The sequence below is a fragment of the Vanacampus margaritifer genome, chromosome 14, assembly GCF_051991255.1.
Source record: "Vanacampus margaritifer isolate UIUO_Vmar chromosome 14, RoL_Vmar_1.0, whole genome shotgun sequence".
NCBI classification, from domain to species: Eukaryota; Metazoa; Chordata; class Actinopteri; order Syngnathiformes; family Syngnathidae; genus Vanacampus; species Vanacampus margaritifer.
The window spans coordinates 11,717,878-11,829,216 of NC_135445.1; the positions used below are offsets into that span (position 1 = coordinate 11,717,878).

Here is a 111,339-nt window from a genome sequence, read left to right on the forward strand (position 1 = left end):
TCTCATTCACATCCAAGCAGCCTTCCCCGTCCTGCTGTTGTCCTCAGAAATCGGGCTGCATTTCCCCCTTTGGCAGGATGCATGACAAGGGGAGGGAGGGAGCGAGCAGGTGGAAGGAAGAGCAAATGACAAATGTGTCTCAAATACACAACCAGTTCAGCAACAAAAAAAACCCATTCCCTTCCCCTTCGGCCTTCGTTCTTCCCTTCTCATCCTGTCGGACCACATTCTAATCGGCTGTTGCTACAAAGGTCAATTCAAGACAACAGAGGGTTTCACATTGTTTCACAATGCGTCTTACGAAGTAATACAGCTGAATTCGGTTCACATTGTTACTGTATGTTCCAACCATCAATTTTCTATGCTGCTTATCCTCACTAGGGTCGTGGGTGAGCTTGAACCTATTCTAGCCAAGCGCCAGTCAATAGCATGGCTCAAACAAGAAATCACAATTTTATTCACATGGCAACTGATTCTCCTCCTGTTTCTTCTCATTTTTTAATCATTTGTCATTATCCCATCTCGTTGCGTTGCCGGTTTTTGTTCGAACTGACAAGAGGATTGCATGAGCCTGTTTGGGTTCCCCAGAGATGTGTTTACACGAAAAAGGACATGGAATGGCACCTGCTACTAATCGAAAGCCATTCAGAAAAGAGAAAACAAACAGGTGATAGCTAATATATGTTAACACACAGACAAGTCAAATACTTCCTTTACCGGTAACTTTAGCAGCGCCAATGACCAAAAGATCATCATATTGCTTATTCCAATGGTGGTTTTGTTACATATTATTTTAACAGCAAAATTGCTTTGGCACTCTGTTGGCGGAAAAAAGTGCTCGGTTGCTGTATAGGTCACATAGGTCCTTATAACTTGTCACTTTCCTTCTCTTCTGCATTCTGATATGAATAACGTCGATTGGGGTTAGCATCAAGATGTTAGCCGAAAGGACTCGTATACCTACCACCCACTAGCTTCACTGCTAATAAATGAACAGTGACACATTGTTTCACCGGACACTGGGCGTAATGCTCCCTGATATGAATAGCATAGCGATCAGGGTTAGCATCAAGATGTTAGCCGAAAGGACTCGTATACCTACCACCCACTAGCTTCACTGCTAATAAATGAACAGTGACGCATTGTTTCACTGTTTTACTGTGACACTGGGCGTAATGCTGCCTGATATGAATAGCATAGCGATCGGGGTTAGCATCAAAACGTTAGCCGAATGAAGTCACATACTGCCTGCTAGCCTCGCTGCGAATGAATGAGCAGTGACGCATTATGTCACCCAAGCGCCAGGCGTAACGCGGCAGTGTTTGGTGATTTCAATAGCAAAATACGGACTTTGCTTTTACGTACTGTGAGACTGCCTCAATTAAACAATAAAAACAGAGCGATTTTTACAAGGCCTTTTCATCACGTTTTTACCAAAGCAATCATTGGAAACATATTATTCGTACTTATTATTATTCAAACACGTTCTTAAAACTGCTTTTAGGGTGATTTTGTCGCATGTCTAGAATACTTTAAACACCAATTGAATGAACGTGTATCCCAAAAAGTCGCATGCCACATTGAATTTTTTAAATCTTTTAAAATAAAACGGCCAAACTCTCATAACCTTCTAAACGGAAGCCAAATGCACCACTTTTTACAAACAAAATGTTAGTCCTATCGTCATCAATGCCCCTAACAAAAAATTAAAAATTAAAAAATATATAAAAAATAAAATAAAAATAATAAAAATAATAAAAAATAAATAAAAAATCCATCCTGTATCAAACGGAGCGAAAATGTGGTTTAGACACATTTCCATCTAGTAGTCAAGTTCTGTTTGGTCCACACTGGTGCAGTTTGAAACAATAAATCCTGATCCAAAACATGATTCCACTATGGACTTAATCACAACAACAGGTACTGATACTGGTCTCATATTTGGTGACCCTTTTAATTAACTTTGTTTTTTCGTGGTAACAAAACTATTGCAACCAGTTATGAATCAGTCGAATCTGAAGTTAAAAAGTGGAATAGTACAGATTGAATAGTTTGTAATGCTAATGCATACCATACCAAATTTAGTCGAACCGCATTGACTGGTGGAAATAAGGCTTTCAGACGCGCTGTTTGATATGTTCTGAAATAGTGTGAAGCTGTTTGGGAATAGTGTGTGCGCAAGACTCATTCCCAGTAGGCAGACAACAGAGGAATGTGTGAAAAAGAGACGCTTTTGCTGTTGTTTTGACCGAGTCCCACCTGATAACCTGTCACATCCTGGCCGCAAGTCGCCATTATCTTAGCCTAGGTCTGTGTGATGAATCTGCCCCAGATCCACATTGAGGACCCTGGCTTTACTTTAATAGCCCCTTTCAACTACGGCGTGCTCAGCGCAAAGCCATTTGAAGAAGGGTCTATGGATTCCAAGGCTCCCCAGGCTCTATTTCCATCTGTCTGTCTGTGTGTCTCTGTGTGTGCCTCTCTCTCTCCCTGCCTCGCAGAAGATGCCATCCAAGGCTTTATCCATCCGTCAAAGGGCGCCAGGAAGAGTAGATGCAGCAGTTTTTAATCCCAGGGACTGTCCAGTGTTTGCTTGTTCCCTCTCACCTAGGGGGACATTTCAGTTCAGGGAGCAGATTTATTGCAGATGATGGTAGGGGACAAAGATGAGGCACCACAGACTGCAAACGCTTTATCGCCATAGCAACAGTAAATAAGGATCTTCAAGGGAGATGAAACGTGGATGTAAGTGGAGGGTCTTTGCGTGATGTGTGTTATTTGTCATCTCTTGACGCACATTGCGCATCTGCTTCTTTGGGGGTTAGTCATCCGTTGCTCATAGGGAAGTCAGGCAATCGTTTTCTTCTTCTTTTAGCCCAGGAAGTGAAGTATTGTTGGGAATGGCTGGAGGTTCAATGTCAGCCTTTGTTCTTGCCCTCCGCTGGGATCATGAGCACATTCAACCACAAAGATGACGACTAGTATAAATACTAGGGGTGTGCATCCCTCCAATAAAATATGATATGATACATATTTTGATACATAGGGTGTGATACGATTCAAGGATGTTTCGTTTTAAAGTAGAGCAATGCGATTCAATTCAACTGAGTGAGATTATGGTTTGATTTGGCATGGTAAGTCTCAATTTGACAATGTATGATGCAATGAGTTTCTTGTCACAATAAGAATGAACTTGTCAGTAGATGTTATATATTGCATGTGTACAGTATATATTCAGTTCGATTCAATGCACGCACATATTTTAAATCAAAACCAATTTGGTTTTGATGGACGTTTCTGGGCGGAGACTCATCGTTTTCCTTCCAGCCAAGCAGTGGAGGCAAGCTACTATCAGTGGCATATGCAAATTTCGCAGTGTGAACGCCCGCTCCTGATTGGTGGGCTGTTTCCACAGACGTGTTAGAGGAGTTCGATTCCTGTGTCTTGTCTGCAAATGCAAATTCGGCTGTTTGAACCCCCGCTTCTGATTGGTGGGCTTGTTTCACGTTCGTTCCTGGTTGGCTGCAGTCCTCGGCTTCCTCGAATGTTGTGTTTACAAACAGTATTAGAAAAATGTCAGCCAACACCTATAATGTCAGCTGGAGTGGGATCTTCCATCTTTTTGCAGACGTAACCAGTGACAAGAATCTAAGCCGAGAATTCCGATTTTAGAATAAGTCAGGTAAATGAGGCATGTAAGGTGTGTTCAAATGGTTGAAGGAAGGCATGTTCAGATCATTACACTGATGAATGTCTTCCCTGGCTATCATTGTAACTGTACCTAACAGGCAGCCTATATCATAGACCTTATGAATTGCAAACAGGCATGACATTATTGACATTATTTAACAAGTTGGTAACACTGGGACAACCGAGACACATCACTTTATGTTCTCCTTCTCCCTCCTGTTTGCTGATAAAGAAAACTATGGACCACTAAAGAAGGAGCCCGCATATTTTCCCCACAAACACACATTAATTTACCCTAACAAAAATCAACACAAACTATTAATAATCAAAGAATTAATCATTCATGATACTTAAGCACATGCCATTTTATTTCACAAATATCTTTCATGCAGATTGTCACACGTGAGGTGTCGGAGAGGAGTCAAGGTGAGATGAAATGAGGCCCAACCTGAAGATAAAGTGGGCGGTGAAAAATTTCTTAATCAAGGCCATCATCATTTTATATACTTGTACTGAAGAGGGAGGAGGAGGAGAGACGTACACACTAACATGATGGAATGTGTTTTTCAGCAAATGGCTGGGTACTTGCTAATTCAACTGTAGATGGGGCAGGCACTTTGGCTAGTGTGATTTTTACCAACCACATAAAAGGACCATTATGGACAAATGTAGAGTAACAACAAGAGCTGAGACAGACTGGGCGGAAAAGAACATGATCATGGATGCACAAAACATTGCATACTGAAACACTAATTGTTGCAACAAAAAAAAAAGGAAAAAAAGAAAAAAACATTGTCTCCACATAATGTAAAATTATCTTTTCAACACTTCAGTTCATGAGTGACATTGATGACTGACTGCGGCTGATTGTTAGCAACAGAGTTCAAATGGGATCAAAAGTTGTAATTGCAATTATCTCAGTTCATAGACACTTCAAAGTGTGTATCCTTGTTGTAATGTAAGAGTTAAGGATCATATATGTATGTGGTATCATACTCACATAGGCTATGTATGACCCATCTTATGTTAGCACGTCTGCAATACACATGCCGTTCCTAGTCTGCCGGAAATGAAAGAAGAACAAAGGCAATGCTCCTCCGCTGCCGTTCGTTCCTTGAAGTACAAAATGCATCTTGGGATATTTTTCCAGCCAAGCCTTCAACAAGCAACAACCGATGCATCTTTGGTTTAAGCTAGCAAAAAAAGAACAAAATCCGTGAATTCCGTGTGGTCTTGGCTTACGCATGCTTTTGATTGGAACAGTACTTGGGCCGCCATTGATGACGTTTCACGAAATCACAAGAACGTAAGTAAGGTTTTTAACCGATGTATGTTGTACAAACACATTTTGAAATATTGAAATACTAGTACAAATTCATTAAAAGCTAGTCACATGATAAAATTGCGATGAATTACGGAATTACGCCAGCAAGATATGCGTGCTTGGAAGTACGTTTTTGAGACCGGGCTTACCAAGACCCTACTTGTAAATGCATCTGTAGGTAAGCACAGTAACATATATAAAATAAAAACAAATATATAATAAAAGTTTGATAATTGTCACGTTATGTGTTTGCTTAGATTGGGTTATGTCTCATGTTGTGCCTTGCTTTCTTGCGGTTCTTGTCTTGCCCTGGTCGTTAGGTCTTTGTTTCCACCTGTGCTCGTCAACCCGGGTCCCTGGTGTCTTCCAATCATCTCCCTCAACCACTCGTGTATTGTTCAGGTGATCCTCGTGTCATTAGTAGTTGTAGTTCCCTGATTTCTTTGTTTCTTTCTGGCTGTCAGTTCATTGTTTGTTGTGTCTGTTTTGGTCAGTAGTCTGTCAAGTCTTGTCTAAGAGTTTTTTGACAAATCTTTTATATATATATATATATATCCATCCATCCATCCATTTTCTTGACCGCTTTTCCTCACAAGGGTCGCGGGGGTGCTGGAGCCTATCCCAGCTGGCTTCGGGCAGTAGGCAGGGTACACCCTGAACTGGTTGCCAGCCAATCACAGGGCACACAGAGACAAACAACCATACTATATATATATATATATATATATATATATATATATATATATATATATATATATATATATATATATATATATATATTAGCTTTTGTTAATTTTGTATTTTTTATACAGTATAGCCCAGAGGTCAGCATCAAGGGCCGGAGTCCTGCAGGTTTTGCATGTTGCCCTTCTCCAACACAGCTGATATATGTTCAGCTCATCAGCAAGCTCTGCATGAGCCTGATAACAATTCTGTTAATTGGAATCAGCTTGTGTTGGAAGTGAGAACCCTCCATAACCTGCAGGACTCCGGCCCTCGAGGACCGAGATTGCCCACCTCTGGTATAGCCAAATACCTTGTTTGTCCTGTTGTTCATTTGAAATTGATTTCCCTTTTCCCCTCCCTTTTACTCCTGTTATGCCTCCCTGCACTTGGGTACTCAAGCACCCAAGCCCTGACAATAATACTGCATATGTAAAATAATAACCATTTAAATAATCATAGTTAAAATTAAGTATTATTTTATTTTAATTAATTTTTAAAAATCTTTTCTTTAAAAAAAAAAAAAGATTATTAAAAAATTAGTGGCATCTGGCAATTAAAATTTGTAATCGTAATTATTCGCATGACTTCACTGGTAAATTCATGATTAATCACAAATTTTATATTGTTCTAAATGTAAAAAAAAAACTTCTAGGTTTTCATACTCTTGTTGACAAAAATGGAAAAAACTAAACTAATAGAAATAGTTCAAATTCATTTTTGACGTTTATAGCTATCAATGGCAGTGAATGAGTTAAAATGTAGTTACATTTTAATGGCATAAAATATGACAATAATTTTATTGTAATAATATAATGAAAAATAAAACTACAATATCCACCCATCCATCCATTTGTTGGCACCAATCGTATCGACAACTCCCTTTGAAAGGTGGGGTACACACGCCCTGACTAGTCACCAACCAATCGTAGTCTAAATATGAAATAAATAAATATAAAATGAACACCTTTTTGAACTGTGTGACCTCCGTTTGGGGTTGCGTGTGTTGTGGTGGTGGTTTAGCCCGGATGCTCTTGGTGCAGTCTTGTGCTTTGGACTAGAGGCCATCCCATATTAATCAGATTTGCTGCAGCAGCCATATGTCCGAGCAGTGTGATAAACCCCCGGCTGCTACCTGGCACCCACGCGGCACTCTATCAACAATAATGTGTGCTGGTATAGTGGTTTGGGGAAATACACGGGGCTAAGTGCGTCACTACAACACAACATATGAAGGTATTCCATCTGTTGTCTCAACAGCACATCATGTTTCACACTGCTCACAATGTGTATTTTCCCCCTCCTTTTCCTATAGGAAAGTGTTGCCAACTGTTGCCAATATAAAACATTTATTAACAATAGAGGCAATGTTTTAGTAATGTTTATTATTATTAACCATCATGTAAGTGTAAAAATAAACCAATGTACTGTATTTCAAAACTAGGCCTTCAACAACAATTGGAATAAACGTCTCTATTTGTCATAAAGTGAGATCTAAGTATAACATTCGGGTTAGGACAATCAATCTTAAATAGAGGGATGTGAAATCCAGATTCAGAAAATAAAAATCCTGCCACAGTTTGGCTGAAGCCAAAACAAAATGTAAACATAATGTAACAAAAAAAGAAGCAACCTGACTGCTAAACAAGGTAGCAACACTTCTTTTTTTTGTATGAAAGTGGGTTTTCAAAAATCCTTATGTGTGTACTAGTCTTAAAATAATTAGAGATAGGGTCAGAAAACCTGGAGTCCAATCAATGGGACGGGATTGGAGATGTTGGTCAAAGCTGCCCTGCCTTATGTGAACCATGCTTTACACAAACGAGCTCTCAGAAGATAGGTTACAAAAGCATCTCAAAAAAGCTTTGTGTTTGTCAGTCCAGTGTAAGACAGATTGTGTATACTGTAATGCAAATGGAGAAACTTCCCTTTTAAGGAATGGCCGTCCTGTGAAGATGACAGCAAGAGCACATAGCAGAATGCTCAATGAGGTGAAGAAAAATTCTAGCATGGTGGCCAAACACTTAGAGATAGCACATGCTAATATATCTATGCGATAGGTAAAACATTAAAAATGAATGGATGTCATTTAAGATCGTAATGGGGGAACCGGAAGCCACAAGAAAGCACGTCTCAAAATGTTCTTCCTGGAAGAACATGACACATGACATGAAGATTTGCTGTGAAAATCCTCACAAATGACACAAAGACAGATAAATGTCCCATCACGCGGGTTTCCCTTGGCGCCACCTCCCCTCATTGCTGCCCCAAGCTCAACCACCCCCATGGCCCCCACCACCCACCAAGCCATCTTTGCGCTGCTGACAACATGGATGTGAACACCTTTTGTTTGGGGCTCCTCTTTGTTGGTGAAAGCAGCCAGTTTGCAGCAGCCACAGAGGCAGCGTGGACGTTTCTACTGTCACTCACACTGTAACAGTATTCTTTCTTATAGAAACGTTTGAGCTGACTTAACATTTAAAGAACTATTAAAGCAACATTATACATACTGTACATTGCAAGAACATCACAACCTATTATGGCAACCTTCGGGTTGTATCCAAATATGCCCCCCAGTGGCTGTGATCAGTATCAGCGTGACATCACTGTAATCCGATTGGACGCTGAGTTAAAAGAGTGTATTGCTGCCAGCCCTGCCAATGCTTGACTCATGCAAATAACCGCACAAATAAATCATCTATCTATCTATCTATCTATCTATCTATCTATCTAATTGTTTAATAACAAATTGAGAACAAGAGCAGTAACATTTTTTACATTATATGCATACATTGAATTATTGAAAATGTTATTTGTGTATTTTAAATGTTTTATCGCTGCGGTAAATGTGTGTGTGTTTTTTTTTTAAATAATATATTGTCACATATATTTAAATTATTACATATAAAAAGTAAAATGTAAACTGTAGTAGCTACAATATTCTACAAATTTGATTTGTTATAATAGTGGAAATAAATGGTTTTAAAAAGTAATAGTGTAATATATGGAGCATCTTCATCATCCGCCACCACCGTGACCTGCAGATAACCCCGTGACGTAGCACGCGCACGCAAACGCGTATAGAAATCATATACGTATACGATACACAAAAATGTCGCCTGGGCTGCGTGCGCGTGTCTGTAAGTGCGTGCGCGGGTGCGCGCCGGCTGAGGGGGCTCTGTGGTTAGCGGCTCGGTGTTGGCTTGGAGTGCCGATGAAGGATGAGCTTCTCGGGCGACCATTCCACCGATCCTCACTCGTCCTGTGGCCAACTCTCGCGCACCCTCTGGTGCTCGCTCGCCGCCTGCCGAACTTCTTGTCCTTCTCCTTCTCCTCCTTTGTGTGGCCCGTTCGTCACATTATCATTGTTGTGGTGGTGGTGCTCGTCTTCCTGCTCTTCCTCCTCCCCGCGTGTGACTGCGAGCCGCTCGGCGGAGGAGCTCAGGTCATCTGCAGCTGCGGCGGCGGCGAAGAAGAAGAAGAAGGAGAAGAAGAAGAAGAAGAAGAAGGAGAAGGAGAAGCAGGAGGAAAGATGGCGATCACCCACTAGCCGGAGCAGGCGCACGCATGAGACCGACAACTCTGGAGGAGAAGGAGAAGATTGTAGCGGTGAGTTTTGAACGTTTATTCGCTCTATTTTGTCACGCTTTAACGGCGGCGACGCGATTCCACTTTCATGGAGGGGGCGCTTTCGTTGGGGCTTTCAAGGACTTGCGAGAACGTCGCCATTGGTGGATCATGGGATAGCTTTTCGCCTCATGCGTGACCTGGAAAGAGCTTGACCCCTTTCCCTCCTCGTCCTCCTCCTCCACGGGGAGGATTATTTTCTTCATTTTTTAATGGCCACCATGTAAGCCCAAAGTCAAGTGTCTTCTCCTCGCTTCCCGGTTCGTTCGCGCTCGAGTCTGTCACTTCATTCAAGGAAATGAACGTTGACGCTAAGATGTGAAGCTTATTTTATGACCCTCTTCCTCACTAAAAATAAATCAATCGTGGAGGGGATAGTGAGTTGATCGGGAGGAGAAGCCACAGCACGGATGGTTGTCCTCTTCTGTGTCCTCCATTAGGAGCTGCCATGCAAGTGTCCAGCATGAGGATTGTTACCCCTCCCCTCCCTCTTTCCTAAATCTGGCGGCCATTTTTACCCCCTCCCTCTCCCCCCCACCATATTTGACTGGATGATGGTGTTGCGAATGTGCTGTCATTGTGTTGATGCGGCTCCTGGCTGCCTGTCACTAGTCTTGGGTCAGGTGCTTGTGTGTGTGTGTTTTTACAGTGGAGCTCCAAGCATAAAATGGAGGCTGGCAGATGAGTCTCCTGGGAGGGGAGGGAAGGGGGGGCAGAACAAAGGTGGTGTTTGACACGGAGCTGCAGGGCTAGACAGATGGACGAGGACTAGTACTAGTAGTAGAAGAAGAAGAAGCAGCAGCAGCAGCAGAAGTCAGGCTGCCCTCTGCAGTTGGATTACAGGAACGTTTATCTTTTATATAATAAATGAATACATAAATACATGTCATTATTAATAACATACACAAAAAATAACTCAATTGACTTCCATCAAACTTTAAATCAACAAACATTGGAATTTGGAAACGTCAACATTGGAACAGTTGAGGCAAAAACTGCTGTGCACTACTACGCAGTGGCCAGCAGAGGCACTGTTGTTCTTGTTTGGCCTCAACTAGTTTGTGGCCTTAAGAAGAAGAACTATGGTACAACATGACATCTGCTGTAAGACGTAGTATCTTATTCTTTACCATTATCAGTGTTGTCCTTGATTGCATATAGTTGCCCAAGTCATATCTGGGCATTTGTGGAAAACAAGAAGAAAACACAAAGTATTCTAGTCAACCTTTATGGATTACCATGATCTGGATGACTGAGAATCTACACAGGTAAAAATGATACAAGTTTTAGCAAGCACATTGATAGTTTTAAGTAATGTAAAAATCTTGAATCCATTTTCACCATATCCTAAATTTTGGTGAGCATCCAGTTCGGTTAATTATAATAATAATCATTAAGTAGTAATAATCAGAATGGAGTGTACTTCTCAGCTGTAACCAGCAGAGGTACTGTTGTTTTCAGTGAACTGTTTCGTGGCCTCAAGAAGAAGAATGTGGGATCAGCTGTGAAATGTTGTAGATTTCCATTTATAAATATATATAGATTCTTTATTTACAAAAGTATCAGGTTATCATTATTATTACTATCTCATTATAACGTCAAGTTTTAGAAGCACCACAAGGAAATTTAGAGGTGCACATATTAAATTGGTTTGCAGAATAAATTCACACTTTCCTCCATTTTATACTTTGCTAACTGCTTACAGAAGCTACAACGTTTTCAATTTAGATTTTATTCATTCATGTCTTTGGAATGAAATATTATAGCAGTAACAAAACAGTGCCTCAGAGTGAATTACTGCCACCTGCAAGACTGGACTAGAACAGCATTGACTAGGCTAGGCTGTTTAGATTTCCCCCAATCCTTTTTTGTTAAATGTTCAGGATTAAAAGTAACATACAACTATTTTGAATGATTGTTCAGCCTTGGCAGAGGTCTGCAGCGTAATTTTAATGTTATAATAAAAATGTGTTGCTACTAATTTATGCTCCTGTTGCCGATCATTGTACCAAGATAAAGGTACTCATTGTGAGGTTTGAAGTTTCTTAAATTGTTTGACACTTGGATGAATGAAGTGGTCATTGTTTGGTCTTGACCAGGATCTGCACTTTACTGACTTAATGTTACCAGCTCCAATTATAGGAGCATTACAATTTTAATTTCACATCATTGTATAGTGTATACTGCAACAGGCTTCCCGCAACGGATTGAAACTGAAAATTAAAAATGCTCACTGAAGACAGACAAGCGTAAATTTTGGAAACATAATTTGTAACACAACACATTCTAATATTTTAACATCAAGAGTAGAAACCACTCTACTTTGAGTATATATTACATATAAAAAAGAAAGAAAAAAATAAGCCATTTATCTAATCAGCATGGCACTGGACAAGCCTGAAAATTCACCAGATGAACCCTGCAAGTTTTTAGCTCCATTGTATAGTTTTTTTACTCTAAGTACTCTTTCAATTCAAGTGGTCAAAGCTGACAGACGTTCACATTGAGTCATGGATTGTCCAAAGTGGTTTCTTCTTTCCATGACCATAGTGCTTGCTCGTGTAGGGACTTTTTGGGTTTTCTTGACTGAAACTCTACCAGTACAGTAATGGTTAAGTGGGAAAATGTGATCATAGAAACAGAAGTTGGCATCTTGGTTTCTCACTTCTCAGTACAATAGTGCGTCATTAATGATGAATGAAGACAAACAGAAGTGTTCATCCCTGAGCTATGTCATCGTCAATCATCATTGGAATGTTTTATTGTTTTTACATGTTACTATTAGCAGTGGTTTGCCACTTTTTATGTTTGGATTGCTAATAAAAGAATGTCAAAAGGGTCAACCTTGGAGGCTCTTTTGTATAAACAACACGCTCCATCATATCAAGTCCTCCACATTTACTATTTTTTTTATCTTATATTGCTTAAATGAGGAATTGAATGACACTTGCAACAGTGTGGATATGTGGTGACTGGTGATTACATATGCTGACCATTGTAGCGTTTTAGTAATGCACTGTCCGTCTCAGGAAGTTCTCAAGATGCATCTCATGTTGTAACTTGCGGCCACTTCAACTAAAATGACTTTGCACAGAAAATACTCTGAAGGTGTTCATCCTATCAGGAGGTGTGTGTGTGTGTGTGCATTGATGTTCTGCAGTGGTGATTGTAGTGTGCAATGTTGCTGACGAGCCGGGTGTGTTTGTGTGTGCGAGATCTTGACACGTGGTGTGCTGCGACAGCACCCAGGCCGAGGAGGGCCATCCAAATCAAAATGGTGGCGATGCTCCTTCTCTTCCACTGGCGTGGCAGGTTCCTCGAGGAGGAGCCTGGCAGGAATCTGCTGCGCTTGACACATTTCTCTGGCAGGCTGCTGTTGTGTTGGTGGACGAGCACTGTGCTCTCCCAAGTTCCCAACTATGGGTGGTGTGATGGCCTCACTAGGAACTGTTTTTAACTTTCAACACTTTTGCCATGCTTTTGTACTTGTGTTGAGTTAACTGGCATTTCCTGTAAGTACTTTGTCCGTCACTGGTAATGTTACGATTTCAAAGCAATTTTCCAATAGGAAATAATAATAAAAAAAAAAAAATCAGTTCTAGTGCTGAAGAGTTATAGCACGTCTATAAAACACTAATGAACTAGCTACTAGGTAGCACAATGTTAATTAACAATACTGTTAGAGTTAAGATGATGTGTTTTAATGAACATTCACTCTGCAGTACAAAGTGTTGAAATCAGTATAATTAATTTTAGAATACAGTGTGGAATTGTCTCCGGGTGTCGACTTTAATCATTCATATTTGAGTATCTTATTTTTAAAAAAAGTTAATCTAAGTGGTGTAAGCTATCTCATTTAATGGCTTGTTGTTGGGATCGTTAGCGTAGTGTGATGAAGCTGATGATTTATATTATTTGTGGCAAACACTGACAGCTTCACACCTAAAATGGGATTTCACGGTCTGAATGTAAGTGAAATTGTCTTTTGCGATAAAAATGAATTGCTGTTCCCTGATGAATGGAGGAAGCAACTGCTATGATACTGACAAACACTATGTTATCGCGCAACCAGAACATCATGCACTTGTTTTTGTTATCTTTTAATATGATTGAAGCATAAGACTGAATAAACCTTAAAGATTATGGCTAGTTTGGATAAGCCAAGCCCTTTCACACATTAATGACTTAATGTTTAATTGAGATTCTTATTTATTTAAATTTTTAAATGTAATGTAATTTAATTATGCAAATGTCATCAGATTATAAAGTGAATTTTCCAAACACGCTAGTCTTTCTTTTCTTGCTTTTGGCTACTTTAAAAATATGTATGTTTGCAAATAAAAAAACAAGTTTGTCATTAAAGGGACAGCAACGTGAAAAATCTACTTTTTCGTAATGTTAAAATGCTAATTCTTCACCAAAAACATCACCGAAGTGGTGTTGTCCTCCTTTAACATCTTGCGTGACAGTTAAGATATATACACCTTCATGTAAACTGACTTGTGATCAGGGTGCTCTTTAATTGTGGTAATCAAATTCTCTATTGGTCTTAGGGGTGCAACAATAATATTAAGTGTTCTTCATAATTGTAGGTCGTTTATGTGCATTGAGGTGAATGTTGCCTTACCTGTGCTATTTGAACTATTTCTGTTATTATGACCTCAGCTAATTATCATTGTATAGACAAGACATTTACATGCAATTGCTTATGTTTATTTGTACTGGTATTTTTTTGTTCTAAAGAAACCAAGGCTGGAAAATCATACTGGATGCCCATGATCTTCGGGCCTTAAACGGCACTGCACCGCAAACAGGAATGCTTACTGTAAAGGAAATCACAGAAAGGGGTCAGCAATACTTCCAGAAAACATTGTGGGTGAAAACAATTCACCGTGCCAGCCGCCGTTGCCAGATGAAACTCTACAGTACAAAGAAGAAGCCATTTCTAAAGCAGGCGCAGGCGTTTCTCTGGGTCAAGGGTCATTTAAAATGGAGTGTGGCAAAGTGGAAACCTGTTTTGTGGTCAGACAAATCAAGATTCAAAGTTCTTTGTGGAAAACTGGGGTGCTATATCATACTGTCTAAAGAGGACAAGGACAACCCAAGTTGTTATCAGCACTCCATTTGTAAGCCTGCATCTGTGATGGTATAGGGTTGAATGAGTGTGTGTGGCATGGGCAGCTTCCACATCTGGAAAAGCATCGGCAATGCAGAAAGGTATATTCAGATTGAAGAACATATGCTCCCATCCAGGCATCATCACTTTCAGAGAAGATCTTTTCTTTTCTCAACACGATAATGCCAGACCACATGCAGCACCAATTACAACATCATGGCTGCGTAAGAAAAGGATCCGGGTATTGAAATGGCCAGCCTGCGGTCCATTTCTTTCACTTCTAGAGCACATTTGGCGCATCAAAAAGGGGAAGGTGCAAGAAATCCCAAGACAGTTGAATAGTTAGAGAGACGCGTGTTAGAGAAGAATGGGACAGCATTCCTATTTCTAAACTTGAGAAACTTGTCTCCTCGATCCCCAGACGTTTGCAGACTGTTGTAAGAAGAAGAGGGGATGCGTCACAGCGGTGAAAATGGCCTTGTCCCAACTTTTTTTTTAGATTTGTTGACATCATGGAATTTAAAATCAACGTAGTTTTCCCATAAAATTATACATTTTCTCAGTTTAAACTTTTGACCTGTTCTCTATGTTCTTTTTCTGAATAAAATATGAAAATTTGGCACTTCCACATATTTGCATTCAGTTTTTATTCACAATTTGTTTAGTGTCCCAACTTTGTGGGATTTAGGTTTGTAAATCGGATATGTATGCGACGCGTCTGCACAGTGAATGCTCATCCGCACGCATTCGATTCATACGTCATCAAAAGCCTGATATGCGCTCTGCACGGGCGGGAGTGCTACTGACATGTCTGTGAATATATTGAAAGCTGTTATATATATTTTTTAATAGCTTATTAACTTATTTTTATATTTTAACAGGTTTATTGAGGAACAGATTAATTTTCCATTATTTCCTATAAAAAGTGATCTTAAACAGCAACAAATTGTTGGTTCAAGTTAGATGTTTTGCTGTAGTTCAATATTATTAAAAACGAGTAATGGCTTTGATAGCAAGAATGTGTGTGTGTTTGCTGCCAAACCATCACTCTTTCTACTGGTTTCTCTCATTGCACTCGCCCATTTTTCTCCACCTGGGGCAGCGAAGAGAGTCTCAGACAAAAGCAAATTGAAATGCTCCAGTGAATGCTTTCTTGGCGTGATGCACGGTTCACGAGATGCAGGCCGGCCCCTCTGCTGCCGCTGCTACTGCTCTTGTTGCGCCATTTGCTTCCTTCTCGTTGTGTTTGCTCAAGAGAACCCAATTGTCAAGTAGAAAAATGTTACTAAAAGTCGGTAGCTTCCAGTTCCACACGGAGTAAATGTATTATGGGTTCTTCGTCATTAGTTTATGTACTGTATATGTTGATGTTATGGCAATACGTGAGGTATTTCAGTATTGGTTCAAATTCCAATCCCTGGTTGAACCTAAAGTGCTGCAGCTTCATGTTAGGTTAAACTTCAACAAGGGAAGTGTGTGTGTGCGTGCGCGCCGTGTGTGTTTGTGTGCGTGTGTGTATGCCTCGCTAAAGAGACAGTGAGAGAGGTGACTTTCCAGTTTCTGTTGTCAGTTGCCACGTTACACCACCGCCAAACTGGTTCCTCTTCTCTGTTCCATCAGAACATCAACAGTCTCAACGTTGCCTTCTCTCTTGTGAAGGAAATAAACAAAGCAGCTCAGTGTCTTTATCAGTAGGCTTATTAACACCCTGAGCATTATGCATCTCTGGTTTAGATGAAGAAAGCGTGCTGTGGTTGATAAATGAAGCCCACCAGTTCAGGTTTCCTGCCCTAAATTCTGGATTTGTGCTCCTTCTTCTAGTAAGATACAGTGAAGCCAAGCTCTGTCAGACCAAAGCTGCCTGTGGTGGAGAGGGAAACGGGGAAAAAAATCCCTGAATTCTTTGGAGACGCCCGTTCCTTGGGCAGTGTGGTGCCACGGGACAAGGCCTTCATTGAGCTGGAACAGGAGTAGTCTTGTAGAAAAGATCCACTGGCTGGAAGCAACAGAGCTGTCCAAGGACGATTAAATATTTAAGAGTTTGGAAAGGAGGTCTCCGTGGTAAGTTAATATTGATAGCTCTCTCATCTTTCCCACCCCCATCTCTTAACTTGTTGAGTTACCTCAAGAGGTCCCAACCTGGGGAGGAACCGCTTCTAAACTTATCCCTAGCTTTTTAAAGCTTTCCCACCACCCTCACAAGCATTCCTGCAACAAACCGCTTGGGACTTTTTCATTCCTAATTGCATCCCGCGTCCTCTTCCGCTCTTGGAATACTCCATCCAGACATGCTGCTGAACCTCTCCCAGTGGCTGTGAGCTGGATTGTTTGCAACTCTGACTTTCTTGTATGCCTGACAGTGTTTACTGGCATTTGTACATTCAGGACCACTTACAAGTAACCCTTTTGTGTGGCTCACAAGCTTTTACTTTTAATACTTTTATGGCATTGTACCTATTGGGTGCAAATATAGAGCTAATAATAATGTACTGTCGGACCACCAAGTAGGACTACCGTATGTAATAGTTTCTCCTTTATTTTGAAATAATAAATGACAATGTTGGATTGATTTATGTCAGGAAATGGTTTCTTTGGGAGATGCCTGTGTGGAATGCAAGGTTTCCTGGCGTGATTGTCCTTGTGAAAAAACACTTCCTGGTTTCTCTCCACGACCTGTCCTTGGGCATTCTACACAAGCTCGAGACTTAAGTGTTATGTTGTGTGTCTGCTCTTGGATGACTGAGTGAATCACATTTACAGTAACTGGATTGGTTGTTGTTGTTGACAATGGGACAGCTTATTGCGCATTTACAATAATTACTTGTTTTGTTCAACCAAATAAATTATCAACCTATTCTCATCAAAACCACCAGTAATTATTTATTAATTTTAAGTAATTTTAAGTAATGGTTAATTTTTATTAACCATTTGTCTCTTAGCATGGCTATGCTAAAACACCGAATGTGGTATTTTATTGGATGGGTCAATGAAGAAATCACTCACTGTATGACTTTTTCCTATATCCTTTGTATGTCGATGCAAAAGCTATGTAGAACAGAAAAGTGTTTACGATAGCAATCATAGAATATCTCACGATATTGTAATTTGCCAGGAATATATATATATCAAGGATGCGGGGTGTGGCGGATGCACGGGGGACTAATGACAGTTGCTGAATCGTATTCATCTATGGTCGACTGGTTCAAGGGCGCGTGCCAACTGTGCACGGTGGTCAGTGATTACTATTCGACTAATGCTTAGCCTGGCATGGGGTGGGCAAGAAAAGCACGGCAAACCGCTGCCAGGGCTATACAGCACTGGGGGGAACCCTGAGTATCAAAAGACTGCGATTGTGAAAGCCACTTTTACACAGACTTTTTAAATAGTTGTCGCAATGGTACATTCTGCATTTATTCATCTGCATCTTTTCACGTAGAACTCATCAAAGCAGGACGGGCAGGGTTTTTATTTTTTGGACCTGGATTTGACATCTTGTTTAATTTGACAGCTTACTTGATGCTGGTATAGCAAGTGAAAGTAATAACAATGGTATACTTTGTGATGGTTTGTTCCTCCAATACATTTAAAACCTTTAATTTGTTTGCTTGATGTTTTTGAGCAATGTCCTCTTTAAGCTTGAGGGAGAGCTCTCTTGAGGAAGCCAACTAACTAGTGACCCCCTTGGTACATATAATTGTAAAAATAATGACGCCTCGGTCTATTAATTCAAGCATTGTACGGTTAACCAATCATGTTAAGATGGAATGTTTCATTATGATCTACAACATGGATTATGTTGCTCTGATATTCTGAATGTGAGGGCACCCGTATTTGATGTCCACAGTAACTTGGGACACGAGTCTCGCAGGCTTGTGTGACAGGGTGATTCAAATCTCCAAATTTAGAGCCTCTAGTTTCCAGCGCTCTCTCAGCGGCCATCTTCTTTTAACTTCTGCTGACCGCCAGCTATGACGGTCTGCAGAGGAACCAGCAGGAGAGTTTAAACATTTCCATCTGTGTAACAAGATAGCTCGAGCAGAGGCAGCAGCTCTTCTCTATGCTCTCAAAGAGCCAGCCAAAGACCTCTAGGAGCACAAAATGGTGGACGGTTGTGTGCCATCGATACTCCATCGTGACAGACTGCGTGCCCTTGGCCGTAGAGCGGTTGCAGTGTGAAATAGAGCCCTTGGTGTAGAGCATTGGCCCGGGCTTCGCCTGTGATGCAGAAGATAATTCTGGCTGCCCCAAGAGAGAGATGAGGAAGCAGCCAAGTGAAGTGACTGTACCGAAGAAAGATTGAGCAGACTTCCAGACAACTGCGGCCATGCACGCCTGCTTCCTCTTATCGCTCTTCTAAATCCCCTGGACTTCCTTTATTGTTTGTGCATTAGCTTTAAAAAAAAAAAAAGAAAAGAAAAAAGCGAAGAAAAGTTCTTACATCAACAAAGATTGAAGGATGATATCATAAAGGCTTACATTATCACAGCTACTTTTTGTTCCTTTGGTCTGAGTCAGTTGGCGGGACCAATGGGCATATTAATTGAGAAGTAACCTGTAGGTTGTGTAGAATTGATGGATTATACCTAAAGCAATTGTGAGCACTACTTAGCTGCAACCAGCACAGGTGCTGTTGATTCAGTCTCAACTAGGTTTCTGGTTAAAGGAGGACATTGCAGAGAGAGCTTCTTCTTAGAATTGATCAAGGTAATCAAATAACTCTCAGCTAATCCATCCCTAGTTGAACCAGTGAACCAGACCGACGTACCAAAATGCGAACCAAGAACTTTGATGAGTACACTATAACATGATGTTTGGTAAGTCACCAGTTAAGGGTATGCGGTATAGAAGGTATATTTAATATAAGGATGAATTTGCCCAAAGGTAGAGATTTGGACCCTACTGGCAAATCGTGGTAATGCATGTTGACTATCTTTGTATCCCCTCACGTGCACACTACTAAGTGTGACAGAAATGCTCAAATTGTATACCTGCATCACATCACTCTTTTCCACTGTTCATATTGGGGAATGCTTGTTGCACACTATTTTGCCTCCATTACTTAGAAGCTGCGGTTGAACATGATGACAAAGACAAAAGTTTGCTTTGCACCTGTTTGATGTAACAATATCCAAATGTCACAATACGATAAATATCACGATATGAACCTTGGGATGCAATAATCGTCATGGTATTGTGGGGAGGTTGGTGATATATATATATATATATATATATATATATATATATATATATATATATATATATATATATATAAGCACAATGTTGTGTTTTTGTACATAAACGGCAGTGAAAAAGAAATAGGCTTGGCCATGTCATGTCACATTATATCACTGTCAGTTCACAATGTTGTGTTTGGCTGAAGTGGGCGAAAACCAATGTTCTTTTGATGTAGATGTTGAAAAATATTTGCCGGTATAACTGATTTAAGGGAGTGATAACCGCTACAAAATGTTCCTAATTAAAATTAAACTGCACTAATAAATTAACCACCAAAGGGTGCTAGAACCGCACAAATGAAATACAAGCTTGCATATTTAACTATGTCCACTTGGTGTGTGTGTGTGTGTGTGGTTGCTATGGTAATGCCTCGGTGTTTAGGTCACATGACTGACTGGTGGTGAATGCCGGGAACTTCAATTACCGTAGACGTGCTATACGGTAGTACGAGTTAGTGAGTCGAGCTGGGTAGCCGTTTTTTTGTTGACCGCATGACGCATGTTGATCCGCATGGCATTGCTCCACTGAACGTGATCGTCGATCCATCCAATGTGTGTGTGATCGTGAAAGACACTAATTAAATCAAACAGCATTCAAGACTCGATGTGCCTCTCTCGACAAGCCGACATTGCGACACAGCAGGTAGTGGTACAGGACCCACCGTCTCTCTTACAGAAGCGACAAGGCTGTTTGGAGTCGCCACAGATGTACTGCTTTGAATAATAATAAACACGCTGCCACAGTTTGGCTTTAGCTCCAGGTGCTACCTGAATACCTCCTTAGCTAGCTCCCATAGTGCTCATTTACCTGTTATTGATGCTAGCTAGCTAGCTAGCTCCCTGACTAAAGCCAAACTGTGGCAGGGTTTTTACTTTCTGGACCTGGATTTGCCACATCTGCTAGCAATTGAGGTCAAAAGTATATTAAATATATCAGCAATATTATTTGCAAGTTTTTTTCCCCACCACACCATAGAGTACGTACTACGTTTTGGGACCTGCATTTGTGATCATAATTGGTCGCAGAGTACTCAAGACCTACAATTACGGTATATATCGTATATGTGCACATGTTAATGTGAGATCACGGTTACTATCTGTATTATGTCTGTACATAAAGAGAAAAACAATTGTACAACATTGGCCAATTTGCCGATGATTTTTGCAGATGTTAGAAGTGATATAATCGGGGGGGGGGGGGGGCTAGTGACAATTACAGGCCCAAAGGTACCAAAAATCCCCCCACAATCTCATGGTGCCAGTCTAGGAGATGTCATGAAATGGGTGGCTTAAAGACACAAGGAGATGGTCATTAATGCTCCTCCTAATCTGCTTGGTTGCTATCTTGAGCAAAATAGGCCAAATGTTGCTACTTAATGCTCTGTGTAACACACCCCACATCCTCCCACCCCTGCTACTTTTTTTTTCAGCAAGCTGAGCTCTTGCAAAACAGAAGGCTACCCTTGGAGCAAGGTTACCACAACGGCCGCTTCTCCACCAATTTTTCATGCGGCTTTGGAGAGCAAACGTGGCCTCAGCGAGTCGTTAATTGAGAGGGCTTGCGAATAAAGATAAAAAGAGATAATTTGTCTGTCTGTCTGGATGGGTGGCTGATGTCAGGTAGCCATCTGTCACATGGAGACGGTCTGACCTTGCAGCATGGAGGACCTAGACATAAAATATGGGATTAGCGGTTTGCTGTTTGTGGCATTCCTTTTGCTATTGCCTCAAAAAAATACTCTAGGTCATACATTCTGTTAACCATGTCACGATTTAGCTTCAATTTCAGATGCTAAACCCCTTTAATTCTGCTGGTCTTTCAGCCAAAGCAGTCAACTGAATGGGATGTCGGTGGTTGTAAACGCGGTCCTTGAGGAGGATGGTCTTTGAGCCCTAATGTGGCGCTCTGCAGTGCTTCCTTTTTTTATGTCCTGTGAATGTGACACCAGTGAAGGTCAGGCTGCAGACAGATCAGCAAAGCTCTCTGGATTGCAGTGCCCAAGCAGCTCTGCACCTCCATTTTCCACTGCCTCTTGAGACTCACTGTTTTGCTTGCTTGCTTGTCCTCACAAAAAACCCGACTTTCCTCCCTCTTTCCCCGACACTTGAATACAAAAGACAACCATTCTTGTTTTCGCTGGGTAACAGCAGAAGTTGTTTCTTCAGGTCAAATTTATCTACGTCCACTGCAATCAAGTCCACTAAAACCGATTTCAATCAAGTTAGCGTAAACTGACAATGGGATTTAATATTCTGTGAAACATAGGGCATCTATGATGCTACTGTTAGCATTGAAAGTTGGCGGACCACTAAACAGTATCATCTTTCACACTAGCCATCTAAACCATCCTTTCGAGCTGGCTTTCTTGTATAATTGTTCTGTAAGAAGATGTACAGTTTCATGAAGTCATCCCAGAAATTTACTTCTGATGTATCACTGGACTAACATTGAGTGAGTGTCCTTGCTTGTCCCCTTTGGCGTTGAAAGAACTGTTGCCGTGGAGCTGATATTGCCACTCATCTAATTATATTAATAAAGCAAGGGTTGTGTTTTGTAACGGTGCACTTTGAGAAGTTCAATCTGAATAGCACGAACAAATAAGTTACAACTCTAATGTTATTTAAGACAAATCATTTTAAACTCAACTTTTTCTCTTATTTGGATTTATTTGTGCAGCTGCTAGAACACTGGTAATGGACATCTGGTCATGAGTTGGTTGGACTCGGTTGTTTTAATTTTGAACTTGTGTAGTCCAAGTGTAGACTAATGAGGTTTTGTCCTAATTCGAGTTTTAAAAAGTTGTAATAATCAAAGTCTTTCAAAAAGCTATACTATTGACATACTGTGTATTTGTCCCCACATTTATTTGATTGCATTCCAGTGTATGACTCCTTATGACAAACCGCTCATGGCTGAACATGATGGACTAGTTCCATCTCGCGTCTGAGAAGGCGCAGGAGTTCATTGATCGGCTGGTGGAAATCGATGTCTCATCTCAAGTGTATTCAGACTTCCTCAAATGTGCGGCATCATGTGATCGCATCATTTCAGGAACCTCAGTTCTTAGCGCAGATGCCTCAGATGAGGACAGTGAGCTAGCTCACGGCTTTCTCTTCTCACAAGTGATGAAATGTGATATGATCATAAAGACGAGAGTAACTTTGTTAGATTTCAGGACTGTGTAGTTTTGGAAATTGATTCTAATGAGAAAAGCTTTTTCCCAAGTTTCTTTTTAGTAATGCTGCTGTCGCAGTAGGAGGCTAGAAAACTAGTCGTGCACTGTTTTTTTCCCAATTGCTTTAAAACAAAATTTAACAGTTGTTGACCAATAAATTGATATGATGCCCACCCTACTAATACCAAACATTGCATGACCTCCTTGGTGGTGTTAATAATTATGATGAATGGGTACCGTACATAAAATAAGATTTATTTACATTAGAACATATGTATTTTCTTGCTTATCGATTTAGTAGGTTAATGATTATATGTAAAGAGATTGAGTTAAACTTAAATGAGAACCAGTAATTTTTCATGCAATGTGTGTCCAGAGTCAACTAAATGCTGAAACTTGGCTAAAACTTTCTCCTAGTATTTACCTTTCTGGTATGTGCATTGGTTTTAAGAACTTGTGTCAACTCTTCTTCATCTCCACTTGTTGCTGATGATAACTGTTATAACTTGACATTTTTGCTGAAAAAGCAGTATCAGGCTCGGGAGCTTCTGATGAACGAAGGTAACATAATAATCCCCCATTTTAGTTGTAAATGTTGGCAGTGTTCGCATAGGTGAGAACTTATTACCTCAGGAAAGGCGCTTATTGGTTTGAATGGAGCCAGAGCTCAATGTAGTGGATAAACGACACAAGCGCATATTCTGTGTAACTCCCAACATTTAACAGTTTTTATTGTTTCATCAGAAAATAACAATATATTAGCATTCCTTTGGTAAAACTTGATTATAGGAAATGGCTATTATCTGTCAATAAAATCGTCCAACCGATGAATCGGTGGGTCATATGCTGTTACTGTAAAAGTCACAAAATGAAGTATATGGTATGTAGTAGCAGGTGCTTATGTGGTGGAGGAACATGGCCTTAAAAAATTATGGCATGGATTAGTTAAAACATGGAGTTGGCCTTGGAATATACTTGACAATTACCACTATTATTATTTATATATATATATATATATATATATATATATATATATATATATATATATAAAAGCTGCTGTCTCCATACACTTTACCCTTATCCCAAGCCACCCTTGTTCCATGAAGTCTTTTGTTTACTGTCAACGTGGGCTAAGAGGGCCTTCTTGTGAAAGAAAACCCAACACCAGTCTATAACATCTATTTTTAACTATACATTTGTAAAAATCCCAAACATTTTGAATGACAAGTTGGCATACTTACTGTCTGTAATTCCACCCTGTCCTCACTCATGAACTGTCATGGTAGTCCTTTTTACCACTGCATGTTGTACGTAAGGCCTAGTGGAATATGAAGGTCAGTCAGGTCGGGCCAAGTTTTCCTCTTTTTTTCTTTTCTTTTTTTTAACCACTGTTGTTATCTGCAACATGCCAACTGATAAAAAAGCAGACTCTGAGCCAGCGAGGTAACTCGGCATCTGAAACGATTGTTTTAGGGAGGTGATGTCTTTAGTACTTGCTTGAATGTGTGTTTAGAAATGGAATTCAGAAGGTGACAAGATAAGCAAGTTGGTCAGGTATGATTCTTGTCGGTAGGCCAAAAGTAACATACAATCAATCATTACAACACGTTTGCCACCATTGTGACTTAAAAAACTATGGCACTGCCAGAAACATGAATAAGCAGTCAAAAACAGTTGACCTACTTCCTGGACTTTGGATTTTTTAGAAAATATCCCCAAATAGTACCACACGCAAAGCCTTATTTCATAGTGAAGGAGTTGGATAATCAAAGGTTTTGTTGGGGTAAAAAGCTCATTCCGAACCTCATGTGCCCACATGGCCAACCAGTGGCCTGATTTTGGGGGTCTGAAATGCTCATTTTGTCCCGTAGCCATATTTTGAGTCCTCCTTCTTGTACCCCCACCAAAGGCCTGCGTGCCTGAATGAGCAAAAGGCAAATTACAGTCTGTGTGGTCATACTGCATGGTCAAGTCCTAAACAAACACAAACAAGGTTTTTCCTGGCTCAAAATGAGGCAGAGGTGGTATCGTCCTAACTATGGGTGACTACCGATATCAGGTACTGGTACCGGTGCCAATACCATTCTTATTTTAAGGTATCGGTTCTCGCGGCAGTAACCTTATACCATTATCAGCTGCCCTCCTGCAGCCATTTTCCGATCAATAACTAGAAATGAGAAATTATTGAATACAAAGTTGCCATACATTTTTTGCCCTTTTTTTTTTTTTTTTAAACTACAATCATCCAAAATGTATCCACTAGTACCAATTAAATTGTAAATATAGTTCAGCGTTGTTGTAAAACACTATTATGTTTATACTGTGTTTTTATGACTTTGCCACCTCTGCCTCACAACCATGAAATGGGCCAAAACCTCATAAGTCACAGTTTGGCTAATTTCATATGCACTTTTGGTCAGTGTGGTTGTCATTTTTACAAATTATTGACCAATCTAAAATGTTGAAAATGGCTTGTTGTCTTTGATGATGCAATGTTAATGGTTGAAAAAGCATGTTTTTTTGGGGTCTCCTGAAAAGTGACAATTTTGGAGGTACAAGGTTTTGGCTCGACACCAGCGTCATAAATGTCTAAACCCAGAAAATATATGTGAGCTGTGATTGGTTGTTACCTGAGCCTTTAGGTACTGTGATGTATTTCAGTCAACAGCAAGTCAGTGGCAAATTGGCTGATTTTGCATCTTAATTCATAGTCCACAAACACTATATTAAGCAGAGTGCCATTTTTTAGACTAGTGGGGGCGCATAGAACATATTAAGAACATTTTGGACGAGACTTCAGCTTTAAGATTATTGGCCCTAACTCATTTTGGACCCTACCTGAGACAAATCCACTCTTAATACACCTCAGAGATAAGAATATTCTTATAAGACAATCTTATAAGACATAATATAGTTAGGCGTTTTACGTCCTTGTTGAGAAGGGGCAGAATCAGGAGGAAAAACAGCCCCGATTGTTTTTGTATGTACCTGGTCTTACAGATTGCCATTCACAGTCCATTACTCATTAATTGTAGATCGGTTGACTTGATCTTGTCTTGCCTCTTCCAATAGATCATAGGCATTTCCTTTTTTTTTCATTTTTGTCTTTTCATGAACTCTGTTTTGGGTCACTATTTCTGGAGAATTCTATCCAGGGTGAACACTTTCTAAGACACACTGGGTACCACCCAAGCTGTTTTTATCACTTAATTTTTTTTCTTTAATTCAGTAGTATGACAGTCAGGGACTAAGATGAAAGTCAAACAACTTTTTTTCCGCTCACTGACTCCTTTTACGATGTCACAGAGTGCTGATTTAACTCCATAGCTTTTATTGGTTGTTATATTCACGAGTACTGTGATGCTATTATGCTATTTAACAGAACATCTTCGCTTGGCTTCGAATAAAGGCAAGGAATTTATTGTTACATTATGGCATTTACATTATGTAATTTGAGGCACATTGGCATGACTGTACAATTCCATCTTTTGTTAAAATGTTTTACTCTATTGGTGCTTAAAGCACTGGAAGATTACACTATCGCATGCCGAGCTTTTACCTTTTACTAGTCACTTGTGACTACTGGCGACGACCATTAGTATAAGCTTTTACTAAGGCGATGGATGAAGCACATGTGGTTGATTGTTTGCACATGTCTGCACTCTAATAATGTCATTCTAGTTCATATCAGGCATTTTCAACTGATGACTGTATTTAGGTATCTTATTAACTAATTACAGCTAATGGCTATTACTGTTGATGCCTTCAGTTGTCGTTTGTAGTATATTTGCAGTAGGGCTGGGCAATAAATCGAATTTATTCCTTACATCGTCATTTTAAAAATCGAATCATTGTAAAATCTAATTTTGTCTTCTGGATTATTAAAAGATGTTGTTCTTATGTTCTGTTACATTCAAATGTTTTTGTGAGTTGCAATTTTGCACAAGTGGCAGAGAATGCTGGATTTACAAGACATGTTTACAATAGCTACCATGTACTTAATTGTGGCATTTAAGCACAAACTATGAATGTTAAATTTATGTTAAAACTAATTTAGAATCAATATACATTATTGTTGTCTTAACATTTTGCACAGGAATTAATTTTGAATAAATGAAACCTTTACATGTTTGTTGGGTTTATTAGATTAAAATCGAAATCGTTTTGAATGACTGTAAAAATCTAAATTTTATTTTTGGGAGAGTGAGGAGATCATTTGAAGCACTCCAAAATTGACAGCAGAACTAGTCTTTTTGGCTTTTGAAATGGTCTATTTTGTTGTAACTTCATGCAGAGAAAATGTATGGATTATATGCACACACTGACAAGAACGCAGAATGTGAGCTGTTCCGATTGACTGGTCGAAGGTCAGGAATTTTCTGACTGCACATTGACCATGTGGTTGCAAGACTCATGATACAGGTGGGTAGGCGAAACATATGTGGATAGAAGATGGGAAGTAAACAACAATCCGCACTGTAGGTGGAACTTCAAAGACCACAAAGGCCAAGGTCCAAAACAGAGAAAATGATAGCTGCAAGGGACCATGACATAAAGAACCCTGCATGCTTCAGACCCACAGATGTTCAGAAAAATGTAGAGGACATGAAGTAGCTTGTTGGCTGCTTTGAAACAAACACAAATGAGGTGCTCTTTTTATTTCTTAAAACTTTTTGTAGTTTGAAGATCTGCTGATATTCTATTCTAGTTATTGTGCATTTTGTGGCAAAGACTTTATTCATGTTTCTTATTGGCTGTAAAGGTTTGAAAGTTCAGGGTTATAGTTTTGGACAGAGATTTTTATACATACCCACACCGACCGTTGGAGAATGACTTATTTCCAGATGTGCTATCAGTCGGCATATTATAAACACATTGACCCCTTTCTTGACAACATGAGACAGTAGCAAGAGCCAGCAGTTGGGGACGATGCCTCAGCACTTCTAATCAGCTTAATGTTGGCTTACTCAAAGGCCCTCTTTCATGCGATGCAGCTGCAGAGTGGAGGGTGTGACTACTGGCATAGCTGGCCGATGCAGCGAGACCGGTTGGTGATTAACAAATGTTTGTAGACTTTGGAATCTGGGGAGCCCAGTCTGATTGCTTTGTCCTGCGCTGATCTCCACAAAAAGGTCTTCCAGGTTGCTCCGTCACGCTCCCTGCTCCTCCCACCCTTCCCCTTCAGGCCTGCTATATCCCCCTTCTGCCCCTTCCCTTGCTCTCCTGAGGGCCTGCAGAACTCCCAGATAAAGAAGTTCAAACATGCCTTGCATTTTTAGACCCCCTTGTGGAATGTCGTTGGCGGCTTCCACAAAACGAGTGGAAGCAGAGGAGAGACTGCACTTCTCCGTCTTTTTCCACAAAGGGTTGCAACAACTCTCCTCAGAGCGCAAGCCCTGGCATTTAGAGAAAAACCTGATGCTACAGATAATGTCCTGAGAAACGAAAGGCGGAGTCGGGCTGGTGAGAGTGTGAGATGCTTTCTGCTGAGCTTGTGTTGTACATCTGGCAGATAGATTTCTGTCAGCACTTCCCCCGTGACAGGCCGCCCAGCCCTTTTTTTTTTTGTTGAGGAAGAGGATCAGGTCCCTGTGTCCATGTTGTGCTGCTGGCTGGCTGAACACCTAAGTGCATGTAGTCAGCTCTTAAAATGGCTGCCCTTGAAGCTCAGCTCAGAGGAGGATCTGAGCAGCTCAGTCACCGCCTGTCAGAGCTCCAGCAGACTAGATGAAAGCAGATGTATTATCGCCCCCATTAACTGGTGTGGCAAAGTGTAGGCTCCACCAACTCTTGGCAAATGGTGTTTTTCTTTCCCCCCTCTTGATACCCATGTCAAGAATACTGGCATTTGAAGGCCACTCGGTGGAAAACTGTGTTGAAATGCCAAGAGAGCAGGGTGTGTGGCTGTAACATGACTCCTAACAATGGATCCCCTGCTTGCTCAGGGCCATTGTGGCTCACGTGGACTTCTTCCCTGGTCGACCAGTCGCACGTGGAAAGCTGGTTGGATTCTGCCTCAGTCTGTGGATTTCTGGATTTTCTAGTATTTAAGTCAGTGGGCTGACTGCTTTAGTACAAAGGTGTATATTGTTGCTCAAGGGCTATCGTTCACAATTCACATCAAAGTTGGAATAGGAAAAGGTGTATAGCTTCTAAAGAATCATTCAACCTTTTAAAAGTAGAGAAACGGTAGATGGAGAATATCGGAGAAAACATTAACCACTGGTCCACACGAACAAAGCAGATGATGGCTTTAAAAACGTTTTATGCATTTGTCACTGTGAAACTAAAAAAGTAAAGACATTTCGTTACAGTCCGATTCATACCAAAAGCCAATCAGATATGATAATAGTAAATGGAGGCTCCTTTTTTCCGTTTGTAAAAAAGCTAACTAAACATACTATTTTAGAGCTAACTAAACATACTATTTTACGCTTCTGTAGCAGAAAATAGCTGAACAAAAATTACCTCTGCTGATAAATCCATTGTTTCTTTCCCACTGGCTGTCCTTGAAAACAATAAAAATGGAGAGAAAAGGAGAGATTCTGCTGCCCCTTCTTTCCTGCTGTTGTCAGTATTCATCCGAAACATTGCCTTGTTAGGTCTGTAGCTAAACTAGGGATGGCTTGATAGCACTTTTTCATATTCAGTACCAATACCAGCCTCAAAAATCGTCCGATACCGATTCTATACCTATCCGATTCTTAATGTCACTCCAAAAGTTGTAAATGATACGTGGATGTAATTTGCTTTATATTGACATCTAAAAGCAACACGTTCAATGTAGTGTACAACAATTATTCTGGTCCCCTAAAGAAAGAAGGAAAACACACTGAAATCACGTGTAACTACTGTGGCTTTATTAAAACGGCAGACATAAATGCCGCCAAAATATGTCTGTGGGTCTGTCGGCTTCTGCTCACCTGACAAAAACACAGGCACATGGCAACTATGGCGACAGGTCGTCTGTGCTATGGCATGTCGCGCAAAGTGAAATTGAAAGATATATAGTTTGGGTTTATGGATTTAATTGGGTTGGTTCTAACAAACATAATTCGATACCGGATCGGATTTGATTCTGATCCATTCGATTGGATCAGACTATCGTGATTCTCAAAGTTTAACCCTTTTACTGCCAAACGTTATCTAAAAAGACAACACCTACAGTGCCAGCCATTTCGAGCATTTTCACTCATCTTTCAAGGCAAACAGAATATTGTGTGCTATAGGGCTGAACAATTATGGAAAATAATCGTTCTACGAAAAAAAACACTAACATTCTGTAGTAATCCTTGTGGGTGGGTCGCGGGTTGTGTAGTTTAAAGATAGTATTAACATGGTGTGGGGAAACACTGTTAATTGTGCTGTACTCATAAAGGTGCAATGTTACAGGGATTTAAAGCAACGTACTGTGAAATGATTCTACACTATGACAATCCAAACTATAGACAAGGCTGAAGGAGCTGTAAAAGCCATCATCCCTCAATCTTTTTTTTTTTTTTTAACACAGTTGATACAATTTGATGGAATGTTCTGCTCTAAATGCTTTGTGGAGCTGCTGTCCAGCTGTTGCTTATCCCAAGGTAATAAAAATGGGATGAATCAGGCCATAATCCCTCTTTGGTCCCTCCATTGTTTCTGGAATGATGCTACGCTCAAAAAAGGGGACTCTTACCACTACTATTACAACGAACATCATCCGAGTGATTTGGTCACCATTAGAGGTTTACAAATTGAATTCAGAGCTCTCTCTTCAAGTGTCTGCTGCTAGCCAAATAGATGACTTCCAGGCAGCCATAGGCTTTATTTGATACACCAACAGGTTATGTTGTATTTTTTTTTAACTTGAATACGTTTGTCTGTTTATTTCCCAGGTTTCCCTGATTTTCCAGGGAGTGCTCCCTCCGTTTAGTGATGGAGGTACTGCAGTGTGACGGCTGTGACTTCCGCGCAGACTCATACGATGACTTGAAGAACCACATTCAGGAAGTGCACACAGTCTTCTTGCAGCCTGCCGACGCAGACGATTCGGACTCGCTGAAAGACGAGGAGGAGGAAGAAGATGACGACAATGACGTCAACCAGGTGGCGGAGGAAGCAGTAACGGAGGAAACCAGAGACAAAGATGACAAGAATCACACACCTCCTAAAGCTGGAATGAGTAAGCCTCCCTTATAAACAGTTAATTTATCCAGCATTTAGACACACAGTTCTGCATAAAAGGATATTTTTTTGTTTTAATAAAGGTTCATGAATATGGATTTACTCAATGATGCACAACAGCTTCAAAATGGGAATCGCAGGTTAACTGAAATATGGCCAAAGATACAATCATAATAATACAGTGGAAGTGTGTCATTAAATAAAATGCCTCAAATGATACTTATTGGACAGATTAAGAAGCAGACAATTCATATCTTAAAGGTGACGTTTACTCCCCAGCAATTGGTTAATTAAACGCTTAATGGTGATATTTACGCACCCTGGCAATTAGTTCATTAAAACAAAATAAATATTGGCAACATTCTTGACATTGTTGTAACTCACTGTTCTTAGATTCAATGGTGATTATTAAAATTTGGCGATCACTTTAAAAAGTCAAACTGATATCTGATGTTGCTGTTTCGATTTTGCAAGGTGACCGATTTTGATGCTGTAATATCAATATTTTAGCCCAGCCCTAAAGAATGTCTTTTTTCCCCTCATTTTGTCTCTTGTTCCATTTCTTAACTAGTCTATATGTATTTAAACACACAGACACACAGGTATAAAACACAATATATGCAATTATCACATAAAATTAAATTTTGTATGCCGGAACTGCCCCAATTCCCTCTTGTTCATTATGATGCCATCTGGGAGCCAAAAGAAAACGGGGTATATGGCGTTAAAATCCGGCCTTATATAGCAGATGTCTAATGCATTTGCTAATCTTTTGTTCAGGTCCCAACTCTGCTGACAGCTCCAGCAAGGCATCGCCGAAGCAAAGTGCAGAGACCCATCTGCTGTTTTACCAATGCAAGTTCTGCGTCCGTTACTTCAGATCCAAGTCATTCCTAAGGAACCACAACAAAAAGGTGCACAATGTTGTCGAGGAGGATGTGGTCGCACAGATATCATCTCAGACGGACATTTGCAAGGTGTATTCCTGCCAGCATTGCGCCTACAAGACTCCGCGCAAAGCAAGAATGATGAAACACCACGTTATGTATCATAGGCAAGTTCCCTCTGGGGTCTGCAGGGTTGGCTCAGAGAACGCCGAACCTGACGAGGAGTCGTGCTCATCCAGCAGCCTCATGAGAGGGACGTTAGCCTGCGAATGGTGCGACTATCAGACTAACCAGGAGGCCAACTGGACCAGTCACGTGGTCAAGGAACACAGCAACAAGGTCAATATAGTGTCAAGTATTCCTACACCGGAAGGTGATGCAGACGCAAGCTCACCTAAACCTAAACCAGATTCCCCATCCCAAAGCCCCACTAGATCAAAGACACCGTTGACTGAAGAAAAGGAGTCAATGGGAGAAATGCTTGAAAATGCATCGGGGCAGATTGGTGCAGTCACTCCCCTCAGTGCAGAATGCTCTGTTTCACCTAAGAGGCCCAACAGTGGCAGTGAGATAGATGCCAACTTAATAAATGAAGAGGACTCAAGGAGCAGCTTGGAGGGTGAAGATGAAGAGCTAGGTGATATAGATGATCCCAACTACACTGGAATATTGTCGGCAGACGCGAAGCAGCTATTAACAGATGAGGACAATAAGTTGTTGGAGACGAAAGGAATACCTTTCAGGAAGTACCAGAACCGTTTCCAGTGCCCCTTTTGCTCCTTCCTTACCATGCACAGGCGTAGCATCTCGCGCCACATTGAAAACATTCACCTCTCTGGTAAAACAACAGTATATAAATGTGATGAATGCCCATTTATTTGCACCAGCCCTCTTAAATTAGGCACGCACAAACAGAGCCACAGTTCCTCTGATGTGGAGACCATGGACCTTACAAGCGACAGCCCAGAACCTCACAATGACAGCCCCGGGGAGCCCGTTAACGGGGGAAATGTAAGTATGTCCAAGATGAATGGAAAAAAGTCAACCAGCGTGTTGAACGACCAGCAGAATCCACATCGCTGCACGCTCTGCAACTACTCCACCACCACCCTGAAAGGACTGAGGGTTCACCAACAGCACAAGCACTCCTACTGTGATGACATGGATCCGACTGTCTTTGAAAGTCAGTTGGCTGACCAACTGGACACGGATGTAGCATCCTCACCAACCTGTCTACAAAAAACCCAGACCTCCATATTAGGGCTCGCCACCAAGAAACCCTTAGTCAGCGGTAAACGCGCGAGGAAGTCCATCAACGACTTGCCTTTGGATTTGTCCTCGGTCAAAAAGAGAACGAGAATTGATGAAATTGCAAGCAACCTTCAAAGCAAAATAAGCCAAAGCCAGCAGGACCTGATCATAAATCTGGATGACATTGATGACGAGGACATGGCAGACGATAACAGCCATGTTGGAAGAAACCATGATGGCAAAAATGCGGTCTTTACCTACAACATACTGCAACCTCACACAAGGGATTCATCTTACAAGGGAGGCAGGATAGGGAAAAGAAAAAGCAACCCTAAATCAAAATCCAGCAGCCTTCCTCTATCCCTGACTCTTTCTGATGACAGTGAAAACATTTCGGGTGATCTGACTGATAGTCGAGAGGCTACCCAAGAAAACAGTGAGTATTCCGGGGATCCTGGAATGGCGCGTTTCTACTGTAAACACTGTGATTACCACAACAAGTCTGCTCGTAGCGTCAGCACCCATTACCAGAGGATGCACCCTTACATCAAATTTAGCTTTAAATACATCCTGGACCCTGAGGACCAAAGCGCCGTCTTTCGCTGCTTGGAGTGCTACATTGAGTACACGAACTACAACGACCTACACCAACACTACATGGATCACCACCCAGAAGCCAGCAATGTGCTCAACTTTAACCAGCCCAATTTGGTTTACATGTGTCGCTTCTGCTCGTACACGAGCCCCAATGTGCGAAGCCTAATGCCTCACTACCAAAGAATGCATCCCACAGTGAAGATCAACAATGCAATGATCTTCTCCAGCTATGTCGTGGAGCAGTCGCAAAAGTCTGGCGAATCACAGACTCTGAGGGAGATATTAAACTCTGGCCCCAAAACGTTTAACTCAGCCACATCCACTCCAAGCTCCTCCTCAAGCCCACTGCTTAAAACGGTGTCCAAGACCCCTGAATCAAGCACAGAGATGGATCCACTCAAGGACGCCATGGCCGGGAGTGTCGTTGTGTATGATTGTGACGTATGTGCTTTTTCTAGCCCCAACATGCACTCTGTTTTGGTCCACTATCAAAAGAAACACCCTGAGCAAAAGGCATCATATTTCCGTATACAGAAATCTATGAAAGTTATCTCCGCAGATCAGCCCGTCGCTAACTCCTCGTTTAACTTACACACGTCATCTACCCCCAAAAAATCAAGCGCGGCACTATATGGATCAGACGAGGATATGTTCTACTGTAAACACTGTATATACAGCAACAAATCTGTTGTGGGAGTGTTGGTGCATTATCAAAAGAGGCACCCCGAAGTAAAGGTGACAGCCAAATACATCAAACATGGTGCCCCCACCCCAGGCTTGCTGAAACTAATTGATGAATTACAAATTGCAGCGCCTAAGCAGTTTCTGACGCAGTTCCCAAACAATGGTCATGACGGCTCCAACAACTCAAGCCCTAAACCTGGAAGTGGAGAGAAGTGTGAGGATGAGCTGTTCTTCTGTCAGCACTGTGATTACGGTAATAGGACTGTCAAAGGAGTGCTCATTCATTACCAGAAAAAGCACAAGGAAACTAAAGCTAACGCCGACTTAGTGCGTCGTCATACCGCCGTCGTTCGGAGTCAGCGTGAACGTGCACAGTCGAGCAGCGTCTCTTCTGCCGCCATCCCAGACCCTGAAAACACTGCACCCCTACGTTCCCTGAAGTGCAGACACTGTGCATACACATCCCCTTATGTCTACGCCCTCAAGAAGCATCTCAAGAAGGATCACCCAACTGTAAAGGCCACGGCCTTGACCATTTTACACTGGGCTTACCAAGATAGCATTGTGGAGGCGGGCTATCACTGTGAGTGGTGCATTTACTCCCACACTGAACCCCAAGGCCTGCTTCTCCATTACCAAAGACGCCACCCTGAGCATAATGTGGACTACGCCTACATGGCCAGCAAGCTTTGGGCTGGGCCAGAGACCAATCAACAAGGGGGGAACCTTGAAACAAAACATTACAAGTGTAGGGACTGTGCCTTTGAGGCTTGCACAGTATATGACATAACTAGTCACTATAAGGCAGTGCACCCCTGGGCGATCGAAGGGGACGAATCTGTTATTTTAGATATTATTAAAGGAACACCTTCAGTGGAGAAGATGCCCAAAGAACATGCATCTTTCAATTGCCAGTCTGTCGAAGATGACGGTGCTCTCTACATTGCCACACCACCTCGAGAGAGCAACCCACATGCCGCTCACCCACGTTTATCTATTTCGAATAATCCCTATCAATGTACTGTGTGTCTGTCCGAGTACAACAGCCTCCATGGCCTCCTCACCCACTATGGCAAGAAGCACCCCGGTATGAAAGTCAAAGCAGCAGACTTTGCACAGGAGGCGGACATCAACCCCAGCTCTGTGTACAAGTGTCGCCACTGTCCCTATGTGAACTCCCGCATCCATGGTGTCCTCACCCACTACCAGAAAAGACACCCATTGGTGAAAGTCACGGCGGAGGACTTTGCAAATGACATAGAGCAAATCGCAGACACAAATGAGGCAGAGGACAAGAACAAGACTCAAAGGCAGGGCTACGGTGCGTACAGGTGCAAAATGTGTTCGTATACACACGGGACACTGGAAAAGCTCAAAATCCACTATGAGAAGTACCACAATCAGTCGGCCACTGAGATTTTCACTCCTGGTTTGACAAGTTTTTCAATCAGCCAAGACACAGAGCCAGTAGCGGAATGCAGCTCCAGTCATACATCAAGCGCAGGAAAAGTCCAGGAGGTCAGTGATGTGGACTTCACCCTCTCACAGTTACCCATCAATAAGCCCGAGAAGCACGCCGTGTTTAAGTGTCAGCTTTGCAAATACTTCTGCTCCACCCGCAAAGGCATTGCTCGCCACTACCGTATCAAGCACAACAATGTCCGTGCTCAGCCTGAGGGTAAAAACAACGTCTTCAAATGTGCGCTGTGTTCATACACTAACCCTATTCGCAAGGGCCTGGCGGCGCACTACCAGAAGCGCCATGATATCGATGCATACTATACCCACTGTCTTGCTGCTTCCAAGACAATGACTGAGAAACCCAGCAAAGTAATATTACCGCCTCCATCCGATCAGGAGAATTCAGAGATGAGCGAAGAAGTCCGCTTAGCTGTAGAGAGGCGAAAGTGTTCTCTTTGTCCCTTTCAGGCCTTCAGCAGGAAGAGCATTGTGTCACACTATATTAAACGGCATCCAGGTGTCTTCCCCAAGAAGCAGCACGCTAGTAAGCTCAGTCGCTACTTTACTGTCATTTATGCCAAAGAACCCGAGAAACCCGAGGATAGTCCTATGGAAGAGGACAACAAGGGGGTGTTGGAGGATGTCCCCGATTCAGAGCAAGATGGGGACTGGCTGCCATTCAAGTGTCTCAAATGTTTCCGGTTGTCCTTTAACACTGGCCTGCTGCTATCAATGCACTACAACGACCACCACAGGGCAGACTTTAAGAGGGACTTTTCAGTGTCACCGGACCCCGAGGATGATGACGACAATGCCTGTGAGTCCTTCCAGTGTTCCCATTGCGAGCTGAAGTTTCTGTCCCTCCCCACGCTCGCCACGCATCTGCTCAATCACAACGACGAATTTCAGAAGAGGGCCACGAGGCATGAGAGGAGACGTCAGCTTCTCAGCAAACACAAAGCAGCAGCCGTACCAGACAGCAAGTCTGAGAAGGTGAGAGGATGAGTGTTTTAGTAATTATCCGTCATAATCACAAGGGGTTAGCCCTTGTGTTGTCTTGTGGTTCAAAAGTGACCCACTACCATTTTCTAAAACTACAGTTTTCCTACTTGAAACTTTGACTTTTTCTAAATGGACCCGATCATCAGAAAAAGTGGCACTTTGTTTTTGTTTATCTTTCCATGTGGGCAGTACACCACTAGGGTACAAAGATTGTCTTACGGGTTATTTCTGAGCCATGAATTTCAAAAACATTTAAACACCAAACAAAAGTTCAAAGGCCCCCACAAACTCACTCTAGCACATGCACACATCAAAGAATATGGACTGTTGTACGAATGGAAGTTGCATTTTTCCTCCACCTAAATTCCTCCAACCTAACCCCTCCAAAGCTGCCAAAAACATTCTCAGACATGATAAGAACAAATTCTATATAGAGGATAATGGCAATAACCCGGAGAACAAGGGGAGTAAACAGAATGTTAAGACCGCACAATGGTTAATGCAGATTTGACAATAGTTTCTAGGTTTAAATGCCATAGAAAAGTAACTTATGCTCAAATACACAAGGTGATGACTTTTCTACTTATAGTCAATTAAAAACAAAAAATACAAATCTGAAATACGTTTTGTAATGTTGCCTAACAGATGCCAAATAAAATGTATCACACCTTTTTGTGGGTCCTTGACAGGAAAGCTGTGCAAACAAAGCTCCCATAGGCTTCAGGTGTAACTTTTGTGTTGAGGTGCACACTACCATCCGAGCCATCTGCAATCATCTGAGGAAGCATGTCCAATATGGAGAGGTCAAAGAGGGACATGTCAAGGTAAATGTTGTTATTTGAAGCATACTGTTGTATGTTTTCCCCATTTATCTTTCCACTTGTGTTTCATTGTCCAAAGCAGTGGCGGTTTTTGCTATGGGCAATCTGGACGACCGCCCAGGGCGCAATATATTCGAAAGCGCAGTGGCGCACAGGCGCTCAAAAAATCTAAACAAGACTCGCTAGTTTACTCACTAGACTACCGCACATTTCCACGTCGAGTTAGTGGAGTGAGTGCTGGGGCGCCCTCATCGTCACGTCAACTTGCTGGTGAGACTCAAATCGGAAGGCAAGGGTGAAGGGCGAGTGGGCGATGGGTCAATTTGCGACTGAGACTCGAGGCAGGCAAGGGGGCGGGGAGCTGATGTACGCGGCCAGCGCGCGCTCGTCCGCCGGCCGAATGACCGCCCACGTCATATTTATGTAGCAGTGGATTTAAAAAAAAAGTGATGCAAACCAACTCATTGTAATGGGAGCCACCAAACGTCAAACCTCGATCCAGGCTGACACAGTTGACATCGCTAGAATTCCTTTGAGTCCTCAAGTTGCAATGTTCACGAGTGGCAAACTTTTATTTTAATCACCTCACACTCACACACACACACACACACTCACACACGCACACACACACACACACACACACACACACACACACACACACAGAGTGATGCAGTTAAACGAGACAGTTGAGGTTAAACAGATCTACAAACGCATGCAGGCACACAAACACGACAACTTATGTTGCAGGATAAAATTATTTATCACACTGCAGTACAATTTGAGTTCAATTCAGTTTTTTATTGCCAAGCTTGTTAATGTTGATAACTATCTAATTATGTATTATTATATTAATTACTATTAAATATATAATTGCACCATTCAAACGCCAAAAAACACTAAAACGATGTAGTCTCATACTGAGTCAAAGACCAAAGAATAGAGATGTCTGATAAAAACCACGAGATATGAAATTTTGTCCATTTCGTGTACAGCCTTAAATCCAACCAGCGAAGGAAGGCAACTGCTCGCCACTCGCAGATAAAAGGGGCTGGGTCACTCCTTTGGACATAATTGTCCACGGAAATGGCTTTCGCCTTTGTTGTTAATCAACTTTTGAGTTGAATAAATGCACACAGAACTACATCATTGTTTTTCGTTTGTCTTAGATTTCATGATGAATTGCCGCTTTTAAGTGAAAGAAAATATTTCTGAGCACTTTTGCAGTTGTCACAACGCCACTGTTCAACCTGAAGAACATTATATTTAGGTTGAAGAAGTGTGCAAACCCCCCCCCACACACCCCAAAAAATTTTTAATGCCACATTAGCCAGCCCACGAACACCCCCCACCACATTTATTTTTGCAGCCGGGTCCCATGTATCGATTGTTGCGTTGGTGGCAGGATTTGGTGGCAAGTCAATTTTTCGTGGGGCCGGGTGTGGTGAAGATGGGGGCGCCACAGGAATATTTCGCCCAGGGCTCAAATCTAGCCAGAACCGCCTCTGGTCCAAAGACGAAAAAGTCTCCCTCAAACCGCATAACTGTCATACGCAAGACTGACCTGTGAGATATAAATGTGCAAAGAAAATTTGAAGAAGCTGAGCTAAGCTTATCTAGTAACTAAAATCTGGTTGGAAACTCATTTTTTACTGTGGTGAATGCTTTGAGACAAGCATGCCGTCACACACTCTGTTGAATCAAAAGCGCTTTCTGATTGGCTATGGTTCCGTTTCATCTCATGATCACAGAGTCCGTGGTTGGCCCCAACTCTGTAAAAAGAAATGCCTGATCTGTGACTGGTGGTCACTAGCCAATCACTGGACACACATGGTCAAACATCCATTCACAGTCCCATTCATGCCTGTGTACAATATAGAGATGTCCAACATTTCTGTGCTGGGGTCACACAAAAAAGCCGAAAGGAAAACACTTTGCCATGCTCACTCAGTTGTGTTTGATGAGATTGTCCAGTGTCTTGATAGATGTTCTTGAAAATTTATGCAAGCTTATTGCTGTTGACTCTAGTTTTTGTGTATTTGGTGCAACTGTCATTTTAAAGCCGTGACAGCCTTTCTGACTTCCCCACCCACAGCATCCTTATCTGTTCCCTGTGATCGGTTTCTCTTGACGCGTGCATCTTGTTCTTTCCCATTGGCTTTCGCTAGCGACAGAGGCGTCTGCCAGCTTCCACTCGAGACAGCACAAGAGAGGGAGTGGGGAGAACAAAGAGAGCGTGAGCTATTACTTGTAGGATAGGGGCTTGTATCTGTTGGAGGAGCATTAGTATTCTGGGGAGACTGGGAACAGGCCTGTGGAAACAAGGCCTTAACCAAACGGAGGACATTAATGGACTTGATAGTCAACCAGCACACTTCACCATAGCTACAGTTTTATTTATGCGTTTTACAGAACCGTATCAGGTGATTCTTTTTAGAGACACTGGAGAGGTTCACTGTAAAGATGTCACATCTTATATTATAGCTGCATGAAGTGCCGGGGCAGGGCTTCCACAAGCATGTATGAGCCTCCTTGAGGCTGTAAAAGAAGTTATGATTGTCAGCTGACTTGTGACAGCCACAGAAAGCCTCTGCAAAAGATGAGGAGAGATAGAAATAGATGGAAAAACAGGCCCTCTTGCCAGTAGGCTGAAATTTAAAGAAGTTCAGCGCATAACACTAGAATAAGGATTAAGAGACAAAGTGGTTTCAGATGTAGTATTCACAGAAGGTCAAGCTTTTGCTGAATGCTTGTCCTGCTTCTCCCTGTTGAGTGTAAAGTGCGTACAGGGAAACTCTGTTTGACAGTTCCATTCCTGTGCTTGTTTTGTCACCTGAATTTGTGTTGAAGTTACCTATGTTGATGCAGATCTTATAATTACAAATATTTGTATGAACAACACTTGCAGGCAATAGATATAAAACAAATTTAAAACGCTAAGTACTGCACTTACTGTGCTGCTTTATGACATATCTTACACCGCCGCGTAAACATGTTCATTGTGCTCTGTTCGGAACTGCAAAATATAATATGTTGGTACCGTAGTAAACCAAGGTATCTCTTCTGTTTTGCGTTAAAAATAATAATAAAAAACTATTAAAAAAAATGTTTATGCTTGAAGCATACTTTGAATTGTGCAGTTAAATTATGCTAGCCTGCTCAAAGTCATAGGCACCTCCAAGTTTGCCCTCTAATTCTGACTGTCAAATCAAATGAAATGGAAGATACCATTAAATGGTATAAGTAAATGGTACTTCATTTATATAGCGCTTTTCCACCTTTACGAGGCCCTCAAAGCGCTTTACATTCGACTACTGATGACGCAGCATGAGGAGCAACTGGGGGTTCAGTATCTTGCTCAAGGATACTTCGACATGGTCACAATGGCATGGGATCGAACCCCCGACCTCTGGGTTGGGAGACAACCACCATACCACTGAGCCACGCTGCCCCCATTCTAATTCTTTTTTGGCAAATAAAACGACCCCCCGGCGAGTCCTTGGAATGATTGTCAAATTTTGATGCCATGTGCCCACCGTTTATTAAATGGCATCCTTGAGACATTTCCATGCGTCCTGTTGGGTAGATGTATAGTATATCCACCCAATTTTGTGTCACTCAGAATCCTCAAAGTGAACTGTGCTCTGCTAACATTAGATGACGCATGCAAAAAATCAGCTTAAACTGAATACGGCTGGTGATACATAATTGATGGCCTCAGTTAGGACCTCTAGCCTTGTGTGTGTGTGTGTTTTTTATCGTCATCAAAGTGAGCAAACATTGTTTGTCAGACAAATAATAAACTGGAGTAAATCTTCATTTTTCAGCAGGAAGTCAGTGAGGTGGCTCTCACCATGCCGTCTGAGAAACTGGTTAATGGTGATTTGGAGGAGGATGAAGAAACGGGAAACCTCGAGAGACCCGAAGATGCCACGAAGCGCCTCACCTCGCTCCCCACCGCCATTTCCGCCGTTGCTACAGAAACACTGGAACCAGACCTAGATGCCGTCGAAGGGAGGTCCTCAACACTGAAGCAGCGGCTGGTGACGGGGGGCCACCCATGCGCTCAGTGCGACCGGGTCTTCATGTCCATGCAGGGCCTCCGTTCCCACGAGAGGAGCCACTCGGCCATGGCCATGATAATCAGGGAGGACAAGTATAGCTGCCAGTATTGCCAGTTTGTCTCACCCTTCAGACACAAGTGAGTGGGAGCAATACCTGTAAGATCTATGACATTTTTATTAATGGTGTATTTTTGTACCTGACATTTCAAAAATATTCCTTGATCGTTCTTTTTAAAATTTGATTTATTTACGTTCATGACATTTTTAGGGCTGCAACTATTGATTAATCCATTAATTATCCAATAATTTGTCCTCCCCTAAAAAAAATTAACTAATGTATTTTTATTAGGGGTGCACGGATCACAATTTGGGGATCGGTTTCACAATATCTGTGAAACAATGCCAAATAGATTGCTTTATTTGCATATGAAGCAGTTCTTTCAAATTAAAAAAAAAGCTTATTAGTCATCTCACAGCAGAGGACAGTGGCTAATGGGGCTTTGGGGAGATAACATCAGTTTTATTGTCCGGGATCGACCGATCACCACTTTCCCAAAATTAAGGAGATCCTGACCAATCGATTGGTGCACCCCTAATTTTTATATACTGTACTTAAAAAAATAATAATAATAATAATTTAAATTTAAAAACAATTTTTTTTAAACCGTTTGATCTATTTAAAACAAGACATTACTGTATTTCAAATTGACAAGGCAAAAAATGCACAAATACTTTGTTTATGATTTAGTTAATGGTTCGGTCCATAACATGTCATATATATTTACAAATACATTGTTTATTAAATAATTCCTAAAAAAATATATTCATTGCATTTAAAGATGTCACTCTGCTGATTTCATGATTATTATTTTTTATTTACAACAGTTCTAAATACTTAAACTATACATTAAAAACAAATCAATCCAAAAGTTTTCTTTTGTTAAATAAATGTTGATTTAATCTATTTTAATTCATTTTTTACATTAAACATTATATAGTTAATATAATTTATTTTTATTGTTATTCACAGTAATTTCTGGACTATAAGTCGTTACTTTTTTCACTTGCATTCAACCCTGCGGCTAAAACAAAGGTGCGGCTTATCCATCAGATCACAAGGGGGCTGCACTATAAAGGAAGCGCAAGAATGTCAGACAGAGCAAAACAACCCAAGTGAGCCCAAATACAGAAGACAGAACGAGAGCGAGACAATTTGCGCCCTCATTATGGAAAAGCAAGTAGCAGGAACCCGGTGCGGTAACACTAAAACACCTGCGGCTTACAGTTGGGTGCGGCTTATATGTGTAACAAACTTAAGTATTCCCCAAATTTAGTTAGCGCGGCTTATGGTCAGGTGCGCCTAATAGTCCAGAAATTACTGTATTCATTCTTATTGTCAATTCATATTAATTTTAAACTTTAACTGATTGTTGTTTTTGGGGGGTTCTTTAGACGCAAAACACATTTACACATCTGTTCATGTCCCCATTAAAAATAAATAAATGTAATGTGCAAGTCCTGTCTGTTCGAGGACAGACGATATGTTTTTGATTCATTAGACACGGAGCGAGTAGGACTGCGAGTCAGGTGTAATCTCCACTGTATACTGTGCGCCCTGACCTAGAAACAGGCTGCACTCCCCATGCCACCTAGGCAGGCTGGCATTCAAAACACAGCCAGCTTCCCCACAGGCACTCCCCCCAGGGGATTGTGGGAAGATGAGTTCCTCCTCCACCGTGGCTCCCTGCTCTGGAAAATGCACTTCAAAACCATAGCAGTGCTTGATTCTGGTTGTTTTATCTTCCATCCCTTTTGTTGTAGTTTTAACATGTTTATGTCTCGTCTCTGTCTCTCATGACCAGTCTGGACAGACACATGCAGTCTCACCACGGCCACCACAAACCCTTCAAGTGCAAACTATGCCCCTTTAAGTCTGCCTACGTGAGCCGCTTGAAGAGCCACCTGCACAAGGCACACACTGGTAAATATGTACACCCTCATACCCACTATAGTCACATGTATTATATAAATAATAGACAGAAATAATATCGATATAGAAGAGAGAGTGTTGTTATGACAGAGGATTTTATATTTAATGTGCTCATTTTAAAGTACTGTATTATTTGCACAACTCGTAACCGTCATGTGTCGATCCACCTAATAAACTGTTCCCTCAAATCAACACCACCTTTTACAAGCCAAACATCCACTTTGTATAGAGCTTGTCCTTATTAAGATTACGTGTGAGGTGGAGCCTATCCGAGATGACTTTGGGGTGTGGGACAGAGGACAACCTGCACTGATGACCAATCAATTGCAGGGCATTTTCAATAACCTAACATGCATGGTATCAAAGGGAGACAATGCAAAACTCCACACAGAAAGGTCAGGAACCTTAGAACTGTGAACGCTAGGACTTCCTTTTACCTCCCGTTTTCCATTTTGAAAATAAAACAGAAGTTAGTTTAACTCTTTGACTGCCAGACGTTTTCAGAAAAGGGATGCCGTGGGTGCCAGCCGATTTAAGCATTTTTGGCTGATCTTTCAAGGTCCACAGAAAATTATGTGTTTGGACTATGGAAACACACATACTACCAAATGAAAGACTGGACTCCCATCTTTCATCAGAAAAAAAAAGTTTGTTTCTACCTTATTCCGTTTTTCAGTAATCAACTATAGAAAATGGTTAGTTTCACCTCTGTTTTGGAAAAAAAACGTCTTTTAACGTCTTTGGCACTCCTCCATAGGATTTTACTAAACGTTATTTAACGTTTTTGGCAGTCAAAGAGTTAATAGATGCCGTTTTTCCATAGACAACCTCCGTTCATAGATGCTATTTTTCCATAGTCGGACAGAGTAAATTGTTGAGCCCATTTGAACACTGCTGCTAACTAAAACAGCAGCACATGAACAGTCTCTCAGCTAAATTAAAGATTGTTGATTGATTGATGAGTCATGAGACCTCACTTCACAGAATTAACTCAATCACTGCCATTGGCGGCTACAGTTGTCAAATAATGCATTTATCTTGGTGGGATGCAGGGAATGATTAAAGATGATCTTGTGTTATGTAAACTTTTTTTTTTTTTTCGATTAGCATTTCTGTAGACTAACAAAGTCACTCCACAAGTTTTGCGTGTTAATGCTCCAGAATAACAAGGTCACTCCACAGGGTTGTGCGAGTTAATGCTCCAGAAAACTACACTATTTTTTCAACCCCTTTTTTTGCTTTTTCTCGGTTCATTTTAAACCATTTTAACCAGGCATAAATTGTAAGATGGAATGTTTAATGCAGTTCACAAAAACCTTCTAATAAATGCCTACCCTATCTGCAGTTGAGTAAACTAATGTAACTATTTGCAGAGATTCCATATCTACCTTCACAGCTAGAGATTATACTCGCACGCAACAATGAGAATACGACTCTGCATAACGTAATATTTCACCTTGCATTTGATCCCATTAGGAGAGCAGCACACGTACAAGTGCTTGTCTTGCCCCTTCACCTCCATGACCATCAGCCTGCTGAAGGATCATTCATTGCAAGATCACGGCGAGGCCCTCACCCTCACCAAACTGCGCGCCGCCACGCAGGCAGCTCACGCCGCCCTCAGGACCCCCACCCGATCGACCACCAGCGTGGAGCACAGCCCCTTGACTCCGGAAGGTATGGCATTCTTGAGACTGGTTTATAAATATAGTCATGAAAACATAAGCAATAGAAGCAGAAGTTGAAATTGAAACTGAAGTCTTCTTATTTTTTTAATCTAAAAGGCTTCTTAAATTCTAAATTGTAGGAGTAAAGTTGCCATATGTTTCTGGGGTGTTCACATCATTGGCAGATGAACCACGGTTTTTGCTTAAAAACGAGTCGTTCTTCTGCCTGGTGGCAAAATATCTCAATAGTGGCCACTTTCCTTAGTCTCCTTTATCTTCACTATACATCACCATGCAGAATATGAGGCAGAATGTGGTGGTCCCGTATGTGGCTGGTTTGTCAGTGAAACTCTTTAAATGTAACATACCGATGCACTTCAAATCTGGCAACAGCGTCTGACAAAGGCACCTCAAGGACAAAATCCCTCGTAGCAAACTCAGCAATGTTATTTATGTAGTACAATGTGGTGCAATGACCTCTACATTGGAGATATCAAGCAGCTCCTACATACACAATATTAGCAGGGTGCGTTAAGTCTCTACTGAGTCTATGTAGGAATTTTTTACATTTAAACATTTTTCCTTAGAAACGTGCATATTTTTGTAAAAATATGATTTGATTATTTTAGCAATATGTCGTGGTGGCAGAAGTGTTTTGAAATGTATCAAGTTAGCAGATATCCTTATCTCATCTCTCCTCTATAAAGCATGCTTGATTCATGTGTTGAATTCCTCCACCTTTACTGCAAAGCAAGGAAGCATTGTAGTGAAGCTGAATGAACCGCAATGTATTTGTCCTGCATGTCTCTGCAAACGTCTTGAGTGCAGAATGGTGCATTTTTCAGGTAGATAGATATTCTATTAGTGTCACGGTGGTTTATTTATTGATGTGTCTGAGCCTCAAAGTAGGGCGAGACGAGCTTGCTCACTCATATTAGGTCTCTTGTGAGAACGAATGAAGCTTGTGCACGTTTGCTATGCTGCACCCGGACTATGATCGATTGACATCCCAAGTGGGATGTATGCATGCGATTGATATTTAAAATGAGTATGAGGAGCGATTATGTGGCTCGATAGTTGTTAATTTGCCACAATACGTTATAGAGTAAAACCAAATGCCTGCCAATCAAAAGTCCCACAAAATTAGGAAATAAAGGCAAACTACTCACCTGTCATTTACATGTACTGTATTATAATCCAATGTGTTGGTGTGAGACAGTGAGTGGGGGAACAAACTTTAAAATGTTTCAGGAAATTAATGCTAGTGTGATTTAGGTAAGTAGATAAGTTACATACATAAATAAAAACTTGGGATTTCACTAGTCTTTGGAAGAAATTGTTATATTATGGGAGAATATTTAGCATTTTTTCTTGTGAAACATTTGTTTTGTCATCATATTGCTTGTAAATTGTTGTTACTGAATATTGACAGTGTGTTCTCTTAAAATGACATGTTTTGACAATGTAAGATTAAACAATTTCTTTTTCTTTTAATATTACATTTTCCCCCCTCATTTTCGACTGGTAAATGAAACTATTTTTGTAATATTTTATGTTTTGTTTTTTTTCTTTTTTATCTTCCTCACAGCATGTAGCCTATGTTCATAGTACAGGTCACTTCTCATTGTTTTCCACATACGTAACATGTATTTTCAATTCAATGTGAACCGTAGAAATAAGATTTTTTTTTTTTCAGATCTGACCCAGGCTTTCTTCCTATGTGGATACAAATTGGTTTCGTATCCGATGCGACCGCAGTATAATCATTCAAGTTGTGCTCATCCGACCTTATACTACGTCATCAGAAGGCGACTAACGTCACAGTTGTTAAACAAAACAGAGGAGAAGAGAGCAGTCAACGGCGAACTGAAGACGCAATCGAAATTGATAAACACATGATGGGACTGGGGACCGGTCAATTCAAGCACAAAAATAATTGAAATTGCAACTGTTGCATCAGTATTGAGACCTACATGTACTGTATTACAAGTTGGATCTGTTATTGTAATGCAAACAACTTTGGTACTATACGTAATTAGATCAGATTTTTATCAAATTCTGAATTGGACAGCATGCACTGTAGTGTGAACGTAGCCTGTTCTGACCACATACCTATTTTTTGTTTTGTTTTTTTAACCCACTTTTTCCCCAAATCATTTCTAATTACAGCTGTATTTTGTTTTTGTTTTCCCTTTTTACATTGCACAACTATTAAATACAGGACATATTTTCTTGTAATAGTATTACATTTTTAGTCTCGTTAGCTTGCATTTTTTTCTTTTTAGTGTACATTTTCCCACTCATTATTTCATATCAATTCAGTTAAAAAACTTCTGTACAGTGCATCAATTAATATCAGAGACTGTGCTCCTCTTTCAGATGCCTCATACTGGGAGCCGGTTGACGTCCGCAAGCAGCTCAGCCACTACCAGACCGCCTCTCGCAGTCACACGTCCCCGGGCGACCATCGGCCCGACAGCATCCTCACCTGCGAGTTCTGTGAGTTCAGCTCAGGCTACATGCAGAGCCTGCGGCGACACTACAGGGACCGCCATGGTGGCAAGAAGCTCTTTAAGTGCAAGGACTGCTCCTTTTTCACCTGCTACAAGTGAGACAACGCTAAGCTAAGGAAAGAAAGTTTGGAGATGATGTTAACAGAACTATAATGTTCTTAGGAATACATTCACCCTGCATGTGGAGGCGGGCCACAACAGCAGCAGCAGCAACAATGTGTCAGATGTCCTGAAAGATCTTCGCTGCCCTCTTTGTCTCTACCACACCAAATACAAGAGCAGTATGATCGACCACATTGTCCTGCACAGAGGTACACAAGCTGTCTCAACACACTTCCAAGTGTGTCGTTTTTAAGCTAGTCGTTAAAATATTTTTACTCTTGAACTTAGCATGGACTTAACATGAAAGCTCTACAACAATTGGTCATTAATAAATAGCTTGTACAAATCAACACTATTTAATTGTCTTGCCATTCATAACACATTCACAGTGGGCCTCGCACAGGGGTCCATTAAGATTCAATCATCAAGGTGGGGGGGTCGCACAGGGTGCCATTTAAGCTTAGGACCACCACTGCCAAGATGTACTCCACCTCTTGCCTAAAGTTCTTGAATAAGTTCCAGCTCACCCAGTGACCCTTAAGAAGCCAAGTGCTAAAGAAAATTGAAGGATGGGTGTCATTGACCTAATGTTATGTCCTTTCCTTTTATTTCCACCAGAGGAGCGCGTAGGTCCGCTGGAGGTGAATCGCTCCAAGCTGTCGCGTCACCTCCAGGGTGTGGTGTTCCGTTGCCACAAGTGCACATTTACGTGCTCCAGCGACCACGCCCTGCAGCTGCACCTGCACAAGCACGAGCTCAAGCCCTACCGTTGCCAGCTGTGCTACTATGACAGCCGCCGCCGCAGTCAGCTGGAAGAGCACCTTCGCCTTGAGCACAAGGTGAGAATCCACGCCTATGCTGTAGCGTTGCGTTCTTCATCATGCAAGTTGGATGGAAAGGAGACTCTTACTGAGAATACAGTATATGCACATATGACGTTTATGGTGCTTTGTTCTCCTAATGTTCTTACTCTTGTAATATGTCAAAATTAATTCTACATTAATGGTGGCCAGCTCATTACGTGACTTTGTCATTGTCAGTGACTTTGCCATTCGAAGTTCACTGATGCTGGCCCATGCGCAGAAATAACACGCTCTTGCTTTTTTTAAATCCACTTAAATTGATCAATCATCGTTGATCTCGTCTTACTACGCTGCACAGGCCTTTCTGTGCGTCAGGTTAAATCCTTTCAAAAGGAATGATTTGAATGAGATATAAAGCCCAGAAAATGTCATTGTTAAATAGTTAGCTTTTTATACTACAAAAGTAGCTACACAGAAGTAATTATTGATAAAGATTTTTTCTTAAAGGCTTAAATAATACAGAATGAAGATGCTAAATATATAATAATCATTGCAACCAATCATATTAGATCATGAATATACCGGGCTACCATCCTAAAAGGCTTTTAGGATCCTTTCTCGTGTTTGCAAAGTATCAAAAAAAAAATTATAATTGTTTTATTATTGATCACGATCTTAATATTCTGACTTGAATCTCCTTACATCAGTCAAATATTTTTCTTCCCTTTCTTTACTCCTTTCTTTTCCTAAAATTACAAGTTTTTTATATTTCTTCTTAAAAAATCATATTCATACTCTATTCTTGCAGTACTAAATTTGTAGTTTAATTTATTAGTCATAAATGTATTTTTTCCATTTTATTACAAATGTTAATATTACACATTTATTTTTTGTTTGTGATACAGTACTATTATTACTACTATTAAAAAATACATATTAAAAATACATACTAAAAAAATACTGATAACTTACAAAATTATATAAAATTTTCTGAAAATCACATTTCTGATAAAATCAATAAAAAATGTTTTAATCCTCATGAAATTACCAATATTTATTTATGGATTTATTTATTTTAATAAGAGTACCCCCACAGCACCCCCCCCCCCCCCAACTCATTTCTTGTTTATTTCCGAGTGTATCAATTATTCACTCTTGGTGGTGAAAAGTAGTATTTTCCATTGACATGTCAAACTCAACAAGGCATTGTTGCTGCGATCAGGTCATCCGGAACTTCGAGCTGATGGGCCGCGTCGACTTAGACCAGCTGGAGATGATGGAGGAACAGGAAAACAGCAGCAGTGACGAGGAGCAGCAGCTGGGGGAGGGGGAGGGGGAGGGGGAGGAGGAGGAGGAAGACCAACAGGAACAGGGCGACAAGATGGAGATGGCGGTAGACGAAAGCATGGCAGGGGCGGAGGAGGACGAAGGCATGGAGGTGGCAGAGAACCCAGGAGACGAAGAGGAGGATGAGCAGGAGGACAACATCAAAGAGGATGAGGAGAATGAGGAGTTCAACGAGGTGCAAGAAGAGAGGCCTCCACTACAAGGTTGTTTATCAAAGCATATTTCACAGTAATTCCAAATAAGTCATACCAATATGAAACTGATGCATCTATTAAACCCTCATTTCCCAGAAGTCCTTGCTTCTCCAACGAGCAGCAGCAGCAGTAGCAGCAGCTCGGCAGAGAAGCGTTTTCCCTGTGAATTCTGTGGACGCTGCTTCACTAACAATTTTGAGTGGGAACGCCATGTCCTTCGCCATGGCATGTAAGTAGTATCATTTATACATTCATTATTTCATTGTTATTTTTATTTCCTGCCGGTTTACATTTTGAAAAATACATGGTGACCTATGACTCTACCATTGTAAAAGCATACTAAATATATTTTTTTTTAATCGTTTTTTCATGTACTAGTACTTAACACTAATATTTCAAATATTACTTTCATGAAATAGTGCAGTTATTTTATTTTTCAAAATTGTTTTTTTCAAATGAATGTGTTTTTCACGTATTATCTTGAATTTTTCTCATGTTGCAATCTTATTATCAGAATATGGTTTATTAATAATATAATTTGACTCTAAGGGATTTTTAAATTTTAGTTTTCTGGCAATATTATACTTGCAAATTGATAGATTGATTCTCATAAAATTATTTTTTTCTTATGATATAGCTTTATTCGCAAGAAAATTATTTTTGTAATATTTCAAATTTATTCTCATAAAATGACCTATTTGTAATTAAATCTACAGTATATTCTAAAATGTTTTTAAGCGTAATATTTGGGATTTTTTTATCAAAAGATGATTTTTTTCCATGTTAAATCTTTTTGTAGAATTACATGATTTTTAAAATGAAAAAAAATATATCTTAAATTGTGACTGTTTCTGAATTACCCTGCGATTTCACGTTACTCGTTAGTTTTTTTTTCTTGTACTATGAAAACTTTGTTCTCTTGCTATAGTTATATAGAATACATGATTTTCCTCTTTTTTTTTTCTTAATTTTTTTTCCCCGAGTACAGTATTACAACTTTATTCTCGTAAAATGGCACATTTAACATCACGTGGGATTCATTGTACCCTAGTTTTCTACCACCATACGATTCTAGCGTCCATTTTTATATATATATATATATATATGATCTCTTATAGGACGGTGAACAACAATAGTCAACTGGACACCAGCACAAACTCCAACATGGAAGCCTCTGCCACATCTTCTCTCTCTTCTACTTCTATTGACACCGGACTGGAACTTTCCACCAACCGAGACGAGGATCAGAACACTTCGAATTTTCTTTCGCCCGGCCAGCACGCGGACGATGAGGAGCCGCTTGATGCCAAAAAGGATCAACAGTCGGGTTGACCCGATTGGGACTTTTAAAGGTTAGGTTAAAATAGGACGTTTAAGGAAAAAGAAAAAGAAAAAAAACAAAAGATACAAGTGAAAACTTTTTATGAGTTTGCGCATCTGTAGATTGTAGGTGTTATAAATATCTATACATATATACAAGTATTAGGTTGTGCTGCTTTAAAAGAAAACATGGGATAAAAAGCTGGCGGTCCCCTAGGACAGATTTTAATATATTGGTAACCAATAGTGAACTTTATTGCTGACATTCTGGTCAAAAAGTACAGTGAAAGATGCCACCTATCTATATACAAATTATTTATAGAGAATGTTGCCCCAACATGATTATCAAAATTTAGCGTATTTGAAGCACCTTTGACACTCACATGAAAAAAAGAAGTAAACAATGTAGAGAGCTACCTTATCTTTTTCCCATTCAAGCCTTGTGTTATAAAACGTGTAGTAAGGCTCGCACCTTATCTAGTTTACTACTAATCCTCATTGGTAGAAACAATTGACCTCCCCATGTTTTGTAGCAAATTGCTATCTTTAGATCCTTTATGATATAATATACTAAGTATAAGCCTTCAGTCCTTAACTCTTTGGACTGTACTATTTATAATGATTGTTCAGTAATTTCTCCGCTGTTTTCGTTCCAACCCAGTTACCCGTATCACCATCGAAGCTCGGTGGATGCACACAATGACGACATAGTGAGGTTTCACAAACACTCCACACAGCTATTTGATTACGAGTGTGTTTAAGATGAGAAGACTTAGGGTTCCTAGCTAGACTGCATGGTTAGCATCTTCATTTAATGCGCTTAAGGTTGCACTTGTCTAAATTGGTAATGAATGAATCAATTGTTCACTGATGATTCCTTGAAATAACTACAATTATTACAATTATAGACAATTATAGAATTACAATTACAACTAAACTACAATTTACTACAAAATGGAAATATACAACTTGGCTGCAACTAGTAAAGCCACTGTTGATTCACTCAACCAGTTTGCTGTCTGCAGAAAACCTAATGTTATAAAAACTTTTTTTTTTCAGTTAGCCTCCATGAGTGCAGCATTTTTTTTTAAACAGACCTCAAAGATTTCCTATTTTTTGTAAATGCTAAAAACATTCAGGAAAACTTTGTAGCAGTCAAAACAAAAATTCCAATGCTCATACTCCATGCAGCCCATTCACATTTCGTAAATCTTTATTGTACATCAAATATTGTATTGTACATCAAGCCGACCGCTGCTACATGAAGTTAGCGCCTCTGAAATTACGATGTTTATTAATGACAATGAAAAATCCACATTAAATTCAATGCTAATGAAATAGAGACACATTTGGCTGCTTGTCAGTCCAGCAAGGGTTCCTCTGTTGACAGATTTGAATTTGTACCAAGTGCTGTAGTCATCACGATTGACAAACCTTTTTTAATTGTATTTACTAACTGGTTACTGAGCCACGTGAGCGGTTAAGCACATATTCTTTTGTTAGTAACTTTGAACGTGGGAACTGTCGTCATCCGAGAACCTCTTTATAGTTCTTAAATACAGTAAAAAGACAAGTGCAACCTTGATACTAACTACAAACGAACTAACTAACCTCAAAATGATCGTCTCTCCCACGTCTTCTTTCTCTTGTCATTGTCGTCTGCATTTATGTGCTTCTTTTTAGTAATACGATTAACAAAGAAAACAAAAAAATGGCATAGATTGTATTTGTGTTGAAAGTTGCTGCTCGAATGCCCTAAAGCCTTATTGAGAGGAAACACAATATAGCAATCAGACTTTCGTCAAATGCCCAAATTAATGATGTTATTAAAATAAAAATGAGCACATTTAATTAAGTTGTATTGTGCGTCATCCTACTGGCTGTCAAGCCAGCTGTTGCGCTGCTGTTGATTAAATGGTAAGCAGAAAAAGGGAAGTTTGCGCTTACGATGTCAAAACTCCAGCTGACGTTTGTGTACAGACAACAAAACTTATTTGTTCTGTGTTTGAAATGTGGTCTTTTGAAAAGAATAGCTTCAATCCCCCCCACCCCCCCCCCCTTTTTTTTGTTTTACGTTCAATGTCCTAGTTATGCTTGAAAAAATAATTACGACTGTTAACTCACCCTAGACTTGCTGTACAGCTTCCGTTAACAATGGGGAAAATAATTTGGAACCGTGAGTCAGAACCGTTGCATCAGAGCCGTAACAGAACATCCGTCATTTATTGTTACCCTTTAGTAAAGTGCGATATTGCCAGCAGCAAATGATGACGCATCACACAGACGATGCAAGCTTTGAAGCTAGAAAATAGCTAGGTTGACTTTGTACCACCATCACGTGTGAGGGCTGGAAAACAACAGCGGAATACAATGACTTTTACTGGCACACACGTCCTACCACTACTACGGCTCTCATACTACCACCGAAGGTGGGAAATGGCCGGATTGACTTAGTACACCCTTCCCATTCATACAGCATAGTTGCTTCACAAGTCAACCTGACAATCCCTAGAGACCTGGTTCCCACTAATCCTTGACATTTGTATCAATCACCATGCGTCCGTAGTTGGCAGAAGGCGGGAATGTATCAGTCAGTCTGTGGTCCTCCTTTCCCCGACTTTATCGTAGCGATTGGGTCAGTGCTGAGTTCTCATTGCTCGGTTGGACCTCCTCCCATTGTGAAAACCAGATGCCGGGACAATCTCGGAATTTGAGGCCCTTGAAAGTTTTTTTGTGTGTGTTTATGTGATGATTTTGAATAGTTTGTGACTATGAATCTCCCCTTACTGTGTAATCATAGTCAGGTTCTGACTGTAAAAAAAAGAAAAAAGAAAAAAACTTCCTGTCCCACTTCTCCCAAAGTTTAGTCCCTGCTGACAACACACTGGATATATGCTTTGTACATATATTTTTCTTTTTCTTTGATCCATATACAGTAGTTGACACTAGAATCTGACCTTATATGCCTTTTTTTCTCTTTTCAATCTAAATCCCTGATATGGTGGGTTGTGATCGTTGCCTAGGATGATTGTTTACAATTTGATTCCATGTTATCTCTGGATATTCTGTATATATTGTAATTCATTGTCTTTTTTTAACTTGATAATAAAGTTATCAGATAACGCTCATTTGTCAACGTCGTCTTTGTTCTGTGCAAATGTAATCTAATATTAGCATGCTATCTTTTTGGGGGGATGTGTGTGGAGTTGTTGAGACAAATTCTCACATGTCTGATGTCAAGTCTTAGCACTATTTCCAGATCGCAGCAGAGGATCAGATTTTTAATCTCCCGCTTTACTGCTTCAGACAAGGGGCAAAGGAGGACACGACGCAAGGATGTGCCAAGACGGACGAAGATGAAGTCTTACCACAGAAAAAGAAGTCCAGATGGAAGGAGGCTTATGTGAAGATTGACAGATTCATGTATTCATTACATGTGACTTCAGATCAGCGATTCCCTCACTTAATATTTACAAGTAGGTCAGTCAAAAGATAAATGTGTAGTTATGCATCATACATTGATTGATCTTACCATCTACTGGAGAGTGGCTATATATACTGCACCTCAGCCAAGCACAGCGTATGGACTGCCCCCTCATTTGAATAACATTTCCTTGTGTATTTAATACTCATTGTCATTATATATATAGCATTTCCACTTAGTTTTTATTATTTTTTATTCATTTTTACTGTTATTTATATTAATTTCCATTTATGTTTGTTGTATTTTTATTTTCACTTTTGTTTTTATTCTGGCAGTTTTGGTCCTCCATTAGCAGCAAGCATAACGTACATGGTATTATTATTTAGTATACTGTATTCCCCTAAATGTATTAACACGTGTATTCAAATTACTTTTTTTTTTTTAAATTAGCGCTGGGTGTGACGTCATCGAAATAAGCCAAACTCTTTGTATAGCCTTCGCGGTGTAAAACGCTTAAATTGTACCCAGTCTAACTTTTATTTGGTTTCTAATGGCGTAAATGTAGATTAGCTGTCGCCGAAGGGCCAAATTGTACGTTTATACACTTCCGTGTGTGATCGAAGGAGACGACTTCATGCTGCGTTCAGGTTACCTTAAAAATCAGAGTTTCAACGGGCCTAACGTCACACTCCGAGAAACTATAAAGAGCACACGCACAGGTTACGTCACGAAACAAAGAATAATGTATAAAGCCGCGTGTCGTAGTGATATTCTTAACTAAGCAGACAAACATGAGCACACACCACACGAGTATTTAGATGTCCCAGTGCAACCGAATGCAACAGTCCATCTAAAAACGAAACAAAAAATACCAACCAGATAACTGACAAAAACGAATAAGTTGAACGTTTTATTTTTAATTTATTTCAAAACTATGAAGTTCACTTATGCCAAGTGTTCTTATCTGATTTTAATCACGCATTTTTTTATTTATTGTAAATACATGAACTAGATTAAAAATTGGACATAGAAAACCACCGAAGAAGAGTGCATAAAACGTAGAAGAAGAGTGGTGCAAAAGCGGCATGGCGGCTGACAGTTTGTAATGTGACAGCGAAAGGATCACAGAGTCCTGCAAGTTTAACACATCGCCTTTACACCGGGTCTGTGGATATTACTACACCGCCATAATGCAGATCACTTTGAAAACTTTACAACAGCAGACGTTCAAAATCGACATCGACGAGGAGGAGACGGTAGGAGTGTAAACATTAATGGTATCATGCGGGGGACTGGAGCAAGACTATTTGTGTCACCATTTTGCGTAAACCATCTCTTTGTATGGTTTAAAAAGCTAATAGTATTTGTGTCATGCCTTTCAGAATTTGTATAGCTCACCTTTTACGTGAATTGATAGTCACGATTGTGCGTATTTAGCCATAGCCCACTACTTTGTGCAATGTGAAATAAAACCCAATGACTCTCCCCTATAATGAACGAGTCTTATACATAACGTTAAGTTTTAAAATACTTTTTTTTATATATATGGAGATCTGCATGAAATGGATTTGTTTTAACATTTGATTAACATCTTAATAAAGGGGCTAGCTAGATGACAAGAGACATTGATCCAGAGTGACTATAGGTTAATTTTAGGTTCAACGACTCCATCGTTAAATGAGTAGTCAGCTTCAGTTTATGGCTACAAAGTATACTTTGGACCTTTTGTTGGATGACGTTAAATAAATGTCTGTTGTAACTTGTACCTCAAGTTGTGGCTGGAAGTATAACGATAAATGAATATGTAATGTTTCACTTAAAGGTGACTACATTAAAAGAGAGGATTGAACAAGAGAAGGGAAAGGACAATTTTCCTGTTGCCGGGCAGAAGCTCATCTATGCTGGTACAGTATTCTATTTTTACTAGAACATTTTGTCGCACTTTAGCCTTTCACTTTAGTGTTTAAGAAAATAAGAAGAACTTATCCTTTGATGTTATGCTTTAAAAATCTATTCTTATTTCTCAATATACGGTTGTGCTTTGAGAGATGAGTTTAATTTGTTCCCTGACCATGCTTGTAATTCAATACACTCAGATCTCTCCTTTCAAATTCGGTTGAATTTATGTGAATTTCTCTTGACTTTTTGCCCCCCCAGGTAAAATCCTCAGCGATGATTCTGTGCTCAAAGAATATAAAATTGATGAAAAGAGCTTTGTGGTCGTCATGGTGACAAAGGTATCACCGTATGCTTATTTTTCTCTTTTTGTAATATTCTAATAAATAATGTCATATCAAAAGCATGCATTTTATGTTCATGGAATATGCTTGAGATTTCCCATTTGTGTGAGTAGCTGTTTTGTGGGCCACGATGTACCCCCACCTCTTGCCCCAATTCATCTATGATAGGTTCCAGCTCACCCGCAGTGTAGGAAACCGGATGAATGAAACCTCTAAAAATGTTTGTGTTTTTGTGTTGAAGCCTAAAAAGGCCCCTTCTGCATCTCAGCCGTCCCCAGCCACGTCGACGGGCGGCGCGGCGCCTCCTCCGACACCATCATCCGCGTCGCGCAATCCATCCGTGCGACTTCCTGCGGACGGCCAAGCAGAAGCAAGGCGACCTCCTGCGGCGGCGGCGGCGGCAGCTTCGGCGGCGGTTTCGGCGGCGGCTTCGGCTGCGGACTCCACTACCAACCCGGCTCCTCTCTCAACTGGGTAACGGCATGAAAAAGCCTGTAATGTCCTACATTTTGTGGATTTTATACTATTTTGCTGTCTTTCGCAGGCTCCTGGAGAGTTTCAGCAACTTAATGGACGAGGCTGGTTCAAATGTTGGTAAGGCCATGTTATCCTGTTAACTCATTCACTGCCATAAATTCATTTGAACTATTTCTATTAGTTTAACGTTTTTTGCTACTTTTGTTAACAAGAGTAAGAAAATGTAGAACTTTTTTTTTTTTGTACATTTAGAAAAGATAGCTAGCTAGCTTGCTTAACTCATTCACTGCCATTGACTGCTATAGAGGTCAAAATTTTATTTGAACTATTTCTATTAGTTTAACATTTTTTTTCCACTTTTGTTAACAAGAGTGTAAAAACCTACATTTTGAGCAGATATAAAATTTGTGATTAATTGTGACTTAACTAGTGAAGACGTGATTAATTACAATGAAAAAAAATTATCACCTGACATCCCTAATTTTAATAATCTTTTATTGTTTAAAAAAAGAAAATATTATAAAAAATTGGGGGCATCAGGCAATTAAAATTAGTAACCTAGGGGGAAAAAAATTTACATTTCGAACCGATACCAAATTTGTGATTAATCATGAGTTAACTAGTGAAGTCATGTGATTAATTCCGATTACTAATTTTAATTGCCCGATGCCCCCAATTTTTTATGATATTTTCTTTTTTTTAAATCTTTTTTTTTTAACAATAAAAGATTATTAAAATTAGGGACGTCAGGTGATTAAAAATTTTCATTGTAATTAATCACATGACTTCACTAGTTAACTCACGATTAATCACAAATTTTATATCGGTTCGAAATGTAAAAAAAAATGTCCCTAGGTTTTCATACTCTTGTTAACAAAAGTTAAAAAAAAAGAGACAGACAGAACGAGAGCGAGACAATTTGCGCCCTATATGTGTAACAAACTCGAGTATTTCCCAAATTTAGCTAGCGCGACTTAGTCGATGTACGTGTCAAATATCACAAAAAGTAGGTCAGTACCACCTCCAGCTGTGTCCTGTTAACTCATTCACTGCCATTGACGGCTCTAGACATAAAAAATTCATTTGAACTATTTCTATTAGTTAAACTTTTTTTTCTACTTTTGTTAACAAGAGTATGAAAACCTAAAAAAGGTTTTATTGTACATTTAGAACAGATTTAAAATGTGTGATTAATTGCGAGTTAACTAGTGAAGTCATGCGATTAATTACGATAAAAAAATTTAATCGCCTGATACCCCGAATTTTTAAAAATCTAAGTTGCGTCAGGCGATTAAATTTTTTTAATCGTAATTAATCGCATGACTTCAATAGTTAACTCATGATTAATCACAAATTTTATATCTGCTCTAAATGTACAATCATTTTTTTTAAGGTTTTTATACTCTTAACAAAAGTGGAAAAAAATGTTAAATTAAGAGAAATAGTTCAAATGAATTTTTGACGTCTATAGCAGTCAATGGCAGTGAATGAGTTAAGCAAGCAAGCTAGCTAGCTAGTGGCTAGCGTAAAAATTCTACATCTTCACTCGGTGATCTATCTTTCCAAACAATACTAACAGATGAACTCAAATGCATGACATCAGTCACAGAAGAGACAAGTCATGTCTGTTTTTAGCACAAAAAAAATAGCTGGTCAATACCGGATCTGGAACATGTCATGACTCCGAAACGCTCGCCAACTGCACAAGAGCAGCGTTACGTAGTTGATTGGTTGATGCTAGCTGAAATGACCTTCAGTGAGGCATCAAGTATTATCCATTAGGCGTGCGCCAAATAAACGATTCTCATAAGAATCGCGATTCTCATTTAGTACGATTCAGAATCGATTTTAAATGTTTCAAAATCGTTTTATTTGAAATTATTTTATACAGTCTTGCCTTTGTCTGTGTGTGCCTTTTATTTGGAGCGCTGTTCATGTTGTACCCGGTTTGGCCACTGAGGGGCAGTGTGGTTCCACGCGGTCTAAATTGTAGCCACATTAGAGAGTAGAAGGAAAAAGTCTCGATCAAATTATTCCAATAAAAGTTGTTTTTTTTTGCAGCGTGGAGACGTTCTTTTGAGTGATAAAGTGCCGCGAGTAGCGAGCTAATTAGCATTAGCGAGTCAGACTGGAGTACATCATTACGATTCCTTGCACTTCTATAGACACAAAAATCATTGCCAATCAAAATCATTTTGAATCGAAAATCGTCCGCAATCGAAAATCGATTCTGAATTCCCACCCCTTTTATCCATGCATTTAAAAACACGTTTTCCCGAACATTCGAGCCAACCACCGAAGTCGTACTTTTGTTTCTGTTGTAGTGACGGGGGCGTCGTACGACTCCATGGTGACGGAGATGATGCTGATGGGCTACGAGAGGGAGCAGGTTGTGGAGGCGCTGAGGGCCAGCTTCAACAACCCCGACCGAGCCGTGGAGTACCTGCTCTCGGTAAAAACTGGCAGTCCGTCAACAAGAATGTACTGAATGTTCCCTTCGGTTGGCGTACGCGTACCAAAAATCTACCCATGTCACTTTTAAATCATGTTCAGTGTCAAGTTTTAACAGCTGACACTTAACGGCTGTATTCACTAACAACCCCAACAGCGCCAGTTGATTTTTTAGCATTTTAACTCCTCTTTTAAGGCAAACAGAATATGGTGTACTTTGACTATGCAAACACGCTGCGTATCAAATGAAAGATTGCGTTCCGTTCTTTCACTAGAAAAAAAAGTATGTTTCTACCTTCTTTAGTTATCGCCATTTGAAAATAAGTAATTTGAGTGACATTAAGCGAAATTTGAAAAGAAAACAAGCTTTTTGTGAAGATACATTTTCTGCACAACAGTGACTTTGATGCAAATATTTTTTTGGTTTAGTGACGCTCTGTGAATTAGATCTAATGTGACAAAGGCTTTGATCACTCGCGGCATCCTTGAAAACATTATATTTCATTATATCGGTTATGTTTCACTGCAATTGCATACACCGGGCAGAACATTGAAAAGACATACAATGCTGCCATCTGCTGGCCATAGTTAGTGTGTGTTTGTGATTTTCCACTTCCACAGCCCATTGAGGGGAAAAAAAACGTATTAAACGTCAATTAACGTTTTTGGCAGCATTCATTTGGATTTTAGTAAACGTCATTAAACGTTTTTGGCAGCATTCATTTGGATTTTAGTAAACGTCATTAAACGTTTTTGGCAGCATTCATTTGGATTTTAGTAAACATCATTAAACGTTTTTGGCGACATTCATTTGGATTTTAGTAAACGTCATTAAATGTTTTTGGCGGTAAAAGAGTTAAAAGCAGTCTTACAGTACAGATTAGATTCTCATTCCGCAGGGTATCCCAGGCAGGGACCAGGTCCAGGCCAGAGGGTCCGATACCGCATCGAGTGGAGCTCCGGCCGGACCTACGGGGGATATAATTGACCCAGAAAACATGGATACCTCACAGGGTACAGGTAGCTCAAGTTGCGCTAGCAATGACTTCATGTTCAATCCTAACGTAATGCATTGACATGGTGGTTGTTCCGGCAGATAATCCGCTGAATTTCTTAAGGAATCAGCCACAGTTCCACATGATGCGGCACCTGATCCAGCAGAACGCCTCTCTGCTTCCTGCTCTGCTGCAAGAGATCGGTAGGGAAAACCCTGAGCTGCTGCAGGTAAGCGCAGACATTGATTCATACTACACTGACTCGTGCCAGAAAAGGGCTTGGTTTTAGCACTACTAAAAAGTTAGTTAAACACTAGGGCTCAGACTCTCATCCAAAATCCTGATTCAAAAAAACTTCTCAACCGATTTATTATAATTTGCACATTGTCGAAAAAACATGGAGTAGTGTTGTTGGCAATGGTCACTAGGGATGGGAATCTTTGAATGTCTCACGATTCGATTCCAATTTTTGGGTCTGCGATTCGATTCAGAATCAATTTTCGATTAAGAACGATTTTTGATTCAAAATGATTTGATTGACAATGATTTTTGCTTCAATCTATAGATGTGCACGGAATTGTAATGATCTACTCCAGTCTGACTCGCTAATGCTAATTAGCTAATTAGCTCCATATTGCAATAAACAACTTTTATTGGAATAACTTGATCGTGACTTTTTCCTTCTACTCTCTAATGTGGCTTCAACTTTACAGTGTATTAGACCGCGTGGAACCACACTGCCCCTGAGTGGCTAAATCGGGTACAACATGAACAGCGCTCCAAATAAAGGCACACACAGACAAAGGCCAGACAGTATAAAATAATTTAAATAAAATCGATTTTGGGACATTTAAAATCGATTCTGAATCGTACTAAATCAGAATCGCGATTCTTATGAGAATAGATTTTTTGGGCACACCCCTAATGGTCACACCTTGTCATCGCAGCCTTTATCTTGTCCAAGGTCTCATTAAAAAAATAAAAAACAAAAAGCCAGAAAAAAAGTCTCATTCAAATGAAAAAATGCAAACAGCTGTTTATACTACAACAAACCATCACCTACGTCCCAACCGTATCAATTTCCTGTTCAACGGTTTTCCTGCTTTTAAAATGAATGTCATTTCCTGCCGCAGGAAATCAGCAACCACCAGGAGCACTTCATTCAGATGCTAAACGAGCCTCTCCCCGAGTCGCCCGGGTCTATGGCTCATGACTCCGGGGGCTCCGGAAGTGCACAGAGTGACTCGCAGAGTGGTAGCAACATGAGCTACATCCAGGTCACGCCGCAGGAGAAGGAAGCAATCGAGAGGGTGAGCACACGGGGGAAACCCCACGCGCCACCGTTTAGCGGAACAGGGATGTGATTTTTCCGCTAATTCGCGGAATTCCGCTTTTTTTATCCCCAGCCCCCCCCCCCCCAAAAAACAGATTTTTTGTTTTTTGTTTTTTGTTTTTTGTAGTAGTAGTAGTAGTAGTTCATTGTGTATGCACATGACTCCGACAGATAACATCTTCTGCTATAACAAAGACATTTGTGGTATGCTCTAATATGAGTTACTTTTCATTTGGTCATGATATAATTATTTGTTCATGAAATTTGAACTCTTCAACATTATTTATGTGTTAACTTAGTAATCACATTAGTTAGATATGATGATATTCTCAGTGATAGTTTTTAAAAGCAAAGGCAGTCCAATGTTTTTGAATGTGACTGATTTTGAGTTGACTAAAACTGACATTTTATATGGGATAGTTCAATATACATTGAAAATTTATGCTGTTGTTTTGTCTATTTCTTTGTCATGTGAGTGCATTGAAAGTACTTAAAAACACGGAAAACCCATGAGCTCCGGGGGGCTTCGCCCCCCTTGTCCCCCTGGACCTAGCTGGGTGCCTGCGGCCCCCAGACCCCCGGCTAAATTTTCAGATAATTTCACTTTGGTCAAATCACATCCCTGGCGGAACCTCCACATTTGGAATTCAACAAAAAAAACTGATTTATAAAAAGGGATTAACTCTGTTTTGTTGCTTTTTCTTTTGAATTTTGTCTTCATTGTTGTTTTTCAAAATGTTTGCACTTTTTTAATATTCACACAAAAAAAAAGGGAGGGTTCACTATTTACCCCACCATTTAATTTTTTTAAATTTTTTTTAAAGAGTTTCTAAAAAGAATATTTGGGGAGGGTTCACTATTTAACCCCCATATATATACATTTTTGGGGGGAGGGTTCACTATTCACTTCCCATTTTTATTATTTTATTTTTGAAGAATTTCTTTAATATAAAAATAAATGTTTATTTTGGTAGGGTTCACTATTTAATCCCCATTTTATTTTTTGAAGAAGAAGAATTTCTTTAATATAATTTTTTTGGGGGGAGGGTTCACTATTCACCTCCCATTTTTCATAAAAAAAAAAAGAATTTCTTGAATATAAAAATGTTTATTTTGGGAGTGTTCACTATTCATCCCCTTTTTTTGAAGAATTTCTTTAATATAAAAAAAATATTTTGGGAGGGTTCACTATTTACCCCCCATTTTATTTCTTTATTTTTTAAAAGAATTTCTTTAATATAAAAAAATGCTTATTTTGGGAGGGTCACTATTTATCCCCCTTTTCTTTTCTTTTTTGAAGAATTTTTTTTTATTTATATATATATATATATATATAATTTTTTTTTTAGGCTACTATTTATCCCCCCCTTTTTTAAATTTTTTTTTTAAAGAATTTCTTTAGTATAAAAAATATATATTTGAGTAGGGTTCACTATTTATCCCCCATTTTTCGTTTTGTGAAGAATTTCTGGGGTTTAAAAAAAAGTTTGGTGGAGAAATAGAACATTTCTGAAATTATATATATATATTTTTTTAAGAAAAACTATCTGCAAGCTAGGCCTATCTATTAGACAGGTCCTTCGGCAAATGAATGCTTTTTTGAATCGTCCTCATCATCCACTCCAAAATAAGTTCGAGCTTTTGCCCAAAAAGGCTCCAGCTTTCCTTGATCCCAAGTGCAATTTACTCAGCTCGCTCAGGTTCTCAAATATCTTCATAAATATGGTCAAGTATTGTTGTAAAACATTTTGTGTACTGTATATTCCTATTGCATGGCGGGCAGCTATGTCTCGCATTTGTGCTTATCCCTTTTGTGTGTGTGTGTTGCAGTTAAAAGCGTTAGGCTTTCCCGAGGGACTGGTCATACAAGCTTACTTCGCGTGCGAGAAGAACGAGAATTTGGCCGTCAACTTCCTTTTACAGCAGAACTTTGATGACGATTGAGAGACGACCGACTGCTGATTTGTGTTTGAATTCTTATGTTTGATTTGCCGCTGTTGAATAGAAGCCATTTACGCCACCCCCCAAAAATGATCTAATTCACCACTTTGTTGATTAATTAGTAGTCGTGATCTTTTTTTTGTCTTTTCATATGACCCCCCCCCCTTTTTTTTAAGGAAAATCAGCATGGTTTAAAATGGCTATAAACTATACACATACCCAAAGTCTGACTTTTTTTTCCTAATTTTTAAAAACTTGAACTTGTCAATCATTTTTGTTGTTGGACCTCTTGTCCCTACCACCACATAAACCTTATCAGCATGTGAGCAAGCTGAAGTTATGTGCTTTACACACATAAGAATAGACTTGTCATGGAATCTTAAATAAATGCCATGTGCTCTACTGTGTATGCCTCCATTGGAACGATTTAACCTCTTTGTTACTATTTCAGGTTATTCTTGTGTGTTTCACTGTCACCTCGGCGCTCCGCCTAACTGTTAGCAAGTTACAACATGTTCATTTTGTGCCAAATGCACTATTATTCCCATGAGCCTGCAGTGCTGTGCTTTTACGAAGGTACTGCCAGAGGGCGACAGAGACCACGAGGCGGCTTTCCAACCTGCTGGTGAGTCACTATATTGCATTTCAATCATGGGGAACGTGGTTATTTTTGAAGGGAGGGAGGAATTAAAAGAACAAATGACAACTAGAAAAATTCCCGCGGAAATTTTGAATGGGACTGCTGACTCTTGTAAATGAGCTGAACAGTTTAAAATTTAAACGACTGGAATCGGTCAAGAAATGTGGAAGTTAACCATAATCAACATCAACTAAAAGTATCTCACTGTCCCTTTAAGAAAAATGCACTTTTCACGCACACACATTTGACTTGGAGACGTCACGCACCCACATTTCATTGATATTGTATGAGAGACGCACACCTCGAACAAAAGCCTCTCACGACTTAACGGTTCAAGATGCAGATTCAAGAAATGGCTCGTTAGAATGGCAAGGGTTTGGGGAACGCGGGCATGTTCTCACTTTCGGATGAAAAATGACCAAATGAGAGCAGGTTGAAAACTTATGATTTATCCAAAATGAAGAGGAAAAAGGAGGCGAATTTAACATGGAAAAGATAGGCGAGTTAGTCCGACTTCTCCTCGCTTAAAGTGAAAATAAAGGTACTAAATGACACCTTAGCCAAATAAAAGTTAGTTTGTCTGAAAGAAGAGACTTGTCACTACAAAATGTGAGAATTTGATGTCTAGTGAGCAAAAATTGTGGCCATGGTGACGAGTTGCAGTGAAACTTTTGACTTTTGGAAATATATTTTTTTGGTTCCCGCCACTCAAAGCCTAATTGCTCCACAGAGTGTAATAGAAGGCTATTTAACTCACTGTCTTTGAACCCGCACAGGGGGGAGAGCTTTCATTCCTTAAAATAAATTTCGACACTGAGCTAAAGATGGGAAAAATTGCTACAAAATGAGCTAAAATTCATATCGGTTGGATAACGTATGCGCGCGCAGCGTGTCTTGGAAAAAGGTGCTTGATCTGTAATTTGTCCCCTCCTTTCTCCATTCATTTCCTATGGGAGTTTTTGGGGAATTGCGTCGCCATGGTAACTCGGAATTCCTAGAAAAGTAATGCCGCACCAAGTCAGATCGAGCCGCATCGTTTGATACCTCATTTGTCCCGGTGCGATCTACGGTACGGGCCGCATTTTTGCGGAAAAATCTGGGGATTTTCTAGGGTGGAGAGTAATATGTGCTGCTTTCAGCAGTCCCATAATTATATGTTTGCAGGTTATTTCAAACTTTTACTTGAACTGTATTTGGTGAGTCCAGTCTTTAATGAAGTTCAGGCACCCTGCTCATTATTGTATTTTTTAATATAAGTAATGTTTGCTGTGGATGTCGGGGAAAAAAAAAATCCTGTTTCCTTATTTGAAATACATTTTATTATACCGTAAAATACAAAACATTTAATAATAACAAAGTATTTTTTTTATCTACAAATGTACAAAGATCAAGATTATATTACATTTTTTTTCCATTTTGGTTATATAAAAACAAAAAAGTTTTTTTTTTTTTTTGTTCAGAGTCACTCTTTCCATTATAAAAAATAGGAAGGTTTTCTTATAAATTATTGCACTTTGCGACTTGCAGTGCATTCTCAGATTGCCTTCACCGCTCCATAACCTGATTTTTGAGTGTGGAAGAGAGGGGAAACACTTGATATATGGCACTTTGTCACCGCTTCTTTGGTACCTTTTTGGGCAAAAGTCACTGAGCACCAGTCGGTATAAATTAATTAACATTATACCTGAAGTGACAGGTGAAATGTGAATATGTATAAATATATCTATGCGTTGTTAATACAGTGTCGTTGGCGATTTAATGAAAGGCCTCTGGAGATTTTCCACGTGAGATTCCAGTTGCTGGTCTTTGAGTTTGGTCACATAAATAAAGTTGACTTCCAGTTTTTGGTCCCGTTCTGACCCGCGCTCGCAGGTCTCGTCTTGATTGTCTTTAGCCGTGAACGCCACAGCATGTCATTTGAATGTTTAGATTTTTTTTTTTTGCAGGTCCCTCCTCATAAGTGTCTCTTCATATGGAGGGCCAGGTGGTCCGATCTGGAGAAAGCCCGGTCACACTTCTGGCACTGGAACGGCCGGTGGCCCGTGTGCTTTCTGTAGTGGCGCGTCAGCTCGTCGGAGCGTGCGAACTTCCAGCCGCAGCCCTCCCAGTCGCAATGGTAAGGCTTCTCTCCTAGTTGGGGCAGGGGGCACACAAAATGGAGGTCAGTGGAGAGAAAATTGTAAATGTCCCCACATCAGTGGTGTCTAAAATTTGTGACCCACCACATGCGTTCTGTTCAGTGTATTCTAAATAATACATTTATTTACACTGTTATTTAGTTAGCTTGTTAGTTAATTGAAAAAAAAACAAAAAAACATAAGCATGTTGGTAATCTAAAAAGCTGTTTAATAAACCGGTAACATTTTGACATTAATCTTTTGTCTTATCACAAATGAACATCGGCCTTAAAAAAAACCCTATCGTTCTGTCACAATTGGTTTTTCCAATTTCAAAAAGTTTTAATTACAAAAAAATAAGGCAATTGAATTTTCCAGTGTATTTCACTGTCAAGTCAAATGTTACAAGATCATTTTTTGGGGGGATCATTTTCTAATTATGGAAATTTAAATATGTTGAATGTTAAAAGATATGACATGGTTTTGTTATTTGGGGTTAAAAGATTGAATCTTAAAATATCCCACTTTATTTATATATATATATATATTTTTTTAAAACATTATATATATGTGTATAGAAGTACAAAATGTTGATAATGCACAATTTTTTTATATTTAAAAAAATTATACTACAAAATACCACAATGCTTTTAATTCTTCATACTAAAAAAGTTGAATATTACAAGATGTCAGACTATATTTTATTTTTTTAAATTAAAATAAGTTGAATGTTGTATGAGTTAATACAGCTGTACCCTGCATATTCACAATTAGTTCCCCTGCAAACTCGCATATTTGCTGATTAAAATATCTATATTTGAAAAATCTAAACGTGTGTATTTTTACCCCCTGTTTTAGTGGGAAAAACTCTGTTGATCTCTCTTTATTCAAAATTAATTTCTAATCATGGATGGCAATTACAGGCCAGGTCTATCATCTACAGATAACAATGCTCACAGCATAATGTATTGATTTTAGCATGTTGCACTTGCATCTTCATTTTTCTCTACAACGTCTTCAGTGGGAAAGGTTTGGACATCCCAAAATTACAGAATACATGTGCTGTTGTTGCTTTCCGTAAAACCTAAAAAGATTAATAATAATAAATACCCATACACTATGTTGCTTCAACTGTAGCAGTAGCTGTAAGATACCACTGGGTGGCAGTATTACCCTGTTCCCAAACCATTCTGACAGGTGTCTTCAAGGGGTGAGTAGTAGCAGTTTTTATTTATTTTTTCTAAAAATTTGTTATTCAGGGCTTACCTTCTTTTTACACTTATATGAAAGTGGCACAAATTAATTCACTTCAAATTACAGCAAAAAATACTTTTGAAATAAGAATAACTTTTTTTTCATATTTTCAGAGCTTGAAATGCTTAAAAGTGTTTGAATTTTGTTTTCAACCAAAAAACATCCATGTTTCCATTTACTGTCGTCTCTGCTCTTACAAAACAAGCTGCGCTTGGAGCCTAATATAAATACATCTTTGTTGGTACGAGAGCTGGGTATTGCCAACAACCTCATGATAATACGTATCACAATACATGGCCCTTTAAGGCAATACATATCCTGATGGTTTACATTGCTTTTTTTTTTTTTTTTTTATGGAAACATGCATAATGTAGACCCAAATTATATTTTTATTATGCTGGATGGCAAAAATGTTTTCTTCCGGTTTGCCTGGTCGAATCTCCTTTTTTTTTAATTTTTTAATTAAGTCAGAAAAAGACATTTTTAATCATACCTGAGAACTACTTAACGAGTTGCGTGTTTGCTTGGTTACCTGTGTGCGTGCGATGATGCGCTTTGAGGTGCGAGCTCTTAGTGTACGTCTTCCCGCAGCCGACGTAGTCGCACGTGTGCGTGGCCACGCGCTTCCGGGGCCACGAGCGCCGCCCGCGCTTGGGCTTGGGCTCCTCTGGCAAGCAGTCGCCGCTGGAAACCATGAGGGGGTCTGCGTTAAAAAAAGAAAAAAAAAAAAGAAGAAGAGTGACGCGTCATGCTTTTTGGAGATTTTTGATGCAAGGCGGCGTAAGAACGAGAGCGAGATCCAGTGGAAAACAAGTCGTACAAGAAAAACAATACGTTTCATTTGCTTCACATCTGGTCTGGTTTCGGCAACTCTACGATTAAGAGACGGTTTTGCGTCCAAGGCCGTGGGATGTCGGTTTTAATCCCTTTCAAGCGCTTGTTTTAGGCTGTAATTACAAGCCACCATGTTGTATCGGCCCTGTTTAAAAAAAGATTTCTTTGACAATCTGCTCTTTGTTAGTGTCTGCCTTTTTATTTTCCTTCCGACTAATGCACGGATGTTGAACATGGCGCTACCTTGGTACTGCTGCATGGCGGTGGGCTGAGGGTAGGCGGTGTATCCCTGCGGCGAGCTGTGGTGGTATCCGTGGGGAGGTAGCGGAATGTGAGCGTGAGGGTGGCCCAACACCTGGTGCTCGCGGCTCAGGGGGTGATCCGGGGACAGCGACGAGGACGAGGACAGGCGGCCGCCGCCCGTCATGGCGGCACGCCCGCCGTTTCCGGGGAAGCCGTGCAGCTCCAGGTGGCCCGGCCGCTGCCGGTGCAGGTCCATCGGCTGCGAGATGGTACAGTTACTGGGGGCCTCCTGCTTGATCCGGTGGCACGTGAAGGGCGGCGACGCCCGTGAAGTGGGACGGTCCGACGCAGCCTTGGGGGGGTTGTACTCCGCCAGGTCCACTGTGGTCTTGACCACAAACTTGCCGTGCAGGCTGGTGGGGTGGAGGTACGCCGGGTCCAGTTCAGGTCTCATGAGCTCCGCCACGAAGCCCCCGGACGGCGAGACGTCACTGATGTCCGGGATGGTGTAGAGCAACTCCGCCGAGCCCTGAGGGGACGGCAGCAGAGGGTACGAGGAGGAAAAGGAACCGGGCGAGCTGGGCGGCAGGGCCTGGACGGAACCGCACGCCATGATGTCGTCCTGCTGTTGCTGTTGTTGCTGCTGCTGCTGCAACATGGAGTTGGACAGAATGAAGTCATAGTCCAAGTCCAGGTCTGGCTCGGTGTCTTTCTTGGACATGCTTGTGGTGCAGGTGGCAGTTGGACGGTCTGGGTCCGAGCTTCCGGTTGGCACACTGAGTCTCTTAAGATGGGACAGCTCCTCCTTCCATCTCTAGAAGAAAGTTCCAGAGGCATTAATGACCGGGATCGTGAACCAATGACATCAGCTTGGAAGCTATTGACGAGATTCAGGATTAATTGGGGTCCCTTATGGTTAGGAGCAGATTGCTAGACTCGGAGGTAAATGCTTTAAAGGAAAAGGGGGAAAAAGCGATCTTTTACGCTAGGGGCTAGCCATCGTACCCCTAAAGTACAACAATCTACCTTTTCCTGAGAGTCCAAGGTACAAAACTAAAGTGTTATCAAGTTTCCACGACTAAAATATTTTAGATTTGCTTTGGACAGCTATCGCTAATGGTAGGTCGACAAGAAACTTTACCTAAAGTATAACCCTGGCCTAAAGTATGTCAATCTACCTTTTCTGAGAGTCTAAGGTGTCCAATTGGCAGGGTTAGGGTCTGTAAATAGATTAGATTACATTAGTTTCACCTTGAGGCTTTTTAGAGATAAGTTGCCATGGCATTCATGACTATGGGACAAGCTATTGTACCGTATTTTGCCCTTAAGGTACAACAATCTACTTTTTAAGACAGTTCCATCTCTTGAAGTAGATTGTGGTTGAAATTCGTACAACAAGTCTTTGTACCCCCCCCCCCCCCCCCCCCAAAAATGCAATGTACCTTAAGTCAAGAAATGCAGCTGATTGGGTTAGGAAAGTTCTCCCAGAGTTCATCTTGGGTCAATTGCTGTCCGTAAAGGTAATTTACAACTTAATCAGGCTGATAGTTTGAATCCAAAGTGTCCGTAATGTAACAGTTCCAGATCCAAAAATGTTCCTAAGGTCAAAGGTCGAAAAGAAGTACCCCATACAATGACCTCCTTTTCAACTGAAAGGTTTGGTTTCGTCTTCCCGTTTATCCCGTTCGTGGTCAGCTATGTGAACCACTACATTGCAAATCAATCAAGAAATACGTGCAAACTAGGGCTGGAAGTCCTTGGACACTGGAAAAGCAGACTTTCAGCTTCAATTTGAGAAGTTTCATATGAGAAGGTGGAATCATTCATGAGTTACATCCATATTTGTAAATATTTCAATGGAAATCCTTTGTCACGAATGTCGAGATCACGGTAATGACTCAACCGTTGACCAATATTCATTTGTCTTCAAAAAGTGTGCCTTTGCAATCTGTTCAGTGTCATTATCCACAGTAATCTGATTGCAGAACAGAGGAAAGGTTTTCTTTCCAAAATATTTCATCTAATCTTGAACAAAATTACTACCCAAAAGTTGATGGTACTTATGCTTAAGTATGACTAAATAATCCCTTAAGTTAATTTTGGCTGATATAATGCATGTCTAAATAAATGGATGGACTCTATTCAAATGGCAAATGTTTTATTTTAATCAAGTTTCTGAAATCAAAGCTGAAAGTCTGCGCTTGTTTTCATTCCAAATTCATTGTGTACAGGTCATGCGAGTTCATATTCATCATTTACTGGCAGGTGACTTTTTATATATCAAGAAATATCTATTAGTTTATGGACCAAACATCTTATTGGACCACCAATCTATTGTTTATTTAGACCAGCTGTAGCATATAGCCTACATAACACTGAAATCTGGTATATGCTAACATATATTTAAGCAAGTTTGTGCTTTTCCCGTTTTTATGTAAAATGATGAGTTTGGGGGAAACATTTATTCGCATTAAAAACATCATTTGGGTTAAAGAGCTTCTAAAGACTGGTGTACTAATTATGACAACAAAATCATTTGAGCTATTATTGACCTGTCTAACCTGTCATTGGTGTTCTTAAAAATATATATATTTAAGCCATTATGTTATAGTATAGTTGAACAAGCTGCCAAAGGACATCTTTTGATGAAAAAAAAAGTACAACCCGGCCTCTTTAACAGATTGTTGTGCCCAGAAAGTGGGAAGCTTGTACTCACTAGGTTGGCACTTCCTATGACTTTGGTCTTGACAGCGGGGCTGGTGAAGGTGGAAAAGGATGGCAGCAGGGTCCCTCCTAAAGCCATCTCCACGTCATTTGGAGGCTGCCTAAAGATAGACGACAAAACGACAAATAAAGTGCTGGTCCTGAAGTTGTAAGTCCTTGGTGGTGGTGGTCCTAAAAAAAAAAAAAAAAAAAAAAGTCACCTCATTCACGAGAAATTCTGCTCGAAGAAGTGAGGAGGGTAAAAAGTAGCCGTTCTGCTGTGTGTCAAGACATGCTGCGAAAGAAGAAGCTCCCCACGCGTGGGTTACTTCTTATTTTTTGTTGTGGGGAGACACGAAGGCGCCGGCTGTTTTTGTGGGGGGCTGGGGGGGAGGTCGGGGGGGATTCCCTCGCTGGCCACGCGCAAAAGGAGCGGTGGCAGCGCGTCTTGGTGCGTGTGGACTGGGAGCTCCGCGCCGAGCCGTTGCTCTTAAAGCGCCGGTTTAGGCCCCGCCCCGTTGCCGAGGCAACGGGCTACAAAACACCAGCAGCGCGAAGCTGCGCGTTGTTTGTGTTAGCAACAGTTACCCATGCGCACTGCGCGCTCGTTCCTGTGTAAAGTGATTAAAGACTTATAAAAAAGTTATTCCTCGGAAGAGTAGTTTATTGTGTCAGGAGGGTCACCTGGTCGCTTGCTGCCGTATTTACACTTTTACCTCGGGCGCCATGTTAAGATTTGTTCCCTTTGCTTACAGTGAGGGCAAATTCACCCCCTTCACGTCATAATTTTAGAAAACTCAGCTCAAAATCAATATTAATCTAATAACATGAGAAATAAGTTTTTCAATGTATTGAACTCAAAACTGATGCGGATTGAATGCTTTGGTGTGCAGATACAGATATATATTTGCCAGCCAAAGTTGACAGCAAAAAGATTTCTGTGATCTGATCAACCAATCAGAGGGCAGTAAAATGTTGACGAGGGCCAGCGCTGACCCTGAGAGGTGAATTAGATCTGTGATTGGTTAAAGAAACAGCCCCTCTGTAATTATAGTTGCATGGCCCACACTATGGATTCTTGAAGGTTTGAGCAGGTTAGAGTGACATGGCAGCACATAGATGCTGAAATCTGATTGGACCAAAAAATAAAAAATATTACATCCATATATAGTTCTACTGGAATCAGTGCAGCTAAGATAAATGATGGGACATTGGGAGGGTGCAAATTAATGCAATATAATGAAACAAAAATGTTAATCAAGGTTGTAAATTAAAAAAATAAAAATTTGACACTTGCATTTTTATTTTTTCTGCATATATAGGTTGATATTTAGGTACATATATGTACTACATACAAATCGAAATCATATTTTATCAGAAAAAAATATCAATATTGCACACCTGCATATCAATATGTCTATCTTTCTTTTTTTGTGTGACAAACAGCCGTCTCTGGCTTTTCTTGGACATCCAACAGGACAGTTAAAATATCACTCAGGTATCGATCGACACGGTACGTTAAAATAAATTCAGAATTCCCACCACCTGCAAAACACAAGACTAGCTCCAATCGTGAGTTATGAAAATCTGACATGGGAAAAACTCACCCGGGGAGTTATCACAATGGCTGCGAGCGCTTTGCAGTGCTGCGTTTGAACTGGTTTTGAAGTGCTTGTGTTTGCTCAGAGCTAGTGAGCTAACACAAGCCTCTTTCTCTCTCTCTCTCTCTCTCTCGCTCGCTCGCTCACTTTCCCTCATACAGTCTCTCTTTGCGACAATTACGATTGGCCAAGTTTTGAGAGCAAACAAAGGTCTCCGCCGCTCATCCTGCTTGCATCAGGATCTTGTCCGTTGGGCATGTCAACAAACATTCCAACAAGACACACTAAGTGTCAATGTAGTTTTTTTTCTCCTTTTTTTTTTTTTTTAAGTTTACCTGAACGCATGCCACTTTTTTTGTTGGCCAACACACACAAGACAGTGGTGGGAAAGAAACATTTTTGTGCAAGAGAAAACGTATCCCGCGGGGATACACTTGATCTATTAGGTAATCTGTCTAAACATCCCATTACGATGTCTCCTGTAAACACACCGCAATAGCTTTAACCCCGACAATACTCCTCAATGTGGGCTACGTCCATTGTAGCCCGCTTCTTTATGTGGACAGATAATGCATTTTTTTTTTTTTTTTTGAAAATGATCCATGCTTTATATGGCAATAATAAGCAAAGGAGTGAGGGGGAAGAGTGAAAAGAGATAAAGGCTGAGAAAATGACACCACTGTCTTGCTGTGTTTCCATCCTCCTTTCAACACAATGATGGCGGCTTAGTGTGTCCCACTGAGTAAAATTACACGTGAATACAACGGAACTGTGACATAAAGTACAATTTTCCGGAAGAAAATAAGGTCCCGAAAGTCAAGAGTTCAAACCTGGTGTCATGTGTGATGTCACACAGGTTTGGTTTGGCTTTTCCTTCAACAACTGCACACATAAACTTAGTCAAGCAACTATGAACTCACGTCAAAAATTAATTTGAGCTATTTCTATTAGATTAACATTTTTTCCCCACTTTTATTAACAAAAGTAGGAAAACCTAGAAAAACAATTTTTTTGCACATTTAGAACAGATATAAATGTTATGATTAATCGTGAGTTAACTATTGAAGTCATGCGATTAATTACAATTTTTAAAAAAATAACCGCCTGACGCGATTTTAAAAAGCAAAGAAAATATTATTAAAAAATTTGGAGCGTCAGGCGGTTAAAATGTTTTATCGTAATTAATTGCATGAGTTAACTCACGATTAATCACAAATTTTATATCTGTTCTAAATGTACAACATTTTTTTCTAGGTTTTCATACTCTTGTTAAACAAAAGTGGAAAAATTATATATATAATAGAAATAGTTCAAATGAATATTTGACGTCTATAACCGTCAATGGCAGTGAATGAGTTAATAGTAGTGTTTTATTGTTTTAGAGTGGTTCAGTTCATATCAGTACATCTGGGATTTATTGGCTGAAGTGATCAGCATCACGTAGCCGCTGCAACTCCCCGCATTGAGATCATTGGAAACAGGTTCTTTGAAGACTCTTAAGTTGTTCTCAGGTGTGAATGTGTCTTTGCACCCGGCCATCTCCGTTCCTTTTACACAGGAAAGGCAAGGCAACTTTATTTTCTGCATATGCTGTATGTAGCACATTTCATACACAAGGCGTTCAGTGTGCGTCACACAATCAAAAGCACAAATAAACAGAATAACTGGAGATATTTGCAAAGCAAAGAGAATATTAGTAGCTTATTAAAGTTGCTAATTGACATTTAAAGGGACACTTGACTCACTGAGCCATTTTTAGCAGTACAAATTTCATATTTTGTCTAGAAAGAATTTGATAACTTCTTCATTTTTCTTGTACAATAAATAACTTATTTTTCCACTTGGTGTCACCTGTTTTCTGTGTTTGGCCAGCAAAATGAGCCATGATTGGTCATTACCTACTTCCTCAGCACACATGATGTCATCTTCAGTCGACAGCAGGTGGAAAAAATAGTTTTTTAAGTTATTTATTGTACAAGAAAAATAAAGAAGTTATCAAATTCTTTCTGGACAAAATATCAGCGTTTTACTGCTGAAATGGCTCAATGAGTCAAGTATCCCTTCAACTCATTCACTGCCATTGACGGCTATAGACGTCAAAAATTCATTTGAACTATTTATATTAGTTTATAAAAAAATCCACTTGTGTTAACAAATGTATGAAAACCTAAAATATATATATATATATATATTGTACAATTAGAACAGATATAAAATTTGTGATTAATCGTAAGTTAACTAGTTAAGTCATGCGATTAATTACAAAAAAAAATTAATCATCTGACGCCCCTAATTTTTAATATTTTCGTCTTTTTTTATTAATTAAACATTTTTATTTTTAATAAACTTTTCTTTTTGCTTTTAAAGAAAAGATTATTAAAAATTAGGGGCATCATGAGATAATTTTTTTTTATCATAATTAATCGCATGTCTTCACTAGTTAACTCACGATTATTCACCAATTTTATACCTGTTCTAAATGTACAATAAATAAAAAAGGGTCTAGGTTTTCTCACAAAAGTGGGAAAAAAATGTTAAACTAATACAAATAGTTAAAATGAATTTTTGACATCTATAGCCGTTAATGGCAGTGAATGAGTTAAAAATGCTTAAAATAGCTTAATCAAAGGGATGGGAAGAAAGCATCGTTTTAACCTGGTTGACTTCACTTCTGATGGCAACTTATTCCTTTGGTGTGCAGCATAACAACTAAATGCTGCTTCACCATGTTTACATTGAACTCTGGGCTCCACTAATTGACTTGATTATGCAAACCTCAGGACCCCAATGGGTTTATATGAAATCAGCATTTCTTTGATGTATTCAGGACCCAAACTATTCCGTGTTTTTTAAGACCAGTTGCAGAATTGCAGAGGCCAGATAAAGTGTGTAAGGGACAATAGCTTCAAACATTTAATAATAATAATAATGATAATATCATGGTCGCAATGTATCCCACCAGGCTTTTTCCACGAGTTTGATCATATATAAGTTGTTCAGCAGGATCCAACAATAAGGTCAGTTCACATGAAACTATTACAGCTTCCCATTTGAATGACACTAAATCCAAATCAAAGATGAGATACCATTTTAATGAGTATTTTGTTCCTTGGCAGAGGAATAACTACACTATCAACAAATCCCAATTGGCCCCGAAGAGCAAATGCCGACTCACATCATCAACAGGATGATTTACATTCCTTGTTGTCCAACTCTTGGAATTCCGCAGCCCACCCAGTGTGAATCATATTTTAGAGCACAACAAGCCAAATATCGACCATAAATTCACCACTCTGACCAGGGCGCAGCGCAGGAACGAGCTGTGGAGAGATTGAGGTCATTACTGTATTATTAAATTAGAATTCTTGCGTTTATTATTGTTCCGACAAATTAATCTTATTTTGGGGCGCTGAGTTTCCCGAAAACTCGGACAAGACCTTGAAAAGTTACCTATGCTCAGAATAGAGCAGGAAGCCATTTTGGTTTGAAGCAAGCCATTTTAGGCCAATTCTAGGGCTCGTGCTTTGACAAACTCGTAGACATACGGGCGTCGTTTTATTATGTTCTTATTATTATAGCGGCATGAATAACAGCCTGTTAAGAGGTGTAACATTTTCCATTCATTAGCTGTGACGTGACACGCGCGCTGTCTTATCACATGAAGTTAGCTCAGGTGTTAGCCATTATCCTAATGCTCCCCTCTAATGCTTTTGCAGGTGAACTGTAAACAGTCAGTGGTCACCGAGTAAATTTGAGTAGCGGCAGATTAGGACTGAAGATATTCAAGCGAGCGTTGGGCCACTCCGCTCCGGATGCCGCTCAGTAATTATTAGAAATAGTTGTCATTCTTGCACTAATTCGTGAAAGTCGAGTCGCTACCTTGCACAGGCCCCCTCCGTCACACTATGGAAAGGGGGGGGGGGGGGGGCACACGTGTGTTTTGTTTTTCTGTGACCAAAACGGTTTTTAATAGTCTCATTACTGAATGAAGAATTCAGTAAAAACTCACTTATGTTTATATTATAAAACCACTTTAACCTTTTTGGAAATGAATGGAAGTGGAAAATAATTTATTGCAGGGTCTAAATGTTGCTAGTTTGACTCATTAAAGTGAAAAAATGACGTAAAATCATGATTCAACTGTTTTTTTGGGGTTTGGTCATGTAACGTTCGCAAGCGGAGCCCTTAGGCACAGTGATGTCATTTTCAAGTGGTAAAATGGCCGCCCCCTAAAATAGATTAAAATGGCTGGGTTTTGCATCTAGTTCATATTCTACTAAGACAATAATAATCAGAATACCATGTTTAGACAGATTGTAAAGATATTTTTATTTTTATTTTTTGTTAGATTATTCGTTTTTTGGAGCTTTCTCAGAAAAAAAAAAGTTAGATAATTCTTAACAAAGTGCACATTTTGTTGTTGGAGGTTCATTCCAAGTTTGAAAAGAAGTTGAGTTAAGTTAAAAAATAAAAATTGTGTCCCAAAGTGAAGCATTTAATTATTTAACATCCTCAGCTGTCAAACGGGGCATAAATAAGTTAATCATTGTAAAACATGATACAAAAACAACCATTACCTTTGTTCTGTTGTCATCTATTGTTGATTTTTTTTTTTTTTTGTGCTTTACGACCCTCGCACAAGGCACTGAAAACACCCCCCCCCCCCCCCCCCCCCCAAAAAAAAAACATGGAAACGTACATGAAGGTGAACATTTTAGTTTTGCAGCACCCATTTTGTGCGAATTCCAGGACATGAGCCCTCAGTCTGAAGCAGATGTAGGCTGCTGGACAGATGGGTGACTGTAAATTGCCACGCTTTGTTGCCTATGCCGAGCACAATGTCAATATTTGATCATCGTTTTTTGTTGAACTAATCAACTTGGTGTGCGTAATGCGCCAATGTCGTGCTGAAAGTGGTCATTTTGCTTTGTAGCAGCCATTTTGGGCAAATTCCCTCGTGCCACTCCTGGAATGGGCGACATTATATTGGCAAGTTTTTTTTTTTTGTCTATTCCCTCGAATGCGAGTTGAGTGTAGCATCAGTTTGTCGATGTCAGCATTAAAAAGGGGTGTGTGAGGTCTCGTATCAGAGTTAGCATAGGCCTCCTACTTCTACATCGCTCAATGGCTCTTTGTAGCTAAGTACTGTATGTGTTTATCTCCTAAAAGTATATTTTGTTGTTTTGAGGACCACCCCTCAAAAAAATATCACTATCCTCCATTTTGATTCTCAAACACTTTCAGGTCGACTTCCGACCTTCCTGGAATGCAGCATAAACGCTGTGCTGAAAGTAGCCATTTTGCTTTGTAATAGCTGTTTTGTTAAATTCCCTCATATGCCACTGCTGGGATGGGTGTGATTATATTGGTAAGTTTTTTGTTTTTGTTTTTCGCCTATTCCTTTGAATGTGAGCTGAGCGTAGCATCAAAGTTAGTCAATGTTGCCATTAAAAAAGGGGTTGTATCAGAGTTAGCATACTAGCTACTGCTACATTGCTCAATGACTCTTTGTAGCTAAAGTATGTGTTTATGTCCTAAAAGTATATTTTGTTACAGTACATTGTTTACTTTAGCACTAGAGTGGCTCAAACTAACTTTAGTGAATAAAGATTATTATGATTCTGTTTGTTTTTCAAGCGTTAGCACGCTAACCTCCGCATGCTTGAGCTTGTCAAATGTTTCACATTGCGTTTTGTCATCTTGGTGCGTGTTTGGTGACTAAAACAAACATTTCCGGAAATGAACAATTCAAATGTGGAAGGATTTGTGTATTGTGTCTGATTTATGAGCCTTATGAAGGAGGTTTAAGCTGGACCACAAGGTTCTGTCACGTCTAACTGACTAAGCGCTGTGGCTTCCGTTGGCATTACAGGACGTCGCAGAGCGAGGGAGCTCCCGCCGGGCCGCCGGCTGTCCGGCCTCTGCCTGCTCCGGGATTCCTCGTCAGCCTTAAATATGCCGGTTATTTTTAACTGCCCACGTCACGGGGCCCAGCACCGCCTCCCCCCTCTGCCCCTTTCTCTGCTACAATGTTTCCTCTCTGCCAGGAGGGGAAATGAAGGGGGAGCCGCACTTCCTGGTCACATGACACAGTCCGGGCAGCTGGAGGAGAAAGTTTTTGCAGGCTTGGACTCTCTCACCGGGCATGTTTGTGATGCATCATCGAGGGATTGAGAGTACATCGGCAGACAGCGGGGGTGTGTGGAGACAGTGGTGGATGGTGGTGGGTGGGAGGGGATGTGGCCAGGATTAGAAGCCTCTAAAAAGCAAAGCCCCCGCGCGACTCCAGCAGAGTGAACGCTGTCTGTCGGATGCGGGAGAGTCAGGGACTTCCCATGAGCTCACCTTATTGATTCAAACTTGGACGCCGTCGCGGCTCGCCGACGTCACACAATTGATTTTTATACGACTTCCAGCTTGCTGCGAGCTCATTTTTAGGCTAACGCGCTTCCTGTTCCTCGCTATTGCTCGCTATGTCTCGAGGTGTGCCGGGGGTTGACGATTCACATTTGGGCCTGATTAGCGTCCTTTTCAGGCCGACGATGATGATGAAACAAAGCGCAATCCGCCAGGGAGCTTTCTCTAAATCTGCGGACGCTCAAGTTGAAATGTGCCGCAATAGTAATGATAACAACCATGAAAAATGTTCTTTCCCTAACCTGATCTGTTTCGTCAAGCTGGCTAACTTCCAAGTTGTTCTAATTATGAAAACAATTTGTCCCGTAGGAAGTAATGTCAAGTGAATTCATTCCTTCCAGGCTCCAACTGTCTTAAAACCTTCATTAAGTGAACAGCTGATGTTTTAGGTCATGTAAACATAGTTTGGGTAGTGGTTAGCACGTGTGCTTCACAGCTCAGAGGTCACAGGTTCGAATGTTGGCTTGAATGTCGCTCCTGTGGTTGTGTGTGGTTTTCTCGACGCTTTCCAGCCATCCCCACGTTTTAAGATTTGGATAAATGGTAACCCGGTGGGTAGTAGGTAAGGTCTGGTCGGTGCTGGATTTCACTTTCCTTTCTTTTCTTTGATCCTTCCTCGGGTCTCCTGACAACCTCACGACTCTAGCTGGATTTTGAAGTATTCGGTTTAGGTGAACGGTATGGGATTTTTAATAGGTTTTAGGTGAACTAATGAGTACACACTCACACGCACATGCAAAAATAAATAAATCAATTTTAAAAAAAGAGCAATGATGATGACATGTCAAATCGGTAAAATTACCGAATGAACTATACTGAGCTCTTAAGAAAAAAAAAATAATAAGATTTGGATAAATGGGATTCTGTGCTGCAGGTACTTAGTTCCATCTTGCTGTCATTTCAACACGGTCACATTGGAAGGGGGATTATTACCACATTTGCAGTCCTTTCTCAAGGTTTCTCATTTTTTGCCTGTTTTTTTGTTTGTTTTCTTTTTCCTTGCCCTCTTGTGGTTCGATTAGGGGATGTTGTTGATATTTGTCAACTGCGGGCATGTGAAGGAAGCCCTTTGAGACTGTTGTGTGATTAAGGGCAATATAAATAAACTTGACTTGACATCACATGGAGAGGCACTTGGATGCTCTGCCTCCAAAGCGCTTGTGGATAATGCCATTCATCCAGGTCAACATGGCCGCCGAAAAGTTGTGTTTTTTCATAGTGTCGATCCACAGTCACGGTTTCATGAAATAAAACGCGCACGTATCCAGAATCTAACACGCTCCTAATGCAAGCAGGAACTAATCGAAATAAAAAGAATGATTGGAATTGTGGATAACTTACGGCCGCTCATTAGTGAGTCATCATAGAAACGTTTTGGCTCCGCCCCTATTCGTTGAACATTCTTAACTGAGAGTCAATATGCAGTTCAGGGCATACCTCGCCTCAGTTAACCTTCGATGGGGTCTGGCTCACCCCCAACTCTAATGATGACAAACACTATCGATTAAACATACGTTTGTGCTCGTAAATCTACATCCCCTGAAAGAATTGACTGAACGGGGACCCCATTATTTTTTTATTGCTATACTTTGTTTAATAATCAAGATGTTCTGAAATGCCTAAGTGAAATTTGAATCTCATTAAAAGTGCTTTTATTAAAAAAAAAAAAATTTTTAAATCTTACAAAATCTCTGTCCATTAACGTCTCATGAGGAAATTCAGTAAGAACATTTTAGTGATGAGAAAATGTTTCCAAATCAGCATCTGTTTTGACCCAAAATGTGCAAAAATATTTGGATAAACTATGGGAGTGCAGATAAACATCAGGTTGGCTGGTTTCACGCCATTCTGTGCGCAGTTCTGCACTGACATCGCTGCTACATAAATAAGCTTCTTTCAACAGGCTATGTATATGCACACCAGTAATTGGGCTGAATTTTAGCATTTTTCCGCCCTCATGGAACCCAGCGGCGGTCCGATGTCACTAAAAGATTACCCTGAGCGATTATCCTGTGTTGTGGCGTGTTATACAATAGTTGATGTTACACCTGATGATGTCACATTTGTGTTCTCGTTGTCATCCGCATCTAATCGCTAACAGGCATGTTTTCATCATATCGGAATTAGAACTACTTCCTGCTTCTATGTCTAAGAATCATGGGAAATGTAGTCCTACTAGCCTAATACTGCATTTACGTACGAATTTACAAACGCCAGCTGAGCGATTCTGGCATCGCGTTTCCAATGTTACAAATATGGAACAGGGCCAGCTTTCAATAGTTTCCGGGGTCGAGCAAAAAAGGTTGGATATTGGTGAGTGCGTTGTCTTGTTTAGCGTTGTTGAATTGTCAATCAAGGTAACATTTAGCATTAGCTAAAGTAATAACACAATCTCCACTGGTCACCAGATTGACTAGCAATTAAATTTGTTGTAAGTAGTTCCTGGCGATAATTTTATTGTATACAGTGGTACCTTGGCTCACAAACTTAATTGGTTCCCACAGAGAGTATGTGAGCCGAAAAGTTCGTCTTCCAAACAAGTATTTCCCATAGGAAACCATTGAAATGAGAATAATCCGTTCCCAGGTCCCCATAAAACACAATTTTCTACTAAAAAAGCCTTAAAACTACACAAAATATACCTTATTTTATGTATAATAAATGTGCTATTGTATTGTAATTAAAGAAATACACTGTACTGTATAATAAAGTGTTTTTATTTGCAAAACTTGCAACTTGCCTTTGTGATGGTACAGTAGTTGAAGGCTTGATGGAATGGAGTGGGAGGAGGAGGGAGGGAGTTACTGTTTGGAAGGAGAGTCCTCCGGTGTGGCTTCTCTTCTTTGCTTCTTAGGAGACTCTTTATCTTTGTTGCTGACTAAAAACCTCTTAATTGACACCTGTTGGTAGACTTAGCGTACTGGTACTGGGACGCTAAGTCACACAAACGCGCACCTCGTTCGTGTTTGTCGATGATCTCCTTCTTCTGCTTGACCGTAATTTTCTTCAATGTCTTCTTAGGCTTAACACTAGCCTTTTGTGGGGTCTTTTTCGGTCCCATGGTAGCAAAAGTACACTCCAAAAGTACTCCAAAATGATCCAAAATGTCTACCGAACACAAACCACGTCCGCACTCAAACAAAGGGGGCGACGAACTGGGACGCCGTGAGCGTGCGTCAGCTTCTCATGATTTCTCGTGTCGCGAGATTTGGTTCATCCGCCGAAAACTAGTTTGTCAGCCGAGACAAAATGCTCGTGAATTTAATGTTCGTGAGGCGAAAAGTTCGTGAGCTGAAGCGTTCGTGAGCCGAGGTACCACTGTATTTGATTTTCAGTGAATTTGAAGTGTCCCGGTTTTTACTTTTAGGTACTAGGACCAACACCTGTTTGGTTCAGGCTAAAATTGGTATTGATTTTTACCCAAAAGGAGCCAAGATGTTGTATCGTGATCTTCAAGTATAAAGGGAATGAATAAGAAAAAAGATTCCTGTGATAGACACTTCGATGCTGATGTTATGGACAAAATCGGTATATACTACTGGCCAACAGTGTTGCCAACTTCCCAGTAAGTGAGTAAAAAAAAAAAAAGTTGCCAAAAAAACATTGCTAGCCGAGCTCAAACATCTCACTTATATGCCACATGATCAGCGATGCTATGCTAGCCTTGCTAGCATAGCATCCAAAAATTGTATTAATTCCTTTTATAGTTAGAGTAGCACATGTTACATTTTGGCTCCTTTTGGGTAAAAATCAATACAGATTTTAGCCTTGCTAGCATAGCATCTAGATAGCCAATGCTAGCTCCTGTTTTGAAAATCAGGATTTATTTTGTTTACTTTTTCAGTTAGGACAAAGCCGAAGTCAAGACCATGTTGTATTTTAATGTTGTCAATAATTTGAGAATTAATAGAAGAGATCCAATTTATGTACAATGTGCATTATCGCTCCCTACAAGACTGGAGCTGAACATTGTTAACAACAGATTACCATTTGTGTTCGGTATTATGAGTTTTTATATGAACTTTTCCAACACTGTACAGTCATATTTCTCACTCTCTCTACTGTACTATACTTAGTTTTGTTATTTGTAAACATTATGACCTAGAAGTGTTTTTCATACAAATATTTATTGTAATTATAACATTACTCCTGGGTTTACCGTAGGTTTGTAATAGACTTTTGTTTCATTTCGAGCTAATGAGAAAAACGTGGTATGCTCAGTTAGTCTTTTAATGGATTGTTTTATATTTATAGACTCGAAGTGTTTAAAAAAAATAAATAAATTGTTGCACTTTCGATTTAACTGAGGCACATTCTGATTTCCATGCAAAATCTTGGTCCATCCGCCTCCACGTGAACAAAACTCTAAACCCACTAAACAAATGCCGCTTCACAAGCTCGTCAATGGCATCTCTGGCCAGTTGAAGTCATCTGCTAATGACATAAACAGAAAACGAGACAATCACAAGAGGCCTCTCATAACATATCCCGCCATGTGACTTGGCTAGCCGGCAACTCAATGAGCTGCGCCTGAAGCCAGCAAGCGGTTATCGTTCCCAACATGTTGCCATTATTATTCCCAGGGCCTGCGTTGCATGCTTTCATGAAAAAAATAAAAAGTTTCTTCCAGAGCTACATACATACGAACAATCTAATTTGAAAAGAAAAAGCCATGTTAAAGCTTGCCAGTAATGCGAGACCACAGCTTTACGACGTTAGCGAGGTTCCTATGGAAACATACGAGGATTCAAGTTGTGTTTCTGCGAGAGATCACAAGTATTCCCAGATCCACAGGCCAGCTAATCAGGTGTCGACGTTCTCCCGATGCGGCTCGGCTGTTACGTTTTGACTTGATGGATCGGAGCCGTTGGAATTCTGGATGGCTTTTCCAGCTCCAAATCATCTGCGGTCCATCTCCAAGTGGCATTATGATATGCTGACATCCCTGCGGTAATTGTTGTCAGATTGCGGCGTGCGTACGCGGCCTTCCACGTTCCAGAGCAGGCGCGGCGGACTCGCATGTTTTCCCACTGGGAGCGCTTGGGAATGTGTGACCTTTTCCATGTATCCCCGTTTTGGTTCAGGTTTGCCTGGAAACGTGCCGGCAGATTGGGGGCAACCGCTCTTAGCGATGAGGTGAAACGCTAACGATAACAACAGCAATCGTGGCTACATATAAGGGGACATGTGACTCCTTAATTGCTTGTATACAAATAGTTGTGTCTCTGGAGTGCCTGCCCACCCATCAAGTTTGGAATTACACAGTGAAGTCAGTCTTCAGCTGCACCATAATAGAAAATATGCAGCATCTAATACTTTAAGATTCATTTTCTTCTGCCTTTCGTTTTCCGTTTTTGGGTGTGTAATATTTGAGGCTTAGTTTTTCATACTTTTTTTTTTTTTAACTTTTTTGCCTTTTTGTTAAATTTCTGATATTTTATGGACATATTGTGGTCATTTTCTGCCTCTCTTCTTCCTTTTTGGACATTTTATGACAATTTTTTGGCATTTGTTTTTGCCTCTCTTTTATGCTATCAATTTTCTGACATTTTTAGCAATTTTGTGATCATTTATAGTCATTTTGGACATTTTATAGGCCACTTACTTTTATTTACTTTTTAATGTTTTTTTTTGCCTTTAAAAAATGCATTTTCTAATTAATTGTCTTGACTTTTTTGGGGTAATTCTAAAGACATTGTATGGTAATTTTCTGCTTTTTCTTCTCTGGACAGTTTTTTTGTTTTTTACTTTTTCATCTCTCTTTCTGACAACTTACAAATTTGGATATTTATTTATTAATTTTTAATCAAAATCATTCATTCATTTAAAGAGTATTTTTATTTAAAAATGTAAAATAAATAAATTAATTAATTAAAATATATCTATATATTTTTTTTTTTTTAGATCCCGTGAGAGTGACTACAGAGCCGCATGTGGCTCCAGACCTCTGGTATAAGATGATACCACAGCATCTCAAGTCCAGACTTAGACTTGGCCTCTCCAAAACCTTCATTAAATAAATAAATAAGCAAGCCATTCAGCAGACAGCAACATTTCAAATTTTGGCACCCAATAACTTTGTAGCTACCTTGGTGAAGATTGATCTGCTGTTTTTCTTACTCGGACTGCACTCAATTTAAGATGAAAAAGATCGAAGTTTCTGATAAGTAATATAGTGACAAACATCAATTACGCTGGGGAACACCATTTTTGTTGAGTTAGGTCTGACCACCGTTTTAAACACATTTTTGTGTGCGGAATCCAAAACTGTTCTCAGTTGTTCTCTTATCACTTCACGTTTTTTTTGTGCTATAGGATCCCTGTCTTAAAAAATATGACAAAATATGTATGTATATAAATAAAGCTTTGAAAAAAAAATAAACAGCATAAAACTGTAGCTGTAGATGAGTCCAATCATAATCAGCTCTTCTTACTACAGCTAATCAGTGGAATTTGCTTAGCTAGAGTGTAAAATCTGGAAGAAGAAAAAAAATGACTGCAATTTTGGAATCAATATACCAATTTTTGTTTGAATTAGCATAAAAACCTAACTAAGCTTAGCTAAGATAGCTTGCGTACATTAAAGCCACAATCGAAGCAGAGTTGCATTGTTGTTGTCTGCACTGATTAGCGCGACTACAATGTTTCTATCAGCTTTTGACATTTGGGATAATTGGGCGAAGTGTTTTACTGGGACAGTGTGGATATAACTTTTGCTTGTTGGGTTATTTAGCCCAAAGCATGTCACACTCAGATTTTATTGCAACACAAGGGAACTGCTTTAAATTGTAGAAAAATGGCTGAAATAAATACTCTGTCTCCTTTAATGTGTTGATGCTGCAGAAAGATCCACATTTTGAGCTCCGCAATAAATCCGAGGGGCAATAAGCGAGGCGAAGCGTCAACAATATTTCTTCAAACCGCCAAAGTATAAAAATTTAACGTTTCGACATAAATCTGATGTCCAAATCTTCACTTTTCATTCCTCTGCTCCATATTTATTACAGCCGAGTGTATACCTTCGGTAAAAGGCTAGCGAGCTCACTTTGTTCATAATAGGACATGGCATTTTGCGGTAACCTTAATCAAACTACAAATCATCTCAAGACGAACGATCCCCGCCGGAATGCCGAGCAAAAAAAGCGATCGCTTGACAGGCCTAATTTAAATGATCGCGTCTCCGCTTTGACGTTTTATTGACATCATGCGGAGGAGGAGGAAAGGGGAGTTTTTGGGGGTGGGTGGGGGGTTTGGGGGTTACTCAAACCAGATGGGCCACCAGCTAGTGAACTCACTCGTGGTGTCGCAGCGTTTTGGCTCAAACAAATACTTAAACATGGAATACAATGTCGTAAAGTAGACCTTTTTTATACCGCTTGTAAGTATTTGGTAACTTTCCAATAGCTGCAAAAACGGTCAAGCTGGTGAGAAAGTTTCAATGTTAAAGCGTCCTGATCCTTTCCTTGATATTATGTATATACCTATTTATATGTATATATGCATTAATATCCATGCCCAAAGTACTCAGTTGTATTGTCTTTTTCAGTCAATGTTGATTATAAAGCTTAAAAACAAAAATAAATAAATAAATAAAATTGCAGCTATCTTGAATGAAAAAATTGTTGATTTGGAATCCAGCAAAATGTAAACGTTTTCCGTTGTGAAATATGTGAATCACAATATAATGTAGCTCCAGCCAAAGCACATTTAGCCACTGTTGATTATAAAGGACATATCTTAAAATTTAGCAATTTAATTTTTCGTTTTTCGACAGAAACACTGATACATTGCATTCAACACCAAAATATTTGTTGCACAAAAGTTAACAATTGTCAGCCATACATTTTATCTTTAAAGCATAAAAACATTTGGCGATAACTTTCCATTGCACAGCCTCAAAATAATTGTTTGACTGCGTGATAATGAAACCTTTTCAACGATCACTTACTTTAGCTATGCAGCAAAGTTAACAAAGCCAAGCCAACATGTTGTTACTCAAACCAGATGTCGCAGCTCAAAGAAATACTTAAATGACATCAAATTGGCAATAGTTGACCCAATTTATGATGATTGTACTAATTTGGAACTTTGCTATTAATGACAAAAATAACATGTACAATTGGCAAGAAATTTAAACATGATGATGTTCACAAATAGAAATATATTGACCGTATGTGTATAAACAAAGTTGCATAGCAGTCTATCACCTGGTTGTTAGCATAGCAAATAAACGGACTACGAACTGGATCAATATCATGCTAAGCTAACGCCGGCAACACCAAAAGAGTAGCTCTACCTTTACTTTGAAATCGAACCCTTTGGCGTGATGTTTGGAGGAAACCAGGAACTGTCCGTCGCCTGACCAATATCATCACGACAGTGAAACATGCTGGTGGCGACATCATGACATGCGGATGATTTTCTGCGGTAAAAAGTGGGAGACTAGTCAGGTTGAGGAAAAGATAAATGTAGCAATGTACAGAGACATCCTGGATGAAAACCTGCTCCAGAGTACTCACAACCTCAGGTTTATGTTCCAGTGTAGTCTATTTTAAGCAGTGGTTTGTTTTTCATTAAAAGAAAAAGAAACGAAAAAACAACTTTAGCTTAGCAAACAGGCCAAGGTGGTTTGTGGGTAGCAGTTAGCAGCTGATAATAAATTAAAGATGGGTCGTAGCGGCGCATCTGATGCACCGCCTTGTGGCCAGCGCCTTCGGGAAATGTGACATGACATCGCTCTTATATTATTTGCATGCTAAATCTCCAACTCTAGCCAGCAACTCGGTCGCCTAGCTTAGCGTTTGGCGCGGCGGCTCCAGACCACAAACAAACCAAAACTGCCCAGAAAAGTCACCAGCGTTGTCGTAGCTAATTTGAAAAACTGCATTTTAATGTGCGCAGAGGCTTTGACGGCTTTTGCCACGCGCCTGCCATGTTTTGCGATGCTGATGCTAGGCTAAGCTAACAACAAATCATCAATCTTTTCATTTAGAGCTATCTCTCATGCCAAAAAACATCAAACCAGCGCTACTGACTTTTGGATATGAAATAAATTAAAAGGTTCACATGGGAATCATTAGAACTGAATTTGCAAATACCATCAAAAGTCAAACAGTTGGAAGGATCTGAACACTAATCAATAGAAGTGTAATCCAGCAGTCAATTACAGTAGAAATTCCCTCGCTCATAAAGATCCATAAAACACGACAAACCCAAGGCAACCATTAGTTGGCCAACTGCAAAAAAAAAAAAAAATCCAATTAATCTTTAGCGGGAAGGCCATGACAACCCTTGGAAGATGTACAACAATATATATATATATTATTCACACTAGAATTGGAGACGTTCATAATTATTATTCAGATCACAGAAACCGAAACAAGTGTATACGACGTCAGTAAGTGCACAGGCGTGTAAAAATATTGAACTTGTGTTTGGTCTGTTGTTTTTGTTTTTTTTAAATAAATTGGATTGATTCATAGACATTCGGTCATAGTATATAAAGTTTATTGCTCTGAGGCATCACACAAGAGCGGTTATTGCATCCTTTGTTGCAATCAAAATCAGAGCAGTTGCAGGACAGACAATGTCTTATTTATAAAGAAAAAAAACATAGTGTACATGTGCAGCAAAGTCTGCCTCACAGTGCTCAGGTTCTGCGTTTGAATCTCAAGTCAACTTTATTAAGTACTTTAAAACAACTGTCCACTGCATACAAGGTACTGTACATGGAGTAAAAAATGAGTCATACAATAACAAAGACCGTTAATAGCACAAAAAACGTAAGGGTCATAAACACTAAAACAATGCTGAGTCTCAAATATGGACCGAGAGAGGGCATGCCTAACATTTAACCAAAGGTCATTCCAAAGAACCTGCAATGAAAAAAGTTGCATTATAACAAAAAGTTTAAAACAGTATGTGTCATTGTTTTTATTTTTGTTTTGTCGTATAATCATAACAATATACAACATTCACTTTTCACATACAATTATACCCGAAAAGACAAAGGGCTGACGGGATGAAGACAAATCTTATTTATTCCTGTTTCCGGTCATTATACAGAGTTTGTATGAGCACAATAGTTAGCGCTGATGCTAATGCTAACAACGCAATAAGACTGCTAGCACAGGCGGTCTGGCATAGAAGTGGTAATGACATTTTTTTATTATTATTATTTGAGCCAACAAGTCACTGCAATCAAATACATTTTATGAATTCCAAGAAGCCGTTACTACCCTTTAAAATGTTTTGTTTGAACCAACACATTCAGAATTTTTAGTTTCTAAAAAAGTTATATAAAAATATTAATTTCATGTCATTTCAGTAAGCAAGAAAATTTGTTCTGTTGACCCAGTTGTTATTTGTACCAACAAATCATCGCTGTTAAGTGAAATTTACTTATCAGATTTTTTTTTTTTTAAATGTTTACTGATCGTTTCAGTATGATGCAAGGTTTGATCAAAGCCAACGTTACGTTAGCTCCAACGCTAATGCTAAAACAACACAAAAGAACCACCAACCACCAAATGTTGTCCTTTTGTAAAAATTTGCTTTTTAGATTCTTCTTTATTGGACAGTTTACGCAACCTTTTGAAAGTTGTTTAAGAAAATGTCCTAAACCGTGGACCCTCATCAAAGCTTATAAAAACCTATGTTAGCTCTGATGCTAATACTTGAGCAATTTTGCCTTTTAGCGATGACTGTAGTTACGTTAGCTCTCACATTAGCGCTTAAGCAAAACAAGAGGACTAGTATCATTGGTGATTACAGACAATTAAAATGATTTTAAGTTGTGATTTTGCAATAAGCTTGAAAACTACTTCACTGTAGCTTTTACTCCTAAAATATGTTTTTAAAGACCTATTAAGGTTTCAGTTGGAGTGACACATAAATGAGGATAATTACAACGGAACACATCCAATGTTTTCTCATGTTACTATTAAAAAAATACATATGCACCTGACTTCTAAATGTGACGACATGACCTCGTTGCACTCGGTCGTATGCAAGCTCACGTCCTCGTCAGACGTCTTCGGAGGAAAAAGTGACGTCGCGGGGATGTGTGCTAGCGCTGCGTTAGCGTAAAAACACTCTGGCTCTGTGTGCCGCCAGGGGAAAAATACAACTTGTTGTTTGTGTTGGACCCTACGAGTGCCGCTGTCACCGGGTTCGGGGCAGAGAAAAAACGAAGGCGGCTATTTCAAGCACCGGACGCGCTATCAATGGAGGCTTTTATTCGTGGCTGGCTTTTATTCGGGCACAATGAGCGTCTTTGGGTTTGTTTGCTTGTGATGGACATTGCAAACGATTCGTGTGCTGGTAAAAAAAATGTGTCGTTTTCACCACCTGTGTTGTGCCACCTCAATTATGACAGTTTCCTTGTATGCTTCCACTTCAAAGACCTTCCAAGGCTATATTTAGGCCCAAAAAAATCTGCTTAATACGTCATCTCAGTCTTGACACTTTCACACAACCCCTTCAACATTGCAGTGTTGGCACATGATGAATTTAAAAATACATAATAATAATAATAATTAGAACTGTGAGTAGTGATGACCACACCCCCTTTTTCCTGGCGACTCCTCAAAATGATCATCAAAATTTGACGTGGTATAATTTTGGGCATGGGTCTTTTGAGACTTTTTCGTACATTCTGTTATGATAGACCCAAATTCGTGTCGGGGGTTACGTTGTGGTAACTTTACGAGAATTCTCAAAATAATCATCTAACTTTGACGCCGTGCTCCGCCCTCATTAGATGTGAGCAAAAAATTATTTGTTGCCCATCTATGCGGTCGTTTCTACGTGAGGTTCAATTGAATCAATTTCCTAGCAGACAGAAGAATTCATCCCAAAATTGCGGATTCAAACAGAAGCTACTTTTGTTTTTATCCCGTTATGATCAACGCACCAATTTGGTGAAATTGCTTTTTTTTTTTTTTTTTTTTTTTTACTTTTCAAAAATACTCAAAATGATTGTCAAACTTTAATGCAATGCTCATATTTGAGCTCTGAAATGGCTGCTTCAAATCAAAATGGTTGCTATTCTTGTCCTTGCAGTAGCTCTGTGTTTGTTTTTGTATTCATTACAACTTACAGAGACATCAATGGCGCCGCCATATTTGGTGTCATTTTGTAGTCCTGGTTAGGTCACTGGGGCTTACTCGATGCCCCAATGTCCCTCAAACAAGATTAAAAACAAAAGGTGATAAAGCGCTGCAGTCCGTTGCCCCCAAATCGCAGAATTGAACCTCTTTAGTGGATTTATTTTTCAAAACAGTTAGAGTAGACTGTCATTCCAGTAAGACTAGATTGTTTAGAATTGTATTTATTTGGATTGGAATGGCCCTTGACCTTGAATTGACTTTGTACGAGTCATTTTCATACATATACAGCTATTTCATTAATAAAATTAATAATTAAAGGCATAAAAGTAAAAAGACATTTCTTTTTGAAACTCATTTTTAATGTTATGAGTATTTAAATTATTGGCAGTTCAAAAATCGAACTATTTTGAAACTTTTAATGCATGCCAAAATTGTTAAGTGTCCAAAACAAAGTGTCATGATTTGCATCCTTTGCTGGCAATCATTCCTGTGGATATTATGTTTAAAATTTTTGATGTCGTAACTGAGGAATTTAAAAATATATATATCTGTGGCGAGCTAATGCGCCAAATCCGCCGTTTTCACGTGGTTTTGACTCCAACCAGCGGTTCCGTCATTTTCTACACAAATGTTTCTAAAGGTTTTGACGGCAACAGTTTCACACACTGACGTATTATTTCTGTTTCTCTAACTTCCTATGGGAAAACCCTGGATTGCAATCTTCGAGGTTCTGCTGTATTGCTAAATACACTGAGAGCTTCTTTGGCCCATTTAATCAATTCTATCTAAAGAAACTTTACACATGCATCCCACGCTTGGACCCGGCTTGTGTAACTTGCCTGTCAAACCTCTTTTTTTTTTTTCTTCTTCCTCTCCTATTTTATTTTAATGCGTCACCGCAAAGTTGCAGAAGGGCGGGAGAGCCCTTGTGTGTGTGCGTGTGCGTAAAGGGGTGCACCCTCCCCTCCTTGTGTGAGTCATTGTGATGTGTGCGTAAGCAAGCCGGGAGTAGTATTCCACTGCTCGTGCCATTATGATGCCGCTGCGTGTTTATTGTCACCGCGCCGCCAGGCTGCTGTAAAGCTTTGGCTCACTTGGATTTTTGACTCGCATTTACTTTTTGAACAAGATTGGCACATTGGCCCAAAGCGAAGCACGCGTTGGAAGGAGAAAGACGAATAATGTTGCGTTTTGGTCGTCGGTTGAAGGGCTGCTTGAGTGCTTGGGTCTCTGTAGTATTATGTCACCCCTGCAGCCCTATTAAGCCGGCAAACAGGGTGTTAGCTCCATTATAACATCACGCTGCACTCATGCCAGCAATACGGTACGACAAAGCATTCTAAATCAGAATGTGGGATTTGATGCTGGTCAAGTACTTTCAAAGACGCGAATATGTTTTCGTTTTAGCTCACATTCAACTTAAGAGTCCGAAAATGTGAACACGTCAGTATTCCGAACACTTCACTAGCTTCCCATCACTTCCAGAGTAACCTAGAAAGTTACTCTTATAACCCATAGTGCATTGAAATCATATCATACCTTAAATAACTCATTTATTGGTAGCCAAGTAGCGCTAATGCTAACTGGTGCAAAGTTGCCTCTTCGTTGTTTTTTTTGTACCAGTTTGTTGCCTTTTTACTGAAGAGATTGATGACTGACGACGTTTTGGAGTCTTCATTAAAGTTAGTTTTTATTTCATTTGGACTTTTGATTTTTAAATTCAGTTAGTTTTAAGTAGTTTTGAGAGCAGGTTTGTTAGTTTTTCTTAGAGTTTTTACTTTTAGAAAATGTTTCTTTTTAGGTTTGTTTTTATTAGTTTTATTATCAGTTTTTTATTTTTTTATTTTATATAGAGTACAAACAAATGTTTGACCTTCTTTTGGAACTATGGATGTAAAGCAATATCAAAATAAAGTCGGCCTCACAGTCGAGAGAGAAAACTATGAAATGCCACTTTTGACACTTTTGGTATGTTATTTGCAGCAATAAGTGCCACACATCCAACATTAAAAAAATGGCATTCCATTTTAAAATGTGGCCAGCGTATGAATAATTCTGGATGACTGTAAAGTATTTTAGCCCACATTGCTTTAAAAAAAAAAAACTGTCACGGAGGAAAGAAAGTCAAAACAAAGAAGTGAGTTTCATCCTTTTTCACGCTAATTTATTCTCAAACCCTAGTGTAAAAAAAATACTTTTGATCTTTTATGAGTCTGTGAATATGGCCAAGTCCAATACAAATAAAAAATGAAAAACGCTCCACTTATACATTAAACTTGTGTATATAAACAAACAGGCTCGACGATGTCCCCCATAATTATTCATACGATGGCCAAATGCTGAGTCAAAAGTGGCTTTTTAGTTGATAAATCATCTGTATAAAAACATGTCAAAAGTGCCACACAAAAAAAAAAAACATAACGGACATTAAAAGATTCAAGTTTTTCATCCCATTAACTACGGTCCAATACTTGTTCAAATAAACATGGGTTGTGATCTTAGTTGTGATTTTGATGATTTTTGATCAAATACAATATAAAAACCAATTCCAGGCAGGAATGGTAACACATTTTACATTGATAAATGAATAAGGGTAAAATTATACAACTTTATTAAACCGTTGTAAACTTACAGAAGCGTATAGTGTTCGTTTTTTTTTTACTAATATTTTTGGTGTGCTGCACATTTTTTTCTGTCATGAAAAAATATTCAGAAAAATGCAGAAAATAATATTCAGAAAAACAGGGAAAAAATGTTTTTTTAAACAGGAAAACTTTTTTTTGGAGAAACAGAGCATCAGCTTCTGTTTTTCGTATAAATTTTCCCCCTGTTTTTTTTTAAATAATTTCACCCCGTTTGCATTTCTGAACCTGGTGTCTGAAAATGGTCAAGGATGCATAATTTGTAGTGGTTCAGAATCGTTTTTTTAGCATTCCTGCGATGTGACCGAACGTTGCCCCGTGAGCTGAGATGAAGAGACAGACGGGTATGCCACGACAGAGCTTTGAGGAAAGACAAAATGCATCTTTTATTATGAGAAATGTAAAGCTATCTAAGATTGTTTTTTTATGTTGAAGTACTAAATAATTGGTAAAATAGTTATAATTTATGATTAAATAATCTAAATTGCAAAATTGTTTTTTTTTAAATGTTCCATGTGTTTTTTCTTTCCTTAGATGAGATACATTTGTAAAAAATAAATAAATAAATAAATAAAATAAAAAAGGTTGACTCCAAAAGTGCACAGCAACAAATAAAAAAATAAATAAATCCCTAACTTAGCTTAGCTGGAAAAATGCTGTTACTGTTTTTATTTTCTTCCGCGTGTCTCGAATTATTAAGAAAACTAGTATTTGTCATCCTCGGGACCAATTAGATGTTTATCGCCGTGTTCCTGCACCACTCGTTCCAACCAAGTCACAAAAACACGGCCATTTAGTCAGCTAGGCCCTCATGACGCTCGCACGGATAATCAGATAAACTCGTAAAAGCGCCACAGTGACAAAAAAAAAGGAAAAATGCACCTTTAGTAGCTTCTCAAAGCCAACTTGTGTACCCGCTGTGTAAAGGTCCACTTGAAAAAAATACACACAGGCGCATAATCATCATGGTCGGCGGTGGCGGCTAATTGACTCGCTACGTGGCGTACCGGCCCAGTGTGCTCATTATACGACCATTTCCTGTTGTGTTGAGTGATAAGCACAAAGATAGAGTTTATATCTTCGGTAATTGCTGGCACCCATTCCGACAGAGGGAAACAAGTCCGGGGATAGAGGCAGCTTTTGTGGATTATATTGTCCTTTCTCATCTGAACCTTGAGAGACTCAAGGTCAAGAGAGGCTTGTTCTCCATGAACCTAAACATTTTAGTACATTTATTTAAAAAAAAATTTTTTAATTGTGACTTTTATGTAAACCAGTTTTTGTTATGTTCACGTCCCAGGACCCAAAAAATGTTAACCTACTTTCACTCCGTATCACAGGATGCACTCAGGAAGGGAGGAGCCGGCTGGAGATTGAGCCCAGTCGGCTCACGTCGCTTATTGAGGCGGGAGTTGAGTGACCTCGCAGGGGGGGGCGGCGTCCCCTTCAAACCGATGTTATGTAAGCCGGTTCCCCGGTTGGCGAGGAAGCGCCGAGGACAGACGCATCTCCCCGTCTCCCTCTCGCGGGGGAGGGCGGCTGTTTAGACAGGTCGCAGTTCGGATCTGAATTAGCAGGAAGGAAAGCAGAAGGGAAGGGAGCGACGGATAAGAATGCTGGCACGTTTTATTTTAGCCTCTTGACTTTTCACCGCGTCCTGCATCTACTCCCCGGCCTTTTTTAAACCATGGATCGGTTTCATGTAAACTAATATTTTTGATGGACCGGCAGTGAAATAAAAATCTTTGTATCACACAAGATGGCCACTTTGATGTGTATGGAGGCACCGGCGAATTCTCCTGATTTTCAGAATAAAACTGCTTTCAGGGTTGTGTTAATTTTATCCGCCATTTTAAAATTTTGTCCTAGTTTTAGTCCAGTTTCAATCACATTTGTTAGTTTTTATCATAGTTAGTCAACCTCACTCCATTTTTATTTAGTCGACGATAAATCTAGCATTTTTGTCTTTTAGTCCAAGAAAACAATTTTATTCATCTAGTTTTAGTCAACAAAAACTGTCAACATTTTAGTTGGGACAATCATTTTACACCTGTATATTTTCTTGCCAGCGTTTATTGTTAACATTTGGATTCTAAAACTATTTCACATAAAATGTCCTCATCTTTTTGATGAAAAACAACTTCACACACAATTACAGTGGCTGCTACTATGGCTCCATGCTACAAGCTAGTAAATTAGCTAGCATTAGTTAGCAGTTGGATTAACATTTTTGTTGGAACGTTATAGCCGTTGGATAAATGTTACATTATAACTATAGTTTACTTATTTATTTTTAATTATACCTTTCACCGTGAATCCACTTACGTTCTGTCCCATGTGTTTGTGCATGTTGCACTCGTTAGCAGCTAACGGTTAGCTGCAGATTTGAAAGGGGGTGTGTCACTATGTCACATGACAGTGTCAGTGACAGATTAGCAGAGACCGGATTTTACAAAATCATTATAATTTTCATGTCGTCTTTGTTCATAAACTAAAATGTCCATAGATTTTAGTCCAGTTTCGTCTCGTCTTCATCAGTCAATGAAAATGCATACTGATTTCGTCCCAGTTGTTGTTTATTAATTAATAGGGTTTTGGTGAAAAATGTGTGGCGACAAAAATATTTTTGTTTCGTTTTCATTAACGAAATTAACACTAATTCAGAGTTTAATGTTCAATAAAATATTTTTTGTTCAATATCTCTGTGTGGTCCAGTACCAAAAGGACCATGGACGGGTACTGAAAGAGGAATAAAATTATTTGTCCTCTTTGCGTGTTCCAAAACTTGAAGACAGATTTAATATAAGAAAAAACACCTTTGCAAAAATGATTTTAATCTAACAGAGATCTCTGGACATTGTAACAGACTCCAATTCATCACTTAACAGGTGGAATTCAGAGCGCCGAATGTGTCTCTTCCGCGTGTAAAATGGCTTCTTATAGTTAAAACCGACCGCCTCTCTTTCATTTGTAGACAAAACGTACTCTCTGGGTACTTTTCCGTGAGCGATGGCGAAAACAGAGTCAGGGGTGCGTGTTCGAAACAGATTCTGTTCTCAAGGACCAAATGTGTTTTCCCACAGAGAAGGAACTTCTAGACCAAATAATATGTCCCAGTTTAAGGTCAAATTATACCGAGATCAACACCACTTGCTATCCACGTCCACAAAACATTTGGACAAGGTTAATATAAAGAATTAAAATGTTAACAATGTATAACAATGGTTAATATATGAAATGAAGTATTAAAAATGTTAATAATATCTAACAGTACCGATCTGCAACCCAGGGATTGGGGGACCATTGTCTGAACGGGTATGATGGATCTGTTTAGTTCAGTTTCTTAGTTGTCATGCACCATTAAGTTAGTTGTTGGGTAGTGTTGATTTAATTAGCACTGTGCGTTTTTGTCTCAACGGTTTTTGGCGGGGATTGTGGTCCAGCAGTAACTTGCTACTAATTAAAAGAGGAGGGCGCGTCAATGAGTTTTGAGAATCCGTCAATCGTCAACAGTTGGGACACCCTTCTTTCATCAAACCGTATTATAATCGTCAATCTGTCATTCATAATTCGTCAGCAAAAAAATATATTAAAAAAACTTCCGTCATTTGTAGTACCTTCCATCAATATTGACGGAAGGTCCACCTCTGCTAATAAAAGTTCTCCTGAAAGAAGTGAAAATTCCTGGCGCGCACGGTCTTCATCATATCCAACGTTTCTTGTGGACACGGGTCAGATATTACGACGGGGTTTTATGCTGGACTCTTTTTCTTGTTCAAGATAATCTGGCAAGTGTCATCCAGTTTGGATTCCCCATGGGTAGAGGTCTTGATTGTAGTGCAACAACACGTGTTTGAATCACTTCACATTAGGTTTAGTGCTACTATAAGTACTCAGTAGAGTTTGGGTACTTGATATTGGATACTGTGTTGTTATTTATTTATTTTTTCATTCTGGAGGGACTTCTTGAGGTAGTAGGAACACCACAAGATTTGCATCCAAGGTTTCTTGCAGTCTTAAAGGGTGGTGGCCTAGGTTGCATACTGTAGTGGTTAGGATTTTGGTCAAAACCGGTTTGATTCTGGTTCACACAAGTTTGGTGCTGCACTATTTCAGTCTGTAGGGACGGGAAGCTGATGTTCTTGTTTAACGTCTGGAGTTACTTCCTGAGGGGAACCCTGAGAACCCACCACGGAACTGATCTATTCAGGCTGTGATTTCTCTGCTATGATCTTGAAATCAGAACATTGAAGAAGTATATCAAGGAAATGTAGAGTCTTAGTTTGAGAAACTGGAGAAAAAGAATGTAATAGAGCTTGACAAGTGAATTGACTTCTTTTGGTCAAAGGGAAGACGACAAACAAAAGAAGTAAAAGTAAATGTTGTGCTGTCTGCTTCTCTGATTGGCCTCGTCCTTTGAGCTTTTGAACTTACCTCAAAGTACTCTTTGTGACTGCCGCCTAACAGGTAACTTTGGTGAGCATGTTTTGTTTACCTGCCGAAAGCCAAGGCGCGGCTTGGTCTAGCCATAAAGACAATTACTGCAACAGGAAGTTGCGACGGGAGATCGTGCCGGTCACATACCGAATATCCGAATCTCTTTACCACACCTCCCCTCATCTCAACATCCCGTCCTCAAAATGTCTCTCAAGTGCCCTTGTTAAGTTCCCCGACTCCTCTGGGCACCGGACTGCCAGACAGCACACCATCCGTCCTGCCCCGGCGGGATGTGGTGGCCATTGCCAAAAGGTTTGACGTGCGGCTGGCGAGGGATGTGTATTCATTAGCGTCTGGCACAGGTTCAACACTGCCGCCTCGCCTAAAACGTCTGTCATTGTCAGTTTAATGTGAGCACAGACTGAGCACCCCCCCCCCACCCCCCTTTAGTCTCAAATTGATGTTTTGGTAGTTGTTACTTCATGCCGATGTTTGACCTTCAGAGTGTTGTTTTCGCAGACGTTTCTCTGAGCTCACTTTTGCTTTTGTTGAACTAACAGTCGACTACACATTCTGAAAACTGCAAGTGCAGTTCAGTGGTTTCTAGAACAAATATTTAATGATAATGGAAGACTTGGTCTGACTGTGACAGTAACTGAGGGAGTACCTGAGGAACGGGCCACAGTTTGGATCGGGAATGGCAGGAAGGAAAGCAGAAAGGGAGGGAGCGGCAGATTAGAACCCTGGTAGTGGCTTCATTTCAGCTCCTAAACTAAATCCTAAATTGACCCAACATATGTTGAGAACTTCCTCGTTTTGCTTCAATGTACTTCTGAAAATGTTTAAGGTGCATCTGGATCCCTCCTTTGATGAAGCTAGCTAGGTTACCTCAACATCTTAGCTCACCGATAGCTGGTCAAATATTAACTTAAATTGATGTCGGTTATGCGTTTAATTGAGAAGACAATAAAACGATAGATTAGAAAACATGAAGAGTGTAATCTTGGAACTATGCCATTATTAACTCATTCACTGCCATTGACGGCTATTGACGTCAAAAATTCATTTGAACTATTTCTATTAGTTCAACATTTTTTTTCCCACTTTTGTTAACATGAGTATGAAAACCTAGAAGAAGAAAAATGTTACATTTGGAACAGATATAAAATTTATGATTAATCGTGAGTAAACTATTGAAGTCATGCGATTAATTACAATTAAAAATTAGGAGCGTCGGGCAATTAAAATCATCATTAATTGCATGACTTTACAAGTTAACTCACGATTAATCACAAATGTTATATCTGTTCTAAATGTACAATAAAAAAAAAATTCTAGGTTTTCATACTCTTGTTAACAAAAGTGGAAAAAAATGTTAAACTAATAGAATGTTTGACGTCCATAACCGTCAATGGCAGTGAATGAGTTAAAGTGTTTATTATTTAAAAATACTCCACTTTGAGTACTTTTTTGGCCTTTAGTGGGTTCGCCATATTTGATGTGACAGTGCCTCCATAAATTAATGCACGTCAATAGATTTGGGAACCATATTAGCACCAAAATCAACTTAAATGATGTCGTTTTAAAATCGGATCATTATAAGTGTTTTCCGTGCCACATTCAACATATTTCAATATGCAATCATCTCTGCTTAAACAGCCATGGAGTAAGTACAGGGTATCAGCGTCTTGCTCAAAGACACTGCAGCTATGTGTCCGGACCGGGGGGGATGCTAATGTGGGGACCCACGATGGCAGGTGATATTCTTAATTGCTTTGCCACGGCTGCCTAGTGATTTGTCATCACAGTAACAGTGTGAAACATGAAGTTATTACTGATCAAATATGATTAAGATTTTATGACTTGACCTTCAATTTGATTGAACCAATTAATGACTTGACTCCGATAAAATTTGGTAGTGACTCGACTTGCTTTTTTTTGTTTTTTTTACCACAGTGATCTGGGACTTGACCTTGCTTTACAACCGTCTACTAGCCTTCCTCGGCTTTCCTACAGCATGTATATTGTTGTACTGCACTTTACGACCCACTAACAGTCCTGGTCCGTAGAGCATAATCCACATTCACCCTCATAGTCTTCATTCCAGGTGATGGAGAGCAGTCCAAACAATGGGAATCACCATCACTGTACAAATACATACAGTCGGAACTGTATCAGCAAACTAGTCCCGTTTACAGTAACATATCACTTTCTTGCTTTTTTGATGGCGTACATGAGATTCCAGAAAAAAACACACAAGTTTTAATCTGCAGACTCACACTGGCGAGACTGTCTCACTCTCACATAAGCTTTTTAGCATTGTGCCGGTGCCGCCCAGCGTTGTTCTAGTGCTCCGCGCCAATGCTGGCAGTTATTTTTCTTTCTTTGACGCTGGGCTCCTAAAGCGGGGGCTTATAAAAGTCAATTACACGTCTATAAAGCTAACTTGCGGGGTTTGCGAGGCCATGTTTGCAATTGCGTCATCGCGGCGGGGAAAAGAAAATCCAAATTATGTAACGCAACACAGTCGCAGTAGGTAGGCTAGCCTGAACCTGCTATTTTAGCAAGTCAGTTCCTTGGTTCCCACGATCTGGTTATCTAGGCTGGATTTATACTGCAGGTCCAAGTGCGCAAAGTAGGAATTTTTCAAATGATTGCAGTCAGATGAGCACTGGTAAATTTTGTATTTTTTTTTAACTCTCATGGAAAATGAAGACATCTACAAAATGTAGGAGTATTTTGAATGTTGGATTTTTTTTGTTTTATGGTTTTGTTTCATGTGGGAAAAAAAAAGCTGAATATTTTTGACACAACAACATAAAATTTGACACTCTATTTAGTCTCATCTGATTCTTCCCCCTCATTGATTTATACATGAGGATAACCACCATATTAATCTACTGGTCGAAAATCGGCAACAATTTTGTTGATTTAATGATGACCACACCTAAAATGTAGCATATTTTAATGATGTTTTATTGTCTATGCTTTTGCTGTGGCTTAGATTTATAGCAGGCGTTTTGTTTTGTTTTTTGTTTCAATGCGCTTATTGTTTTTGTTTTTTGGGCTGACATCACCGATTGATGCTCTTTGTTGTCCTCAAGGCATTGACGAGGTGACTTTTTTTGGAGGGCGGGGGGTAGCCATGAATTTGTATTTCTTTATTTAGTTGTGTGTTGTTGTTTTTTAAAGGTATTTATTTTTTCTTTGAGCTGACATTGCATTGATGAGGTGACATTTTTGGAGGTTGGGCATGAGATTTTTATTTTTATTATTTATTATTATTTATTGGCATTTATATATATATATATATATATATATATGGGAACTTTTTAACAAGCCAATAAAACCAAGCGTGATGGAAGAAAAATATTTTATTCATAGTAATTGAAACCTTAAAACATGCCATTTAAGAAACAATGTTGGAATTTTCTTTTTTTTTTTTTTTAAATTACGTCCTATACATGACTTCTACCTGTATCCGAATCCATTGAAATCTGTTGTTGAGATTCCTCATTGACCACTGCAACATCTCAGCTGGGATTCCATCATTGTTTGATTGTAAATGGCATGTTTTAAGGTTTCAACTGCTATGAATACACTATTTTTCTTCCATCACTCTTGGTTTTATTGGATTGTTAAAAAGTTCCGTTTTTTTTGTGTGTGTGTGTCACCCTGTACACAGTATATGTGCCTCTGTGTAATTTGTGTCACTACAGGTTGGGACACACTGACCTAAACAAGGCGGTGTAAAAAAATCTTTTTGTGCTTGACTTGTAACACAACATACTTGTTCCCCTTGTCACTCTTTGGCATGTATGACAATATAAGTGATGTTAATGATGGCCTACCTTGTGTGTTTACACCCACTCGTGACTCATCGCCAATCCTAAAACTGGTTTGCCCGTTCTTCTCCAGTGACTTCAGCCACGTCCGACTCGCCGCTACCTGCCCTTTTCCCTACAGGACAGCGTAGTATATTATCTTACGTCACGCGTGCCCTTTCTCACCTTGCTTTGTAACTTTGTTGTGACAACGTCACAGTTCTGCATAGCTACAACTTCTGATATGCTTGTTTTTTTTTCTTAATCACCGATGGACTGCGTGGGAGGTTTGTGCTGCAATTTACTGCCACAAGGAGGCTGAGCAAAGTCCAAGTAACAGAAGCAACACTTGCTTTACCTTTACGGACAGCGGAAAAAACACGTTTGCGGAATCTAGGGTTTCGTCATTTTATTGCCCACTCACTGTCTGGAGGTGGCACTGAAGTTTCCGTTGACCTACATCATCGTGCGAGAGATGCACTTTGTACCTGGAAGTGGAATTACAGTGGTACCTCGGAGTTTCTGTGAAGTGTTCAAAGTCCGAAACATTTTTTCCCATAGGAAATAATGTAAATGCAATTAATCTGTTCCCAGGCTCCAAAAACAGAAAATTCCTATTTTAATTTCTATTTATGTAAAAAAAAAAAAAAAAAAAAAGAGTATTTGAACAATAAAAAAAAATACCTTGCCTTTGTTGTTGTGGTGTGATGGCCTCAGTGGAGGAAAAATGCTATGTTAATGAATGCGTGCTTTTAGTTCAGTGCTGAGTGTATTTTACTTTGGGCATATTGTTAGACTACCAAGGGGTCCTAGTGCGTTGTTTAATTGAGACAAAGTTTGATAAAGACACTGTTGTGTCAAATGTGCGTCTTAAACTAGTTACAAATAGCTGTGTTTATAAATTTCTATATAAAAGCTTAAATGTATGCTGAAGGAAAACATCTTGAATTAAAACTAAAATACAATCAAATGAATAAATTATGGCAGAAACTAATTAATTTTAGTCAAAAGACTATAAAACTAAATAAAAAATTCTTGTCAAATTAACACTAAAACCGGTAGAACACAGTACCTCCCCCAAGGTCAAACTATCCAACCCATCATGCATATTGGGTATGACTAGAAATTTGTCCTGAAGGTTAATGTGTTATTCGCCGAGTGACGTTTGCAAGCTGAGCCATGACTGCCCGTTACCTGAGCAACTGTTGTGTCATTTTCAGTCGACAAAAAGAAGCAAAATGGCCGCCCACAAGATGCCTAAAAACGGGTGGATTTTGCTGCTCAATTCATATTCCACAAACACAATATTATTCAGAATACAATATTTAGACTAGTAAGGCTGCATATAACATACAGTATTATTATAAGGAAACATTTTTGGGTTGGCTTTCCCTTAAAGTTATTTTTGTTTACTGTGTGTATCAACAGCGCCTCTACTGGTTGCAGCAAAGTAGTGCACTCCATCTTGACTCCAATTCCCTCCTGATTAATCAGCTCCACACGATGGACCAAATCCTTGGAGGACTTCACAGATTATTGTGTCAACCCCGAGTTGCTAGCTTTGTCGTTAGAAACATTTACTCTAATATTGTCTAATTTATGCTGCACGTCCAACTTTTTCCTCTCCACTTCCTCCCACGACGCAAACGCAACATCGAGCGTCCGTCCAAACATCTGACCGAGTGCGCAAGACCTCAGCGGACTCGCTGCATACTTGCGCCCTGCCCCAACACACACACACACACACACACGCACATTGAAGCATTCCCCTTCTCAGCTGCTTGACAGGGTGCCACGCCCGACCCTCATGACATCATCCTGTGATGTCATCATGGGACCGGCGGCATCCAGTGCAACTTCATCATCAACAGCATCATCATCATCATCATCATCATCCTTTGGCAATGGTGGACGAGCTCGGATGGGAGGCAGCTGGATTTTAATGACGCCTTCACACATGTCAGCGTGTGCGTGCATGGCTGCATGTGACGTGCATGTTTTGGATTACGAGGACGTATTTTGGGGACCGATGATGTTGGCCATAACATTTGTAGTTTCTGAATTTGTGTGTTCCCGTTAAGGAATTTGTAGTCTCACACCAAAATGTTTAAAGGGACATTCAGTGATCCCTAGCGCCATCTAGTAGTCAAAGAATAGAATTAGAAGCCCACAGGAGCCCACAGGAGCCCACAGGAGCCCACACGCCACGGTGGCTCCGAGAGACGACATTTCGCAAGCCTACCGCCAATTTTTATTTTGCGTGAGCATACGAGCATCTCGGCAAACGACGGCGACTTGGCAGCTGTTGTGAGGCCCGGTGAGCGACGCTGAAAGTCGGAGCGAGCCAGAATTAGCCGGAGCGGCTAACGAGAGCGGCTAGCGGAAGAAGCTAGTAAAAAAAAAAACTAGTAAAAGTGTGTGAGAACAAAGCAGAAAGTGACAAGCGACGGGCCCCAATCACGGAAGATAGTGACGACCACCTGCAGGCTCCAGCTGTGGAAGGTCAATACAACCCGGGCTAAATACGTTCGCAAAGTTGACCTTTGAGCATCCGTAACAGGAAGATTATTTTATATATATATATATATATATATATATATATATATATATATATATATATATATATATATATATATATATATATATATATATATAATACGTTTATGCGATAAAACTTTTTTTCCATACTATTGACAAAAACATCGTCTTTTTTTTTTTTTTAAATGAATGAATTATTAGTTCATTACTAGATGGCGCTAGTGATCACCGAATGTCCCTTTAACCAAACCATGGACAGTTCATTAGCGCAATGCTAACATGAACGTAGGCTATTAGCTTCTATGGTTTTCAAACTGTTACATAATATATAACAATTGTTGTTGGCATATATTCTCTATTTTTAATGGAGTTTAACTGCCTCTTCTCTCTTCCACACTCGCTTGATGCTCGAAAGTTGGACTTGCCTGTAAACTGTAAAAAACAATAAAAATCGGCGATACCCGTGGGGGTTCACTATGCATTTGTGTGAGCGTGTGTATGTTAAGGAATTTTATAGTCTCACCAAAATGTTTAACTAAACCATGGAACATTCACTAGCGCAATGCTAACATGAACGCAGGCTATTAGCGTCCATATTTTGATTATTATAAACCAACAACAACTGCTACATAACCTACAACAATTCTTGTGGGCATATATTTAAAGTTAAATTGGAGATCTTCTCTGCTTCTTCTTCTCTTTCTATTAAACTACATCTCTTCCACGCTAGCTCAGTGCTGTTTATGTTGTGGTACTACACTGTAGGGGCGAAAACTCGAAAGTTGGACTTGCCCGTATACTGTACTGTAAAAAACAATAAAAAATCTGCGATGAACCCCGCGGAGTATTTGTGTGAGTTTGTGTGCGTGCGTGTGTCCATAGTAGGCCAAAAGGAGCAATTAAGCTAATTCAATCAACACGAGTGTGGCTTTCCTTTGGCTCTTTAGTGCTGTTTATATTTGTAGTGTGCTTTTTGGACCACATTGGCGTTGTGCTGCTCTGGCCGTTTCCAACACAAAGTTATTACTGATTTGGCTTCAAGCGGGAACAAAAGGTGAAAAGGAGAACAAATGGTCAGAGGAAGGTGACTACAGTATATGGCATGCGTGGGATGGGACGGGAAAGGATTGGGACATTTATAAATTACTTTTGAGTTTTAATAGTCACATGGAATTTCGAGCGTACAGTTTAGGAAAGTTGTAACCACACTACACTAATGAACGCCAATGCAAGCACTGTATCAAATGTGCAGCTTTTAAAAAGTTAATTATGCTCACTTTGATGCTAGTTTTGGATGCATTGTTACATTCTTGTGTGCCCCATTTGATGTCATTATTTGACGCTTTCTTGGGCTAATGACTGAACTTGGCTATGCGTATGTTATTTAGGCCTCTCTCGCATATAATTAGATACTGTGACTTTTCTATTATGTGCTGATTCTTTCTTTTGGTGCACGTAGTGACAATGTTTAGGCTACGTCAGCCCCCGTGTGGGCGTAATTAAGATGGATTTGGATGGATTACCGTTAGACCTTCTTCCGCATCTGACTCGATCATTCCGGTAATCGTCTTTCTTAACTCATTCACTGCCATTGACGGCTATACACGTCAAAAATTCATTTGAACTATTTCTATTAGTTTCATATTTTTTTCCACTTTTGTTAACAAGAGTATGAAAACCTAGAAAAAAAATATTGTACATTTAGACCAGATATAACATTTGTGATTAATCATGAGTTAACTATTGATGTCATGCTGCCATTAATTCCAATTAAAAATGTAATCGCCCGATGCCCTAATTTTTGATTATCTTTTCTTTTTTGAACAAAAGATTATTAAAAATTAGGTTGTCAGGCGATTAAATTTTTTAATTGGAATTAATCGCATGACTTCAATAGTTAACTCGTGATTAATCACAAAATCATGAGTTAACTATTGATGTCATGCTGCGATTAATTCCAATTAAAAATAATTGCCCGATGCCCTAATTTTTGATTATCTTTTCTTTTTTGAAAAAAAGATTATTAAAAATTAGGTTGTCAGGCGATTAAATTTTTTAATTTGAATTAATCGCATGACTTCAATAGTTAACTCGTGATTAATCACAAATTTTATACCTGGTCTAAATGTACAATAATTTTTTTCCTGCGTTTTTATACTCTTGTTAACAAAAGTAGAAAAAAAGTTAAACTAATAAAAATAGTTCAAATCAATTTTTGACGTCTGTAGCCATCAATGGCAGTGAATGAGTTAATATTAAATCTGGTCATTAATAGTATAGCGAAGCTAGAGATAAGAAGGTAGAACAATTCACGCTATCCATATGTCACATTTCTTGAAAAAGCTTATGGTAGTCTAGAAAGTGTCAACTAGCTAATAAATCGTCACTTTATGATATATACCCCTATTGTAAAGCTTTTTTCCTCCCACTTTTCATGGACGTCACTGAAAGTGCCACTCTCATCACAAGCGAGTGTTTATCAAAGCTTATCACGAGCCTTGCGGCGAGCCTTGGAAACCACCGTAAAAGCGCTCGCAACACGCTCATGGCACTCATCCCGGTTCCTGGTCAGACAGACAGACAGTCAAGATAGACAAGACAGAGTTGAATGAGCGCGTCGCGAAGCTCAAAGCCGGTGACGGCATCCCGACTCTTAATTAGCCGCTTCAGTCGACTTTACGCCACACGCTCTGGTCAAATCTTCTCCAGATGTTGTTGCGATAAAGTAAGAATATCCTTCATGCTGTAATCCTGTAACGTGACGGATAAACAACATTTTTAAGGGCTGGCTCAGTCGAGCGGAGCATACACATACCGATAATCGGGACGAATTTGATTGTTTTCCTTTCATTCAAAGTCAGCATCAGATGATTATCGGATTATCGAAAGATTACACTGAGCAATTATCCTGTGGTATTTGGTGTGTTAAGTGAATTTTCCTCCCCGATCTGTTTGGAAAAGGGTCATGGTCAACAATAGTATATATTAGGGATGTTCGATACCACTTTTTTTCAGACCGATACCGATACTCAACTCTAGAGTAGTCACCGATACCACTACTACAAAAAATTCCCCCCAAAATTGACAGATAATTTTAAAGAAAATCTATATTTCCTATTTTTAAAAATGTAATTAAAAATTCTAATCCTAGTTCCTGATGATTATAAAAATTACGATAAAGTTAGAAGTCGGTATGTGTGTAGTGTACCCACATGAAGATGCTAAAAAATTGTGTGCATGTACCCAACTTTAAATGTGAATAATTGGTATGTTTGGTCCCATCTTAATGCTTGTAATTGGTACGAGTGTAAAATTATTTTTTATTTTTTATGTGGGTGAGTATGTGCATGTGCATGTGTGTGTGTGCGTGCGTGTGTGTGTTCATTAATTCACCTAAAACCTATTAAAAATCCCATACCGTTCACCTAAACCGAATACTTCAGAATCCAGCTAGTCGTGAGGTTGTCAGGAGACCCGAGGAAGGATCAAAGGAAAGTGAAATCCATGCATGCGTGTACCTGGTGTAGAAGAATTGGAATGTGTGTACCCTGCATGACACACTGCTGTCCTTGTCCCCGCGACCTCTAGCCCAGTTAAATCATAGCGTCTTCTACCTTGCATGTCAAATATGCAGAACCTCGAAGGGGAAATCCTGCATTTTCAGCTGACTTGGACAGCAGGAATCCTCCGTGATGGATGTTTCGCATTAGGGCAATAAAGTGGACTGGAAGAATCCACATTGGATCAATAGCAGCGGGGGCGGGCGGCGGGCCAAAGAGTGTCGTTAGCCGCGTATTCATTTTGGCAGCGGTCGGGCCCGCGTTGTGATCGCAGCGGTTTGTTTCTAGAGGCCTGTTTACCAAAACAAAGACATCGCATTAGTGGTTCCAGAGCCGCGCGCTGACGTCGGAAAAGGCCTCCGCGGAACGTACGCATGTGGCGACGCAAGGTCACGTCACTCTTGCGAGCGCGCGCCGCCGTGCAGCGCGTTCCCAACACCCATTCGGCGGGTGCAGAAAAAAGCACAACGCCACCATCTGGATTCTGGATCCAATGTCGCCGATATCTCGCTGCAAATACAAGACATGTGTCAAAATGTTCCTCGGCCGTTCACCCTTAATCGCATTTACTGAACACACACACGCGTCGGCGGTGGGGTGGAGGCGGGTTTTGCGTCTATGACGGGCTTTTGCGTCTTGTTATCTGTTTTCTTTACAGCTCACAAGGAGTTTATTGTATCCCACCGGGATACCTTGGACTTCAAGTCAATCCTGTGGATGGTTGCGTTATGGCATATGACAGCGATAAAAATACCTGAATGTCATTCTTCTGTAGTGTCGTTGCTACTGAGTTTCAGAGGTGGCAAATCCAGGTCCAGAAAGTAAAAACCCTGCCGCAGTTTGGCGATAGCTGCAGGTGCTGGCTAGCTAGCTAGCTCCCCGGGTGCTTGGATAGCTAGCTAGCTAGCACAAGGGGCTCTGCTGAGTTTATGTACTAAGAGGCTGTTCTAGGTCAATTTTGAAGAAAATGGTTGTCATGCTAGTAAACTTCAAACGGAAAGTGTATATGCCATATATGTGTGTATTTTTATGGGACTGTGCTAACGTGAAAGAATGAGTTTGAAATAGTTCTGAGAATGTCCTTACCACATTTACACTATAGCTCCCTTAGTTGCACTTAATAGCCACAGAAACAAGTAGTTTTCTTTTTACTGCTGAATTTATTGCTTCTTGCCAACAATAAACCCACTGTGAAAACTGAAGCAAAACACACATACAAGCATAACAATTAGCACCAGGAAAATAAAAACAGCTTAGATTTAACTTACACAAAAGTATTGACAGACACAAAATAAACTAACCTTGTTGGCTGGATTCAACGTCCAAAAAGGGAATTAGGCTTGTTTTCTTTCTTCTATCTTCGTTTTTCTGTTTTTCTCTCTGATAAACTCAACATTGTGTGTCTCGCTGCGTCTTAATGATCCTTTTTAACGCTCCTTCCTGAGCTCTTCCTCTACTCACTTACTCACCGACATACACACATCAACCCTGCTACAGCGCCCTCTCTGGTGTGGGTTGCGACAAACACCCAAAAGCAAAGGAAACAAAATGCACAAAAATGACAACGTGGCAGTTACATACACGTTTCTTTTTGGGGTCATGGCGCAATTTTGGAGTCCAAATGATGTTTATGTGTATTTTTATGGGCCAAGTGGGGACATGGGGTGTTTGAAAGGGTCCCGAGAGCTGTCTGTGTTTCCATCACAGTTGCACAGGTTCATGGATCTGCCGGTCTTTAAAGGTTCACGGGGGAATCTTGAAAGAGTCAAAGACTAAAACAACAAAAAGAAAGATCATACTTATGA

The 111,339-nt window shown here is 39.8% G+C and overlaps 3 protein-coding genes and 1 long non-coding RNA gene across 7 annotated transcripts; 2 read left to right on the plus strand and 2 right to left on the minus strand.

The window, feature by feature from the left end:
* The first annotated feature begins 8,880 nt into the window (after positions 1–8,880).
* znf462 (zinc finger protein 462) lies at positions 8,881–54,881 on the plus strand. 2 transcript variants are annotated; one of them, XM_077585911.1, is made up of 13 exons: positions 8,881–9,346; positions 30,765–31,051; positions 31,834–36,926; positions 37,625–37,759; positions 41,584–41,954; positions 43,680–43,798; positions 45,284–45,484; positions 47,854–48,082; positions 48,150–48,298; positions 48,708–48,928; positions 50,115–50,442; positions 50,530–50,662; positions 51,552–54,881. In XM_077585911.1, the coding sequence occupies exons 2-13, from the start codon at positions 30,805–30,807 to the stop codon at positions 51,763–51,765; spliced, it is 7,440 nt and encodes a 2,479-aa protein (XP_077442037.1). In that variant the 5' UTR covers positions 8,881–9,346; positions 30,765–30,804; the 3' UTR covers positions 51,766–54,881. The 2 variants fall into 2 exon arrangements, with proteins under 2 accessions (XP_077442037.1, XP_077442036.1); XM_077585910.1 differs by having other exon boundaries at positions 8,882–9,346; positions 41,581–41,954.
* A 1,339-nt stretch (positions 54,882–56,220) lies between these two features.
* rad23b (RAD23 homolog B, nucleotide excision repair protein) lies at positions 56,221–65,016 on the plus strand. Of its 3 annotated transcripts, none has more exons than XM_077543128.1 (10): positions 56,221–56,433; positions 57,000–57,081; positions 57,335–57,414; positions 57,686–57,891; positions 57,962–58,011; positions 60,219–60,346; positions 61,245–61,365; positions 61,442–61,569; positions 62,474–62,650; positions 64,504–65,016. In XM_077543128.1, the coding sequence occupies exons 1-10, from the start codon at positions 56,368–56,370 to the stop codon at positions 64,615–64,617; spliced, it is 1,152 nt and encodes a 383-aa protein (XP_077399254.1). In that variant the 5' UTR covers positions 56,221–56,367; the 3' UTR covers positions 64,618–65,016. The 3 variants fall into 3 exon arrangements, with proteins under 3 accessions (XP_077399254.1, XP_077399252.1, XP_077399253.1); XM_077543126.1 differs by having other exon boundaries at positions 56,222–56,433; positions 57,659–57,891; XM_077543127.1 differs by having other exon boundaries at positions 56,222–56,433; positions 57,659–57,891; positions 61,245–61,359.
* A 1,534-nt stretch (positions 65,017–66,550) lies between these two features.
* klf4 (Kruppel like factor 4) lies at positions 66,551–72,815 on the minus strand. Its single transcript, XM_077543075.1, has 5 exons — positions 72,627–72,815; positions 72,419–72,527; positions 69,703–70,516; positions 69,158–69,328; positions 66,551–67,384 (listed from the first exon to the last, which is right to left on the minus strand). The coding sequence occupies exons 1-5, from the start codon at positions 72,629–72,631 to the stop codon at positions 67,209–67,211; spliced, it is 1,275 nt and encodes a 424-aa protein (XP_077399201.1). The 5' UTR covers positions 72,632–72,815; the 3' UTR covers positions 66,551–67,208.
* Positions 72,816–77,179: 4,364 nt separating this feature from the next.
* Positions 77,180–110,965, minus strand: LOC144034351 (uncharacterized). Its single transcript, XR_013288205.1, has 3 exons — positions 110,836–110,965; positions 96,498–96,740; positions 77,180–77,326 (listed from the first exon to the last, which is right to left on the minus strand). It is a non-coding gene; the product is annotated as an uncharacterized LOC144034351 (long non-coding RNA).
* Positions 110,966–111,339: the final 374 nt, after the last annotated feature.

What these genes read in the sequence shown, in the direction of transcription:
- znf462 (XM_077585910.1), top strand. Translation starts at nt 30,805, where the DNA reads ATGGAGGTACTGCAGTGTGACGGCTGTGACTTCCGCGCAGACTCATAC. An exon ending in ACCTCCTAAAGCTGGAATGA is followed by an intron (nt 31,052 to 31,833) that starts GTAAGCCTCCCT and finishes TCTTTTGTTCAG; the next exon opens with GTCCCAACTCTGCTGACAGC. An exon ending in ACCTTCGCCTTGAGCACAAG is followed by an intron (nt 48,929 to 50,114) that starts GTGAGAATCCAC and finishes TGCTGCGATCAG; the next exon opens with GTCATCCGGAACTTCGAGCT.
- rad23b (XM_077543126.1), top strand. Translation starts at nt 56,368, where the DNA reads ATGCAGATCACTTTGAAAACTTTACAACAGCAGACGTTCAAAATCGAC. An exon ending in ACATCGACGAGGAGGAGACG is followed by an intron (nt 56,434 to 56,999) that starts GTAGGAGTGTAA and finishes TTTCACTTAAAG; the next exon opens with GTGACTACATTAAAAGAGAG. An exon ending in CCGGCTCCTCTCTCAACTGG is followed by an intron (nt 57,892 to 57,961) that starts GTAACGGCATGA and finishes TGTCTTTCGCAG; the next exon opens with GCTCCTGGAGAGTTTCAGCA.
- klf4 (XM_077543075.1), bottom strand. An exon ending in TCATAGGAAGTGCCAACCTA is followed by an intron (nt 70,517 to 72,418) that starts GTGAGTACAAGC and finishes ACTTTCTTCTAG; the next exon opens with AGATGGAAGGAGGAGCTGTC. An exon ending in CGCCATGCAGCAGTACCAAG is followed by an intron (nt 69,329 to 69,702) that starts GTAGCGCCATGT and finishes TTTTTAACGCAG; the next exon opens with ACCCCCTCATGGTTTCCAGC.